Here is a 144,179-nt window from a genome sequence, read left to right on the forward strand (position 1 = left end):
AAATAGCTCAGGTTTTTGTTGCTGTTGCTGTTGTTGCATTCCTAATTTTAAGGAATGAAATGTAAATCACTATTTTTTCCATATTTTTTTATTGGTACGTTATAATAACACATAATGGTGGGATTTGTTCTGACATATTGGTACATGCACATAATATAACAATATAATTTGGTCAATATTATTCCCTAGTATTTTCTCTTTCCCTCCCTCCTAGTCTCTTCCCACAACCCCACTGATATTCCTTGAATTCTCATGAGATCCCTCTTATATTTCTTTCCCCTTTTCCTTTCTAACATCCACATAGGGGAGAAAAATATATGACACTTGACTTTGGGAGATTTGGCTTATTTCACTTAACATAATGGTCTTAAAATCCATCCATTTTTCTGCAAATGACATAATTTCACTCTCCTTTATGGATGAATAAAATTCCATTCTGTATGCACACCACATTTTTGGTACCAGGTAGTAACTGTAGGCAAGGGGTGTGGCTAAAGGAAGAAGGTCAGTGGGGCATGGTTCTGGACAACATCTTATGGCTGGCTCCTTGCCCTCTCTCTCCCTACTTCCTGGCTTTCAGGAGTTGAGCAGCTTTTCTCTACCATACCCTTCTGCCATGAGGTTCTGCCTCACCTTGGGCCCAGAGCAGAGAAGTCAGCCAACCATGGATACAACCTCTGAAAGCATGAGTCCCAGATACACTCTTCCTCCTCTTAAATTATTCTTGTCAGCTATTTTGGTGATGGTGATGAAAATCTAACTTACACAGTGCTCCTTAAGAAATAACAATTATGATTTGTGCAGAGTGCACCTTTCAAAGCAAGAATGGGAATACCTTAATCATATCACTTGATAACTACTACAACTTGTTTTAACCCCCACACTTCCAGTTCCTAAAAGTGATACTGAGATAAACATAATTTAATTTTTAAAAGCAGAAGCTATGCCTGGAATATACTTACAGTGGAGAGAGAGAGACAACTGTAACAGATTTGGATCTTTCCTATTTCTATGATTATATAACAACATTGTGTTTCTCTTGAGCTGAAACAAAAGAGCAGACAATGATGTGAAGATGTGGAAGAGGAAAATTCCAGACTAAAGCAAAGAGTGAGTGTCCCCTAATGTAGAGTAATGAAACCAAATAAGGCCATGTGGCTGTTGCCAACCAGAAATGAGGTTAAAGCTGCAGAAAGATGCCAAATTATGGGCTTTATAGCTTGGGAAGAATTTGGGGCATGATTTATATAAAATGTTTTCAGAAGTTATTGATGTGAAAAGAGAGGCAAAGATAGGAATCAACTTCTCATTGAAGAAAGACACTGGTTATCCAGATTGCAAGAAAAGAGACCTTAATGCATTTAATCCCTTGAAGGATGAATGTAGAACTATGTAATACAGAAGATTCTCATATCTCCCTTGATGGGTATTCAACCACTGATGGCAACTGGAAGTCAGTGCTATCAAGTCTATTTGTATGTCCCAGTGACACTTGTTAAGGACTCAACTGACTCCACATTCCATGCTATGATAATAGGGCTTTTCTGGAACTTGTTGCAGAGACATGGCTGAGCTGGATGTAAAACTGGCCAGGATTTCAGGAGTGGGACATGGCTAGCCCTGGCTAGAACTCATATTGGATCTCCTTTTTAATATGTTTTCCAGATTATTATACACACATTATTTAATGCTGGTAAAAACTAAAATCATTAGCCAAGTATAGTTAATAATTCATGGCACCTTTGCAACCAGTCCCAAGCAAACATAAAGCCTTAAGAGATTTGTAGTAGCATTAAAGTTGAGCCAATATTACACAACTATGAATCTACCCAGAAACAATAGCTTTGAGGGAAAAACAGTCAAATACCAATTTCCATCCTAGAATCTATAAGATGAAAATGAAACAGTTTTATGTTTTTTTTTTAATTTAAAATTGTTGATTATAGACACAACTATATCTTGTAGGATTTTATGTTAGGATGAAAGATTGTTAATCTTTATTGAATATTGTTAAATGTATAAAATAATGAAAGAACTTGGGATGGAAGGTCAAAAGAAACAAAGCTAAAAGCCAACACCTTACATGTTCTCTTTCACATTGGCATTATGCCTTTCTGTTCTGAGACTATTTTCAAAGTCCCACTAAACTCATTAACACCTCCATCAATTAAAAAAAATTAAATGATTTAGATACTTAGATATAAACACTTACATGAAAATCTGGAAATTTAACAGAAATATATAAATGCAGAAGGAATTAATCTTCTGCGTTTCTTTCTTTTTTTTCTCCACATTCCGCAGCCCCTCTTTTTCAAAAATTGAAATTGAAGCTGCAAATTTGAAACATCTCTGAGTTGGTGAAAAATGCTGAGATAAAGGGATTAAGACATATATTCTTCAACTATTAAATCACTAGCTTGGCTGCAGATTAAAAAAACTTATCAAATTGGGTTAGCAAATTCAAGGACAAACCAACCATGAAATTGTTCAGAACTAACACCAATAAAGACTTCTTATTAATGATGCCTGTGTGTATCTCTATATAGCTATATGAGTGTTTGTTTTTAAAGCATAGTCTAGTGTTATACCTAATATTTTCTTAATACATAAATCACGTTGAGCCAAATTTAGCAATGAAAAACTCTAGTTACTTTAAATCATGTCAGTAGTTGTATTTAACAAAATTTAAAGTTAAATGTAAATTTTAAAAATTATTTAATAGACTTTATATGGATATTTTACTTTTTTATTAACGTTATTTTTGTTGAAAAATCATAGTTGTATACACACATGGGGTACAATGTGACGTGTTATTTTGATAGACAAAAATGGTTACATCGGGCTAATTTACATATCAATCCTCCCACTATCATTTTTTGTAGAAAGACATGTTAAATTTCCTCTTATTTACTTCGAAATACAATACATTATCATTAACTCCAGTCTCACGCTGGACAGTAGAACTCAAAACCTATTCCTCCTGTCAGAGAGTTTTTAACACACGGATCTTTTGCAGAAAAAGAAATGCCAAAGTATTTGAAACTGCCATTAATGATTGCCATTCCAAAGATTCAGGCAGATAGTTAATAACACTAGAGAGTTCTATCATCATCTATAACTCTAGAAAATTCTATCTACGCTTGAAGACACCTGAATTAAGTGGTTTCTCTCCATGATTCATGAGACGTCGTATATGAAAGATTGTAAAAATTCTTTTTACATTATGAAAAATAACTCTGTAAGAAAACAAGCCATTTTTTAAAAAAATAATAAGCTATTTGAGGAAACATTATGCATCTTTAAAAGCTCTTTAACTTACACATAGGCACAGTAGAGTTAGCTTCAGACGTATTGCATCCTTCACTACCTAATTCTCCCATGTCTTTATTCTAAAAATGATGAAGAAGGGGAAATTTGGGCATGCCTATTAAAACTTTTTAAAACTGTCATCAGAATATCATATGATGTTTGTTTTTCATTTTTGCAGTGCTGGGGATGGAATCCAGGGTCTTAGCCATGTTGGCAATACTCTGCCTTAAAGCCACATCCCCAGCCCCAGGTGACAGTGCTTCTCATTGAAGACTGCTCTTGTAAAAAAGACCCTATTATCTACGGTAGTTGACACATTCAAAGATGAGGAAGTTTTCCAGACATGAAGATAAAACTTAGGAATAAGCGAATCTGCACACTGAAAATCCACACTGCTCACATCTGACATTGTGATTGTCAGGGGTGAGTTGATTCTTGTGCCTGTGGACACTGTGCCAGCCACATGGGGAGGCAACACGGAAGACCTATATTCCTGCCCAGACCTTCTGCCCCTGGGGAGGACAGACTTCCTGCTCATCCAGGTGCTAGCATCAGCATAGAAAAGATGAATGAGTGAACAAAATCCATGTGGGACCACTGCCCATTTCTCCAGTGTTCCATTTAATAGTTGACAATCATCTGAACACCATCTAGCCAGGCACTGGATTATCATTGTGAACAGAGCCAGGCAGTTCTCATGAACATTACAGGAAGGAAGACAATAAAGACTCACACTAATGTATAAATGTCTGCAAACTAAGAAAGGGCCATGGTGAGATGGTAGGTATGAGAATATAAGAATGGAAATTGACTGCGCCTGATTATTGGCAATGCTTCCATGAATTTCACCTTTAGAGAATAAAACAAAAGCTCTCAGCTCCAAACTTAAAGAATGAAAACAAGAATACTAATTGCTGGGCTAGGGCTGTAGCTCAGTGGCAGAGCACTTGCCTAGCGTGTGGTAAGGCACTGGGTTTGATCTTTAGCACCACCTAAAAATAAACAAACTAAAGGCATTCTGTCCATCTACAACTACCAGAAAATTTAAAAAAAAAAGAATACTGATTACCACGTGGACTTTATTTTCAGTTTCACATCATACTCATGCATTATTCATTAATGAAAACACTGAATGTTTACTACCCAAGCAGCACCTACCCAGCATGTCAGCAACACAAATATGAAAGTGACACACTCTCCACTTCTGGTAATTCACTATTTGAACAGAAAGACACAAAACTGTGTACACAGGAAAATGCATTGTTGAGATCTGATAAAGGAGCAATTAAAAGTCAGAGGGATCTCATAGCAGGAAGGTGGGGATAATCCCAATGACAAAGATGTCTTATCAAGCTCTTCGAATTAACTGCCATTGAAAAATATTCCGATAAAGCTTCTTTCTGGTTTTGTGTTGTGTGTGAATGTTTATTTCATGTCCTACTTTGCTCCTATTTTAAGTCATTTGTACACTAGAACATACAATACATTTTGTGAGACAGTTTAAAACCTTTTTTTTATTAGTTGCTCAAGATAATACAATGATCTTGACATATCATACATTTGATTCAAATAGGGTATGAATTCTCATCTTTCTCAAAAAGAAGAGAGGCATAAAAATGGATATTAAGAGAAAACTAGAAAAAGAAGAAACAACCCTTATGGACAGCTTTTCCAAAGGGACAGAACTATCCAAACATGAAAAAAGGCAGAGACAGGACATTTCAAAACTGTAGTGGCAAAGGCAGCACTGTTGTTGAGTTGGGCAACAGAGGATGCCTCCAGAGGATGCACAGGGCAGAAGTTTTGCAGAAATAGGTGGATTTCAAAATATAGGCATTTGAGAATGGCAGACAAGGGGTGCAGGCGTGAGTCTCTGGCTGTGTCTGGGAGGGATGACCAAATCTGCAATTGAGGAAGATAATGCTGGTGGCAGTGGGAAGTGGCAGAGTATAATTAGGCCAGTAGGATATGACAATTCATTAAATGTGGGCTCAAAGGGAGAGGGCAACTTTTAAAAATTTCGAATGTTTCTACTCTGGATTGCCAAGAAGATGGGAATGTTTTAAATGAGATATATGACAGAGTAGAAATAGATAAGGAGGGGGAAAGATGGGTTCCACTTTAGACATGCAAAGTTCAAGCATGAATACCCAGGACTGGAATTTCTAAGAGAGGTCAGGATATGAGAACTGGAAATCATTTTCATTCAGGGGTGAGTTGAAATGCTTGGATATTAGAGATCATATAGGGAGAAATTATTAAATGAGAAGATTGGGAGCCAGCACTTCTTTGCAGTGCCCTTTTGGTTGATGCATGTTTGTTTTTTTTAATATTTATGTTTTAGTTGTAGTTGGACATAGTACCTTTTATTTATTTTTATGTGGTGCTGAGGATTGAACCTAACGCCTCACACTTGCTAGGTGAGTGCTCTACCACTGAGCCATAACACCAGTCTGGTTGATGCATGTTTTAATCAGCTTTTTCACTGCTGTGACTAAAAGACCCAACCAGAACAACTGTAGAGTTTATCTGGATGCTTACGGTTTCAGAGCTCTCAATCCACAGCCAGCCAGCTCCCCACCTCTGGGCTGGAGGTGAGGCAGGACATCATGGCAGAAGTGTGTGGTAGAGGGAAGCAGCTTACATGTTGATCAGCAAGCAGTGAGAAAGAGAGAGATACCACTCTCCAGATACAAAATATACACCCTATAGCCAGTCCCCCAATCAAGCACTTCCTCCAGCCACACTCCATCTGCCTCCAGTTACCACTTAATCCCAGTAGGAATTAATTCACTAGTTAGGTTAAGGATATAACCCAACCATCTCTCCTCCAAACCTTCTTGCATTGTCTCACATGTGAGCTTTTGGGGGACACCATATCGAAACCATGACAATGAAATACATGGAAAACTTTGGAGAGAAGTTAAAACCCATTCTTAGATTTCTATAGAGGCCCATGGTCTGTTTGAGGAATATCTACTACCTGGGGAAGAAGCCAGAACTCAAAATGATTTCAAATAATGGTCTTATCAATGAAAGCAATGAGCTCTGTTCTCTTGAATGCCACACCATGTGCATTTATTCTCTTTTATTTAAGTGCCATAGTATATCCACTAAAAATTAGCAATGTTGTCAGAGAACATTTCTGAATAATGCACTTTGAATAGGACATCAGACAGGTTCTATTCTTTCTAATCCTTTAAAAATAGATTGGGATGGTCATTGATAATACAATAAAAGCTCTGTAACTTCAAAAATTAAATCCATCAAATTTAACAGGATGAAAGAATTGACCAGGAATGTCAACCAATTGCTACTCTCTGACATTCTTACATTATAGTAGAAGATTTCAAGTTTTGCAGTTTTTTAAATGACATCTTTCAGATGATCTAATTTGCCGGAACTTTAAGAAGAGTAAGGACAGATTGATGTCATTTGGCCTCAAGCGCTAATTAATTACACCTTTCTTCCCAAACTTCTTACAGGTGTTCATCAAATAATGTGTTAGGTGCCAGATTTTCAAGGATATGTTTTGAAGTAATTAAGATAGAGTCAGTACCATCCTTAGAACAATGCCATTCTTGGATACCTGCATTGGAGTAGTGAGAGAAAACTATGACCTCCTGAGATTCAAGGGAGAAGCATTGATGGATGGTCAGCAAAAGGCTGGGCTCCCTCAAGAGCTCATCATCCCAAGGGGAGGTGCAGCCTGAGACAGCTCCTGTGGTACACTAGGTGAGGGGCCTTCTTCCTTGCTTACCCTATTTTTCATTGGTAATGGACAATAGTAGAAACTGTTGTAAATTGAAATTGGAGAATAGTGGAGAATCATCAGAGGTGTGGTATCCTGGTATAGTGCTTTTTCCAGACCTTCTGCCCCTGAGGAGGATGGATCTCCTGATCATCCTCTGGTAAGCATCTTTGGCTCCTCCTGTTTGCATTGAGACATCTTCTGAGTAGTGTAAAGGAGAAGTAATTGCAACGTGTTAATATCAATGTTTTCATTAATTTTAATATGCGTTTAGAAACGTTTTAACACTGTGAAGGAAGGATGCTTCTTACAATCAATAACATATCTTCAATTACATACATTTTTGTGTTTTGACTCAGTGGTACACAAAACATATTTTATAACTGGAGTCAGATTTGGTAAATTAAGATAATTGTGAAAAATCTTGGCCATGCCTATGGGAGCATGTAATCAGGGTTAGTGTATCCAGGTTGTGTGAACTGCTAAGTCTGTTCTGCTGTTAAACTACTGCCTTAAAATGACCACCATATTTACCTGGAGAATCTCTGGCTTCTGATTTGCCTATAAAAAGTAAGTCATTTTTTGAAAACTGTTTTAATGGATTATCTTTAGGACCATGGGAGAGCGAGGGAGGAAGGAAGGTTGTTTTGTTAATCATCAGAGGTAGTTTCTTCTAAAAGCATTGGCATCCTCTGTATTATAAGAGGATGTAAAGTTATGGTTGAAAACTTCTTCAAGAGCTTTACAGGTGATTAAGCCAGTAAAGACTATATGTGAGATAATTCATTTTATTTTATTTTTCATTTTCCTGTTTATTTTTATTTTTTTGGTACTCAGGATTGAAACCAGAGGATATTTACCAGTGAGGTACATCCCCAGCCCTTTTTATTTTTTGATTCTGAGACAGGGCCTCCTTAAGTTGCCTCAAACTTTCAATCCTCCTACCTTCGCCTCCCGAGTCACTGGAATGGTAGTTGGGCACCACCACATCCAACAAATAACTCATTTTTGAAGGATCCTACACTTCAATAAATTTTTCCTTTTCAAAGTTGTATAATCAGACAAATACACAACTAATAATATAATGGATTTTGCCTTCTAGACTTTCTTCATAAACATATTTTACACTGTTAACATATGTGTGTACAATTTTGTATCTTGTGTCTATTTAGCTACATCTGAATTACAAGTATTTTCTGAGTAGCATCCAGCATTTGTTAACTGACATCTCTAATGGCTGGGGAATAATATCTTAAGTACAAACTACATTCTATACATGACTTTTTCTAGTGTTTCTGATATATGCCAATTAGAAAGCCATAAGATTTGTGTACTTTGAAATATAACTTCAGGTAGATTTTAATAAATATGACATGATATTAATGAAGACACATTTTTCATGGCTTTTGTAGAACATGTACTCTAGTTATTCAGATACTAATTATACTAGTGTAGAATCCATTTGTTCTAAACTTTAGGTATGATAATTAGCTTCACTTTTATTTTTGGCCTTTTCTAATATATGAAAAATGATTCCTAAATTGTATTTCTTTTAATTACAAGGTTGAATAACTTCCATATGTTTGTTTGATGATCAGAATTCCCCTGTTCACATCATTTATATATTCCATTACTTTAGTTTTCTCAATTATTTTATTTCATATAATAAATATATTATGCAGAATTCTGCTAAATGCCTTTTATATGTTGGTTTTTAATATCCAGAAGTTGACAAGTTTTTATATTAAATATACCTACTTTTCCATGTATTTTTTTTGAAAGCTTGCATTTTTCCCCTCTACCATTAAGAAAGTTGGTAATGTCTTCATAATCTATTTAATAAAAGAAACTTTTTTTAATTCTTAAGGATTTATTTTACTACAGTATATGAATTGAGGGTTGAAGTTGATATCATTCTAGGTATTTTTGCTAGAAATTATTCTGATATCATGTACTGAATAATTTTTCTCTTCCTCAGAAATTTGTGATGCTTTTAGTAATATGTTTAATTTCTAGATACATCAGAGTCAGTTTGGGGGCTAATAAATCTGTCCTTGCTTATAATTCTAATGATTATCATTGTGCAAATATCTTATAATGCTCACTTTTGCTTGTGACCTCCTTTCTTATTTTTATATATTTATATTTCCTCCTCAATATTTCTGATAAATCATGTGTAGTTATGTTATTAAAAAAGATGGTTTTGAAGATTTTGATCAGGATTGTGATAAAACTGTCAAATCATGGAGAATTGAAAAACCTAAAATACAGGCAACTCTGTTTCATGATTTTTCAGTTTATTCAGATGTAATTCTTATTAAAATGATTACCAGGTACTTTATATAATTTTGCCACTATAAATGAAACATTTTCTGTTTTATTTTCTAAAAGCATGTTCACAAACTTACAATTGACTGTTGTCTATATTTTATCTTTTGCCAAGTCACCAATATTTTTTTTAATTCTACTTTTTTTCCAATTGATTCTTTTTGCTCTTTAAAATAGACAAATAACATCACTTAAAAAGAATGTCATATTGAATTGTTCTAATATTTACATCTCTACCTCTGTCTTTATCTTATTGTGCTGGCCAGAAGTTCAAAAGAATATTAAGCAATTAAGGTGATATGAAGGACTACACTTTTATTTCTTAGTTCTTATATAGTAGTTGATTCTTTTTTTAAAAAAAATTCATAACTTTATTTTTATTTGTTTGTTTATTTATTTATTTTTTTGGTACTGGGAATTTAACTCAGCTGCACTTTACCACTGAGTCACATCCCCAGCCCTTTTTACGTTTTACTTAGAGACGGGGGCTCAGTAAGTTGCATAGATCCTTGCTAAGTTGCTGAGGCTGGCTTTGAACTTGCGATCCTCAGCCTACCAAGTCTCTGGTATTACAGGCTGTTTGTTTAGTTTTTGTCTGGTGCTGAGGTTCAAACCCAGTGCCTCACTTGTGCTAGTCAAGCACTCTACCACTGAGACATAACTGCAGCCCCAGTAGTTGATTCTAATTCGTTAACTTTAGTATATGTTGAAATTAGGGCTCTTAATTCTGGCTCTAAATTTCCATGTATAAGGCAAGTGTTTGGTCATAATTTTTCTAGGTGAAGTTACTGTTCATCTAACAGAACAGATTTACCTCCAAATACTGCAGAGATAAGAAATTTGGAAAATATGAAGGTCTTAGACAAATGATTAGGGCCACTTTATAATGATCTTCACAATTTTGTATTAAGAACCTCTTCTGCTTGATTTCTCTATTTAGATTTTGAATAAAATTTAACTAGAAAGATTTCATTTTTCTATCATTTACAGTAGAAAAATAAAAATACACTAAAAAGTAAGAGATAAAACCAACATATTATGTCAAGAGAGGAGTATTTAGGAATACTTTTCTAATTTTTTAAGAGAAGAAAGCAAGTACAGATTTCATCCTTGATAATGAAAGTTTAAAAATGCAACCTCACTGTTTTAGTCAGCTTTTACACTTCTGTGCCTTAACGACCTGGCCAGCACAATTGTAGAGGAGAAGAGTTTATTTGAGGGCTCATGGTTTCTTCCGTCTTAGTCTAGAGAAGGCTGGCTCCATTCTTCAGGGGTTGAAGTAAGGCAGGACATCATGCAGAAGAGTATGGCAGAGGAAATCAGCTCACATTTTGATCAGAAGCAAAGAGAAAGACTCCACTCTCCAGAAACAAAATATTTACTCCATAGCCATGCACCCCCCAGTGACCCACCTCCTCCAGCTACACCCCACCTGCTTTCAGTTACCACTCAATTAATCCCACCATGTGATTAATTCACCGATTGGGTTAAGGCTCTCCTAATCCAATCGTTTCTTCTCTGAATCTTCTTGCATTGTCTCTCACATGAGCTTTTGAGGGCTACCTCACATCCAACCCATAACAATCACACTAATGTTAGCATGCATTCAATCTTGTGATTTTTTCAATCCATGTGGCTTTAAGAATGTTTAAGACAATTTATGGCATGTTAGATTAGACTTTCGTTTGGCAGAATAAAGATAGAAGTAGTTTTGCAAAAAGACTTTGCCAACTGCAGTCTCAAAGTTTTATCCCACTTTATCACTTAGTGAATCAAACAGGCTAAGATATCTCAGAATAGAATTTACCAATAGATGCTTGGTTTTAAGATGCTCAGGCCTTGAAAGGTATTTTTTAAAATGATATTTGTTTGAACAGTAGAGTGGGTAGTGTCAGGGAACAATCTGATAATTGAGAGTAAAACAGTGGTGTGAGGACAGTCAGGGGGCTCAGGTCAATTTGCCTAAGTTCCCTGAATGTTCAAAGGTTCCACTGGACAATTGAAAGGTTAGTTTTCCTAAGGAAGTTGTCAATAGGGTGACCAAGATACAAGATTAGGCAAAACCTTTTTAAAAACAGTCTTATAATCTGTAAAATTAACAAACAATTAATTGTAATTTTGTGGGTATGCTTTCCCAAACACTCATGTAAATTCACTAAATCAGACTATGATTCTCTAAAGTCAGAAGTGGAGTAAGGTAATATGGACAGACATGTCATGCTTGGGTAGATTTCTGAAACTGATTTTAATATAATTGACTTATAGAATGACTTTCCAGCTGAAGGATCCTGGAATGTGGTACTAATATCTAAATAAAACATACCAAGGCAACACCAATGGGAAATACATTGTTCGCACACTTATTATTTCAACATAAACATTTTATGCAAAAGAATATTTGATTGGAAGATGGTAATTTAAATAATGTTACATTTTAGGAGATATGCATTGATCACAGATTTTTCTCCTTTACTCTACTAAAATATTAAGCTCTTGAAAAAGTCACTATTTTAAAGCATAAATTTAGTATAAGATACTTCCCAGTTGCAAGAATGCATTCCTGAAATACTCATTAAATATTTTCTGGTCTGAGGGTGATGCTCAGTGGTAGAGTGTGTGCTTAGCATTCATAAGGCCCTGGGTTCCACCTCAGGGCACTTCCTCCCCCATTTTTTCCTCCTAAGAACCCAAATTTATCATTTTTCTCCTAAGAACCCAAATTTAGCAATGGGTAGGGTATACTTCCATTTTTCAGATCTTTGATACAGAAGCTATTATCAATCTTTGAAATATATGACTGTTCTTCCATGAGTTTTTATTTGGGTTTCTATTTTCTTTAGATCTCCTAACATTTAGGAGATTTTAGGTCTCATAAAATTGAATGAGAATATGCTCATCATTGAAAGAAGGCCCAGAAAATAACCACCCCTTCCTCCCCTTCTCCTTGCCTAAATCCTTACTTACTTAGTTCTTGGCTCCATGCTAGGTTCTGGGAGATGCAATGATGACTTAACAGTGTATGGAACCTGGCTTCAAGAGGTTCCCAGGCCAGTGGATGCACAAATGTGGACACCTAATTACAATATAACCTGGTAAGCTTAGTGATGAATGCATAGGAACACAGGATGCTTTAAGCCCATAGGAGAGGATTCCCACTCTACCCCCAGGAGTTCAGAGAAGATTAAAATAGGTGGCAGATTGGTTAATGGCTTGATTCTTTCTCAAAAATTCCCTTCTAATACCATTTCCACAAAAACAAGAGGTTTGAGAATTACTATTATTTCCAGATTTGACTGTCAAATATCACATGGTCCACAATTTGAAATCAGGTTGCTTATGAAAGTCTTCATAATAAAAATAGGAAGTAACAGAAATCCATTATGTATTAATTTTCTATCATAATCAACTCTGTTTAACAGCCATAATTCTTTCAACCATCTCTATATAATAGTGTCAATTAAACTAGAATAACTTGAATAGGTACTAAGGAGGAGATTCTTTTAAATCATCTCCTTTTTTTAATGGCAAGAGTAACATTCTCAAAAACAAAGCATATTGCTTTGTATCCCATAAAGTCAAGAAAGAAGGATGCTACTCTCATTACTTTCCAGTAAGCCCATAAGGTGGGAGTCTTTCCAAGATAACTCAATGAGCAGGAACTAATTTTTCCAGGAATTAAAAAATATCATTAATTCACTTTGATTTTTTACAAAGATCATAAAACATTTATAAGGCTGTCTGTATCTAGCAGTTTTAATTGACAGGATTGTTTTTCCTACTGCAGTGTATCACTTTAAAAACATCCTTCTTCCCCACCATCAATTTCACCATGGAAATTCCAGACAAAGCATTTTATTCTTCCTTAACCTTGAAAGATATATGGTGTGCTCAATGGAAAATCTATTACTTAATTAGTTTTAAGAGATTTGAGATCAAACAGGAACACATTTGAAATATAGATGAAGTAAGAGCTAAAAGAATTCAGTTCAGAATTGCAAAGGGAAATGCTAGGTGTTGTATGAAGGTCAAAGTCAACTCTTTCCCTTAAGTTCCCTCAAAAGACTTACATGCACTGGAGTATGCAGTGGTGATATAAATGGTGAGCCTCTTCCCTCTTAATTTTTCCTTCTTCTGTTTTATAATTCATTTGAAATTTAACTTGAGTCTCCCTTGACACAAACATATTTCTTATCTATCATATGTAATGATTTTGTGCATATATGGTACTAGGGATTGAACCCAGGGCCTCAATGCATGCTAGGCAAGTGCTGTACCACTGAGCTATACCCTAGCCTTCATATGAAATAATTTTGAAATGTATTTTATGACTGCTTAATGGGGAAAAATAAGATTGAGGATAAACAACAAGGAAACAAAAAATCACCAAGAAGAATGTACAGATTATACTACTGGAGTGACTCTGCATCATGTACAGCCAGAGGAATGAGAAAAAGAAGGAGAAGGAGGAGAAGGAAGAGGAGGAGGAGGAGGAGGAGGAGGAGGAGGAGGAGGAAAATGGTGACTATTTTCTGATAGGAGATAGAAATTAACTGGAAATGGCATAAAGGAACTTTCTGGGGTGATGGGAGTGCTGCATATCTTTTTTAAATGGTGATTACACATTTGTGTACAATGGTCAAAATCACTGCAATGCATGCTCCAGATCTGTGCATTTGTCTTATGTTAATTGTACCTCAAAATAATAAACTAATATAGACATTAAAAAGAAGTATATACAATGATTGGTTAGATAATTTTCAAGTTGTTATGGGAATCCCCTCAAGGATGTTGATAGATGCTAAAGATGTAAAAGGAGTAACATCTGAATGTCACATTGTAGCCTTCCCTTATAGGATTTGTGGATGTATACAGGAGGTTAAGAAGGAAAAAAAAATGCATTATACAATAACCCACATAAACCAACACAAATACAGAAGTCAGAACAAGGGGCCCTCTTGGAGGTCTAGAGAGATGCTAAGTAGTTGTGCGAGTCTTCAGCCTATGGTACCAATCGATGTAATGGGAGAGGGAAAATGGGAATGCTGTGGAGGATTTTACATGCCATGCCAAAGATTTTGGATCATACTCTTTAGACATACAACATCCAATACAATAGTCACTTTCCACAGATTGCCATTTAAATTTCAATTAAAAATAAATACAAACAAAAATTCAGTTGCTCTGGCCACATTTCAAGTACTTAATAGTCACATGTTACTCATGGCTACCATATTGGATGGCATAGATATAGAATGTTTCTCTTATCACTGAAAATACTGAAAAACAGCTCTGCTTTAAATAACAAGCAGCCAAATTAAATAGCTAATTATAAAGCAAGAGGCTGAGTTGCAAACTGTGTGGGATTTAAAATCATAACTAATATACTCTGAAAGATTGGCTTGGAGGTGGGTGGGAATGGAGGCAGGAGGCCAGTAAGAAGGTAACGGTTTAATGGACGAATCAAAACTGTGCAGTTGCCCATTTCAGAATATTTTTGAGGGGTAGAATCAAGGATGGCAATGCCCTTGAGGGAGGACATTAGAGGGATTTTTAGTTGGGCTGGAGAAGAGATTAGTTTATTTTTAACCTGTTGAGTTTGAGGTAACTTGGCTGAGAGAGGATGACTGGATAAGGTCTCAAAAGTAATTTGTAAAGAAAAAAGGATGGGGGCATCCCATCAAAATAGAAGAAAGACCAGTGGAGAAGTGGAAGGGGACTGAAGGGGAGGGAGGAGGGACAGGATCAGGGCAGGACAATGGAATGGAATGAATGTGACCTAATTTTCTTATGTACATATATGAACATACCATAGTGAATCTCTCTTTTATGCATATTATAATGCACTAAATTTTAAAAAGTATAAATTAATAGCAGAAAGATCAGCAGAGGGAAGCGAACAAGGGGAGGGAGGATGGAAGGGAGAAGGGAAGTACTGGGGACTGAATGAAAGGAAATTGTATCCCATCCTTTTATAATGATATCAAAATGAATCCTAATGTCATGTGTAATTAAAAAGAACTAATAAAAAAGTAAGTTCTAGTGACATTTTTTTTCCTTTGAAAATTTTGCCTTGCTCAACTGCCCCAAACAAGCATTTTAAGTTTTCAATTGATTCCTAAAGTTTTCAAACTAAGTTGAAGAAACAAAGGAGAGCCGAGGCTCAAGTTGGCAAACATGATGAGTAAGTCTGGGCTTAAGGTTTTTCCACTTCATTTTACTACCTGTGAAAAAGAAGTGCACAGGAATCATGCGCAGAAAAAGTGGCTGATGCTCCCTTCTGTCACCCAAATTCTACGTCGTGAGGATGAGTGATGCCCACACAAAATGACTGCTTAGCTGTGGCTTCCAGTCTTTAATGCACAGGTGCCTGGAGAGATCCCACGTTGGCATGCCAGGATCTGCCCACTCTTCACTAAGGAAATGGTGCACGTTTTGCACCACAGTTTAAGGCTTCAGTAGCCTACTTCTTCCTTCTTCCTTCTTCATGATCCCTCCCCCTGATTCCCTTTTCCATTTGCTTTATTCCTTACTTCACAAATAGGTCTACTCTAACTCCAAAACGACTGCTACCTTCATTCATCTCCACCAATTTCCTGCTTGATTCCCAGGAAATCATCCCTACTCAGCCCCTGGTTTAGGAAAAGAGTCATAGAAGGCCAGGCAAAGCATTGATGATAGAGGCAGACAAAGAATTGAGGTGGGATTTCCTTGGGATGAGAGTCAGCTGGATATGTCTAGATCCCCATGGAAAAGAGAGAATAAAAGACCAAGATACAGAAAAGAAAGAAAAGAAAGCCTGATGATGAGGTGTCACAGGAAATTGGAGTAGATGGGATGAAATACTGATGGTGATTATGCTAAGTGAAGCTAGCCAATCCCTAAAGAACAAATGCCAAATGTCTTCTTTGATATAAGGAGAGTAACTAAGAACAGAGTAGGGATGAAGAGCATGAGAAGAAGATTAACATTAAACAGGGATGAGAGGTGGGAGGGAAAGGGAGAGAGAGGGGGAAATTGCATGGAAATGGAAGGAGACCCTCAGGGTTATACAAAATTACATACAAGAGGGAGTGAGGGGAAAGGAAAAATAATACAAGGGGGAGAAATGAATGACAGTAGAGGGGGCAGAGAGAGAAGAGGGGAGGGGAGGGGAAGGGAGGGGGGATAGTAGAGGATAGGAAAGGCAGCAGAACACAACAGACACTAGTATGGCAATATGTAAATCAATGGATGTGTAACTGATGTGATTCTGCAATCTGTATACGGGGTAAAAATGGGAGTTCATAACCCACTTGAATCAAAGTGTGAAATATGATATGTCAAGAACTATGTAATGTTTTGAAAAACCAACAATAAAAATTAAAAAAAAAAAGAAATACTAATGGTGGATTGGCACCGGGGTGATGGAAGGACCACTCCTCAATCATTCTAGAAGAAAAGGAGGTAAAAATGTGGATCACAGAGGAGAAATCATCTTACCTGAATTCTAAGGACTCCAAAGGAATTATCTACCTGGGACAGTCACCAAGTCCTCCTGCAGTAGGGCTGGGCTCTCTTCCCTATTCCCTTAGCTCCATACAAATTGTGATTTCTGGGAGGGCTTGGGAGCACTGTCTCCAGCTTTGGGAGATGGCAAACACGGAGCCACACTTTGGACCCACCCCTCTTATACATGGAACAAGTTTAATCCTTGAATCTCCAAGAAAGCCAAATTGCAACCAGCAATACCTGTTGTTTTGGAACTCTTGGTTTTGTGTTTCTATTCAGGGATATAATGATCTTAGTCTGAATCCTGCTTCTGTCTTTCAAGCTTCTTTATTTCCCCAATTTTTAAAAATCATTGATGTGCCTCAAATCCTGAGTCATCTCACACATCTTTTGAAGCAATGAACATGCTACTTTTCCTAAATAATGATTCCAGGTGCCCATGTCAGTTCAAATACTTAGAATCTTCCCAGACCCTGTGGATCCTTATCTGTAAGATATTTTTCACTTTCAATGAAAGTTCATTTCAGCCACCTAAAGATAATTTTTTACACAATTACATTTAAACATAAAGATTTCATTCTGTTTATTCTTATTAAAACTATCAAAGAGGAAATAAAAGATAAAAATCTCTGCCATTATAAATTCCTGTACATGTTGTCCCCACCTTAGGAGCAGGCTGCGTTTCGAAAGTTCACTTGTAAATTGCACATTTGGGATACAGAACATAATTTCCATAGGAAAAAATATTACAAATTGTAATTAGGTTTGCAGGCCTGCTCATAAAAGCAAATTTGATACACAATATACTTGAAATACCATAAATTTGCATGAAGTAATAGAAAATAGCATATGGAATCACAATCTGTTTTCCTCTTGCATTCAAACACTTTTGGAACTCATACAAAGCCCAGGGACTTGACCAATTTAATGCTGGAATCTGAGCCATAGGTGGATATGGCACTCATGTTGGTCTATTTCCATTATGCCAGGAACATGTTATTGGAATTTAGAATGAATAGAATGGTAAGTGGGAGATTCAGACCACAGTCTGAGGGTGCTTCAGCAGGAAAAGATGACTGGAGCCAAGGAATACATTTTGATTTCCACCACCTTTAGACCCCAAAGTATCCAATGCCCCCTCTCCCACCAAGGCCAAGAAAGAGGGAGTGAGGGAGAAAAAAAAAGACAGAGGAGAGAGAGCTAAGGATCATTATGGAACTATCCAGCATGACATGTCAAGCAGACATGACCCAGGAAGAATAAGAATAATGGCAGATAAAACAGGCTGGGAAATCATTACCTGCAGGAGAGAAGAGCGCCCACTCGGCAGGAGAGCGCAGAGAGAGCTCCCCACTTGATAGCAATTATCTGTGGCAATGAGGTTGCCAAGCAGTGGGGAGAGAAGCAGAGGACACGAACTCTCCTCAGGTGAGAGGGGAATGCCACTCCCTCTATCAAAGGCAAGATGGGGAAGGGTTACAATCCAATGAACTGATGAAGAGGAGGAGGCTCAGTGGAGGACAAGATTGAATCCACTTGTACCAGCAAAAGCAGGCAGAGGACCAGAGGTTCCCTTTGCTCTGGAGCTAAAGAGGCAAGGATTAGAGTAATGGCAGTAGTGAAGCACCACAAGGCAGACCCCAAGTGGCCTGGAAGAAAGAACTAGAGCCATAAGGAGACCCAAAGAGGCAGACTAAAGCTATTCTTGCCAGAAGACAAGAGGGGCGTGAAGAAAAACACCATGGACACCTAAAGAACAGCAGTGAGTTAAGGATGTGTAAATCGTAGACCGACTGGCAGCCCTGAGTATGTGACTAGCAGATCTACTTTGGTTACTATTCCAAAGCCTTCTTTTGAATAAGTCTTTCTGCCTGAGTGTTGTGGTTTGGATCTGAGGTACCCCCCAAAAGCTCACATGTGAGACAATGCAAGGAGGTTCAGAGGAGAAAGATTGGATTGTGAGAGTCTTAATCCAATCAGTGAATTAATCCCTGATGGGATTAATTGGGTGGGGGCTAGAGGCCGGTGGAGTGTGGCTGGAGGAAGTGGTTAATTGGGGACTTGGCTACTAGGTATGTATTTTGTATCTAGAGCTGGAGTCTCTCTGCTTCTTGACCACCGTGATGTGAGCTGCCTCCCTCTGCTGCACTCTCTCGCCATGATGTTCTGCCTCACCTGGAGCCCCCCGAGGAATGGAGCCAGCCTTCTCTGGACTAAGACCTCTGAAACCTTGAGCCCTCAAATAAACTTTTCCTCCTTAAAATTGTTCTGGACAGATCCTTTAGTCACAGCATCAAAAAAGCTAAGATACTGAGTAATTGTATATTGAACACCATGGTGTATACTTACATTTAAAATTTTTTTTTCTTAGTTATATATGGACACAATATCTTTGTTTATTTATTTTTATATGGTGCTGAGAATCCAACCCAGTGCCTCACATGTGCAAGACAAACACTCTGCCACTGAGCCACAACCCCAGCACACACACTTATATTTTTATTTAATAAAATTTCAAAGATTTTGTACCTTATACTTTAATATATTTATGATGGCAACATTATATCAACTTAAATTCTCTTTGGGGGCTGATAAGAAGCCTGTAAGTAAACACATTATAAAGCAGGGTACTACATTACTTAATATGTGATGGAAATTTAACTATGATTTATAAAGTTTAATTCATCAGAAACAATTTCGTTGTGTGCATAACAGTGCCAGGGTCTATGTCAGGTGGAGTGAATATAATGATGTGTAAGAAAGACGTAGTTTATGCCCCCTCGGAAGATGAAGCACAACAGAAAGGATAGAAAAGCAGAGAAATGCCATGCATTTTCAGATGTGTTATGACAGGATTATGATAGGATAAATGGAGGTTGCTGTGGTATCAGAGGGCCAGGAAAAGTTCCTTTAAGAAGAGACTTCTAGGGGCTGGGGTTGTGGCTCAGTGGTTAAGCACTTGCCTTGCATCCGTGAGGCACTGGTTTGATCCTCAGCACCAAATAAATAAATAAATAAATAAAATAAAGATATTGTGTCCATCTACAACTATCTATATATCTATATATCTATATCTATCTATATCTATATCTATATCTATATCTATATCTATATATATATATATATTTTTTTTTTTTAAGTGACTTCTATGTAGAGAACTGATACATGATGTACCTGGAGTTACCCAAGTACAAGAGGAGAGAAAGAAGTAGGGAGAAAACTTCTAGTTAGACCCATGGAATATTAAGGGCATGAGAGCAGTTAATGCTAGGGACAGATGGTATGAGCTGGATCCAGAAGGTGTTACAGAGAGTCCTAATCCTATTAAGGTCTCTGTCTCTCACTCTCCTAGTCCAGAAGAAGATGACTCCAGCCTGAGACAAGCAGGTAAATTCTGATTAAGCCACAACCGTAAGGTAACTCTTTGCCTGTTCTCATTTTGGATGATAAGCATGAGCATATATCTTCTGGGAGTTTGTGGGGAAAACACTTTGCTATTAAGAAAGCAACAAGAGGAGTGGAAACCCCTATTTTTCTTCTGGACATTGCCAAGTTGGAATATGACACTTGGTGCTGTTGCTGTAGCTGTTTCGCTACCAACTTGAGGGTGAAGCATTACACTTAGAAGGGCTGAGCTCAGGATTTCACAAATAGGTTTCAAAGCTGGAGCCTGATACACAGTGACCAGAGACTGTTCTGCCTCAGCATCCTTTTTTGTTAGAGATATAATTTGCTGCCACTGTTTAAGACAGTTGGAGAAAAAGTAATCTTTTCCTTGTTGCAGAAAATATAATTTATTGATTATAAGTTTTCACAAGGTCAAGACAGAAAGGAAATCCTAAAGGAAGAAAAGTCACCTGTACATGAAAAATGTCCGTCCTCTATCCTCAGAAAAGTTTAAACAAGGAAAAACCTATTCATCTTGGTTTTCTAGAGAACCTATATTTGGGTACAGATGAAGAATAGAGTGTAAAAGGCAGGTTCAAGGTCAACGTAACCAATCAAGAAAATATTTCTATAGCAAAGGTGAGATGGTGCTTATACAAGGTAATGGTCAAGGAGGATGTGGAGATGTGGATAGAGGCAGATGCTAGTTCAGCTCAGTTCAATAGCAATTTGAGTGCTTACTCCACATGCTGTTCAATGTTAGAGGCTGAAGAATAAGACAGCCCTTGCCTTCAATGAGCTCAGTATTAGTAGTGGGGGTGGACAGATGGATGAGCAGTACATTAGAACAATGTAGTCAGTGCATTACTGAGCCTGATGCAGGGGTCAATGAGAGGACTTATCAGTGCCTCCAGGAGAAGAATCAAGGAAGAGTTTTAGGAAAAGCAAGGATACAAATTATTCCATATCTATACTTTTTGGCTTCCCCCCTATTCCATAACTTATTGAAATCTGATGTCAGAGCTGCTCTGTAAATACATAGTTCCCTGAGCCTTCACCGACTTCCCACTGGATTTGAAAGGTCCTTATTCAGCTTAATTTCTCCAATAGTCCTGTTTGGGCTTAAAATTCACTTCTTTGGAAAACCTTTCCTAATCATACATAAAGGGTTAATTGCTCCTTCTGTGAGGTCCCATGGTGTGCTCAATGTCCTGCTCCATGCATCACAGTTGTTTTTTTTTAAAACAATTCATTGACTGTCTTTCACTGGCCAATTAGTTCCCTGAAGGTTAACACCATTTTAGTGAGGTTCACCATTACTCACTTCCCTACAAAGTGTATGGTAATTAAAAACTGCTGAGTAAGTATCTGATGTATGAATAGATGAACAAAGGAGTGAAGCCAGGCTTGGTGGCACACACCTATAATCCTGGTGGCTTGGGAGGCTGAGGCAGGGGGACCTTAAGTAAAAGCCAGCCTCAGCAACTTAGCAAGACCATAGGCCACTCAGTGAGACCCTGTTTCTAAATAAAATATAATAAAGAACTGGGATGTGGCTCAGTAATTAAGTGACCTTGGGTTTAATCCCTGGTACCAAAAATAAGTAAATAAATAAATAAGTAAATAGCTATATAATAATAATCAAAAACATCACGTTTAAAGTAAAGAGTGATGGGAGATGAATGTGGAAATGCAGAAAGATCCTAAGTGCTTTAGGTATCTTTTTATGGAGGTAGGGGCACTAGTGGTTGGAAAAATGGATTCACAGTTATTATTAATACTTCACATGTATTGGGCTATAAAAAGGAAAAGAGAATTCAAGAATAACAGAATTTTTAAAAATTTTTATTTTCCTTCAAAGACTTACATACACATACAATACCACTCAGGAAAATGAGCGAGGGGAATGGAAAACTTTGCAGGTGGCAGGAGATGCCAGCCTGTCAGGACAGATGTGAAACTGCAGAGCTGGAGTGGATAAGAATGTATCAACCTCAGTGAGTCTCAGATGAAGAACAGCTACAGGAGAGCCAAAATTTAGGAGATTCCTGATTCTAGTACCAGAAACTCTAATTCACCACCTCTGACTGGGGTCTAAGAATATATTAAGAAGTTCTTTATGCAATCCTGATGTGCAAAGAGCGCCCCTGATCTAGGTCAACTCTTTCATTTACATGTAAGGAAACAGCCCAGGATAGCTCCATGGCATCGTGTGGGTCATTATGAGCAGAGCTAGGATGACAGACCCAGGTTCTTGACCTTGAGACCAGGACTCACAGCATTAATCCTAAAGAAGCACAAGAATTAACCAGAAGGTGGAAGACTAAAATTCAAAAAAGACAATGAAGCTTAATCTGCTTATAACAAGACATTTTAAATAATATATTGGAAGGTGGAAACTTCCTCCCTCAACTTGAGTACCAAAGCATGAGACTGAGATGGAGCCATGCTGCACAAAGCAGCCACGTTGCTTAGTCAGCCAAGATCACAATAAGCCAGCGCAACCCCACAGATTTTCTAGACCAGCGATGATAACGATTCATCTGCCAGATGGCAGGGTGCTTTAAGCAGAGGGGCGAGTTCCTAATGGCATTAATCATGAGCATCCTGTAGAGAATGCTAAACAGCTGTTCATCATAATTCCTCAGTACAAAACAAAAAGGATGGACCATATGATTAAGATTTCTCATAGTGTCACTGACTTGGATATGTATGTGTTGATTCTTTTCATCAGTAAACATTAGGAAGGGTTATCAAAGGATACCATTCTGTTGTTCTATTTAATTGGGTCTTGTTTAAATCTAGGAGGCATCAGATCTGTTCTTTCCGAATGACAGAATGGGATATGAGTTTATGCCCTGTTAGAGCCCAGTGACACCTCTGGCCTATTAAGTGTTTCTTCCATGGAACATCCTAGACAGTTCCAAAAATATCAGTACATGACAGCTCAGACCCTATTTGCAAGATCTGGTGGTAAATCACTATGCACTGCATTTTATGCAGAAATATCAGCAATCACTCAATATGCTGCTTCAGAGGGACAACGGTCAGGATCTTTGTTTAGTCTCAAGACAAGATGAAACAGTGGCTCCCTATGTAAAATGATTGAATCACTACAGGCAAGTGACAGGGCACTGCTCTTGTCATGTCAACATAAGTCATTACACTACTGAGGCTTTTCTGGATTAGATTTTAGCTTCAGTCCTTAACCCTTCTTTTTTGATTTTTTTTTTCTGGCACCAGGTGCTTAACCACTGAGCCACATCCCTATCTATTTTCTTATATTTTATTTAGAGACAGGGTCTCATTAAGTTGCTTAGGGCTTTGCTAATTTGATGAGGCTGGCTTTGAACTTGTGATCCTCCTGCCTCAGCTTCCCAAGCCACTGGGATTACAGGCATGCACCACCATGCCCAGCATCTCTGTTGGTCATTCTTTCTCAGTTCATTCACCTAATTAAGAGAGAACTCAAGCATCTTTTCATATTTCCAGTAGTCCTGAGAAACTCTCTTTAATAACATAAGTATATAAGTATGTGTTTTGTATGAATTTTTGAAAATGTTCTAATATATCACTCTTTCTATATGCTGTTTCCTTTCTGGTTTTCTTTTTACAAAAGCAGATACTCCCAGTAGGAATACATTTTCTCTGCAGCATTAGAATCTACAGAGGTCAAATCATATATAGTTTAATTCTGTGACAAAAAGGAGGGTAGGAAGGCAACTTCATGCCTAATGTACAGCACTGTGCAGAAGGGGCAAGTGACACTGAACTCCAAATGTCATTGGACTTGATGACTTTCAATGTAACCTCTGGACCATAAATACCACCAAAACCATTTTGATCCTTAACATACATCATCTCTATCAGTCACTCCCAAACTGAAAGATTCTGCTATTAAACTGGAAATGTAGGAGGGGTGAATAAGGTGATTTTGTTTTTTAGAGTAGGGATAATAATCATACCACATCACAGAACTTTTATGAAAATTACATAGACTAATTGGTATCAATAGACTTTTAATGAAGCCATTTATAATATAAATATCCTGGTTACTTGGGAATCAGTGTATACTATATATGAATTATCAATTTTTTAATCAGCACAAAAAGTATCCCATCACTGAATTCATATGTAGTATGATTTATCAATTTTAATCATCCAAAAAGTTCTTCAGGAAGGTCCAATAAATCAGTAGTACTGAGAAAAACTATCATATTTATTGTGAGATTTCTCTCAATAAATCATCTTACAAGAAATTCATAGATGATAAAGTGACATACAAGTTATATTTACATTATTTCATAAGGTTTCTCTCCCCGGTATTAAAATATATTAATAATATTATTTCCATCTATTTGCTTATGTTTTGAACAAACATGTTTTGGGCATTAATTAAGCACAAGGCACTATGCTAGAACTATGGATATAAATAGATGTGATCTCTTTCCTTCTATGAAACATATTCCAGAACACACAGGGGCCCAAACATGAATGTCAATCCTAAGAGATTTCACCTTTACACTGATGGCAGCAGAGAATCACTGAAAGGCTTGGAGGAGCCAAGTGAAATTTCCCTCCAATCATTTTCCATGCCAATCTTTTCTATTAGCATGGGAAATGATTGAAGGGAATCAGTTGGAAGGTCACTGAAATAATTCAGGCAAAGAAAGATGCCAGGCAGGCCCTTGAACTAACATTGAGTCAACGGAAGAAGGGAGAAAAAGGATGCAAATTGGAGGGACATTAAGAGCGCAATATCCAGTAGTTTGAGAGTTAATAGAGGGAGAAGTTATTCTCAAGTTTTAATTTGGGCCTCTGGACAGATGACAGTACTGCTCAATGGTGTGCAATATTAGAAAAATAGTAAGTAAATCTTAGGAAAATGATAAGACAAAATTTGGACACTTCATACTGGAAATACCAATGAGGAATGCTGGTATAAATGGGTCCCCTTAAAACTCAGGGGAGATATTCCAGTGGGATCTATAGACATACAGGGATTGACAGAGTTTAACAGGCACAGAAGACCATGGAGGGAACACCCACCCTATCAGGGAATGCTTACAAGAACAAATCTTGGGCTCCATAGTTTAAATAATGACATTTAAGTCATGACAAATCAGACTAGAAGACTGGAAAAGAGCCAGACAAGCCAAAGGAAAATTAATGAGTGACATCATTGTCCTGGAAGCCAAAGGCCAAAAAACAGGAACATGGTTGAGGGCATTGGTTCATTCATAATCTAGTTCAGAAGACTTTCTGATTTGGCACCAAAGAGTCATCTGGGATCTTGGTCAAAGAAGTTTCCATGCAGGTCAGAGTGTCCTGGATTGAGTGGTTATGAGAAGGTTGGAGACATTATGTGAAGACACTGCTTCCAAGAACACCACTGTAAAGACCTTGGGATTTTGCTTTTTTGAAGATTGAAATGCTTTATAGTAAAACAAACAAACAAATAAACAACAAGAAAAAAAAAAACAAAGTAAAGGAAGATCAGAGGTGCAAAAACAAGTGAAGCAGACTAATGAGTAGATGAGGAGGCAGGTGAGGCAGGAACTGAAGGTCACAGATAGGTCAAGGCATACAAGTACAGGGTAAGGAGGTCGGGCTTTCTAATGGGGGAAAATATTCAGTTTAAAACCTTGTATGTGACTCTGATTTCACTCACAGAGTGGCCCATTTTTTCCTATTCATGCAAAGCACACAATGCATATAGTGGTCAGTTGAACAGGGTTCCCCCGACAAGGAAGCCGCACACACATCTCCAATCCAAAATAATCTGTGATAATGCTGCCACTGGTGTAGGGTTTGCACTGAGTACAAGAAAGCTCTATAAACCTTTCTAACTCTTAGACATGGAAACCAATATTAAAATAGTCCACCTTCTCTAATATAATTACAAATACTAATCTTATAAATGCTGACCACTACATGGATACATTAGTTATTAATCTGGCCAAGAGACTGGAATTAATTAACCTGAGCAGTGAATTGCATTTTGACCTTGATCTAATCAGGCCAATTTTCCATTCTAGAGAACATGATTAATTATCTGGTTCATTTAGGGAAAGAACCCCAACAGAACAAAAACAAAACCCAAACACACACCAGAAATTTTTCCTTAATTATTAGGATCCTTGATGCAATTTTTGATGCAGTACCTTTTTTCTTTCATAATACAATGTGTATTAAAATGAGAATGACGTTTTAGACCTATACATAGTTAAGGAAAGATAAATGAAAAGTTCAGACTTATTTATCAGGGATTTATTTTCCTGTAAAATCAGATGTATTCTGTTGTATTTTTGTACCAGTTTCACTTTTCATAAGATGTAAGATATTTTGTGCTATTAATATATCTATAGATCTCACAGAGAAGAAAAGTGATAACATGATCTAAAGTACTTTGAAATGATGCCATATGCATAATTTACATTTATTGTACAAATTTAAATAGCACTCAACTATTTAAAAAATACTTCAACATGAAGACACAATGACGTTATCATCAACTGTTATGAGAGATCACAATAAAATATCTTTAAATAAAAGCTATGCATGACAAAATGTTGTTTTATGTAACATTTATATTGCTACCAATTATCTATGTCAATATTTTAAAGACAGGCCTTACACAAGACTTTCAAGAGAAAGAGTGAATATATTAACAAATAACTAAAGGGACAAACATGTCTCATATTTTTGAGCAGCTCATCTCATGTGATCCAGATTTCTGTCAGCCTCGATTCTGTTTTTTTTTTTTTTTTTAACTGATTTACCAAAGGAACCTTAGACATAAATACTCTTGGAAGGACAGCGATCACCCCTGATTCTTCAGTCAGTATTTCTGGTTCCATGTGGCAAGGAAGGGGGACATTTTTTTTTTCTCCATCATTAAAACAGATGGGCTCTTTTATCAGCCAAAAGTGAAGAGGGTCAGTGTTAATTTGGGGCATCCTCTTTGTGCCAAGGATATTGGCAGATTTTTAATGGCTTGGTGGGGTTTTAAAACAAGGGCTGATGCAGTTTTTATGGCAAAGGTAAAAACATCACATTCTGGCAGTACGCTTACTCCTAATGCAGGTGTCTCTTTTTCTCTTGCCAAAAGCAGAAGCAGGAACAGGTTTGGGAAGGGAGGTGGAGTCTTGGGAATTTACTGGAACAAACTCACCAGTTACACCAGAAAGAGAGAGACAAAATGGGTAAATCTGAAGCAACTGTAGAACATACAACACATTGCATCCTTTAAATTCTCTGCTTCCTACCAACAGATTTTAATTGTTGCATTCCCTTTCATTTTCCTCTTGTATATCTTTTCATTACGTTCATAGTGAATTTTTGGATGGTGTTTTAAATGTCTCTGACAAACACAGTCATGGTGTCCATAAACACATATACAAAACTATGTTCATATTATTTTGCTAACCACAAATAAATATATACTGAATATAACAATGACTAACTCTACAGATTCAGCTTGCAACCATCATTGTAGGATTTGGTTATTGAGACAGGTGAAAAACAATCAGAGTTAAGGAGTTTGGGTTAAGATTGATGTTTTTAAATTGATAGATTTTATTTTTAGATCACTTTTAGGTTCCAGTATTAACTACTTATATTATGGTTCAATCTTTGTGCTATAGAGTTCTATGAATTTTCACAAATATGTAATATTATGTTTCATCATTAAAGTATCATACTGAATAGTTTCACTGCCCTTAAACATCCCTGAATTTCATCTATTCATCCCTCTCTCACACTCCCTGAACTCCTGGCAGACAGTGATCATTTTACCACCTATACTTTTGTCTTATCCAGAATGTCATGTAATTGGGTTTATGTAGCATTTTAGACTGGCTTCTTTCACTTAGCAATATCCATATAAGGTTCCTCCACACCTTTTCATGGCATGATTTCCCATTTCTTTTATTTTTTATTTTTTTAAGTTTTAATTTATTTATGTCTTCTAATCAGTTATACATGACAGCAGAATGCTCTTCAATTCATTATACACAAATGGAGCACAACTTTTGACTTCTCTGGTTGTACCCAAAGTAGGTCACACCATTCGTGCACAAATCATATATGTAAGTAAGGGTAATGATGCCCTTCTCATTTTACCATCTTTCCTACTCCCATGCCCCCTCTGCCCCCCCCTTTGCCCCATCAAAATTTCCTCCATTCATCCTATGCCCCCCTCCCCATTATGGATTAGCATCACTTATCAGAGAAAACACTCGGCCTTTGTTTTTTTGGGGATTGGCTTACTTCACTTAGCATGATATTCTCTAACTACATCCATTTTCCTGCCATTTTTTTTAGAGCTGAAAAATATTCTGCTATATGGCTGCCATTGTTTATTAATCCATTCATTCACTGAAGGACATCTTGGTGGTCTCCAAGTTTTGACAATACAAATAAAGTTGATAGAAATATTCATGTGTAGGTTATTGTGTATATATAAGTTTTCAGAAGCATTGGGATGAATACTTACGAATGTGATTGCTAAAACATAAGGTCATATTTTGTAAGAGACTCTCAAACTTTCTTCCAAACTAGTTTTACTGTTTTGCATTCCCACCAGCAATCAAAAAGACTTCATTTCTCTGCATCTCCACTAGCATTTGGTGTTGTTCATTTTTTTTTGCAGGAAGCGGGGATTTTAGCCATTCTAATAGTTTTGTGGTCGTATCTTATTTTAATTTGCAGTTCCCTAAAGGTGTAGGATGCTAAGTGTCTTTTCATATGCACAATTGCCATCTGTGTATCTTTTTCTGGCATCATTAAGGTTTAGGTTTTTTTTTTTTTTTTCCTAATCAAAAACTCAGGTTCCATCTACCTTCATCCCAGTACATCCAATTATATCTTCACTTTCTTAAGCTTCTAGCTCGGATTCCATGATTCATAATTTCATTAACACTTTTGCCAAGAACTTGGAGTCTTTTGTTCATTTCTCTCATTTGTTCACTTCCATCTGGCAAAACTCCAACTGTGCATGCATGTAAGTCAGTTACTTTATTTTGTCTACATTTGAGCAAACACAGCTGGAGGAATCAGAAGAGGGCAGACGGTGACACTATAAGTTTATAATCAGCAATATCAAATTGGCCCTTAGGACCATTTACCAAAATGACTATATTTTTCTGTTTTACCTCTCTACTTTTCCCCACAATGATTATTTCAAAACTTTTCCATTATCCTTAGCCTTTGACACATTCCTTAATGTTTTCCACTGTGCCAGTAGGTTTTCTATGTTTTATTTCACAAAGAGAAGCCATCGTACATATGGGAACTCCATCAAGTACCCTCTAACAAACCTACCAATCTACCTATATAAACTCTAATTTTTTAGGTTTTTTTTTTCTTTCTCTGTCATGAATGGGGAAGAAAGTCTTCCTATCTAGGGTTAAGACCTTCCCTTATAAGTCAGACCCTAATTATTTCAAACCTCAAAATAGCAACCAACATTTCTTTTTCCCACATATCTAATAATATTCTTACAATCAGACTCTTTGCCCATGATAATCAAACATCTTCAGTTTTCTCCATCTAAAAAAATTCTCTCAACTTACAGGGTTATATATTTTCCATTCTCCTAATTTATAATGAAAATAACCAAAAGAGTTCATTAATCATATGTAGATTGTAAATTTGATTAAAATATTCCCTGTCCATTGCGGCCTTCTGAAATCAGGTTTCATCACACTTCTTTCCTGAATCAGTGAAATATATATGAAAGTGATATGTGCCTTCCAAGAAGAAATCTTTACAGGAGTTACATAGTTCTGCTCCTGTTTTTCTCCCACTAAAAATATCACCATTGCCTCAGATGGTGGCTGCTGCTCCATTCTGGTCCTGTGTGCTGTTGAACACCAGCAGAGCTGAGGTCAATCTATCAAGGATGACAGCTTGAGCGTGAAATTTACCTTTGTGATAATGTGCCTAATATTTTTTTTCCAGTACCGGAGATTGAACTGAGGAGCCCTTACCACTGAGCTACATCTCAATCCCTTTTTTATTTTATTTTTGATGCAGGGTGTCACTAAGTTGATGAGAGACTGGTCTTCAACTTGCAATCCCCTGTCTCAGACTTTCCAATAGCTGAGATTACAGGTTTGCAACACTGCACACAGCATTCCTACTAGAATTGTTGTCTTTACGGCCTCATACTCTTGTCTACATAACTTGTTGCCTCCATTTTCTCCCTTCCCATTACTCTTCAACTGCTTTAACCTGACTCCAGCATTATTTCTTCACTTTTACATGTCAGTTTGTTAAATGAATATTTTCCTGTATTATTTTAGGTGATTTCTCTAAGCAGCATTTCAAATAGTTGGTCATTCATTCCTTCTTTTTTTGGAAACAGTCCCTTAAAGATTCTTTTGCAATCTCTGGGTACAGAATATTCCTGACTTTACTCCGATATCTTGCTGCTTACTCTCAGTCTCTCATGCCCCATTTCCTTTACCATTAAATAAATAATAAAATACTTTTCAAGATTGTCTCCTAAAATTCCATCTCTTCTCATTATATTCTCTTCTTAGACAATGTTTCCCAGTCCGTGATTTTTTTTTCTTTGTTTACTTGGTGATGTTCAAACTAATATCTTCAATCCAAACTTCTCTGAGTATCTGACTCATGTAAAAAATTTCCTTTTTTGTTTTTTGCTTTAAAGATACATCAGTTTTCAGTATTCCAAAAACATCATGTCTAAACCCTTGCACCAAACAAGGTTTATTTGTGGTGTTTATTTAATTTTCCCTCATATCTTCATAAGCTCCATAATATAGAATCAAACTCATTTTTGAAACTCATAGTATCTGATATAGAAATTTATATACTTCAAAGTATGTTAAGTATTAAAAAATTAACAAGTGCACTCATCAAGGTGAAAGGGCAGGTAAGGATACAATCTTAACATAAAACAAAGAGCTAGTTTGTTTTTAGATGATTGAATATCTTCATACAGCTAATATTTCAGCAACAACAATGGAAATCAGAAAGTATCAGAATAATGTATTTAAGAGTCTGTGAGAAAATATGATCAATTTAGCATTGTATATTTGATGAAAAATATTTTTCAAGAATAAATCAGAATGATGTTTGTTTTTGTATAAACATAATTGGAAAGGTTTATTGCCAGTGGCTCCACTCTATATGGTATTCCCAAAGATATATTTCAGGCAGAAGGAAAATTACACTAGACAGAAGCTGAAATATAAAAATAATGAGGGATGGAAATGCAGCAATTTGGTGTAAAAATCTAAACAAGCACTTTCCGCATAAAACCATAATAATGTCAGTAAGTTAAAATGTAGAAGCGAAGTAAGTAGACATAATTCAAGTTTGGAGTGACCATAAACAAAATTTAAAAATTGGTTAACACATATTCAGGATTCTGTTAGCATTTTCTTTTTAAATAGTGTGTGGATTACATAGTATTGAATGCATAGTTCTTCTTTATCTTATAGATGTTTTATAAACATTATGTCTTGTTAAATTAATATTTAACAAAATATAAAAAATGTATTTTCTTATCTACAACTGAGTATAAAGCATGTTTATGGGGAGTAAAATTTATAATTCACTAAAGAGTAAGATTGGCTCAGTTTACTGTATTTCATATTTACTGAAGAACTATTCCAAGAACTGATGCACGTTTTAAAACCTTATAGTTTAGTGGCTTAGTCTAAAATTGTGTACCAAAAATTGCATCAGCCTTTTATATAGCACTTTGAGGTATTAGTGGGTGCATCTGACATCTGGACAAGATGCACTAAGGGCAAAAAACCAAAAGAACAAGCAACAAGTACCATGGTTTTAGTTTTACAGGAAATGATCTAATTGATGAGGTTGGGAAAATATGGTTAGTGAAGTCAAGTAATTGTATCATGATTTCAATAAATTTCAAGATTAGGTCACAATAGTTCACAATACAAAGATACATAAAGGCATTACTATGATGCTAATAGTGATTCTAAATGTTTGTATCCCCATACAGAAACACTAATTTCCTTGAAGTTGTAATAGTAACAGACTCACTTTTTATAGCATTCATTTCTGAAACTTGAAACTCCACCCTTCTCATTCTGCACAAGAATAGAGAAATAGCCATAAGAGTATCATCATGGCAGATACACAAATTGCCACTTGAAGGAGAACATCTGCACCAAAAGGTCTAATTGTTATAATACAATTCTCAGATGTGATCACACAATATCTTCATATAACCCATCAAATATTTATATAAATACAATTGGGGCAATTTTAGCCAAAGTAATGGGACTGAACATAAGTCCTAGTGAAAACTCAAAAGCAGCCATAGGGAATCTGTCCGTGGTCCTGAAGAGGACATCCACTGGGGCATATTTTGTTACTTAGTCAAAATTTATAAAAACTAACTTCAAGATTATCTATCAGGTAATTTTTGCTGCTTATTTATTTTCAGACATATTATCTCTTGAGAAAAAGTAACATTATATTCAGAAATATTGTAATTATTCAATTTATATTAATGTTTGAATACATTTTCAAACACCTATAAACCCTTCCTTATATTGAAATACATTTCAAATATGACTAGAAAGAAAAACAACATTCCTGATACAATAAAGTATTTTCTTATGAAGGTATGCTGTTTATTATCCATTCTCCTCCTTTCCAAAGTCCCTCTTCCATACTTTTCTGTTCCTTTCTAGAGGCCTAAGTGGCAGATATGTAGACCATGTTGCCAAGCTAGATAGCAACTCACATTATTTTGCATGTGGAATTTATCTGCAGTACAGCAAGAGATTATCAGGCAGGATTAAAGAAAATTTGGGTATTTTATTCCTGCATACATGTTGCTTTGGCCAAAGTATCAGGAAGCAATTAGGTGTTTTAAGACTACTACTTTCTTTGGGTGATCTCTTTTTAGGGCTCCAGTTCTTTCCAGGTTTAACCCCTTTTATCTTGGTTTTTAAGGAAAATACTTTATTCATACTATTGTTGTTCTCTGTTCCTTTCATATATTTTTTTCCCATAGTCCTGCTAACCATTCTGTAAGTAAATTTTTTATTAAAAACAAAAAATGAAAAAAAACAACTTTTCTTCATTTAAACCATCTGAGGGCATCCTATTTCCTGCTAGGACTACAGATGATACAGAAGGCATCTGAATCACAGCCAACACATATCAATGAAAAGACAGATTATTAGTAAATAAAACTGAGGATCAAGTTCCAATAAGCTATAGAAGTTAGCAGGGAATAGATTTAAGCATATGTATGCAAATATGTGGTCACTTGGTCACTGTTCAATTCCCAATGTTTAGCCTACTGCATTTATTATAAATAAGTACTAGCATATATTTGTTCAATTTATGTAAAACCAAGTAAATAATAAGTATTTACTATCTCATCATTATTTAGAGGTTACTAATAGGTAAACTAAACATTTTAGAATAAAGTACTACTAACATCAAGGATACTCTAATCACATTTGCCATCCAACACAGAAATAGACATTGTTGGTCAGAAAATGCAACCTTACAGAAAAAGCATAGATAGTCTCAGTTTATACTGACAGGTGCTTAAATTATTTTAGAAATCCTATTTGAAAGCAGCTTGACTGAAATTTAATGTGGCTTAAGATACTCTTTCATAGGACAGATACATCTATTAACTTACAATGTGTCAGTCAGAATACAGAGCACACACAACAGAGAAATTATAAATGGTTAGACTTGTCTGCTCAATAATGATTTTCCTGCAACACAGTGGCACCTGCAAAGAGTCTATTGGCTGATCTAATGCATTTATTGTCTTATCAATGAAAGAGTAAAGATTATGACAGTGCAAGAGAATTTAAAGGACAAGCCTGTTGTAATGTAAAAAGGCTCAGGAAGAAAGAAGTGTAAGAGCCTGAATTTACAATCAACTCTTAATAATTAGATATTAAAAACAGGAAAATATAGTTCCAACATAACAAATGCTGGAAATTTTGCAGACTCTGATTGGTGGATCTAAAGACTATAACTCAATTCATAGTTAAGAATAAATACATGATATAGTTCATTGATTAAAAAAATATAAGAGCAGATAAATGTGAAACAAAAATGTTACTCTGAGTACAACTGGCAGAATATGAAATGTGTATAAAATTTCCTTAGAGGTTGACTCTCCAGTTGATCTCAGATTTTACAAAGTTTTTACTCTTCTAGAAACAAGAATGCATTCCATTCACCGAATGGTTATGGCAGAAATAGTAGTAGTTTCAAAGCAGAACCAAATCAAAGGAATATGAATATTTAAAATTTAATATAAACATCCATCAGTTTGCTGTGTTTTGGCCTCTGTTGGCTTATATTATTTTCAATATAAGTGCATTTTTCATTAAGCATTGAATTCAAAATCTATAGCAAATTATACTGCTGATCGTTTCATTCATAGAAATGCTAAAATACTGTAGGCATCATTAAATATGTATAAGACTTGTTTATAATATGTCGTGTCATTTCCTTGGTCATAGTAGCATCTGAGAACCATACATATTACAACTTAAGTTATTTTACTAATTACAGTTCATGCATAACAAATCACCTAAAGTTTTATAGCTTAAAAACAACAATGAACATCATGTGGGTGTTTATGGTTGTGAGGATGTTTATGGAGTTGCAGTTAGATGTTGGTTGGGTCTATAGTCCTCTGGAGAGCCCCATTACATGGTGGCTCACATATGCAAGTAAGTTGTGAGTAGGTTAGTGGTGGGAGATATTAGTTCTCCTCCACATGGGACTTTCTTCAAGGCTGCATTAGGGTCCTTATAGCAATAGAAGCCAACCTCCCCCAGAGCAAGCCACCCAAGAGACCATGTGAAAGCCACAACACCTTTTATAATCTAGTTTCAGAAGCCACCACTATCACTGCGGCAGTAGTCTTTTACACAGGTCAGCTCTGATCCATCATAAGAGGGAACTACAAGTGTGGGTATAGAGGAGGCAAGGATTATAGGAGACATACCTTGGATCTTGGCTACCAGAATAACTAATTATGAAAATTGCAACTACTCATGAGTTTATTTTTTAAAGATTTTATTTTGAAATAATTTTAGATTTAAAAAAGATTGAAAAATTAGTTCAGAGAATGTCCTATACATTTGACCCACCTTTCCCTAATGTTAACATCCTATATGACTGTTATCCCCATTATGCTTTGGATGTTAGGTCTCCCCCAAAAGGTCCTGTGCTAATGCAGAAACATTCAGAGTTGAAATGATTAGATTATGAGAGTGTAACCTAATCAGCCCATCCTAGCTTGGATGGACCAATGAGGTGACTGTAGGCAGGTGGGGCATGGCTGGAAGGCTCTGTTCCTTCTTCACTGTGGCCCCTTCGCCTTGTTCTCTGCTTCCTGGCTGCCATGAATGGAGTAGCACTCTCCGACCTCACTTTTCTACCATGATGTTCTGCCTCATCTTGTGACCCCAGCAATGGATTCCACCAATCATGGACTGAATCTCTAAAACCGTGAGACCAAAATGAACAGTTCCTCCTGGAAGCTGTTCTTGTCAGGCACTTTACTCGCAGTGATAAACAACCGACCAATACAATCACCATCCTCCACCCCCCAATTAAGAAACACTGGTACAATGTTATGACCTCACATATAGCTTTTACTTGGCTTCTCCAGGTTTTTTTTTTTTAAACCAATTTAACTATTTCCCAATCTATGTCAGAAAAGTACATCAAATTTTGTTGTCTTGTCTCTTTTGTCAATTCCAATCAGTGAGACTTTCTTTATATTTACTCATCTTTCATGACCTTGAAAACTTTGAAGAACACTGATGAGATATTTTAGAATGTCCTTCCATTTGGCATTATCTGATATGTTTTTCACAAATAAACTGGAGTTATGGGTTTTTGGGAAAACACCCTAAGATTGAGGTGCCCTTTATATTACAACATATCACAGGGTATGTGACTTATCACTGCTGTATTTATCTTACCCGGTTAAGATGTTGTGTGGCACTTCTCTTCCCTGTAAATGTACTGTTTTCCCCTTTCTATAGTTTGTTAGAAGCAAGTTATTAAGTGACTGATACTCAAAGAGAAGGAAATGAATCTCCACCTCCTAGAGGGAGTGTTTTCAAAAAATTTGTGGACCAATGTTAAAATCCCCTTAGTGATCAATTAGTTTTTGTTTGAAAATGTCTCTCTCTGATGGTAAGAGAAGACTATATAAGGAAAGGGAAAATAGCACTGGAGAAAACATTTTAGCTTCATTTTGATTACTCATAGCCCTCATCATTTATTTCTATGTTTAATTTAATATCCAAATCATAATCCGGATTAATTATGCTTTCCTCTTATCATAAACGAACTACCTCAACATTTATTAAAAAAAACGAACTTTGAGAAGCATGATTGTAATACCTAAATATCTTCATTTTCACCAGATTCAACTTGAGAAAAATTCCAAATCTATAAAATTACACCAAAAATTGTTCTACAGACATAAGACACATAAAGTTTCTTGTTTTGCTTTATTTTTCAGTTTCTTGATAGGAAGGTCAAATAGATATTATCTATTATAATAGTTCCCAGTGAATATTAATAATGGTACCAAGAACATCTTAAATGAAGTACTGGAGAGGTTCCCAGATAGCAGATTTTTTAAGACTGAAAATTATATTAGTAGTACTGGAATTAAATTTTTAATTAGCCATGACACTTACATATACTTAAGAGCTGATGAAGTGCTCTTCGGACTAACAATTCTTAATAAGCACTGTTTAAATCTAGTTTCTATTTGCCTTTGACAGTAACCAAGCAAAATTTGTGATTCAACACAATGATAACAGAATGATTCAAGTGCTGCAAGTGTTTACTTTGTTCTTAGCAATTTCACCAGCCAATTTAATTTCGAAACCATAAACTCTTCCATACTTCCTTCTGATAACAATAATTTTCTCTGAACAAGTCTTTAGGTTTTTAACTTTGACAGAAGAATATATCAAGTGCGAAATATTTTATATCATATGGTCCCTTTGTTCTTGAAGTTATCAAAACAGCACTTCTTCCATATTTTAGAAATATATACCCTTTCAGAAGAATAATAGGTGAACAAATCTAGTGCCACTCTGACAACTAGTCATTATGAAAGAGCAAGAGATTCTGTGTCAATTCTCAATGCAACCCTCTACTCAGCATGCTTTGATTAGATACTGACATTCTTCATCTCCTTTTTCACTTTTTCATAAAAATAAATCTAAACAAAGACCTATGGATAGATAACACAGAGGCACTAATATAGTATCATGTGCAGGAAGACCACAAGACTCATCTTTTTAGTATCTTCCTCCTTCCTCCCTTTCTTTCTTCATTTTTGTATGAGATGAAAAAGATTCCAGAGTCAACTTTGCCTCATTTATGAACAGTGTCCTGCCTTCAGCTAGGTTAGTGGTGTCCCCTTTTCTGACCTCATGAAGAATGTTTTGTATTCCTCTGCTGTTTGAGGAGGCACAGCTTGATATTAGGAAGCATGGCACACTCATCTTGTACCCTCATGGTGTCCGTATCACAGTGGACACCTATTAAATATTTATTAGCTGGATACAGTGGCACATGTCTGTCGTCCCAGCAGCTGAGGAAACTGAGGCAGGAGGATTGCAAGTTCAAAGCCAGCCTCAGCAAAAGTGAGGCGCCAAGTAACTCAGTGAGACCCTGTCTCTAAATAAAATACAAAATAGGGCTGGGGATATGGCTGAGTGGGCAAGTGCCCTGGAGTTTAATCCCTGGTACACCCCCCCAATAAATAAATTCATATTAAAATTTAAAACCAACACTTCTTTTAAAAATTTAAAAACTGCATGTAGTCCCTGGAAAAAATTAGGGAATCACAGTAAGTGGGATAGAAAGGGTGGGAACAGAAGGAAATTAATCTGAAGTGTGAACAATTGTTATTCCCCATTTAGAGATGTGGAAATTAAGGCTTGGAGTTTAGTTGTCCTTAACTGTGGTTTTGGTATCAGTTTATTATCTACCATATGTAAGGGAGCTTGATGGATAATAATGAACCATCAGAAGTTGGAAATCATGAATGTGGGAGAACCAATTAAGAAAAGTGTTCTATCTTCTAATGCACCGATTCATTCATTTATCATATTATTTAATATCTTTCAGTCAAATATTAGGAAGCTTATTTCTTAGACCCTCTCCAGGAATCTATAAGCAGAAGTAGAAAGGAAAGCTTGGCTGGATTTAAGAATGGGATCAAGGTGTGGTCAAGGTCTAGTCCAATGAGTATGAGGTCAAGGAATTGAGGATGTTGCTAAAATATCAATGAAATGACTGGCCAGTTAGGAAATGAAATTTATCCAGGAGAGACTGCGAATTCAGAAAAGTAAGAAGAATTTGAGTGATTAGTAACCTCAGTTAAATTGAAAAATGATATGGGGTAATAAGAATAAATGAAAGGATTAAGAATGGCTTACTGCCAATTTAAATTCTCACATATGGAGGTGTTTAGGTAATGGAAAGATTCAAGGTGTGCCAACATGGAGAAATTGCTGGCATAAGTTGGAAGGAAAGGGAAGTAACCAGGACACTATCATCTATGACAGCAGCCTATCTTGAGAGGAGGGGAAGAAACAGAGGCTCAGAGCCTGGTGCATTCTCCCCCTGAAATATGAAGGGGGTGACCAGAGACCAGCAACATCCTTACAGTAAAATGAGATTAACATCATATGATCTACATGAGAATTGTTCATTTTTGTCTATAAAATAGAAGTTCTGCTTATAGAGCCAACATCCATAAAATTATCTAAGCCTTTTGTAAACCTTCTGGTACTCTATTCTTAATACCATTTGAAATAATGCATTCAGTGAAAAGTTTGCTCTCATCTATTTGTTTCAGCCTGCAACATCTCAAGGATAAGATATAAGTTTTCTCTTATTCATCTGAAAATATAACTAATTCTCAATATTTTGAGAAGTGAAGGACAAATGCAAATTTTATCCATTAGCATGATTTAAGTCCTATAAGTTTTAATAATATTTTTTTCTACCTTCATCTTTCCATAACAGAGCATGGATTTCCCTTACATATTGTTCCTATAGTTCTAGCATAGATGTAAGACCAGATTGTCAGGGTTCCAATCTTGCCTTTGCCGAGTTCAACAGTCTGACTTGTGGAAGTCATTAAACTCTTTGACCATTGCATGATGAGGATAAAATGTCATTCTCTGCCTCGTAGGATTCAGTCAGTGAATAGATGAAAAAAAGTTCCTATATGGGCTGGCATACAGTAAGAACTAAAGCAGTGTTGGGTGTGACTGTTACAATTATGAGTGTATATGTCATAATCTCAACAGTCATTAAAATTCCTTCACTGGTTCTTCAACTCCATTATGTATCTTGGAGAGACAGATAATTGCACTAATATGGTAAAACATTGTCTGGTTTCCCTTTTCCCAGTGATGATCAGGAATCAGTTGGCCCAGGGGCCACAGTAGCCCACTGAGGCAGTTTTCAAAGGCCAGTCAAAAGGAACTCCTTGATTCACAGCCTGCATTTTATAGCTCAGATCCTTTAAACCTTGGTTTCTTCCCCCTCCCCCTTAAATGAATTATCATAAAATTTTAATGCAATGTTGTTTATTCAACAAGTTGAACTATTGCCATTGATATTTATCTGGAGAGGATGATTCCAACTACATAAAAGAAAGTGACACTACATACGTAATTGTCTTTTTTAGCTGACTGATGAACCATGACTCTACCAATCTATAGAAGAGTGAATTGCCAATTGCTTTTATGTGGGCCCTTTATTATTACCCCTCATTTTATTTAGTTATATTTACTTAGCAGTTCAAAGACATGTTCTTGGTGGTGCAATTTAGTATGGAAAACCTACAAATAAGCCATTCTCTGGTCATTGAAAACTAAATAAACCACCCTCCCAATCAGGCATGCTTACTCCAACACATAGGGGAGGGATTAGTCCCGACTAGTATCTCCACAGAACATCCAGAGGACATGGTCTAGGGCTAATGAGTGGCCCAGTGCTAGGAAGGAGGAAGCTCTAACAAGGGGAATGGTAGAGTTGGCTTTCTGTTTTTAATCCTGAATTCACCCATTAATGACCATGCTCTATTTGATGCTATGGTCCTTACCTACTTACAGTTTGAAGGACAGGATAGATTTGTAGATACTTTGTCACTGGATATTCTTCCAATTTTAGTAAAATTAATAATTTGCTCTGTTATCTCCATTGAAAATATTACCAGTATAGTTCTGTAGCAAAGTAGAGAGATTATAGTATAACTCGGATGTTCTCCAATGGGGAAGTTACTTAATCTCTTTGATTCAGATGATATATATGTTCTTCTTTGTTGATTTGTTATAAGGATTATTGTAAGTGTAAAGCCTACACTTTACATTTCTAGATATGGGTGAGAAATCAGGAATCATGATTTATCTCTTATATTCAGAGATGTACTATGTGGTGGCGAGTTTGAATACAAGGTAATGCTTTCAAGAAGTTTAGAACTAGACAAAATTGAATTTGGATACTTACTATTCCTAGGGCAACTCTGGCCCTACATAGTGTCATCTCAGGAATGAATATAATAATTTTTTGTTTTAAGAATTGATATAGGGATGAAGTTATATAAGTTATGAGCAAAACAACTAGCACGTACTATGTGCTGTTAAACGATCATTTCCTTACATTGCATAGTTTTCTTGGCTTCACTTTTGGTAAGTCACACATTATGGTGGGAGAAGGGATTGGAAAGCACTGACCTTGGCTTAGATGTGGCTCAGTTACAGTTTTTGGCCTTCAGTTTCTATGCCTGCAAAGTTGAGGAAATGGATAACATGATTTCTGGAAAGCAGACAAATGGTGATGCTGTTCTGCTGATGTTAAAGCGGTCAGTGCGCACTATGGAGGTTGTGGCTGCTTACCACCGCCACTTGCAGCGATCCTTTCTCATCCTCTATTGGACAGAATTGGCACCACTTGACCCATCTGAACAACGATCCTTGGAAACCCTATAGGCTTCTCTCTCTGTTGAATTAGTCACATCAACAATCTCTAACAAATTTCTAATATCGTTATTAAATGCTTTTCAAAAACAGAAAGAAATTGACCAAATTGTGCTAGGAACATTTCTGAATATACCACAGCAAATTCCACTTTTATGTGCATCTATAAAAACAGGCAATAAATAGAAGGAAGACCAGTAGAGTAGAAAAAGGGGAAGCAGAGAGGGAGGAAGGGAGGAAAAGAGGAAGTACTAGGGATTGAAATGGAACAAATTATACTTCATGCTCATATGACTATGTCAAAATAAACTCCACCATATGTATGACTATAACACACTCAAAAGCACTTTTAAAAACTAAAAAGAAAAGCATGCAAAAAAGCATAATTACGAATCACTGCATTCCAAAGTATATGTGTGCCAGGATACATGTGTTAAAGTATATATTACAATATGTAAATGTGTATATGTGCATAAATGGAATTAAATAAGCAACAACATTAGAATATAAACACTGGTTACTTGGACGGGTAATAATTTTATGAAGAAATTTAATTTTATCATTCACAACCTTCTTTATTGGTTCGGTTTTTACACTGTGCAAGAATTACTTGTATGATACAAAAATCAAGTTATAAAGGATATTGTTTTTTGGGTGGTCCCAAATTCCCCAACCCCATGTTTCTTGTGGAAGAGGTTTCTTCATTTGTTTGTTGGTTGGTTGTTTTGTTTTGCTGTTGTTGTTATTTTAAGAAATTTCTGGTAGAATAAAATGTTGAGTCTTTCTACTCACCCTTACTCTTCCCCATGGCAAAAGGGATGACTTTTTAGTGGAAGAGGAGCAGGAAGAAGTGCAGCCTGCTCAGCTGAGCAACTGTCCCTTCTTTGGGGGCACTTGCCTGCCAGTGAAGAGGCCACATGCTGGTCTGCTTGTTGTCATTTGATGGGGGTCTCTGGGGCAGGCTGGATTTCAACAGCTTCCCCAATGTCTTTCTCATTAAGAGGTGAAGTCTGACAAGCCCACTTGGCCACAATTCTAATGTCACATTCTCCAGTCAGCTTTCTTGGTGACTTAAAGAGGTGACATTGTCATCTGTGACATCTCTGTTGTGTGCATGTGCACACGTGAACATATGTGTACGTTCCAGATTCAGAAGAGTAAACGGGAAAGTATTTATTACTGTCTCTCAGAAACACTGCAGCAGACATTCATTCTCTCATTGTTATTGTTTGCCAGCTAATATTTATTTCCCTTCTCAACAGCACATCAAGTTCATTTGGGGAATTTTTGTCTCCTTCCACAGATACTGTCATCGTGAAATGATAAATCTGGGAAGCTCAATGAGTCCCTGGAGGCTCTTTTTGATAAGAATATGAATTAAGTGGGAAAACCCAAGGCAGAAGGTATGGTGGGAGTTAATGCCTTGATTCTGCTTCAGTTACAGAGTGGGTGTGCCCACCATCAACAGCTCTGCAGTGCCTAGTTTCCTGCTTTTTCTAGTACTCTGAAGTCTTCCCTTCAGACTTGGCCGTTTCCTCAGGACACTTATCAAGAATTTCTTCTGATTTGCTTATGCTACCCAGAGTTAGTTTCTGTTTACAGCAAGAAACCCTAACAGACACCAGTTTTGAAGGGAAAAAATAACAGAGAAACAATTGTTGCTTGAGTTATGAGTGTACTGAAATTTGATAGGTACAAATGGCTCCAATGACAGAATGAATGATTAAATTTAAACTAAGTTACATTAACATGAATCACTTTGTAATTACTTCGGCTCACTAATCATGACTAGGATGGAATGAGTTACTATGAGTTGTAAAGATAAAATATTATGATGTGATATTATTATACATGCAAAATGAAAAATTCCTTTGGATCTGTTACTAGCAAAAATAATCTGCAGATGCTATGTCATTTAAAGTATTTCAGACATAGCAAGCCTCTATTTGTACAGGTAAACTTCCTCTCAGCCTGTGTCATCATCTATACAGGAGAATAACCACCTTTTTAGAAGTATCATGAATTAGATGAGATAATACCTCTGAACATTCTTAGAAGGGCCTCCATAAATTATGACCCAAATCTAAACAGCCCTTCCAAACTATATTCTATTGGAAATCAAACGTCAAATTTATGCCCTTTTGAAGTAGAATAAAAAAGGCTGATATCAGAAGTTATTTAGATCATACAAAGGAATAAAACTAGCTTGTTAACTCAATTTGACAACTTTCTGACAATGTTTTGATGAATTGCATTTTCTTTTAATTAAATAGAAGCAGGAAAGAGTTCTCAGTGTTTGAATTTTTTAAAAAAATTATGTAAATAAACAGTATACGTTTTGAGAAATAATACCCCTTTTTTCAGTCTCTATTTTTGGTTATCTTTCCTCCAATAAAACTGATTTCATAACTACTTATTGAGGAGATGTATTCTGTAAAAAAAAAAGAACAAGATGATACATGATAATGAGGGGATATAGATTTATAGTAGCACTATTAATTATGAGCAAAATATGTAATAACTGTCCTATCAGGTTACTAAAAGCAAATGAGCTGGTAGTGAGAGTTACTTAATTCTTCCTGAATGTTAGACATGAGCACCCTTTAGGCAAAGATCTCTCCAAGAGTAATCCATGGACCCTCTGCCTCCAAATTAGTTAGAATTACTTTTCAGCAGAGCAGATTTGTGAAATGCACCTTCCAAATTATTTACTTACAATTTCTTAAGGAGAAATTTGAATAAGCACTGGTAATAAACTTCTCATAGTTTTCATGAACATAAAAATGCAAATCCTCTGTGGTAGACGTTATCCCTGTGTAGACAGAAGGCCAATCAGGTCACTAAGCAATGTCGAGGGCTGTGCACTGCACAATATTGGAGGGCATTGTTGATATCATGGACTATCCTGTAGAGCAGCTCTGATTGATTCATATTATTTCCAGGACATTTCCAAAACAACAACTGAAAGAATCCACCCTATTAGTACTTGTATTTTTACACATAATATTTGTATATATTTGTGCAAACTTTTGTTTCATATATATGTTGGGTAATTATCAACTTGGTAATAAACATATCTACCATTCATAACTTTCAACCCTCAGGTTTTCACTGTCATATTATGAAATATATGAAAGGTTATATTTTGATCTGCCTCTTAAATCTTGAATGAATTATCAACATCATTTTGAAAAATCAATTTGTTTCACTCCAATTGGAATCTAGGCTTTTAAACCAGAGAGTGGAAGGTAAAAAGAAAAAAAGAAGAAGGAAAATCTTTTGTTTAGAAATGTTGAACCATTAAAGTACAAGTAATTTTAGCTTTGAGATCAGGTTAGTTTTTAGTCTGTGGTTATTAGTCTCAAAAGATCCCTGAAAAAATGTATTAAAATCCATTTCTTATTTTCCTTGTAGGAAAATAGTACAAAAAACTGACTTGCTGCTTTAAAAATTAGTCTCACATTATAAAAATTAGCCACATTTAAGTGATAATCAGGGTTAGCAATCCTGGAAGCCACAGTCAAGAACTGTAGCTTTGCGACACCCATTTCTTAAAATCACATGCAAACCAAATTGTTTTCCATTTAAAATGAAACCATATAAGCCTCCTTGGTTATATGCGTGTTTATGAATATTTTCAGTAATAGACTCTAAAATCATATTTATTTAGAAGGTTGAAAAGAAAGATATTGCTTTCCTCATGGCAGGTCATTCAAGTTGGTTCAACTTCAAGAACACATTTTCAGTTTGAATGTGATTCTTCAAATCCACACTGAATCCATTAGCACGTACTTAATATCATTTCCTCCCCACATCTTTTATTCTCTTTTTCCATGCTCTATTTGTTTATTTAAATCTCTTCTTTCATCTTCTTAGTCCTTCAAGCATGTCAAGTTTGCCCTCCAAAGAGACATTTCCTTTTCTGGTAATTTACTTGTGCTAAAAATTCTCAATTAACCAAGTAGTCCTTCTCTGAAATGTTAACTAGTTATCAGATTTGTGTTGGTGTTTTTAATAGGCCAGGTAATCCCAGTGAATAATTACTGTTCACTTAGTTTCCAAATTATTTATGCTTTTTTTTTAGTGAAAAAAGTGTAGATTTTTCTTACAGCTCTGACAGTGTATTTTATCCCATTTGTACTTATGTATCAAAATCTAGTTGGTATAATTTATCAGTGTCAATGAGGCCAGGATGACTTCAATTTATTTACCAAATATACTTCTAAAGGAAATATAGTTAAGATAAAAATACTGCTTCAGAAAAAAATTGAGAACTGAAAGAAAAATTATGTGGGATCTTAAGCAATTCTTTTTGATACGTTCTTAGAAAATCAATATCATATTAATAACAAATCTGAAATCTGATTTTCTGATAAAAGTGGTACTCTTATAAGACCAGATTGAAAACTTGAAAAAGGAGATTAAGATGATTTTCTCTTCCTATGTATAAATATAAAAATTAACAAATAGAATAAAATCATACACTTCTTTAAAGTAATTCACATAATCAAGGCCTCCTAGATGATTCTAGTTATGAACCACAGAAACAACTTCAACTTTTCTGATGTAAAGGGAGCTGCTGATTGACAGTATTAGAATTTGGAAAGCATTTGATCAGAAATTGGCACAAGTTCTGGATTTCTTCCAAGGCATGCTGTTGAAAAGACCATCAATTGATGGGATTCTCGTAAATTCCACGAGACCTTCATGCAATCATACGAACTTAACACGATTTCATTTTGGCTCAGTGATGATGGATAACAAATAGAATACAAGGAGCACAAGCCCTTTGATCTCAGTATTAATAGATCCACTATTCACTATCACTTCACTCCCCACATTAATGGAGATACTGAGAGCTAATGGAGAAAAAAAAAAAAAAAAAAAAAACAAAATAAAACAAAGAACCAATGACCCTTTCATCTATTTTCTTGGTTAACTTGAACAATTCATTGTTGGTCTAGTGAAAGCCAAACCAATAATTTAAATGGGCCTAAGTTATGGTTCTTTCCTCTCTGTAAGGAAATTGCCCTCTTACAGGAATTCAGGATTTCTGGGACTCAGCAATGTGAGATTGAGCAGTTCTTTCCAGGGGCTTCTGATATACTGTAGGTCTTAAATCACTGAGGTTCCATTCCAGAGTTCTGGATTTGGTAGGTCTGGGGTTAGGGCCCCAAATTTGTATTTCTAACAAGTTCCCAGGTGATGTTGATCCCATTTTGGAACCACAGTTGGGTCATAGCACTGGTAAGTAAACCACTCTGTCATTTTTTATAGACTGCCTTTCATTTCCAGTAAATTCTGATCATGAAATCTGACTGTAAAATCCACAGACAAAATTGACACAAAAATATATCGCATCAGTTTAAAACACAACTCTTAGCAAGAATGGTTTCATATGAAATACAAATGTATGCCAGAACTTATCCAGAGCCTATGAAAAGAAAATCATTGTTAAATGGGTGAATAAGAAAACAGAAATAATTTACCATTAATGGGAAAGAAATAAAAATTCAAAATTCCATAGTACTGGCTGAAGAAATGGGATGCTACCAGTAAAAATTATGGAGCCTCATTCCTTTCTTTATTCTAAAAAAAGAAAACATTTGTTTTATGGACTGCATTGTATTGCTACACATTAGTGTGCTTCCAAATATTTTGGAATGAAACCCAGGCAATAATTTCATTAGAATATTGAATGGCCAATGATAATGTCTTGGGACTTTTTTCTTATATTTTTAAGAGTTTTTAAATATACTTTTTAAGTTAAAAAATAAATATTTTATGTATTTATTGTACACATTTTGAAATATAGACATATTTATGTCTGTGAATATATACACACACATGTTTACATATATAGGAATAGTTAAATAAAGTATTCTTTTATAGTTCCTTATCTGGGATGGCCATCTGCCATTATGTAGAAAAATAAAACATTATTATGAGTCTGTCACAGATACCATCAGGTGCCAGACATATCCCTTGATGCACAAAAGTGGTCCTGCTCATCTCTATAGATTTTAGCCTAGTGTTGTATGGTTGTGATTTTTTTCAGAAAGTACCTTTCCAAAAAAATGAAATATATGCTCCATTTCTTTGTTTTGGGAAGCTCATAGCCTTGTTCCCGGTCTTTTTAGGGGCCAAAGGAGTATTCTCCATAGGACAACATAATCAAGATTTGTCTAAAAACATTTCACACATATTTTAATCCACTAGAATTAACTTGGCTCATGGATCACCTTTTCAAGGACACAAGCAGCTCTTGCAGCTGACTGTTCCTGAGAGTGCTAGAATGCACGCCTAGAATCCTGATAGACGGATCTGAAATGAAGGAGGCCACTGGAAGCCAGGCACTCAGGGGATTTGGGATAGATCTGCTCTTAGAAATACAAAGTCAGAAAACAAATTTCTCCTTCAGAGAAGAGCCATGATTTCCTTTGAGAAATGGCGGAGCAAGGGGGTCTTGTTATTGTGCTCATTCAAAAATTCTTTTCTGAAACAGTAGGACAACTGGGAGGAAGAAGAGGGGGAGAAGGGAAGGCAGCTGCCCTGGGGATGATACAGGACAGGGTTAGATGTGCAGCAATGCAAGGAGCCAAGGTGCACAAACCATCCTCATGGCTCCCTCTTGCACCAGCGAGGTGAGGACATGTCAGGGAGAAAGGGGAGGATGTATGACTAATACCGCTGCCCGCCCAGCACCCCAAACCCAGAGCTAATTATTAGGAAATGTTTTGTGAAGCTTGTGCACTGTGGAATAGTGTTTAAGTGGACGAGTTCTGGAATCATTCTTGGAGACTAAAAAACCAATTTATTGAAACATGTAACTTAAAGTCTAAGTTCTAATTTTCCCATCTGTAAAACTGACACAGTAATAGATTTTTTTTTCCTCACAGGAAGTGCCAGTGTATACAGTGCCTGGCATTTCACAAGTGCTCCATACATAAGAGTGACAACAAGAACAGGAATTATTATCACCTCTAAGGTATGTAGAGGTAATTTAGAAATAATGGATGCACAGTGCTAGAGGAGTCTTGTCCCAGATTTTGCTTCTGTGTTTACTGCCAGATTCTCAAAAGACTCTGCATTCCTGGGCATTATGAGAAGAGAACTCATCCCTATGGTAGAAGATATTCTTCATCACTGATATTGTGTAAAAAGAACTAATTCAAGATCACTTTATATTCTATAATATGTTTGTGATTTCACTATCAAGTCCATGGCAATACCAACAAATCTGAATATCAGACAAAACAATGCCATTGTAATATGATAGTCCATGATATCCCATGTCTATGTTTATTTCTAAACTGTTTATTTTGATGATAAATATCACCATTTTCAGATTTCCCCTTGGCGTCAGATGTGTTAAAATATGAAAAATGGGATATTTTATTCAAGTGTATAGCTTTGAGTTAGGGGAAAAATAAAACCCACATTTCTTTTGCTTAAATGGGTTACCCTACTCTGTGTCTAAAAGGTAAGCCATGTGAAATATCACTTACCTAACTAACGTGCACCCCATCTTATTAGCACCATCATTTGAAATCTATTTTCATGGGTGAAAGTGTCAGGAGGAAATCTGGGTTAATAAAGTTCATCTTCTTCCTCCAAGTCTTACCTAGACAGGAACATGCTTAACACAACTAAGTTCTTAAGAATTTAACAAACAACTTTGGTTTTCTGTTTAACAAGAATCACACATTAAATAACACCCTTTATTGTCTAGATTTTTGTTTAGATGCCTCCTAGATTTTTAGAGTATCATAATATACCAAATTCATATCCTGAAAATTTAAAAGTACCTTCTTACACAATTTACCTATTTGCCCTTATATCAAATTATGTGTTATATTACATTCTAGGGTCAATACTGCTTTAGATGTGTAGAATAATCAGAAATAAGAGTTGCCACATTAGTGACAGGAGAAATGGCAGTGACAATAATATAAATATTGTTGGTCATTCTTTGTTGATTCTATATCAATGGTTGTCCTTCTCCCAAATCAAAATATTTAGGTGACTACAGTTAACTGATCTGTATATAATTTTCTTCAACTATACAATAGGCAGGTTCATATCACCATTGACATCACAGGATGTTAAGAGGATAAAGGAAATAGTATGAAATTGCTTTTGGTTCACAGGCAACAGAGTATAACATAAATCCAAGCTTTATGCATCTCAATGATATCTGCTGTAATCCAGTGTAATAGAACAGGTCTTTGCCAAGTACACTGCAGTGGCCTGCCATATTGGAAAATTGTTCTTATTGCAAGTATCTAGCAATATATTTCTTAAATAGTTTGTAAAATTCAATACACAGTTCTTCCTTATGGTAATAAATAAAGTTAAATCACATGAAATTATCATTTTATAGTTTAAAATGATGTACTATTACCAATTTTATATTGTTCAAACCAGCAATTACAATAGATATTGTCCACTACTGTTTTAGCTACTACTACTATTACTTAGAATATTACATCAATATTGAAATTGTGTAAGTTCTTGAACCTGATTATGAAAGTGTGCTCAATTTAAGAGGGCTATACTAATGGCAATTAACTGATTCTGTAGAGTCCAAATATTTCCACACCAATTGCTTTGGATGCTCCAACATGTTATGCAAAATCACAGTGAATCCATGCATTGTGATGTATTAAAAATCATGACGTGAAATCCACAAAAGACATATGTTCTGTTTTAAAAGCTTATGTTTCAAAGAAATTTCCCAGCATCTTTCTTTAGTGAAGTAAGGGATTTCAAAAAGGAAAAAAAAATTAAAAAAGCAAAGTTTGCTATTTCAGCAGGTTTATTTCTGTGGGTTTTTTTTTTCCTAATGCAATAAAACAAACATTCCAATCTCTCCAAAGTCTTATCTTAACAAAGCTATTTTTCCTTATAAGCAATAGACCTAGATTTTAAAATGAGCAGCAAGTTCCAAACTACAGCAGCACAGAGATAACACAGAGTCCCAGAGCAATTCATTGACCTTACAGCAGGAAATAATGATGTATCATCAGAATCCACTTGGGCAATATCACTTTGCCAAGAAGCATTAAGCTTCCTTTTTAAGTAAGATTTGATTTTGCTGCTATTTTGAGAGAGGTTGAGAGCATTTATATAAATGAAATGCAAACATGCTCTTTTATCCACCTAACATGATAGTACCAACATGCTGGAAAGTAGCATCATCATGGAACAGGGTGGGGGGGACCCTTTAATGAAAACCAAATCTCAGAAATACAGCTTCAAAGATTTCCCAGAAGACCTGACAGCTGTTAGTTTGTTAGCATCACTTGGTAACAAGAAAGAAACCCTTCCTATATGTCTCTGTCTTACCATATTGAAGAGTTTGTATGTTATTAATGTGTATGTGTGCTGGATCTAGCTTGGGGATATGTATCTGATATTTTCCTGTAGGAACAGTATGAAATAATTATAAAATGTAGTTAAATGTAATTAGGTTTATGATATTTTTAACATAAATACTAAGGAAATGTTCTAAATGATTTTTTTTTCATTTTCTGATTTTTAAAAAAGAGAGAGAGAAAAAAAAAACCCAAGCAGGTGTTATTTCAAGAAAGGCAAACAAATTTTATTTAGAATTCTCAGACAAAGAATTTATGTATAACATTATGCACAATTTGTCAGTAATAGAAGAGTATACACTAATTGCATCATCAACATTTGTATATATGTGGCTAACTCCAGAATAGGTATGTATGTCTAATTTTAAAAAGATGCATTTATTATTTCAAACCAGTACATTCTGTTCTGTGTTACAGATAGCCTTTATTATTAGTGTTCTGTTTTATAGTGCTTCTTTTTTTTCTTTTAAGTCTTATTTTACAGGAGGCCAACAATAGATATATTAAAACAAAATGTTCAACATTTCTAGCAATCAAGGACATACAAAACAGAACTATAATAAGATTTCATCTCATTCCAGTCAAAAGGGCAATTACCAAGAATACAAACAATAATAAATGCTGGAGAGGATGTGGGGGGAAAGTGCAATTGTACAATGACACTGGCACTGCAGACTAGTACAATCAGCCTGGAAAGTAGTATGGAGATTCTTCAAAAAACTAGGAATGGAACCACCTTATGACACAGCTATCATACTCCTTGGCATTTATCCAAATAGAATTAAAATTAGCATACTATAGCAATACAGCCACATCAATGTTTGTAGCAGCACAATTCACAATAGCCAAATTATGGAATCAACCCAGATGCTTGTCAATAGATGAATGGATACTTAGCCATAAAGAAGAATGAAATTATGGCATTTGCCAGTAAATGGATGAAAATGGAGAACATCATGCTAAAGTCAAACAAGCCAGACTCAGAAAATTAAGGATTGAGTGTCTTTTCTCACATATGAAAGTTAGAGCAAAGTAAAGGAAAGTAGGAGGAGAGAATTGCATATCATAAAGATACAGGGAAGATGTAGAGTAGAAGAAGTGGATCAAGAGGGAGAGAGGAGGAAATGCAGAATGAATTTTTAAAGATTATATGATATGCATATACAAATATACCAGAGGGAATGCTGCCTTTATGTATAAGTAGAAAAAAGCCAATTGAAAATAAAAAAATAGTTGAGCAAAAGGAAGATCAGTTGAGTAGAAGAAGGAGAATGTGGGGAGGGAGGAAGAGAGGGAAAATGGAAGAACATGAACTGAAATTGAATTCCATGCATGTATGATTTTGTTGGGATGACCCCCAACTATCATGTATAGTTATAATGCTCTATAAATATTTTTAAATAAATAAAAGGGCCAGGTTTCCTGACCACAAAGAGTTTGGAATACCTAAACTGAATGTAGTGCTAATGACTCAAACCAGGATATCACCATACCTGGTGCTCCTACTTCGGGATGCTGAGGACCTCACAGAGAACAGGCCACCACCTCTCACTCCAGTGAGGAGTCAGCTTAGGCAATAATGTCAAACCTCAGGCTGGAAGGACAGGATCCTACCTGGGTCTCCATACATGCCCAGCTCTGCCCCAGGGCATCTTTCTTGCTTATCAGGACTTATCAGTCTTAAGGGTCATTACTTAGATTATCACAGGACAAAGATTGAAACCAAGACAACAGGGTTATTTAAAAAGCTGTCTTAGATAGTTGTTAGTTTCTTTTCAATTCACAGTGACATTTGTTAACTCACTTTACCTTTATTTCTCACCTTATAAGAGAGACAGGGAAGAAAAAGGAAAGAGAGATGAATACTTTTATTATAATATCTTGTTTCAAAGATTCTTTATGAGATGAGCTCTCTTATCTTGTTCCAAGATAATGTCTTGAAATTCAGCTAGTCTCTAAGATTTGATTACATTAAAATTTTCACCTGGGTTAGAGTAGAGGTAATAGTATTAGTCATTCATAGTCATTCAAGGAGGAAGAAAAGGAAGAGAAAGAGGAGGAAAAAGAGGAGGAGGAAGAAATAGTGTAATAAGTCTAGCCTTCTCTCAGAGGTATGTTCCAAGACCTCCAGAGGGCTGCCTGACATCATAGGTAGTACCAAAATCTATATATACTATTTTTCCCTATCCATACATACCTATGTCAAAGTTTCATTTATAAGTCAATCTAGGTAAGATATTAAAAATGACAATAAAATATAAAAAATTACAGCAATATCCTGCAATAAAGGTTATATAAATCTCTTCCCTCCCACTCTATTGTACTTTCACCTTTTCACTTAAAGGAAGCACATTATTGCTTCCTTTGGTGCATCCAAATTGTCAGCATCACTCCTCTTATGCCTTGAGCCCATTATTAAGTAAAGTAAGGATTACTTAAAAACAAACACTTGGGATCCCAAGACAGTTGATCTGATAATGGAAATGGCTACTAAGTGATTAACAGGAAGGCAGCATTACAACATGGACACACTGGACAAAGGTATGAGTCATAGGTAGGATGGAGACGGATAGCATAAAATTTCACCCATAAAAGTGGCTTTTTAAAAACTATAAGTTGTTTATTTCTGGAATTTTCTCTTTTATCCACATGTGACACCATCCTATATGGAATTGGACACTTGGGACTTAATGAGTCAATGTTTTTGAACTGTATTGATAGCATGTTACTGAAAGAGCAATGTGGCAGAAGAGAGGATCCTATATTGGCAAATCAGGATCACAATAGCCCTCTACTTTAAATCATTACTGAGTAGTGCATCCATGTGTTTGGCACTACTATAAGCATTTTTCATGTATGAAGTTATTTAATCTTCCAAATTACCTGTTAAATTTGATATTATACTCATTCCCACTTTTTTTCAGGTTATGAAATTGAAGTGCACAGAGGTTAAGTAACTTGGCCAAGTTCACCTAGTTACTAAGGAAAAAAATCAGAATTTGAACCCACACAGTGTGGCCTAAGCTTTCTTAGTTTTAATAGCTATAATATATTGATTCATTTATTTACCTCTTTACCTTGAAAAGTATTCTCAGAAATGTTATACAATGTATTTTTCATAGCCCAGGTTTGAAAGATAAAGATACTGCCATCAAGAGGATCAAATTTCTTTTCCAAGGTCACTAAATGATAGCTCTTGGGATCTAACTGGAATTTTCACTCTTGTTTCTATTTTACCATCAATCTCCATTAAGTAAGAACTCAGTAAACCCTGAGATCTAAACTTCAATATGCTGTGATAAAGGAAAGTCATCTTAATTTCTTGGGTTTTAACATGGGAGGCAGGGGATAAAAAGATGAAAAAAGATACCCATGATTCTGATGAAAGTCACCCTCAAATGGCAGCCCTAGGTGTAGCACTCCCGATTCCCTGGCCCTTCACTAGGGATGCAGCTGCAAATCTGGGCTGCTTTTTTGCAAGCCTATCTTGGGGTTCCTATATAGCTGTATTAATCAGCTTAGAAGGAAAAATAAAGAAAGAAAGGAATATCAATGTTGACTTTAAAACTCAGGAGAAACAATTAACAATAACCTTCACAGTTAAATGAAGAGGAGAATGCAAGGGCCCCAGCCGTATTTTCAGTTCCTTCAAGACAGGTACTCCTTGGAGTCTGCAGCAATTTTTTAATTTCACTAAATAAGAAGTTACTTTATCCTGAAGTAAAACTTTCTTTTCTTTCCTATTATTTCCCAGCAAATCAGGCTCACAATGGCCCTTAACTTTAATTAACTGCCAGTTCCATCATTTTCTTACAGACACTGCTGAATCTGTTGAATCATTCAAAGGGAGAGTGGAGACATTTAGACATGTTTACTATGAATGTAGAAAAGGGAAAGGTCCCTTGGACTCTAGACTCCTCTACCAGGAGGCCCCCTCCTCCTCTCCACCTGGATGTCTACCATACCTCTCAAGCTTAAGACCTCTCCCTGAATTGCTCCTTTTCCATCTGTATTCAACATGGTAGCCAGAATGGTCTGTTGAAATCAGTCAAATCCTATTACTCCTTTCTTGAAACACATCAACTGGCCCCCTCTGTCCTGCAGTGAAACCAAAGTCATCACCATGGATGCCACTTCAGGGCACAGCATTTGCATCCCTGTGACCTTATCTCTCTGTCCACAGTCCCTGCTTCTTCAGTGCATTAGTTCATCCATATGTGTGTGCTGTCATGGCCTGGACAACCAGGCCAACATATCCACCCAGGTTGCCTGCACATCTAACTCCCATCTATGAAAAGGTGCATGCTCAGTGGGGCTGTATTCCTTCACTTTTCTACTGGAAATCCCAACACACTCCACCTTTTCCCTGCCTTATCTTTCTCTGTTCCCTTATCATCATATCATATACCATACATCTTTGTAATAACTTATTATTTTTTCATTACTGTATACTCCCTCTAGGATGTGAATGCACCAAGTCTATTTTGTTCATACTCTATTTCCAATACGCAGAACTCTGTCTGGCATGTAGTAAAGGCTCAGTGTAGATTTCTTCAATTAATAACTCGACGAGTGAGCGATGAATGGAATTACATTGTGTGAAATAAGAAAAAGAGCCTGGATGTGAAAATACCAATTGTGTACCTGGCTGTTTGGGAGTACTAAGGAGCATTTCCATTAAATGGTCTGGCTGTGTTGAAATTTCTGGCAAAGAAAAATAAGTGAATATTGGCTGTGCATATCAGACAGGCCTGCCTAAAGAAATCAGGCAACGGTTTTACTCTATGAAAATATATTAGCTATTCCATAACAACACACTTCAGTATTTGCTTCCCAGTCTTTCTCCCCATAAAAACTTCTCTCTCTGTCCTTCTCTTCCACTGTCCCCAGTTATATCTAAGAGTCTCTAAGGTCATGTCATTCAGTCATATGTCTGTGGGCAGGTCACTTCACCTCTTTGTACTTTTTTTGTTATTTTAACAAATCAATTCTCTAATTATATTTTTGCATACTTCCCATTAAGTACCCCTAATCATGTAACTAAACAAAGGGGTCAGTATCCAGCTGGGTTTGAAATTTGAATAATGAAAAAAACAAAATATCCACAGAAAGTGAAAACCATGCTTAAGAGACTACAACATTTCAGAATATAATTTTAGCTACATCAAAATAAACCAACCAAATACTCTCCATGTTATTTTATTTCTGATATTAAAATTTATCAAATGGGGATGGAGTATCTCCTGAGTCCTCAGCACACTCCCTGGAGTTGTTAACTCACTTCTGTGCCTCTTTAAAGAGCAAAAGTTTACATTCTACTAAGCAAATCTGTACCTGCAAGTCTAGAAAATGCCGGAACATGATTGGAGGGAAGGGCTTGATGTTAGTTACCTTGGGGGAAGCTCTTCCCCTTGATTTCAAGATCCTTCCTTTGCCCTTGTTCCTCAACAGCAGTTGCAAATGAGAAACCATCTTTTAGACTTAATAGAAGCCCTCCTTCTTCCTCCTCCTCCTCCTCCTTGTCTTCTTCTTCTTTTTATCAAAGAAGGCAAAATGTCTACATGGGAGAGGTTATCACATTCACCTTGGCATTTATAACTTGTGCTGAGCTCACTTCCGCTGTGAGGTACCACACTCAGAGCTGTCACCTACTTGAGCAGTTAACAGGAACAAAAAATAATCTCGTCAGCTGCAGTGTCACACATTCTCTGTACCTGAGAAAGTCCTGATGCTAACAGTTTTAAAGATCACCATTAAAGATTATTTTGCTACAGTTTTGTGTTTCATGTTTCATTAAATTACTGTGGGACTAAACTTTTTTTTTCAGCTCAGGAACATTTGTCCTTGTAATTTTGGGTTCAGATTTAGCAGCATCTGTACCTTCTCATAACTGTTGTACTTATTTCTAAGCAGTAATTTTAATGAAAAAACTTCAAATGAAGGAAGAAAAGCTGTGTCAATACCTGGTCTATGTAACTTCCTATTATGGAGTGAAAATACCCTTCCCTCCAATAGGGTTGAAAGTAGAGTTGGTTTGTGAAACAAAAAATTTTTAAAATATTCCACTGCTAAAACAATTTATTTAAAAGTAGATTCATGTGATGTTGGGAAAAAAACCCTAAAGTATGGATTTGAGAAGAAGAATGCAGCCATATAACTAATGTTAGTCATTATATGCAATATATTCAACACAAAGGAACACACACACACTACACACACACTCAAAAGAACAAGCAAGAAGACTTTGCTTGTTAAAAAGAGATCAAAAAACAAAACAACCAGGAAAAAAAAAAACACAAAGAGAACTTATACAAGTAAAATCTAAAATGCTCCAAGAGACAAATTTAAAAGGAAATATTAGAACACTGAACACTTTGTAGAAACACAGAAGTGAAGGGGTCTTTAAATTCCTCCAGCCTCCAGAAAAATATACTAACATGAGAGGGTGAGGGGGAACAGGCAGAGGGGAGAGAGAGAGAGAGATGATCAGAACTTATCTATCTCCTTAAAAATCATCATAGATATAAATCCTATAAATTGCTTTTCTCTTGAGTTAGTTTTGCCAACATGGGATTATATAACTCTTAGAGCTGGAAGATCTGTCACAGTTGATTTAATCTAAGAACTCAACCTCACCAAGAGGAACACTGGGTCCAGGAGGTCAGTAAGTTGTTGCAGTCTGACCACGGAGTCCTAATTTCTCCTCCAGAGTCTGTCTCCAGTAACCAATGTCAGAGACAACTGACTTACTATAATCTCCTTGGAGAGTCCCAGAATTTGCTTAGAGTTAAAAAAGACTAAGAATTCAGTGTCTTATTTGACAGATGAGTAAGCAGAAGCCCAAGAGTGCTCTACCTCATTTTAAAATCAGTGAAAATAGAGTAATGTTTGTCATAAACCTTTTTTCTTCATAAAATAAAATAGGATTTAAAAATATTTGGTAGCCACCCAACTCCAGGTATAATAAAGTCATCCAGAGAAGCCAATATTAAAAACCAAAGAAGGTTGATCTTTTCTAGAGAAAATACAGATGGGGCCTCCTGACAGGTACTGTCTGTTGAGTGTTAGAGTCAGGGAACACAGAGGATACTACTGTTGTAGGATCTTTTAGCTCAAGTGTCTCCAGGACAAATAACCTGAACTCCTAATTTACTTCTAAACCAATCATCATTTCTGACTCCTGCCTCTAAGCCCTCCTATTTATTTTTTGGCAGTGCTGTGGAGGTGGGGACCACTCCACATGGATTGAGCACTTATTGTGCCCCAGGTACCCATCTGGCTCTCTATGAGCTCTGGTGAGGTACCTGGCACCAAAAAGATTGCATTGCTAAGTGGAGTGCTATTGTCATCTCAAGCTACAAGGGCCCTTGAGGGAGCTGTCTGGTGGCTTGTGCCACTGGAGAGGCACCACCTTCATCAGTGACAGCTCTGATCTAAGAGTTATAGGACTTGCTTCTATCTGGACCAGGGAAGAAGGTATTCTCTGGAATTCCAAGCTAGTATCTTATTTCTGACTTACCTCACATTTGTACTCTAAGACAGGGAATGTGCAAATGTTATCTATTCATTTATTATGTCTCTGCCTGACATAAGAGCAACTAAGGTGGAGGAGAATTCTTCTGAAATTAAATAAAACTTCTTTTAGTTCTAAATGGAACTGAGAAAAAAAATATATGAGGTTGAGGGTGATGCTGGCTTCCTCATACAAACTGGGAATAAAGTTTGTGTACACTTAGGGATGAAGAAAGCCAGGAGAGAACAAAAGTAGGCACATTTTCTTGCACCATTAAATTTTAGACTCTTTTGTTTCACACAAAAGAGAACTCAGAATTCTCTTACAGTAATGGTCTTTTAAAATCTGTGCTCTCCCTTTTAACTAGTCACTGAGAAAGGGAAAGCTGAATATTCAAAACAAAACAGGTTTACCTTCAATTCCAAGAAAAATAAGTTTTTGCAGAATTCATATGCAACCACTGAAGACAGAACATTTGCTGATGATGAGACAAGAACCTTGCCCCAGATATCAGTGCTATTTGTTGTCCCAGAGCAGAACATCAGAACTCAATGCACATATCACAATGCCCATGCCATTAATCACAAGCCACCCTTTTTTTCTTAAACAAAATCACATTTTTTTTATTTTCAAGAAATTTTGAAGCAGAATTTTTTTCAAGGCTCATGGAGATTGATCTTCAGATTCCAACTACATAATGTAGTTTAAGATTTTTATCAACAGGCACAGTGCTGGTGGCTGGCATTTGAAAATCCTCAGAGCGAAGAAATGCAGGCAATTGCTCGAGTCGCAAGTGTAGGTAGTTATATATCAGCCTACTCACTAACTTGCTCTGCTTCCTGGCAAGTACCAAAGGGTCACTCATTCCCCCAGTAAAGTTGTGCAAAGAAAGAAAATCCCAAGAAATACATTCATATATTACACAGTAGGATGCTATGGCCAATCAACTCCATTCATCCAACCTTAACTCACTTTTTGAAGGATGCTGTGTTAGAGATTCAAAGACTCATCCCCCCAAATAGTTAAGTGGTAGGATTATGATTTACCCCAAAGATAAGTTGCAGTGGAGAAAAAGAAAATGATATTCTGAAATGCTCAAACACAACAAATATAAGAGAGATATTATAAGAGAGATATATCTTATATCTATTACTGTCAAAGGACACTGTCCTTGTTTCCAATTGTGAATATAATTGAGACCCTAGATATGAATAGTTTGGGAGCAGAATGAGTAGCACCAGCCTAATCCCTGGTAGATTTTTGTCAAAGACTAAATTTCTTTGGAATTCACCTGAATTTCAACAATTCCCACCATTTCTGTTTGTACTTTGTGTCTTGCTTTGGCTCTCGGGTTTGGCAGCCTGTCCATCACATCCATATCAGACCTCCCCTGCACCCGTGTCCCCAAACCTATTTCTGAAATTTTTGTGCTTTAAGAAGATAAAAATAAATCATGGGTAGATAACATCCCACATGCTCTCTTTCCTCCCTTTGTTTCCAACCCCTTTAAATATCCCTTAATACAAAATAACTTTGAAGATCAGTACACAGTTAGTTTTCCCATGTTATGCTATGTAAGACAGGGATTGATAATAGGAGAGAGAACAAGGCTTATCCATTGGAAAATACTTCCCAAGAAGTTCCTCCTCATGACCTCAAATTAGGAACCCTGTTTCTGCTGGTGATTGCATTCTCTGTGTGCCATGATGCACAGGTACCCATTTCACATAAAGAGGTACTTCTGTTGATGATCCCAGTTATCAATAATTATATAGAAATTGAAGTTTGGGGCCTGAAAGATTGATTAGAAATAGAACAACTCGCCCAAATTACCTTGAAAGTAAGGACATTTATACCCAGAGCAGGTAAAAATACCTGCTCATGGTTTACCCTGCCTGTTGGTAGAAATGAAATAATTCAAGATATTAATTCTGAGATACCAGGCAGTTGGTAATTGGATATCAGTTCTAATATCTAAGTTTCATCATACTCAGTCAGGACTTATCTAAGATATCCCTGTTATCTCCAGTAAATTTGGCCTGTATTTGGAGCACCATCCAAAATCTAAAATAATACTTTTCACTATATTGCTTTATATCATCCAGACAACAGAAAGAGATGACATTCTGAGGCCAAGAAGCAAGAAAGCAGAGTATTTTACATTAATATGCACCTGCTGGTCTGATCCACCTTACGAAAATTGTGAAAAGGCTGAAGTGAAAACATATTCTTCCCATCTGACTCTACTTCCTAGTTCTCAGAGAAACTTGCTGAGTGAACACTGTATTGTGGTGCTCTTGATTCTTGGACATCTATAGGAACACAATTGGGCATGACAGGATTTGAAATAGTTTGCTTGCAGAGGAAATAATGACATACAAAAACAGGGATCAAGACAGTCTGCAGAAAGGTGCTCATCTGCATTCAGTGGAATATAATCTAGGAAGACACGCTGAGCTTTGGAAAGGCCTAGAGGGTGGAAAGCAAGAAGAAAAGTTTAGAATTAGCATGGTGGACCAGTGGGGAAACAACCTGGTCAAAGCACAGAAAAGGAGCAGGGCTAGAGCAGGAATCAACGTAGGAATTAGTTTGAGGCACGTCCAATCAAAACCCAGCATGGGATTTAGACTTGATGCATTGTATTGTAGATAGATGAACATTCAAGTTCATCTGTCCTTTAGATTGCCTTTTGCCATGATTTACTGAGCCTATTTGCAAAGCAAAGATGGAAAAAGGCAGCTGACAAATGAACATGCGAACTAGTTTTCATTAGTTCTAAGTTGCAGATTTCTGAGCTCTTAATTCATACTTTTATTCAACAAAATAGAGCCTATCTATCATCTGCCCAAGAAAATTGTGCTTTTTCTTACACTTTGTTCTGAGTTGCTTTCAAACAAATTTAAATAATAATTGCCTTGATTTTATATATATATTATATATATATATTTCTTTATATATATATTATATATATATATTTATATATATATAATATATATTATATATATATATTATATATTTAATATATATAATAATTTATATATATTATATAATATATATAATATTTATATATATATATATATATTATATATATATTTCTTTATATATATATTATATATATATATTTCTTTTTAAACTATAGTCATTAGTAGCCATTCTTAGTGTGGTGTCAACTTTAAACATGGAAAACAGAATCACCAATGAAACTCAATCTTGTCTGCCATAGTTTGATCTATCTGCAAGTATAGGCCATTTTTAACTAAATTATTTACACATCCTTTAAGACTAAAACCAAAGCTAAGAAGTATTATTTCTTAACATCTAGTGAAGTGATATAAATTAAGATTCTTCCCAAATGCACAAAACAGAAACAATCGCTTTTAATGGGCAAAAGAAAGAATAGGAAGGAAACAATGTTTCATGTAAAATACTAGAGACTTCTTATCTAGATAATTTCAACTGATGTTAAGGAAACTTGATAGCAATCATTCTTTAGTTTCTTTCAGAGTCCAATTAAAGATCACATTTTACTGTCCCTCCCAGGAATCTTATCTTATGTGTAAGAATAAGGAGTGGAAGGAAGCTCAGAGAAATCTGACAACTTATAGCAACAAATAAGCATGGAGATGCTAATCCAAGCTGAACCACTGACTCTCTGCATTACTAGGAGCAAATCATTTGATGTGTGGCTCTTCTGGCCAGCCCCATAGCAAAAACTAATCACAAACAACACTACTAATGAAAATCATACTTCTGTACTGAAGTCTTCCTACTTCAATATGATTTATATTACTCCAGTATGTTCTGTAAAATTTGGTTAGATTATTCAACTTAGATTCTTTGAGGGGGGATGTGGTGTGTGTGTGTGTGTGTGTGTGTGTGTGTGTGTTCTAAAATGTACTCAACTTAGAGTCCTTAGATGAGGAAAATATATGTATGTGGTATTGGGGGGAAATATATATAATTGGTCACCATATCTTTGGGTTCTATATGTGTGGACTGAACCAAGCTTGGTCAAAGGAAAACAAAGTTATATTGGTGCTTCCACATGCTAGAGAGTAAGGGCTAAGATGATGACATCTGTATGAAACATGTAGTAATTTTTTTTTTGTAATTTCCATTATTTCCTAAATAACGCCATGTAACAACTATTCACATAGCATTTACATTGTGTTAGGAATTAAACATAATCTGCAGATGACTTAAAGCAGGCAGGAGGAAGTGCAGAGGATTATATGCAAATATGCCATTTCATATGAAGAGACTTGTACATGTATCTGTATAGGTGGAGGATTCTGGAGCCAATTGCCTACAGATACAACTACCCAGCAGCAAATAATACATATCATATTTATAGATAGTTATATATAGTACTACTGTACACACACATCATATTTAACAAAGGTTCCCATTTTCCTGTTACATGAGTGTCCTTTTATACTAAAAGCTTTTAAAAATTTTTTCCTATCACTATTCTCCCTTGAGAGAAGCTTCAGTAGTGAAACTATATAAATCATGTTGAAAATGTATCCCCTTTGAAAGGTACAAAGTGCTACAGAGGTAGTTTGACTGCTCTTGCTCCTTGACTCCAGCTTTCCTCCATAGCTCAAGGATACAGAGAATGTGACATTAACAGGACACAGGGTGAAGACAACTAGGAGGAGGAGGAACACAAATGCTGGGTCCCTTTCCCAGCCAGAGCACGTGTGAACAGTGCTGTCACTGTTCACGCTCTGTGACTCTGACACTCATTCTGGCTGAGAAGGAACAGAAGAGACACACTGCCAAGGACTCAAGTGGTGTGCATGTTGTCCCTCACTTCAAGGAGAAGCCTCCCGAAGCAGAGGCAAGGGTTAGTTATGTTTACATTTTAAAAACTAGTCAGAATTCCTTGAGAGATCCCTAACTGCCAGGATAGGCAGAAAGCCATCGTGATCCTAAGGAAATGAGAGAAGTATCGAGCAAAACACCTGAATGGTATGTGAGTGTGGATGCATTCTCCTGGGGACATAGGCCACTCTGACTGAGGGCTACAGAAGGTCACTGAGCTGAGTCCTGTTAAGTCTGAAAGGAAAACATTGTTGGAAGCCAACTGAGTGAGCTGTTAAGGCCCCCATGTGGGATTCAGAACACACATTAGTGTGTGCAGTACCTTATTTGGCAACATCTGGCTTAAGAGTGATAGCTAAATAATGAAACTGCTATGCTGTTGGAATTGTAGCAAAAACTTGCTTTAAATCTTAGACATAAAAGAAATCTGTTAGTTACATCAATTATATCCCTCAAGGAACTCTCTCTTCTGGATATTTGATAAAATCTAATTAAAGACCCAAAGTTCCTTTGAACATTTCATGTCCTATTTTCTTGTTAAGCAATAATCATAGATGATGATAGGAGTTGTACATATATATTTTTCAGAAAAAAATCTATATCAAACTTTGTCAGCAAAAAAATCAAGTGTCGTCCCCCCCCCCCCACTTTGTATAAGAACGTGACTCACCCAATGGACAACAATCTCTCTGGATTCAAGGATGGGGTTAGCCTTGAAAGGTTCCCTAGGGAGAGCCAAGTATATATTTAAAGAAAATAAAAATTCCCATTTCAATATGAGTTAAGACCCATCTTGGTAAATTACACTTTCTAAAGTTCCCATTTTAGGGCAGATGATTCACATTCACATTTTATTTTTTATTCCATTTCCCCCAAGGTCTGTAAGACTATCATGTATCACTTTTACATATGTGTCTCTGTGAAAATACAATGTTTGAAAAAAAATCATGATGTGATTATGAATGTTTTTCTATCCAAAGGATAAAAAATGGAAATATCATAGCTTGGTGGAGAAAGTAAAAATATAACTAATATTTAAATATACACACTGTCAGGGCTGGGGTTGTGGCTCAGTGGTAGGATGCTCACCTAGCATGTACGAGGCTCTGGGTTTGATCCTCAGCACCACATAAAAATAAACAAGTAAAATAAAGGTATTGTGTCCAACTACAACTAAAAAAAATTTTAAAAATACACACTGTGACAAAATTATATTATGACTTGAATGAAATTTATAAAATATAATTAATTTCATTTTAATAATTTCCCAACTGATAAATCATGATAGAAATACCTCCCCTTATCCTCAAGCATGGGCCAACATAAAAATGATCTCAAAAGGAAAAAAAAGAAAAGTATAGAGGATGCACTAAATTCCTGAATATTTGCCTTTTCCTAGTCTTTGACCATAATTTGTGTGATCTTAAATTTTGTGATACTGCGTACAAGGGGAGCCAAGCAGAGACACGTCTAACCCATCATTTTTCTACTTTTCTCATGAAATGTTGATCATATAGCTGCTTTTCAAGGTAGAAATACTGCCAAGCAAACTCTGCAAGGCTGGTGCAATATTTTTGTATTTTATTAGCCACTAAAGAATCTGCATAAATTTAAATACATTAGTTGTATGCATGTGAACAGCCTCAGGGTTTCTCTCTCAGACAATGCCTCCTCTTAGCAAACATTCACTTTCCAGAGGGTTTTGAAGCAAATGAATGGGGGATCCACTATATCAGGGGGTTAGGTCAGAACTGGAGAAGACAGAAATGAAAATGAAGGGCAGAGAAGGAAGGGGGAATCTGGGAAAGCTCCAGAAATATTAGTGAGGAAAACTGAGTGTGTAGGACATAGAATGTGGGCTCAGAAATAACCTAACCCCTTCCTGTTCTCACTTAGCGTTATCTCTTTAAAACTCATTTAGAAGACAGCAAATTAGACTTGTGCCTTAATCATATACAATGGATACTTTCAGGTTCGGAAGAAAAGGCCAGATAAATTATTCATTAATTCAACGAGTCAATTTTCTCTCTAGGAAATGGTAGACAGATTTTGATTTGAAATTTTTTTTTAGTGAAATTATATATTCAGCAGTTGTAATAGGGAGCTAGTTTCTGGATGTGCCTCACTTGGAAAGAAGAGGAATGTGATCTTTAGAAATATACTAAATTCCTATGAAATTTGAAAAGTCCTTTGAGATTTACTGGGTTGGGCATTTGACCTATATGTCATTACATGATGGAATAGCTCACGTTCAGTAGTGAGGTCAATGCATTTTGATACCTAATATAAATGACAGAAATTATATAAAAAACAAAAATAATCTAAACAATTATCTCTTCTAAAGGGGTCCATCATGTTCTTAGAAGACCTGTTGGTTAGTTGAATAGATATTCTCAAATACAAAATATGTATTTATGTGTGATACCCTCTATATAATGTCTATTGCTATATTTTATTATACCATTTTATGCATTAAACTTGCTGTTGTTTTCCACAGAATTCCTTTAAAGATAAAAACATTTCTTGTAATAAAAAGGATATGACCTTGCAAATCAAAGCAAGTTTAATACATTTAACTTCAGGATTGTGTAAACTAAAACCAAGGAGTATTTATTTTTGTGGTTAAGTCATATTTAATAATACCTCCACCTATGTCTAAAAAGAAATAAATCAACATTATCATCTTTAGGGGCAAGTGGCTCAGTTTATGTGAGATGTTGAAAGGCAGCTGAGGCAAAATAAAATTTTAGAGTTTATTTGCACAAACAGCAATTCATGAATCAGGCTGGTCCACACTGGAAGTGGTTTGGGAACACTACCAGGGGAAATGGAAAGGGATTTTTTTTTTTTATAGGATGAACATGGATATAAAGCCAAGGAAATATAAAAATAGTTACTGTTTTATGGTTGCCTTATAATTCTATCCTGGTAGAAAATCCCTAGTAAGTACAACTATAAGGTAATAGAGACTTCTGACGAGTGAGCATTGTTACATTTTTCTTAACTATAGATTTTTGCAAAAAATAGCTTAAGATAACTTTCACTTATTTTTGCCACTTGTACAAGGTTAAGGTCACCAATGAGACCTGACAGGTTTTGTGTGCTCAGGGATTCCTCAGGCTTTAATTTAATAAAAGATATGTTAAATATAAATTAATATCTCATGTGGTTAACTTACTTTTTTTTACTTAATACTGTTTTCTAGGTAAATACTAGATGCATATTTTTACATGGGGAAGATGGGTGAGTATCTTTCTCATGCTTTTTAAGGAGCATCAAATTCTTAGGAGCAAACATAGATGTAAAAGCAAATGGGTAAATAGCAAAAAGCTAAATTTGTTATACTGCAAATGAAATCTGCATTCCAATGTTCTGATCAGGATGTTAGAATATGACATGGGAAACTAGGTGATATTTCATAATGCAAACAAATATTCATACGTTAAATAAAGTGACATGACATAGAAAGGATTTGAAAATCTTGGCTAAGAAACAGATCAACTCAAAAAGATCTACCATGTTAATTTACTACAGATTCAAATGCATTAACATGGCATAGCTTACCAAAAAGTTAACACAAACAGGTCCATTAATGGAACTAGAGTGTGTAAAGGAGAAACACAAATATTTTCACATTCTTAGTTTTGTCAGGAAACATCTAGAATATTCTGTTTGGTTTTTGGATCTTCAGGTGATGCATTGTCTCCTAGACATTGGTATCTAGAAAGCAGAGTATTCTCACTATGGGAACAGCACTGAAAATACATCATAGAGGGTAAGAAAGAAAGGGAGCAGCTGCTTAGCCTGAAAAGAAACTGAACTGGGGGAGCCAGGCAGAAGACCACTCCCCACAAGGCCCCTACCTAAAGTCCTACTACCTCCTAATAGCTTTTACCAGGGACCCAGACTTGACTATGTGGACCTTGGGGGACATTCATGATGCAAGCCATAGTACCACCCAGTGTTCCTATGCTTCCATTGAACCCCAACACATACAGTGCTTTTGGCCTCAAATGACCTAGCTTCATGCATCCACCAACCCTAGTCCTCTGTTCCCACTCATCTGTTCCCACATAAATCTATACTCCTGTAGTATGGAGCTTCTTTTGTTTTCCTAGCACATAGTACTTTCTACATTCTTTAAAAAATACTATACTCTTTTTTTTCTTTCTTTTTAAAATTTATTTCTTATATACATAACATTAGTGGAGTGCATTACATTCATAATTATCCATTCACAGCAAAATTTTTTGTAACTCTGTATATAAAGTATGTTCACACCAAATTATGCCATTATACATGAGCTCTCTTATTTTATTGCATACAATTCTTAATATAACTTTATACCACCATTTATCATATCTCTGTTTGTATATAAGGTATGTTGACACCAAATTCACATCTTCATATATGTATTTTGTATAATGATGACCCTCTCCTTCTACCATCCTTGTTATTCCTCTTCTCCCTCCCTTTCCCTCCCACCCCTATTCCCTATCTAGTTGTAATTTTCCTCCCATGCTCTCCCTCCCTAACCCACTTTGAGTCATCCCCCTTATATCAGAGAAAACATTTGGCATTTTTTTTTTTAGATTTGGAAAAGTTTATTTAAGTGCTCATGGTTTCAGAGGTCTTAATTTTTTCTTTTATGTTGTTGTTAAATTAATTCTAATCAGTTACACATGACAGTAGAAAGATCTTTGATTCATTGAAGACAAATGGAGCAGAATTTTTTACTTCTCTGGTTGTACATGTAGTAGAGTCACACCATTCGTGCAATCATATATGTACCTAGGGTAATGATGTTTGTCTCTTCCACCATCTTTCCTACCCCTTTATCCCCTCTCCCCTACCTTTTGCTCTATCCAAAGTTCCTCCACTCATCCCATATGCCTCTCCAGTCCCTTGATTTTGGGGATTGGCTTATTTCACTTAGCATGATATTCTACAACTCCATGCCATAAGAGATCCATAATAGCCAAAGCAATCCTTAGCAAGAAGAATGAAGCAGAAGGCATCATAATAAGAGACTTTAAACTATACTTCAAAGCTATAATTTTAAAAAAATGTCATGGTATAGGCACCAAAATAGACATGTAGATCAATGGTACAGAATAGAAGACACAGACAAACCCACATAAATACAGTTATTTCATACTAGACAAAGGTGCCAAAACCATACATTGGAAAAAAGATAGCCTCTTCAACAAATGGTGCTGGGAAAACTGGAAATCCATATGCAGCAAAATGAACTAATCCCCTATCTCTCACCATGCACGAAACTTAACTCAAGATCTATCAAGGACTTTGGAATTAGACCTGAGACCATATGCCGAATAGATGAAAACGTAGGCCCAATCATCATCATGTTGGACTAGGCCCCAACTTCCTTAACAAGACTCTTAAAGAGCAAAAATAAAATTAAGAATCAATAAATGGGATCGATTCAAACTATTCTCTTCTTAAATGCCCTTTCAACTCTGCTTTCCTTCTTCATGGGATAATTCCTTCTCACCTTTAAGCCTCTGCTCAAGCTACTCCAGAAAGTATTTTGTAATAGTTTCCTCTCTTTTCAATCTTTCTTTGCATCATTTGCATGGTGAGAACTCTAAAAGTCCATTCTCTTAGTATTTTGCAACTATGCGATACATTGTTATTAACTACAGGCACCATGCTGCACTACAGATCTCCTGAATTTGTTCCTGTGTCCAACAAAAATTTTGTGTGCTTTGACCTTGGATGATTTCAGAAGAAACTAAAAAAAAAAGTGAATAAAAATTAAAACAGGTAACTGAGAGTAATGGTTGAATTTCCTGTTGAAGAGAGCTGAGGTATCTGGTTAGACCAAGTGCTTATTTCTCACAGGGACAGAAGAATTCCAGCAGATACAGTAGATAGAATAATGACTTCTTTTGTGTTAATGCTCAAAACCTGTCAATTATGTCAGGATCCAAAGGGAAATTTCAATTGCCTTTGGAATGAAGGTTACAACTAAAGTGACATTGAAATGGTGATTCTCCTGGATTGTCCTTATGGGGTCAATGTAATCACAAGAGTTCTTCAAAGCAAAAGAGGGAGGTGGAAGAGACCCAGGCAAGTGGCAATCTGAGAAGACGTCATCTGGTTATTACTAACATTGAAAATGGAAGAAGAGGCCAATAATAAAGGTGGCTTCTCAAGCTATGGGAAAGGCAAGGATGAGAATTCTCCCCTAGAGTTACATAAAAGTATACCGTCCTGTTGCCACCTTTATTTCAGCCCAGTGAGAACATGTCAGGCTTTCTGACTTCCTGAACTATAAGATAATAAATTTTTGTTGTATTAAGCCACTAAGTTTATGGCGATTTATTATAGTAACAACAAAATCTAATACAGTATGTTTCCACATTGTTCTAATCACCTAAAATGCAATTATACCTGCATGTGGGATTTAATAAATTCTTCCATTAGTTTAAATAAATTCTTATTAAAATTTGTTTGAAGTATGATATTTAAATAAAATTAGAGTAAAATATCAAATTAGTTGTAAAATTTAAGAAATAATAGAAACAGATTTTATGGCTAATTCTAAAATATGATGTACTGCAAATATCTGGTCCAAGAATATAAAATTTTAAATTAAACATTTTAATTTCCATTAAAATTATAAGTGCAATAAAGGCAAGATCTAGTCCTTTCCAGTTCATTTTATCTCAGTACCTGGTGCCCAAAACTTAAATATTTGTAAAACAAATTAGTGTATTACTGCATAATTAATCAATTATGGTTTGTCGCAGTATATGTTATGAAAGGAGATTGCAAGGTCCTCTTCGTACATAATCTTTATTTGATATTTTTTTTTCTTTTAAATACACTACCATTCCAAACACTAAAGCACATTCCTAAGAGGACCTGATTTATAGACATATCTTCTCAAAATGAGCAACTCTATACTCATCAAAAATAGTTTGGTTAATATGGAATCAACTATTATATCACAATTAAAACAAGTTTTCTTTAAGCATCACACAGAAAATATTTTCTCACAACTTGTCAAAAATATGAACAGGTTATATGTGCTCTGTTAAATCACCTTCTGGAAGGACAGAGTCCTGCTACTCAAAATCAATCATTAAATGGAAAAATCCATAAAATCTAACTGGCAGATACTACTTATATTTTTAGGAAAAGGGTGTACAGATTTCCTGGAGCCAGGGAAATCCTTATGCACTGAACTAAAAATAGAGGGGACTGAGAAAAGGAGAGGACTGTATCCATATGCTCTGATCTTTGGAGGGCAACAGTTGGCTGTCCTCATCCCCACAGTCGGAATCCCTCCACCAGATGTGTGGGCTTGGCTCAGCTCAGCTCAGCTCCCATTTTGAGATCTCACATTCTGAGATCCAATCTGTCCAGAAGAAGAGGGCCCAATGTCCTTGCTCTTTACTCAATATTGTATAAGCTTTGCTCTTGGTCCTTGATCTGTCAGCTGCTAGATTACTGCCCTTGAACTTGTACTGATTCATAAAATTCATTCACCACCTGCTTTTACCTACAACTCTGTACTTTCCCTCTCCTTTGCCCCTGCAGTTTGGATTTCCTCCCAGGCTGTAAGCCATCTGGCTTCTCAGAATTTCTGCCTTGAGCCAAATCCTGAAAGGACTCCTTACATTCACTCGTCGTCCCCCCACCCACCTTCACAGAAATACAGGCTAATCTGCTAAATTCAGATTATATATGCTAGTTTGGGGGGGACCTTGGGCTGTGTTCAGGGAAACTGTGATTCTTAGTCCCCCGAAATGGGTTGAAAGCTCACCTTCAGGAAAGGTGAATTTGAAGCTGTCCAAGAACAGCAGATGGCAGTGCTTTCTCCAAACACATCAAAGCTGCCATGGCCCTAGGAAATCCATAAAGAAGGCAGGAAGAATGGAATCTTCCATTCTCATCTTTGAATTTCCTTTGGTGCTTTTCACTTGCTTTCCAAAGCCCCTTTGGCTATGAAAAAACAAATACCCACCCAGAATGTCTTAGATTTTCTTCCTTTCTTCTGTTCATCAGTCAAAATTCTTTCTCTCAGAGAATGACAGATTTCTGGTAAAGCCTTAATAAGGTGAAAATAATTGACACTAAATTGTTCAGTATGGGAACTCTCGTATGACATTTTGCTCCTCAAAATGTGTTTATTAATCCCAGTGATTTCATAAGAGTCTCTAATTTGTAAAATACATGAGAGAGATTGTATTGAGCAGGGAGCTATTTTTCTTTTAGCTGATTTTTGAAAATAAAGTATATTGAATAAAATTACCGCATTAGACCAACCCACATCACTTCTTATGGTCTGCATAGGTTATACTCCACCTACCTACATAGCCAACAATCCCCATTTTGGAAAAGAGGGTGATTTTGAGTTTGCTACAGATAAAACATTAGATTCCACTAATTGCTTGCTGGGATAATAAAGAAAATAGTGATAAAGAGCTGGGGAACAGAGGAAATCAATATAATAGAACCAGGGAGAAATGCATTTTTTAGAACTTCCTGATTGCTGAGTGCCTAACTACTTTAAAGGTCAGTACAGGGCACAAAATTTGTCAAGGCTGAATGCACAAATCCTTTGCTTCTTTATTTGCTCATTGTTTTCGATACTGTACAGGTATTTCCATAAGGCAGGAGAGATTAAGTAAAAATTATTGTTTCAGTTGCTTTCTCATATCTCCACGCAAACCATTTGGGCAGAGAGTTAAAATAAAAGTTTTCAGTGATATTTGAGTGAATTTCAGAGTATCTTTACCCATACCTTATGACAACAATGTTCAAGAATTAACTACGTTCTGTGCAAACAAGCTCTCTACGACTTATTTTTTTTTAAACAAAGACTTCTGAAATCAGCATGTGGGTTGTATGTATAATTTTAATAACTCATTAGGTAATACAAACAAACAACCCCTCAAATTAATATTTGTATAAATGTGACATTCTGAACAAGTCTGGATTCCACGCACTCAAGTGCTGAGTTAACTAATGTGCTCGCTCCCTTGCTGAATCTGAGTTAGAATAACTTACTTACCCTCTTGCATCTGTTCTACTTATCTTTTCCTTTCACCTGACTTTTTCTTATATTCTTATATTGGTTTGGGATATCATAGGATAATAGCTCTTCACAAATACAATAAGATCAATATTTGTTTCTATCATTGTAAAGTAAATACAGCCTTATTCATTTTGAGTTGACTTTGGCAGCGTCAAGAGGCCATGCTGAGCGGCTGACCTACAACATGTAGATTTTCATTAAGTGCACTCTACCATGTCCACACAATGACAAAATTGTCTCACAACACACTTCTCAGAACCCATCCCATTGTTAAGCCATAAGTGATTATACTAAATTTTGGCACAGGACTATAGCAACGGTATGAATACCAGGAAATGGTGGTCAATGGAGGCCTCTTGAATGTTGGCTAGAATTGAGGTCTCTTTGACTTTTGACAAGATGATTATACCTCATATGGTCATTCATTCCATCTCTGAACAGTTAAAACTGTTAGCCCCCAAATTACTGCCTTCAGAAGAGCTGAGGGGATAGAAACAAGTACAGTTTATTTGATTTTGATAGCTTTTATATCCATGTGTGAATGTATATATAAACACACAGGATATATATGTGTGTGTGTGTGTGTGTGTGTGTGTGTGTGTATACATATACACACATATACATATATACAGTATATATATCCATGTGTATATACATGGATATATATATATATATATGTATGTATATATGCTATTGGAATATGAAAGTTCCAATTTAATTGCTATTTGCAATTTTTGAACTCTTAAAAAAGAAACCAACACAGCATTTTCAAATACTGTTATTCTATCGTATGGTTAGGTAAAAAGCCCACCAGGGAATAAAAAAATGAAAATGAAGGAGAAAGAGAGGTGTGAATGCCACAGAAAGGAGGAAATGTTAATTTGATGTTGAAGTAGACATCAGCATAATAATTTAGTCCATTGCTCTTGCCACAGTCTTCTCCCTTCATAGGATCAGCCTGACTTTTGATTTTCTAGTTCTACTAGTAAGGATTGTGGTCAGAGCTGTTCTGAAGTCCTGTGGCTACCATTTCACTTGCATAATTTGCACCAAAATGTGGCAACATTGTTTAATTTCTATGAGAATTTTTGAGATATTAAATTTTAAAACTATTATTTTGAGAAGGAGTAACTATTAAACTTGAAAGACTCCAAAAAAGATGTATTCTTATTTCAAAATTAATACATTTCATAAGTTTGCTTTTGGCCTGAAAATATAAGAATTAATGGTTTAAAGCAATGTATTTAATACATTTTAAGTTGTTCCAATGTCTATTTTAAGAAATGACACACTACAGAGGATATCAGTGAAGAATAAGATCCATGATATAATAATGATTTTAAAGGGGTTCTGGCATTCAAGGTTGTATTAATGGTAGAGTTTGGATCTTAAATGTCCCTGAAAGTCCCATATGCTAAAGGCTTGGTCACAAACATGTGACACTAACTGGGACGTAGTGGGACTTTTAGGAGGTGCGACCAAGTGGAAGAAGTTAGGTCACTGGGATCATATCTATGAAAGCCCTGATTCCTTCCTTCCCCTCTCTCTCTCTCTCTCTCTCTCTCTCTCTCTCTCTCTCACTTCCCAGTCACCAGGAGGTAGAGGGCTCCTCTGTCACATGCTACCATCACAATGAGCTGTGGCTGCCACAGGCCTAACGCAATATGGTCAAGCACAAAGCAAAAGTGGACTGAAACCTCTAAAACCATGAGCTAAAATAAGCCTTTCCTTCTTAAATTATTTATCTTAGATATTTTGTCACAGTGACCAGAAGCTAACACAGTTATATACAATTCTTTTTTCTTGCTTAGTGATGATGAGGAGTTCTTTGGAGATAAGTTGAGTAAGTTGTTTTAGTAATGCCTGAAACATATATGTCCAATTGATGCATTACTAAAAATTGGCAAATCAGAGTAGTCTTGGTACAAATTAATGGTGTTACATCAAATGATCCTTTTCAAAAGATAAATAAACCAATTGCTATTTATTGAATTTCTGCCAAATTGCAGTAAGATATCATAGAAAGTGTATCCAAGTAATTCTAGCCTGACCTTTCCACGTGTCTATTTAATTTTTGCATAATATTGGTTATCATGTTGGCTCCCTGAATGTAGAAATAATTTCTCTTTGGGAAACACACTAACAGTATCATTCATATTCTAATTTTATTTTTGGCCAGAAATGAAAGCTTTTTGAAAGGAACATTAAAAGAATCTATGATTATTGTAGTCGTGATGAAGAAAAAAATAACAAATGATAAGTCTAGTTATTGAACATTATAGACATGACAAGTTGAGTACATTTATCCAGAAAATACTACACCTAACCACCATCACAAGGTGCAAAACTTGACTTCTAATGTAACTTTAACCTGAAATCATTTGTAATGTTTTTTTCCTAGCTTTTTTATGTCAGGTTCATGTACGAATATTTAACCACAAATTCTACTATTATGTAAGTTATAATGCACCAAAAAAAATGAAATGCCTTGTTTCATTTTATCAATCCAATCAGTAAGATAAGATCCTTCACATTTTAGAGTAACTCCATTTTAATCATGCACAAGCTCTGTGTTAAAATTTAGCATTTGACCCTTTCAGAAAAAAATGGTTCAAGTTTCACTCGCTGAGGAACCAGATCTCTCTCAGAGAAAATCACCTCCCAAATAGGACACATTGCAAAATTGTTCAAAGTGTCATTACTGAATGACTAATATCAGCAGACCATTAACATGTGTGCCTCTTGTGTAGACCTTTTGGCAATGGCATTATTTCATTTTGTCCTTCTTCATCACTGTCACCTACTTCAAGTAAAATGCAAAGCAAGTCCTTACTTTGCTCTTCCCTTGAGACAACTCACTCTTCTGCAGAAACCCTTCTCCTTCCAACTTGTCCCATCAAGCCTATCCCTAGATCTAAAATGGTAAGCAGTAGGAGTACACAACATTTGGTGAAGATAATTTAATGATCTATTAAATTAAAACCAGAGTGAATACTTGTTCATGAGAATAATTAATTTGATGATAAATTAATACACCAACATAGTCCATGTGGATGGTTACATCGTACAAAATTAATTCTTTTTGATATTTGAAATATATTTTCTTAAGAGGAGCTTTTATTAAAAATGAAAGGTGGGTCCAGTGGCGCATGCCTGTAATCCCAGAGGCTCTGGAGGCTGAGAAAGGAGGATTGAGAGTTCAAAGCCAGCCTTAGCAAAAGTGAGCTAAGCAACTCAGTGAGACCCTAAAAGTAAAACACAAAATAGGGCTAGAGCTGTGGCTCAGTGGTTGAGTGTCCCTGAGTTCAATCCCCAGTACTGAATAAATAAATAAATAAATAAATAAATAAATAAGCATGTTTAAGAAACTATACAACAGAAAGAAAATCAATACTTTTCCTTTATAATAAAAGAAATGTCTTTTAGATAAATTATTTTGCTAGAAAATGGAATCTCCTAATTCTGCCTCCTACTTATCCCCAAATTAAGCTTCTAATTTCTCTAATATCTGTTGTATGGCTATATCTGTCAGGATCAATTTTAATTTAGTAATCAGATAATTTCTTTTAAGCTTACTTTCCCAAAGTAAAGATGCAAGAACAATTTTCTAAGGAACAACTGTTAGGCAAGTTGTGTAGGTGTGTCTCCATTGCTGTTCTCAGATGTTGACTTGGACCTTAAATAGTTTTCATGATGAATAATATTCCTTATTCACCATGTCTTTTTATTGTTTCATCCAATCAAGCTAACATTTAGCAAGTAACTGTTCTCATAAGGGAATTTTCCATTCCTTGTAGATTGCATTCCAAAGCTTATACATGGAATTTCAAAGCAGGCTTTCCTCCTGTCCTGTTCCAGAAGGTACCAACACCAAAATCCCATCTACAAACTGGGAGCATTCTTGATTTAGAAAGTGACTTGAGATCCTTGTGTATCAGGAATGCATTTTTGTTTTTGGGGGGATTGTTGTTGTTCTGAGCAGATTTCTCCAAGCAGGTTATACATTAGATTCATTTGGGAAGATTTTACAAAGAATCTGAAGCTCAGACTTGATCCCTAGAGATCCTGATTTCATTGGTGTAGAATGAGGTCCAGGGAACAATATTTTCAAAGCTCCACAAGTTTTTCTAATGCACAGCTATGAATAAAACTTCCAGTAAGGACAATGTTTACAAATAATTTACCTTGGGGTTCTTGCCTATTATATTGCTATATACCTTTACCCATACAAATTGGCAGGAATAGAGCAATTTAGATAACATGTCATCTGTCTGGTATCCTTTAGGAATGATTATTATGAATGAAAAAAATTTCAGATAAAAGAAATTTAGTCTGTCAATGCTCAGATATAAAATATATTACCAACTTTGTTGGAAATCTTTCTAATAAATATTACATAAGTCTGTACCTTAAAGAAAGTACAGTTGTCCCTATGTATCACAGGTGGATTTGTTTTCAGGACCATCACAGATAACCAGAATCTATGAAGACTCAAGTCCTTTTTATAAAATGGCCTAATATTTGCATATTATCGGTGTATAACCTCTTCTAGGCTTTAAGTCATCTCTAGATTACTTAAAATATCTACTACAAGGTAAATGTTATATAAATAGTACTATAATTATTTAGTGAATGATGACAAAAATAAACTCTGAATATGCTCAGTAGAAATGCAATTTTTCCAAATAGTCTTAAGTCCATGATTAGTTGAACATAGAAATGCAAAAGACAAATATATACTAAGCAAAATGTAATCTTTTGATGTTTCAATATGATCATCATCAACATCTATGAGCACATTATCTTCTTTTTTTTATATTTAGGTACTTCCACTAAGTAATATCATAGTTCTAAAAGTTTTTGAAGGCAATAAATCTTCTGTCACAATTGTTACTTCTTCTACTTTTAAACGATGTTATTCACCTAGTCCTTTTTGCTTTTGCCCTTCCTGCTTCTAATTTAATGATGTCAAAATTGATTACACTGCAATGACTTAATATAACTTGAGAAGAATTTAAGCTTTAAAAAAAAACAGGAAATGATGCTTCTTATAGCAAGTACCTTTGATGATGCATAAAATTTATGTTTGGTGGGGTATGCTGTGAGAACACACAGATAAATGTTGTCCAAAATATATATATACACTGTGGTCAATTTTCCACTGATAATTCTTCATTAATTTTCTTCTTCTTTCATGACTATATTAAGGATCATTTTAAATTGGTAGAAATTTTATTGCAAATGAAGTGAAATATTCTTATATTAAAAATCTAGATTATTTACAAAAAAGAGCCTTTTTTCTGTACATGAGAGACTGCTAGAAGTTCCATACTGTGAGGAATGTCTGCATATATGAGCTGAAGAAACGTTTTCCCTTCTAAACTCATACTAATCCTAACTAATAGTATCTCTAGATAGCAAAGGGCCAGGAGGCTGTCCAGTTTGCAATTCATTTGCAGTTGACAGCAAATTGATCCAAGTAAGAGAAATAGCCAGAAATGTAAAGTCAAGAGATAATGTGTATTCCAGAGATGACCTTTTATAAATGAGAGTAATGCACTATTCTTCTGACTAGAGGTACCAGAGGTGGTGAGAAAAGTGATATTAGATGCAGTTATCAAATCTGTAGTCTATGTTTATGAAGCATATTTTGCTTATATTTCATATGCTATAATTTCTAATTATGATTTCATTACAAACTAGAGTGTTTTTTTTTTCTTTTTTCCTTCCCTCCCTCCTTCTCTTTCTTTCAGCAGATTTCTCCAAACTTGTTGCACATTAGAATCACAGAATAATTTGGGGGCGATTTTACAAAAAAACTCAAGCCCAGATTCCATCCCTAGAGATCCTGATTTAATAGGCCTGAAATGAAGTCTGGGACCAATAATATTCATCTTTGGCTGTGCCTTATTTTTTTCCTTTATTCATTCGTTAGTTGATGTGCAAATGAATTCTTTCTAATTTTTGGCAATTATTAATAATACTTCAATAAACTTAAGAGCATAAGTTTTGCATGGACACATGTCTTCATTTCTCTTGGGTATATTTCGTGGAGTTATTGGGTAATGCAGTGTTTAACATTTGAAGAACTGCCAGCTTATTTTCCAATGCAGCTATACTATTTTACATTCCCATCAGCAGCTTATGAAAATTGAGATTTCTTCATATCCCACCCCAGCCCCTGCAAAATTTGTGATCATGTGCTGTTTATTTACCAAACATCCTAATTAAAAGGAACGGTATCTGAGGTGGGTTCGCTTATTTGCACTCCTTGAGGACTAATGATGTGGAGATCATTTCATATGCATATTGTCTATTTGATCCAAATAAGAGAAATAGCCAGAAATGTAAACCTTCCTTGGAGAAGTTCTTTCTCCAATTTTTAATTGAGTAAACTTTTAAATTTTTTATTTGTTTTAATTAGTTATATATGAGAGTAGAATGCATTTATGCACTTTGATGTATCATACATAGATGAGATATAATTTCTCATTTTCTGAGTGTACATGTTGTAGAATCACATTGGTCATGCAGTCATATATATAATATATACACAAAGTAATAATGTCTGTTTCATTCTACTCTCCTTCTTATCCTCACATCCCTTCTCCTTCCCTCCCTTCACTTCCCTCTACCTAATCGAAGGTAATGCTGTTTTTCTCTAGTGTTCCCCCCATTGTAAATTAGCATCCATGTATTAGAGAGAACATTTGGCCTTTGGTTTTTTGGGATTGGCTTATTTTGCTTAGCATGATATTCCCCAGCTACAACCATTTATTGGCAAATACTATGATTTCATTTTTCTTTAAAGCTGGGTAATACTCCATTGAATATATACACCACATCATTTTTTTAATCCATTCATCTACTGAAGGACACCTAGGTTGGCTGCATAGTTTAGCATTGTGAATTGAGTTGCTATAAACATCGACATGGCTGCATCACTGTAGTATAGTGATTTTAAGTCCTTTAGGTATAACCCCAGGAGTGGGATAGCTGGTTCAAATGGGAGTTTCATTCCAAGTTTTCTGAGGAATCTCCAAACTGCTTTTCGTAGTGGTTGTATCAATTTGCAGTCTCACCAGCAATGTATGAGTGTGTCTTTTTCCCCACACCCTCGCCAACACTTATTATTGCCTGTATTTTTGATGATTGCCATTCTGACTGGAGTGAGATAAAATCTTAGTGTAGCTTTGATTTGCATTTCTCTAATTACTAGAGATGTTGAATACTTTTTCATATATTTGTTGATGGATTTTATTTATTCTTCCATGAAGTGTCTGTTCAATTCCTTAGCCCATTTGATGACTGGATTATTTGTTTGGTTTTAAAATTTTGTTTTTAAGTTTTTTGAGTTCTTTATATATCCCAGAGATTGAAGATTTATTGGAGATGCATGTGGTAAAGATTTTCTCCCAATCTGTAGGCTCTCTCCTACATTATTGATTGTTTCCCTTGCTGAGAAGAACCTTTTCAATTTGAACCCATCCCATTTATTCTTAATTTTACTTCTTGCACTTTAGGGGTCTTGTTAAGAAAGTCAGATGCTAGGCTGACATGGAAAAGATTTGGGCCTACTTACACAGGGTCTCTGTTCTAGTATCTAAGTCTCTGATCCACTTTGAGTTGATTTTTGTGCAGGGTGAGAGATAGAGGCTTAATTTCATTTTGCTACATATAGATTTCCAGTTTTGCCAGCACCATTTGTTGAATAGTCTATCTTTTCTCCACTGAATGTTTTTGGCACCTTCATCTAGTATGAGATAACAGTATTTGTGTGGGTTTGTCTTTGTGTCTTCTATTCTGTATAACCGAGTTCTTGTATGTATTATAGGTACAGCCCCATATCATAAACATAATTTGCAATATTTTCTCCTTTACATTAAAGCACAAAAGTTTTTAATTTTGATTCAAGTCTGATTTACCTATATGGGGTGCTGTTCTAAGTTTTGGTGTCATATCTAAGAATTCTTTGTTAAATCCAATGTCATGAGGATTTACTCTTCTGTTTTTTTTTTCAGGAGTTTTATAATTTTAGCTCTTATAATCTCTTTATTTTTTAAAAAATCTATTTTAAGTTAATTTTTCTACACTGTACAATAAGGTCTATCTTCATTCGATTTGTTGGAGTCGAATTTTTCATAGTATTTTCTCATAACTTTTTTTATTTCTTACATTATAAATTGTGCTTAATAATAATGAGATTATCAAAATAAATTTTAAAATATTCTACTTTCCATTATTTTCCATTCAGGCCTCTGGTTCTGATTATGGCTCCAGTATCTTCAACTAGTATTCTACTGTCCTGTCTGCTCCCTCCACAGTGTGGCTGACTCTGACCATCTTGTTACTCCAAGAACTCTCCTATTTATTCCCTGGGTTTTCCCTCCTTCCAAGAATATTCTATCCTCATAGATCCACGTGGTAAATTTAATCCCTTCCTCTAAGCTTTGGCTCAGATACTACCTTCTCAAGCAGGTCTACATGTGTTAAAAATCCTATTTAAAACTCCAACCTGCTCTTATTCTCTCCTGACCCTTGGTCCACTTGATTGTTTTACTCTGATATAATTATTATTATTATTATTGCATTGCACTTACAATTTCCTGATAGAATGTATTTTTTAATGATTATTATGCATCATGTTTGGTTCTTCTTCCCTTGCTAGGATATATAACCTAAGGGAGCAGGGATTTTAGTTCTATTGAAAAGTTTTCCCTATTGAATATCTTAAATGTCCAGTGCAGATCTCTGCTCATTCTCACAAGATATGCTTACTGATCATCTACTAAGTGCCAGCCATTGTGCTGGTCATACTGCATACATGGTGTGTAAAAACGTCAGTGTTCACCATTCTCATTTTCTGAATAGGGAATATGGAGATCAAGCAATAATCCCAGCAGATCAGGAGGGTGAGAAAGGAGGATCACAAATTCAAAGCTGGCCTCAACAACAGCAAGGTGCTAAGCAATTCACTAAGCAGGAAGCTGTCTCTAAATAAAATACAAAATAGGGCTGGGGATGTGGCTCAGTAGTTGAGTGCCCATAAGTCTAAATCCCCAGTACCAATAATAATAATAATCATATATAGTACATTCTAAAATTGAGATACATATGGATTCTGGGGAAATGAACAGAACTATGGAAATACAGCAAAGGAAAATGTCTATATTTGGAGATAGAGTTTATTGGTTAGGAAAACTTTTGTTCAAATATCAGAAAACTATTCTTGAAATTTGATATGAAGAGCATATGCTAACCTCCTGTAAGCACCGAAAACAAGAGAAAGAAGTACATGGGAAAGCAAGAGGATAGGAGTGTCCAACCTGAAAACAGAATAAAGACTAAGTTATGGCTTTTGGCCATCATCTAAGAAAAATGAGAAACTACTGATTTTTTTTTTTTTTTTACTTTTTCTTAGTTTGAAGGTTAGAAGCAGTGGAAAGGAATGAGAGATATGATCATAATTATGTTATGGTAAAATTACTTTGACTACAGTGTAGAGAATTATAATGAACTTTTTTGATTATTTGGAATCTTTTCAGAGTTTCTGTTTATGGACAGAAATGAAAATGAATCAAACAATTGCATTTTCCCAAAGGTAAGAGTTTCCCATGGTCAAAGTAAAATATTTCTTATAATATAATCCTACCAATAGATAATTTTCAAATTTTGTGGTCTTTTTTTGTTGCATACAAGAAACTTGTATCATGAATATCTAGTATTCAAATTCTATGTAACATTTTCAAGTGAAGTTTGAATCAGAAATAACAGTTTTCTGAGCATCTGACTGCATATATATATATATATATATATATATATATATATATATATATATATATATATATAATGCATAAATATAAATATGTATTTAATAGATCAAGGAAACTATAGCTTAAATTTCTAAAATATGTATTAGTTCTGTCCTCCTAATATTTTTCAGCTGCTTTCTATATTTTAATGAATGTAATTTCTAAGTCACACATAAATTTTCTTTGTAACTCAGCTCATGCTGATTTTTGAAAAGGAGAGAAAGTTGAAATAAAATCTTGTCACCAAAACAGTAGGAGTTCTTTTTTCTCTCCCTGTATAATGGTATTTTGATCATGTTGCATGCAGATGATGTGGAACACTGTGAGAGAGACATGTTCTGATTGGAGACTGTAAACGTTGAATAGCTTCATGACTCAATAATGCTTCAAACTGCTTCTATTAAGCACTCCTTGAGACATATATAGAATTGCACAATTTTATTAAATTTTAAATTTACTTATAGAATTCTAGAATTTTTATTTACAACCTAATTTCAAAAATGAAAAATACATGTGTGTGAGCGTCAGCATGTGTTTGTGTGTGTGTGTGTGTGTGTGTGTGTGTGTGTGTGTATGCCTGTAGGCACTGGCTCAGTGTAATTCCTATTCTGATAATTTTAGGATGTCATGGTTACTGTGAACCCAAGTGTGTCAGTGTATATTTCAAAAGTAAGAATAGTTTGTGTGGGTTTTATGTGGGGGAAGATATATGCCATGTGTTCCATGAAGGATGTCTAGTACATTAGTATATGAGCCATAGAGTAGTTTTTCTACCTTAAAGAGAGCCTGTTTCAAACCATCTTTGTATAAAAAGCATCTTGTAATTGCACTTGCTCTGTCTTTTGAGGGCTATTTGATGCTAAGTATTTTTTTATGGGCTGGATATCACATATTACTGTAACCTAGAAAGTTACTAGAGATACTACTATGGTAGAACTCAGTAGGGGAAGCAGGAAGCTGTCTCCTGCTTTCACTTTGTGTGTCTGGGCTGGCTGAATTATTTTAATGTAATTTTAAAAAATTTATATATGACAGCAGAATGCATTACAATTTTTATTACATATATAGAGCATAATTTTTCACATCTCTGGTTGTATACATAGTATATTCACACCAATTCGTGTCTTCATACATGTACTTTGGATAGTAATGATCATCACATTCCACCATCATTAATTACCCCATGCCCCCTCCCTTTCCCTCCAACCCCTCTGTCCTATCTAGAGTTCATCTATTCCTCCCCTGCTCCCTATCCCACTATGAATCATGGGCTGGTTGAATTTTTATTTACCCAAACATTCTTTTGGGTAAATAAATTAAATTAAATTAAATCCTTTTCTTCATAGAATTTTAGTCCTTGGAAATAGAATGTCTGCCCCCACTCTGCTCTGTTGGGGATCAGAAGATGATATCTCAAAGCATGGTGCTTAACTGGCTGAGTACTATGAACTAAAGACTCACCTTCAAGGTCTGCATGACCTCCCTGCCCCCTAGGTTTCTGGATCTTCTCTCTCTCCCAAAACATAAGAAAGGGCTTTCTTTGAAGTTTTTTCATTTGACCAAGGGAAGTTCCTTCAGAAGAAATGCAATCATCTTGACATCCCTCTCCCAATCTCATTAAATAGGGAAGGATAACTCACAGGAATGAAATCTAGAGTTGGTGCTCTGCCCAGTGCTCAGGATGATTTTCTTCTAGGCTATTGTCTGTTCATTGAGACCATTCATCTCCCCTAAAAATCTTCAAAAATTGCCTTCATCCTCCAGTTCCTTCTACGAAGAAATATACATGTATTCGGATTTTGGGTTTACACTTTCCTGTGATGCCCCCATGCACATAATAAACTTTCCTCTTAATCCTCTCATTGTAAGTTGGCTTCAGCTGACTCAATTCCTGAACCTTCTGAGGGCAACTCCCACTTTGCCCCGACAGCTCCCTCTAGCAGCCTTTCCCATTCTCATTCCTATAAACTTACAGTTGAACAGTGCTTTGCTAGGGGAATCTGATAAATGGGAAAGAGATTTTCACTGGACTTCTGGATGTGTTCAAATTGATTTGTCTTTTTGTTATTTCTTTGTTGTTGTGGCTACTGTCGTTGTTACCGTTGTTGTTTTGCATTTGGGAATGATATTCTCCTGACAAGTTTATACTTTTAAAAATATGGCATAGTAAATGGTTTAAATACGTACATGAAAGTTTATTTTTGCAATGATATAGTCTATTCAAGGACTGATAAGCTACTCTTTAGAATAGTATAATCCTCTTAAGGAAACAAGAAAAACTATCTCTTCTACCTAAAATGAACAAAATAATAGTCTTGAACCAGAAATGCAGCTGTAAACGCTAGTACAGTCTGTGTGTTTGCTGGCTCAAATTAGAATCCTGCTGGAAGCAGCTGATGTTTAACATTTTTAATATTAAGAAAGCAGCATTTGCTATTTTCTTGACTAATGTGAACATTTGTAAAGCAGACAAGCTATTATTTTATATCAAATTTGCTTACATATCATAGTTACTATAAAAATCCTTTATAAAATTGAAGATTGACAAAACTTAAGCATATCATCTCAATATTTTGGTTCTCACTAATTTTTTTTGTATTTTACTAGTGACACCAGATAATTTTATTGATGTTATTTCATCTTACTACCCTGAATATTAAAATATACACATGATTGTTTTTTAACGAAAAATTTCACTTATTCATTAAAAAGTCATTATGTCATACTTGGTTCATTTTCCTTTCAATTATAATGAATAAAAATAACTAGTTTTTAATTTTCCTGTAATGTAATTAAAATTCTTCTGATGTTTTCATATTTTATTGATTTTGTCAAATATGACCCACTGGTTTGGGTTGCTATTTAGTTTCATCATGAGCTTCGCATACTTAATACTGAATGAAATCTTAATGTATATTGACTAAGATTTTTTTTAAACACATGTAGTCTTGCCAACACTTCCAAGTAAAAATTAATCAAGATATGGTATTAACCAATCTAGCTCCCTTGGCAATTATTTATTCATTCATCTAACTAACAAATATTGATTGAGAAACAATCTTGCCAGGTACTGTTCTTAAGTGTCTGGAATACATCAACAAGTAAACAGATAAAATCTCTGCCTTCATGGTCTCATATAAAATAAATGAGGAAACAAAAGCCCAACATGAGTAAATTACTGCTCAAAAGCATAGGGCTAGTATATTTTTAAGGATTCACTTCCTGTCTTCAAGTCATCACATACATATTTGATGGTGAAGCTAGGTTGAAGATACCAATCCTTTATATTCTAGACTAAGGATATTCCCACAAATCCACACTGCCACCCCACAACCACCCTACCACTTCACATTGGTTTGTAATGATTTGTGCACAGCAATTTATCAATTGTGTACATAAGAATCTTCTGCACTCTGGTAAAAACAATATAATTTTTAGCATTTGCAGTGATGACTTTCCATTTATAGCTATTGATAGAGGACGCTCCATGTTTCTTATGTTCCAATTATGAAGTAAGAAAGGATCTTACCTTACACTTTTGAGTCTGACAGTTTTGGACACAAAGACTTGGTATGAAATACTCAGAGACTGATTAACCCTGATAAAGAATTCTCAGAAAATTCGTATCCTATTTTTACTGATTCAGTCTGCTGTAATCTTTCACGATGAGCTTATTTGCTCATTCTTCATGGTCTTAGAGGAAATAGAAATTTCTTTTAAATCTGAAATTATCTTTGGTTATATCTTGAGATATCTTATAATAAATATATTAATTATGCCTGTTAATTTTAGAATAAACTTATCAGCCTAATTTCTTTCAACAGTCCACCTGAGATCTTTTGAAATTCCAATGAAATAACATTACTTGAGGGCTCACATTTTTAAAAATATTTTTTAGTTGTTGATAGACCTTTATTTTTTTTATTTATATGTGGTGCTGACAATTGAAAATGGTGTCTCATTCACACCAGGCAAGTACACTACTGCTGAGCCCCAGCCCCAGCCCTAGCCCCAAGGGCTCACATTTTTATATATATTTTATGTCAACAATCTGAAAGCAGCTGTTTTTGAGACTTGAAAATTTGGAGAAATGATAGTCTTATGGCTGTATTATTTGTTATTGTTTATTAATTTGTTTTTAAATTTCTTAAAAGATTGCACATCTATAAAACTTGCACTGAATCTGGTAGTATAATTAGCTTTCACTTCTATTCACCAGTTATTGTTGTTTTTCATATCACTAAATAAAGAGAATATAGCATTTTTCTTCAGGGAAAATATTCAGGATCTCTCTGGATACTATGGAGTTGAGTTCACTTCTTCAGGATTATACACATTAACACATATATACATATAAAAATACAGGTAAATTAAAGTACATATATATAGATTTCCTATATTTATGATTTGGTGTTTTTTAGTAATTTATTTGATTTTCTGAGTGAAACAGGTATAAGAAGTGTAGTCTATTTAATGAACTTGAGAAATCATTCTACTTTGTTGTCAGTACTTATTTTGCCAATAAATGTCTAAAATTTTTTATTAATAATCCATATGATCAGTATTCTTAATTCCTATGCATATCTATGATAATGTTTTCACCAAAAGAGCAAAAATGATTCATTTTGTGATGACAAGACAAAATGATTTGTGAATACATATGGGAAAGATAAGGTACCTGAAGGTAACATATGCTGCAACAACTTAGTTCCCTAGGGAAGTGAAAATAGTTCCTGTATATAAACCATAAACCAATAATTTTGTTGTTGTTACCAGGGATTGAACCTAGGGGTACTTAACTACTGAGGCACATCTCCAGGCCTTTTTATTTTTTATTTTTAAAATTTTGAGTCAGAGTCTCAATAAATTGCTTAGGGCCTCACTAAATTGCTGAGGCTGGCTTTGAAATTATGATCCTCCTGACTCAGCCTCCCAAGCCACTGAATAAATTAATCTGAAGTAAACTCATTCACATTCAAATAAAATGAATCGGATAAACATCTGATCTATGTTTAACATCTATAGCATTTCAGTAAATATTGATATGTTTTGATCTGCAAAGAACGTTTTGCTATGGGAGCATTTACATATCTCTGTATCTGTTAAAAAAAGCTTTGCTAAGTTTTCATACCTAGACTGTGAAAGCTACTACCTTTTCTATGATGGCATAACTGGGGACTGTAATTAAAAAAACAGCATACTGTACTATGCCCTGGCAGCACGACTCTGACTTCAATTTTAAAGACTAGGGATCTGATCATGGCAAATAATTCCAGGACACATGTCAAAAATTAGCAAACACTGTAATAAATATTCTGAACTATTTTGTCTCACTCTTGTCATTTTACAACACTTTAACTTCAAAAATAGTAATCAGTCTGTTCCAAGTGTCAACTTCAGCCATATAGGATGAAAAAACTAATTCTGACGTTGTTTCATGTGAGAAATGTCAAAATGAAGGGGATGAGCTATAGGAAATATGCTGCAGAGTCCACGTTGGTCTACTGTGTACATGGCTGTCAAAAGAAGCTAACGAAATAATAGGCTACAGAACAGAAATCTCAGACACAACAAAGAAAGGAATACTCTCAATGCACTCTGTGCAAATCAGACCCTGTCTGAAGTATAAGGATGATTCTTGAAAATCATTTTTCAAAAGGAACATCAATGAGTTAAGGTGTTTTCAGAATAAACATTCCTGAAAGCTTGTAATATGAGAGAGAGAGAGAAAGTAAGGACATGTATCATGTAAAATGTGAGGGTTATTTGTGTATTTCTATCTTTAGGTATTTTAAGAGACTATGAGGCAGAAAGATTAGATTTATTGTGGGTTCCTGAACTAGTATTATCACTAAAATAAACTAGTTATTCCTAGTGGAGAAAGGGCCCTGTGAAATAAATACAAAATTACAAACTGGCTGGGCTTGCCAACCCTGATGAAAACAATTTCATTATGTTTCAGTGTACTCAGTCTTTCTTCAAGAAACTTTTTATGTAACTTCAAACAGTGTAATACAAAATGCTTTCTCATCAAAAGAGTTGATAAATGCCACATTTTTTTTTATCCATTCGTCTATTGAAGGGCATCTGGGTTGGTTCCACAGTCTAGCTATTGTGAATTGTGCTGCTATGAACATCGATGTGGCAGTATCCCTGTAGTATGCTCTTTTAAGATCCTCAGGGAATAGTCCGAGAAGGGCAATAGCTGGGTCAAATGGTGGTTCCATTCCCAGCTTTCCCAGGAATCTCCATACTGTTTTCCAGATTGGCCGCACCAATTTGCAGTCCCACCAGCAATGTACAAGTGTACCCTTTTCCCCACATCCTCGCCAGCACTTGTTGTTGTTTGACTTCATAATGGCTGCCAATCTTACTGGAGTGAGATGGTATCTTAGGGTGGTTTTGATTTGCATTTCTCTGACTTCTAGAGATGGTGAGCATTTTTTCATGTACTTGTTGATTGACTGTATGTCCTCTTCTGAGAAGTGTCTGTTCAGGTCCTTGGCCCATTTGTTGATTGGGTTATTTGTTATCTTATTGTTTAATTTTTTGAGTTCTTTGTATACTCTGGATATTAGGGCTCTATCTGAAGTGTGAGGAGTAAAAATTTGTTCCAATAAGGTAGGCTCCCTATTTACCTCTCTCATTGTTTCTCTTGCTGAGAAAAAACTTTTTAGTTTAAGTAAGTCCCATTTCTTGATTCTTGTTATTAACTCTTGTGCTATGGGTGTCCTATTAAGGAATTGGGAGCCCAACCCCACAATATGTAGATCGGAGCCGACTTTTTCTTCTATCAGACACAGAGTCTCTGATTTGATATCAAGCTCCTTGATCCATTTTGAGTTAACTTTTGTGCATGGCGAGAGAAGGGGATTCAGTTTCATTTTGTTGCATATGGATTCCCAGTTTTCCCAGCACCATTTGTTGAAGATGCTATCCTTCCTCCATTGCATGCTTTTAGCCCCTTTATCAAATATAAGATAGTTGTAACTTTGTGGATTAGTCTCTGTGTCCTCTATTCTGTACCATTGGTCCACCGCCTGTTTCAGTACCAGTACCATGCTGTTTTTGTTACTATTGCTCTGTAATATAGTTTGAAATCTGGTATCGCTATACCGCCTGATTCACACTTCCTGCTTAGAGTTGCTTTTGCTATTCTGGGTCTTTTATTTTTCCATATGAATTTCATGATTGCTTTATCTATTTCTACAAGAAATGCCGTTGGGATTTTGATTGGCATTGCATTAAATCTATAGAGAACTTTTGGTAATATCGCCATTTTGATGATGTTAGTTCTGCCTATCCATGAACAGGGTATATTTTTCCATCTTCTAAGATCTTCTTCTATTTCTCTCTTTAGGGTTCTGTAGTTTTCATTGTATAAATCTTTCACCTCTTTTGTTAGGTTGATTCCCAAGTTTTTTTTTTTTTGAGGATATTGTGAATGGGGTGTTTTTCCTCATTTCCGTTTCAGAAGTTTAGTCACTGATATACAGAAATGCCTTTGATTTATGCATGTTGATTTTATATCCTGCCACTTTGCTGAATTCATTTATTAGTTCTAGTAGTTTTTTTGTAGACCCTTTTCGGTCTTCTAGATATAGAATCATGTCTTCCGCAAATAGTGAGTATTATGCAGCACTAAAAAATGACAAAATCATGGAATTTGCAGGGAAATGGATGGCACTAGAGCAGATTATGCTAAGTGAAGCTAGCCAATCCCTAAAAAACAAATGCCAAATGTCTTCTTTGATATAATGAGAGCAACTAAGAACAGAGCAGGGAGGAAGAGCAGGTGGAAAAGATTAACATTAAACAGAGACATGAGGTGGGAGGGAAAGGTAGAGAAAAGGGAAATTGCATGGAAATGGAAGGAGACCCTCATTGTTATACAAAATTACATATAAAAGGTTATGAGGGGAATGGGAAAAAAAAACAAGGAGAGAAATGAATTACAGTAGATGGGGTAGAGAGAGAAGATGGGAGGGGAGGGGAGGGGGGATAGTAGAGGATAGGAAAGGCAGCAGAACACAACAGTTACTAATACGGCATTATGTAAAAATGTGGATGTGTAACTGATGTGATTCTGCAATCTGCATTTGGGGTAAAAATGGGAGTTCATAACCCACTTGAATCTAATGTATGAAATATGATATGTCAAGAGTTTTGTAATGTTTTGAACAACCAATAAAAAAAAGAGTTGGTAAAGTTTTGAAGAGATTAAGAAGTTTAGATAAAGTATCTTTTGGAACATACTAAACATGATAATGATAATTAGTAAACAGACTTTGCTGAAGTCATCCATATATGCTTAACCTTTATTCAATGAATTAGAATAGAGGTATTTTAATAAAATGGCTTATGAGTTTAATTTCAAATAGCATATAGCCTTACCCTAGTTACTGAATAAGTATGCTTTGTCTGATGCAAGAAATCTGGGACTCAGTCCTGAAGACAATGAAATAAACAAAGGACAAGGATTTAGGATGAATTACAAACAGTGATGAATCTCTCACCAAAGGAGATACCCAGGGAATATATGGGCGAGATTCAAAGCCATGGACCCAGCAGGACTCAGTAGTGCACTCCTATAACCCCAGCAACTCAGGAGGCTGAGGCAGGAGGATCCCGAGTTCAAGGCGAGACTAGGCAACTTAGCCAGACCCTTTTTCAAAATAAAAAATAAAAAGGGTTGGGGATCTATCTCAGTGGTAGAACACTCTTGGGTTCAATTCCCAGTACAAAAAAGAAAAAAACAAAAGAAAAAAAAACACCATTTCCCAAGGTCATTTCCAAGTAACCATCAATTGTGGCCAGTCCAAGGAAGTGAAGCCCTTTAGAATTCTTCCTAGAGGAACTGGGCATAGTAGGCATTTGTTGAATGCAGGTGAAAGTGGAGAGGGTGGGAATGAGAAAAAATAATAGTGGGAAGGGGAACCGGTTAATACCTAAAATGAATTATCCCACCAAAGATGAATGAGTAAAAGGAGGTCCTGAGTTAAAGTACCTGGACTAAAATTTAGTAACAATGAACCTTTGTTCATTGGGAAAATGTAGTTTTCAGTATAAGAGTCTCATAAGATCCTACTGTGGCTTTGTGCACATTATGGTGGCAGCATTCTTACATGTGATATTGAAGCTGGTCTTTTGTAAATCACTGGGCCCAGGTGTCTGACACTTGCCTTACTCTAATTAGTGGTATACAACTAGGAAGTGGGTATAGATCCTTGGGGATTTGGGATCGATGACCTCCAAGTCTCAGGTGATTCCAATTGTTCACACCATAGGTCCTGGTCAATATTTGGATATCAAAGATCCATAGTATGCATAGTAGAACTAGTTGCTAAGAACAAAGTAGGATGAGGGGGAATCCTATACGTGTTTCCTTCATAATGACATATAGAGAAAAATTCAGTGCCCTTATTACAAATCCGAAGCGAAGAAGGGCAGTGAAAACCCTCACACTTGGAGACATCTTTCTATCTACAACCCTACGAAGAGACTCAAAGAGAAGTGGACGAGTTAAAAGCCAATGTCTATCTAAAGGCAGAACAGGAAGGGAAGTGAACTGAAAAGAAAACGCTGGTGGAGGTGAAAGAAGAGAGTAATTACCTTTGGGGAATGTTCCAACAACACACAGGGCAGCTCACACAGATGATTCAGGGAAAGGGAACAATGCACATCCTGGTGACGTTTTAAGATAGCCTAAGCTTATGTAGCCTGATCCTGGATGGATGGTCAAATGTATTTGAAAACTCAAAATGACACTTTGGCAAATTTGGAACACAGTAACTTTGCATCCGTCGCTGAGGGACACTTCAAAGGACAGAGTCTGGGCAGAAGCATTGACAAAAACAATGTCAGGATCCGGAAGCCAAAAAAGGAAGGCTAACTAAATGACTGAGCAAAGCAGTGGTGTGTGGTAGAGGACAGAGGGGCCCAGTTAAGTAGCAGCCAATAAAATCAAAGAGAGGAACAGGAAAGCGAGCAAACCCAGCTGAGCCTGCTTGAAAGGAAATAGAACACAGAGGCTGATCCTTCCTGACAAGTAAAAATATGGCCCAAAAGGACCAGTCCTCAAAGCCTGGGCTATTCAAAGCTCAGGGAAGGCAATGATTGGGGTCCCCCAGGGTACAGGCAGCCAAAAGCATAAACAAATGATTCACTTCATTCTGGCATCTGAGAGTCACTCTAAAGTTAAGAGGCCTCAGAAGAAGCCACCCTGGGGGACAGAACTGCTGGGCCTCCAGAATTCAAGGACAGCAACTGTGCGGCACAGAAGTAAAACTGCTGGGGTGTCTCGCTGAGGATGGGGGAAAACAGGGAGAAGCACAGTAAAACTGCTGGGGGTGGAGGGCTCACTCACTTGTTCAAGAAATACTGAGAGTCAGGAATGTGTTACAATGCAAAAGATGTGGAAGAGAACAAAGCAGACAGGAAGCCGTGCCTTTAAAGAACTTATATTTTAGGAAAGGTAATAGAAAATAAACAAGAGAAATGAGCAAAATAATTTTATTGGGGAGAATATATTTTTTGCATTTTGCAGGGAAACCAAGAGATTTGTACATGCGAAGGAAGTACTCTTCACGGAGCTACATCCCCAACCCTAGGAAGAATCTTTAAAAAAATAAGCAGAGAAAGATATCAAGGACTGGCTCTGAGAGATGAACTACACTGGCGAGGGAAGGAGGACACCTTTAATAAAAATTGAGGATGCAAACCATATGGACCATTGGAAATCGGTCCCTTATAGACTCATGAGCGGTACAAGTTCAAAGCCATGAAGATTTGCCTGTTAAGAGAGGGGCACTCTGCTAATAAAGGCAATAGAGGCAGTCAAAGACCAGATTTGACCCTGAGGTATGTGGAATAGAGTAACTATTTTACAGACATGAACTCAATGCAAAGGCAAAGAGAGAAACAGAGTCAGATAAGGAGACTAAGGTGACAACCTGACAAACCATAAATTTTGCATAAGGCAGGTGAGGCTCAATCTTCACTCTATGAGAAATTGGTACTGTGCATTGGGGATTTTCTCTAAGGAGAAGAGAGGAATGGGGTCACAATTCTTTTTTTTTTCTTGTGTGGTGCTGGGGATCGAACCCAGGGCCTTGTGCATGCAAGGCAAGCACTCTACCAGTTGAGCTATAGCCCCAGCCCACACTTCATCTTTTAATAGGAAATTTCGCCCAAAGGAATTTCAATTAACATGTTATAGACCCCAGGAACTTGGCAAGGATTGCTGAGTGCCCTGCATTAGCTTTGTCTTCGGGGTTGCTATATGTTCCTTCCTCCAAATGAGCTGAAAGCTCTGCTCTGTTTCTCTTCCATGATTGATAGCTGAAGGGCAGATACATTTACCACCATGTATTAATTCAGAATATATGAATTTGCCTAGGATAATTACTCTAGTTTCGGCACGAGGGGTGTTCCTAGTATTTTGTAATTTTGTGGGTGGGCCTGGCACTATAAATTTTCATACGTTACATGACTCTTTGGGGGACAAAGACAGACACATACAAATGTTCTAGTGTTAGTCATTTAAATATAGAATGCTCCAGAAGATAGCTTAAAATAGATCCGCTTGGTCTCAGTTCATCACCTACCTCAGACTGAGCTAAATAAGAAATGGGGAGGCCAGGAGTCTAGGCTTTGGTGTTATTGGAATTTAATTCACAAAGCAGGCTTCATTTTTAACTTAAATTTCTTTAGGGGAGGGTAAATTAATGATGGAGGGAGGCCCATCTTTTAATTTGGAAGCTCTCTGTAGCTGCTGGTTATTTTTGCCCCTGTTCTCTCATAGGATGCTCATTGTAAAACATCTCATGCCTTATTGGACGGCATTAAGTATCTGGGTGTAATGTGAAATGGAAAATGGAATAACAGATAAATTTTCAGAGCAGGGTATGAAGTGTTCTTGGAAATGACTAGAACACGATTCTGTTCTGACCTATTCCAGAGCCTTCTGAGGGCAAGCAGCTCACTCTATAAGATATGGAGCAGTTTGGGACAAAAGAAGATGAGGGTAGGTTTTCTTTATGTGGAATTACTGTCTGTCTTATGGGGAGGCAGTGATGATGATATCCTTCAAAGGGTGGACAATTCTCTCTCTACATACGCAGCAATTCAGCAATGAGCAGGAATATGTAAGGAAAGTAGGTGACCAAATGGAAGCACTTGTACGAGATCCCTATCCAAGTCTTAATACCTGGCAGTCTTCTAGTTGAAGAATGACAGGAGTTAGGTGAAGTCAGAAAACCAAAATAGAATGAAAGTATGGCTGAAAACATGGGCAAAGTTACAAACTGTTACAGACATTCTGTGACTTGATCCTGTGATCCACCCCACATACATGTTGTGTTTGTCAGCTTTCAATTATTGTGACAAAATGCCTGAGATGCTCAACTTGGAAGAAATGTTGATTTTGGCTCACAGTTTCAGTACATGTAAAGCATGGGCCAGAGGAAGGTTGCTCCCCTCAAAGCAGCCAGGATGCAGAGAGAGAGAGAAAGGAGGGATCAGGGTGGTCCAGATATCCCCTTCAAAGGGCATAACCTCAGGAACTTCACATGTTTCCATTAGGCCCCACCCACTCAAGCTGGCACCATTTCTCAACAGTAACACTAGCTGGTGACCAAGCTTTTAGTGAAAACCCAGGTGGTCACATCTGATTCCACAGCTGTTGAAATGTTCTTTACAAGCATGGATGTTATCAATGGAGGTGTGTATGTGAAGGGTTAGGAGTGGAGGTACTTCCCTCAATGGATCAAAGTAATTAAACTGATTTTTAGTGGCAAGAGGGGGATTTTTTTACAAAACAAGAAGAGGAGTGAGAAAACAGTTTCAAAATTCTTTAGTGAGTAACGTATCTGTCCTGAAACTATGAGTTTAAAGTCCTCCTAGTCATTCTGCTCTTAAGAACAATTATATTTATTTCACAACCTAGCTTTTGTATAAGAGTTCCTTCTAAACACAAAATATTATAAATAATTCATACACAATGAGTTATATAAAAGTGTTAAAGAGAAATTTTTGTCTTCTTTCAGTTTTTTCTTTGAGGCTCGTTACCTTTGGAAATATATTCTATTAGCCTTAGATTGTTCCTTATTTTTTATTTATTTTATTTTGTTGTGATTTTTTGCTTTACAGTCATAGAGATTTGAACCCGGGGGCACTCTACCCTTGAGCTATACCCCTAGCTCTTAAAAAATTTTTTTTGTTGTTTTATTTTGAGACAAGCTCTTGTTAAATTGCCCAGGCAGGCTTCAAACTTGTGATTCTCCTTCTTTAGCCTCCAGAGTTGCTGGAATTACAGGTGTGCACATCATACCTAGCTCCTTAGGTTGTTCTTATACAACATTCTGTGTTAAAAGGAAATAAGCACAGACATTATATAGCATACCTGATAGATTGTTCTGTTTCACAACCGTTACAAAAGGAGGCTTTTCAAATATAGTGGTTTGAATTACTTCAGCCACCTACCATCTCTTTTCTTGCCACCAGAAAGGTGAAGGGTGACCATTTAAAATCTTGCAGAAAATAATTTTTATTAGTTAGCATTTATATGCTAGTGCTATGTGCACTTTCCAAAGTCAAGTGAGAAGCATGGTATTGGGAGAAGTACTTAAGTTATTAAAAACTACTCAAAGGAGAATATATTCTGTTGGTGCAACTTAAAGAATATGGGTACAATACAGAAAATTGAAACTTAAACTGAACTTTGAATTAGTTGAGATCATCTGTAAAAACAAGCCACCCACCATTCCTTCTTGGTTAGCAAGAGGCCACAGCTGAGTACATTTCTATGCATATGAATGACAATGAGGACTAACTGGCAAGGCTGGGAACCACTCTTACCTGCTTCATGATTACTGTTAGGGTCAAGTTCAGTCTGCCTTAAACAATCTTTTGTTTGTTTATAATTCACTAAAGACAGCCAGTGTGAGAAAACATTTGAGATTCCCAAGTCTGAATGTGTAAATTATCAATTAAGATCCAACAAAAGTAAAATAAAGAGAAGGTTAGACGCTTGAATTGTCAATCAGTGGATTAATGGTGGATGCCAATCAGTGATTTTGTCTTAACATCACATAATGAGTATTGAAAGAAGAGAGACACACACAACTATTTCCCAAGAAAACATGAAAAGGAAAAAAAAAAAAAAAACCACACACACACGTGGTCTATCTTATTATTTCAATCTATGATGCACTTTTTACAACCTTGACACAAGTTGCCCTGCAGGGAGTGATCACAGGGTTTTTGACTTTTTTTTTAGATTAATTTCTGTAAGAAAATGAACACTTGAAAGTATAAGTTGATGTTAATATTTAAAATATTTTAAAAAACAATATTTTAAAAAATATTGTTAATATTTTAAAAATCAAAAGCACAGAAAGGAAAGGAATACGAAAACGCCATAATCTGGGTTTTATTTTAATACAGACATTTCTTGTTAGCCCAAGATGCTGGACATTGACAGTGGAGGAATCTACGTAGGGTACTGATTTGCTGTGTGACAACATTGAAGACGACATCTGGGCTGCCTGCTCTCAGTCCAGGTTAGGCAGAAAATACAAATGGAAACTGAAATTCAGATGGATTAGATGCCAAGACTCATTAGCCATTAGAAAGGGAGCGGAAGGTCTTTGTACAAGTAAGGACAGAGCTGCTGGCATTTGTCTATTTTTGCCTAGGGAATGGGTAACCCTGACAGGGCTTGACTTCTTGCCTGTTGTTAAGAATACAGGCATGGTTTTTCAGCATGAGAAACTACTTAATTTTCACTTAATAAAACATTCACTTAAGTACACTATTTATAGAAATTTTCACAACCAGATGGCCTAATGATCTATGGAAAATTAGCCTTCCTAATTCCTAACTATATGTATGTGTATAGTTCCTATTAACAGAGGTATACATTCCTATTAACATCTTAATGCCACCAATAGGTTTCAGTTATTACAATAATGTAGGAACAGTTGTGATCATGAGAAATATGATGATACATAATACTACTAATTTATATTGGGTTTATAGTTAAGGAAACATATGATCTAATAAGGTTCAAGTTCTGTATATACTCAGAAATTGAATGAATGTTGACAATTATAAACATGAGATAAATTATGAAGAATTGACCTTGAAGGAAGAACATTATAAAAGTAAAAATATTTAAATTACATAAACATAAAAATAGGGGAAAGGAAAAATATTTTCTGAAGACTATCTCTAGACTAGCAGTTGCTAAGTTTGGGTTATATATTGGAATGTTTGTGGGTACTGTTTAAAATACATTTGTCAGAGTCTTATACACAGACTCTGATTCAGTATATGCCTGACAAATCTTTTAACCAGAATCCCAGCAGTACATAAACATCACTGCTACAGGCATTTCACTGAATACACTCCAAATAGGTATTTTCAATCTCTTTTCTGTTATTAATGAAGTCAATTTCCAAAGCAGAACAGCTTAAGTAATATGGAATTGCCTTAATTAAGCAGGGTTAGCAATCTTTAAAGCAGTCCAGAATGTTTAGAAAGTGATGTTTATGGAATGTTTATGGAAAACATTCATCTTTATTATTATTTAATCATATAAGCAAAATATGGGTATTTTTTGAAAACAGAAATAATTGTACAAGCCAAAATAATTACCCATTATCACAATGTTTAGTACTTGCCACTGCTACCAATATTTCTTTTTGATGTTTACATGTATAATTAAATCAGATCATTTGACAATTTTTTTTGCAATTTTTAAAAATGTAACAAAATATTATGAACATTTTCCATTCCATTACAAGGTCCCTTATAACATTACATTTCATGATTTAACTCTCCTATCCCAGAATACATTTTATTAATTTTTATTATTTAAAAAATTAGGAAAAAATTATCTATTATGAATATTCCTGTTTGATTATATCTTTAGGATAAAACCTTTTCCGATATTTTTTAAATTAATATATTTGCAACAATGGGGCTTGGAGGTTAAACATGCACACACACACACACACACACACACACACACATTGTGTTTTCTTGCAGATAAAATTTAGGCCCCATAGAAATTCAAGGACAGTGTTTTCTCTCTGCTAAGAAACAGACATCACAGGAGGGAAAAAGAGTTGGTTGGAAAGATGATGAGGAATCCTGTGGGATAGAACCAAAGACACTGTGGAAAAGGCTCAGGGCTGCTCTTCTCCCCAGCTTCAAGTAGGATAGAAGAAATAAGATAAGCAGAAAGCAGACAAAAGGAAGGAGGAGGATTCAACCTTGAATGTGAAAGCCTATGCTGAGGTTCTGCAAACCTTTCCTCCCCAAGCCAGTTCTTTCTCCTAGGCCTGTCACTCTGCAAGTTCTTCTTCCAGGCCTTCTTAATCCCAAATTTCTGGGAGGTCTGTACATCTGCACTCACAGCCTTAAAGTTATTGAAAATTCACCCACTTATGAAATCTGTCCTGTGCATGTTCATGTTAATTAGCCCATGAACACATACATGTTTAGAATAGAGTGAGCAAAGGGACACATGAAACTTTAACCTAGGAAACTCTGCCAATGTTATCAATTGATCATATAATGTTGAAAAGACATCAACCCAAGGATCCTGAGACTTGCCAGACCACCATAAACTGCCTTGTAGTCACCGATGTCATCTCATACTCTCCCATGCATACCCCCTCAACAAGTTTCCTTTAAAAGAAGAACCTAAAAACTCTAAATGTTATCTTTCACTTTTGAGGTGGCCCACATTCTCCCTTAAAAGTGTATTCATTGCTTTCCTTAATAAATCAGTGTGCTTCAATATCTGACAGGTGCTGAAATTCTTTTCCATCAAATAGGTCAAGAATCCCATCATCTGGAGTTGAGGTTCCTCTCTCTGGGACCTCCAAACACCACCTCCAGTAACAAGCTGTCCTCTGTCCCAATCTTCTCAGGGACCACCAAGAAGATCCATCAGAGTCCACTTACAGATTCCTGCATAAGGGACAGCTTCAAAAATGTGTATCTATTTACTTTGTGGTACCTGGGATCAAACCCAGGGCTTTGCCAATGCTAGGTGAGTGCTCTAATGCTGAGCTACACCCCAAGCTTATTTGCCCATTTAGACAAAAAGTGTGATCACCATACACATAGTACAATTAAAAAAGGGAGAAACAAACGAGATGAAATCCATAGAAGTTCAAGGTATTACTTAAGGACAACAGTAATTATGATTCTAATGTCTGAAGCTACCTCAGGAATGTCTGCATTCTCTGCATACAGCAAGATGTTGGAGAAAAATAAGCAGTGGTAGAGTCTGGTTCCAATAATGAAGAATGTAATGATCACACACATACTGTTCTGAAATATAGAAAAGACTATTGCCACAACATCTCTGAAGTATGCCTATGTAACATGCAATGAATGGTCGATTCAGACTCTGAAATAAGTCTTCTCTTAGAGATAAATAAGATTTCAAAGGGACAAATAAAATCTGATTAGGTTACAAAATCAATAATATTAACAGAGATCAGAGTGACTAGATCAAAATAAGAACACTGAGTTGTTTTTTTTTCCCCCAGGAATCAGATTAAACTACACTCCAAAACAATACTGAATCATTTAAAAGCAGAGCACTTTTCTGAAGATTTCTGTATGCAAAGACAAAGCAATTAGATCACAGGAAACCAAGTTCTCCAGACTCTATGTCATCCTTGAGTCTCATTTTCATTCAGATACAAACAAGACCTTTTGGCATTTGTTAAAGAGGTCATGTTTATATGTGTTTCCCTGAATACAAATCAATGTCTTTATGACAAAAACCTTTAGCTCATAAAAATCATTACAGCATTTAAAATAATTAACAACTATAAAGTATAATGTGGGATTTTAATGGTTTTCTGCAGCCAATCTCCCACCCACCTTTTCTTTCTCCCCATGTTTCTAACCCCACCTCCACCATATTGCCCTGCCAAAGAGAAAATTCAAGCTTTTAAGAACAAGACTGATGGCTTTAAAATAATATATTCCTACTTCATTTCCTTAATTTAATCCAAGTTTAGGAAACTTTCCTACATTCCAAGGAGAGAGGAGACTGAAAACTTAATGCAAAAATATTATGCATTAAAAAAAATTTAGTGTATGTCTTTTAAACTTGGTGTTTTTATCATTCTTTATCCCCACTCTGTTCTCCTTTATCTCAAGCTATAAGGAAATCAGCATGAAAGCAGAAATTTGGAGTGTCTCCTATTCTCCTCCTTTTTCTTTTCTTTATGGGACATATTTTTGATTTTTGCTTGTGAATCAAAAATCTACAATGGTATGACATTCAAAAAGCCTTTTTTTTTTTCCCGTTGATTCTAAACAAATTTTCCCACCTCAATTCCTCCTCACCCTTCCACAACATTTAGCACTGACCTTCCTAGATATAATGTCGATGCCATCACCTCCCTGATAGCATCCTGGCCCTTCTCTGTTACCTGAGCAGAAAGTGCTGAGGTGGGGATGAATGGCATCCAGCTGGTGCTGGTAGTAAACACTTTCATTGATTCACTCTTTCTGCCCCTGTGGTTCCACAAGGGTCTGTGCTCACCTCTGTTCCAACCCTCCCCACAATCTGTTGTGGTTATTTGATTCTGTATGTAGTTTCCCAGGAGAATAAAGGTAGCGTAGTGCCTGATTCTTAGATGGGTCTCAATAAATCTCTGTTGAGCTGCATTTAATTATGGTTTCAAAGCGGCACAGAGCACAATAAGCACTTTTTGAGTTTAGAAACTCAAAAAATGATTGCTGAGCTAGTGAATGAATAGAAGATTGATTTTTTTTTAATAGCAGTGTTCAGAGGTAGGGACAACAAAGTTAAACAAAATAAACTGAAGAAATGGAGGTCAAGCACCTAAAATACTAAATGAGCTAGTTCTACTTCATCTGGCTACCACTTACTAGCTATGGAGCTTTGGGCAAATACATACTCTTGGTCTTCTATTTTATTATCTGAAAAGTAGGTATAAAATAATACTGACCTCTTATTACTATATATGAAATCAAATAAAATTAAATAAAGTGCTTAGCAGAGAACATAAACCTCAGTGTATGCTCAACCAAGTTTAGTTATTACTGTCTTGAAGTATTCTGAGAGGCCTCCTACCATACTTAAGATTTTATATGTATATCTAAAAATACTAGTGATTAAAATAAAAAATCAATACAGTCCACACTTACTGAATGCTTAATCAGCCAGTCTTCCTTATTCTTTTTTATTATTATATAATTTTAGTAATGAGGAAACATTGAAAGGAGTACAACAAGCGCAAAGTTAAGAATGAGAAAGAGTGTAAACTGTAGTTAACACTTTATAATCTGGGCTCTTGGCAAATACACAACTTTTAAATCAACTTCTACAAAGATGCCTATACATTATGGTCAGTCTACCTATGTCTTGATTGTGCCTTGACTGTGCCTTAGTATAGCTATGTGCATTACCTCCCTCTACCTTCCCAGTAACTGTAAATTCCCTGAATACGGGCTATGCCACTCACCTTTATAACATTCACAGCCCAAAGCTGGTGTATAAACCTACACACACACACACACACACACACACACACACACACACAGATGTAAGAAGTAACAAACTAACTCCCTACTGATGGAAAGGACACAGCAAATTAAAAGGTAGGTCAACCTCAATAATATTCCAGCATTGAGTAGACAAACTGAACCATCCAAATGGACGACATGCTTACATTCATGGAATTATAATATCTCTGGTACAATTTGTTGACTTTCTAAAATCTGCAGTTGGGTTAGTTCATCCTCTTTTAATCCTGAAATATCTTATACTTGGATTCCAGCTTCCTTCTCCTCTAGATCCCCTGGTTAAATCCACTTTCTGCTTGATTGTCCTGATTAACAGTTCTGTAACGTTCACATTCTCTGTTGGAAGGAACATTTGTGTTCCAAAGCAATTCTTTACCTCTAGGTGTTGACAATTTCAGCATCAAAAGAATAAATAACCACTTGGAACCACATTCCTGAAGACAAGCTCTCACTATAGCAAATCATATTTTCCTATCTTCTTCTATAACTTATGACCTGAGTGGCAGAACCGGTAGCATTTGACCAAGCAGCTCTCTTGCACCTGGCAAAGTAGCTACTTCCCGCACAGACCTGGGAAGGATTTAAACTTTCAACATCTTTAATCACAAAGAACACTTCCTCACAGTAGTAAATCATCTGGAGTTGTAGCTCAAAGTTGAACCTGATGAGTAGTTCACCTAAAGTGGGTGTGGAATGGGTCTGTGTGTCAGGATTAGCAGAGGATTCTATGACTATGTGCACCTAATGTTAATTATAATTACAACTTCTAAACACCTCTCATGTAGTAGGTGCTACCCAAAGCACTAGGTAAATAAATATTATTTTTACCTTCAATAATAGTATTGGGAAGGGATCCTGATTTTATAAATAGGGAGACTGGGGCTCAGAGTTATTAAGTAAGGTAAAATGCTAATAAGTGGTAGAAGAGGAATCTCCATCACAAGACTGAAGACCCCCACTTGTTCCATGACCCAGCGTCACGCCTTGGGGAGAGTACACTAGAGCCCATGGTGCCTGGAGAGCTCCATGCCATGGGTGAAGAGTTGGTTAAGTATAATTTACCATCAGAAAATTAACAAAATCTTATTATTAAAACTAATTAGTTAAAAGAAAACAAAACAGACATTTAATGAGAAATTGAAAATATCTGGCATTTTCACATTTCCTCTATACCCCTTGTTGGGAAGCATTCAGTCTTGGTTATTTTATTATCCTGATCACTTCCACAAGTCTGTATGATCTCATGCCTTCTTGAACAAAGGGTACCACAAGGATGTTGATATAACAGATAGTCTTAGTAGCTGAGATGATGAGGCTCTCTATTAAGAGAGAGAACCCAGGAAGGATTTAAAGACAAACCCTCTCCTTCCTATCTCTGAATGGAATTTGCTTACATTCCAGAACAAGGAATCATATCTCCCTCCCACCCCCTTTGTATTGGAGGGCAGGCAGATGTGCCATCAGGTAACCAAAGCTTAGTCTCTCTCAAGTTGAGGTTCCACTCCTAAGATACAAAACTAAAGGAAGTGCAGGTAAACATCTCCCCATTACCACTTCTCTGGCAAATCAGTGTGGGCAACTGGAACCAGAAACCAGATGAAGCCAGTTCTCTGGATACTGCTTTGTTTCCAGTGATGAGCCAGCCATCTCTCTCTTAGTTCTGGTGTCTTCCATCAGTATAAGTGTGTGAAACTCGGCCTGGACAAGTTGTTAACTTTCAAAGAGGGAAATCAGAGACCCGTCCCCTGTTTTAAACCTCATACTGGAAGTTGTTGAAATGGGTTCCTGAAACACCCACAGTAACTTTACCTGGAAATTTGTTAGAGAAGCAAATACCTGAGCCCCTGCCCAGATCTACTAAGTTGAAAACTCAGCATAGAGATCAGCAATTTATGCCCTTATTAAGCCATTTCATTAATTCTGATGTATACTGAGATTGATGAACCACTGAAATACACTTTATTCAAATATTTCTAAGCAGTTCCATTTGACAGTGACCTGCTGACATAAATTCATTTTCGAGAGAAGATTCAAAAGATCTCTCTCTCAAAGATTTTGGGTTTCCTGAAATAAATCACTTCTATATGTTGGAGGTATTCTTTCCAAAATTTTTTATAGTACAGAACAAATTCTACATTCATGACTATGATTTAGTGCAACTTAGAAGATTATTCCAAATACTACATTTCTTATTGGAGCCAAAAATATTAATCTATATTAGCACCGAGGAAAATAAAAGTCGATTCTGTCACACTGCCATTAAATAGAACTATGTCTTGCTTCTTAAAACTATCCATTTCTTAAAATGTGCTTATTACTCATAAAACACTCAAATATATCATAAAGAATAAACATGTTTAAAAATTTTTAAACTATTTACATCTGTATTGGTTTCTTCCCTGAAAGATTTTACATACATATATACACGTGTGTGTGCACATATGTGTACAAAACAAATAAAAAAAACCTTATCCAAGGACAAAATCAGATATGTGGGCCATAATGGCTATTAAGTGTGCCTAGAGGCTATAATTTATTTAACCAATCCATATACTACTGTGTGATATATAAAAGTTATATTTTATATTCCAAAAAAATGTACACAATAGTCTGAGCAATTAGGTCAAATTCAACTAGAAAATTATTAAAGATAATAAAAAATTAGTAAATGTATAATTTAAATTGATCAATAGATTTTCTACAAGCCAAAAAATCTATTTAGAATACTCAAAGGAAAAAAAAAACATTCATTTATAATAGTAAAGTTTCTTTTTCATTTGTGTGATAAAGCTTTGCCTATGTCTTTATTTACAAGTAGTAGGCACTTTTGAGTATTTCATACAAAAGCATATAGATAAATAGTACTTTTTGATTCATTCCAAGGGGTTTGTCTTTTAACTGAGGGATTTAATCCACAATAATAACAATATTTCATCTTATTTTTATCTTACTTAATGCCTTTGTAATTATAATTTTACTACACCACCTTTGCCCCATTTTGCTAAAACAATGTCTTTACAAACATTCTCAGTCACATATAATCATGTGTACTTATTATATCTTACTGTGATTTAGCTACAGGTTTTTACATGTTTGAGTCTCTACCAATATCAATACAAGACAAAGGACTGAGCAAATTTTACTTACTGCTTTCCTTCAATATGTGGTCCCATCCTACATACAAACATACCTACAGAAACACACTCCCAGCAAACACAAATACTTCTGAACTTGCATTTAAAAAAGAAAATCTTGTATTTGCTTCCCAGAAATCCTTGATAACCTTCATGTGGAACTTGACACCAACATTCATGGTAATAATGTAGTTTAGACATGATTTTAAGCGCTCATTATCATCACCATCGCCACCATTTCTGATGTTACCTGCCTTCCCTTCCTTAGTATGTTTATATGAGGAAGCTCCTCAAGAGTCTTTTTTCATGATACTCAGTGTCAGTATTACACACGGAGTCCTTATATGCTGTTGTCTTGTCATCACCCCCTGAATGCAAATTATGGACTTGTAAGAGTGGGATATATATGTTCTTAACACCAGGTTTTCTTCTGTTCAGTTTTGAGAAACTTCTCTCCTCTACATCCAAAGTTGGATATTTTTTTGGTCTCTCAATTCTCAGATCAAAGATCTTCATTGTTGACAAACCAGTCCAATAATGATGCTCATTTAACTCTTGAAAATGAAAATTTTCTTATTTGAGCCAAAAATAACTCTTGAGTTTTCTTTTTTTTACATTTTCAATTGACAAATTACAGGAATATAGATGAGGGGATACAAAGTACAAATACTATATAATCAAATTAGGCTAATTAACACATTCCTCATCTTTATACTTATCACGTGATGTGGTAAGAACATTTGAAATTACTCTTATTTTGAAATGTACAAAATACCATTATGGACTATATTTACCTTGCTGTGTGATAGATCTCAAAAAACAAACCAATCAACCTAATTTCTCCTAATTGAGGCTTTGAACCCTTTGAACATCAGGTTTTCACTTCACCCACCAACCACCTTTGGTGTCTACCATTCAACTTTCCATTTTTATAATTTTAGATTCTATTTTAGATTCCATAATCTATTTTAGATTCCATATATAATATTCAGTATTTGTCTCTTAGTGCCTGGCTCATTTAACTTAATATAATGTTTTCCAATTTCATCTATGTTTTGCAAATGACAAAATTTCATTATTTCTAAGGTTGAATGCTATTTCTCATGTGTATGCATGCACATGTGTATTTATCACATTCTCTTTATTCATTCATTGCTTAATTGACACCTTAGGTTGATTCCACATCTTGTTGATGTGAATATACTTCAAAGAACATGAGAGTGTATATTTCTTTTCAACCTACTCAATTCCTTGGATATACTCAATAGCCGGTTTGTTGCAAACATTTGCTCTTAGCCTGGGGATTGTGTTTTCAATGTTTCTTTTGCTGTATGAAAACCTCAGATGCAACTCCATTTGTGTATTTTTGCTTTTGTTGCTAAATGTAACTTTTTCTTCTGTTTTCTTCTAGTAGTTTTACATTTTCGAGTCTTACATTTAAATCTTTAAACCATTTTGAATTAATTTTTATATGGTTCAAGATAGGGGTCCAGTTTCATTGTTATGCATATGGATAACCAGTTTTCCCCACATCATTTTTTGAGGTTTCCTTTTTGCATCATGTATTTTTGGCACTTGTTGAACTGATCATATATATACAAGATTAGTTTCTGAGCCCTCTATTCTGTCCTATCATTTAATGTGTCTATTATTTTTACCAGAACTATGTTGTTCATTTGTGTAGTAACATAATTTGTAATAGGTAGTGTGATGCCTCCAACTTGTTCTTCATGCTGGTTTTTAGTGTGACTATTCAGGATTTTTGTAGTTCCACATGAAATTTAGGATTGTACTTTCTATTTTTATGAAAGAATGCATTAGAATTTTGATAGTGATCGCATCAAAATCTATAAATCACTTTGAGTAATATAGACTTTTTAATAATATTAATTCTTCTAATCCATGAATATGGGCTATTTTCCACTTATTTTTTATCTTCTTTAGTTTCTTTTAAAAACATTTTATAGTTTTCAGTGTATAGGTATTTTACTTTCTTATAATTCTATTCCTGAGTATTCTTCTGTGGTAGCTACTAAATGAGACTGTTTGATTTTTGGTTTTCTCATTTATCAATAAGTAAAATCATCTCATTTATGTATTTATTTATAGTTTATAGTTTATTCCCCCCCCCCTTGCATAAATTTAAGAGCTGGAAACCTTTCTGTTGACTGATGGGTTCCTAGATCTCAAAATAATGATTGGTATATAGAAGGCACTAAAACAACTGTTGAGTGAATGAGTAATGAATGAATGAAATCCAGTTAATCCAATACTTATCACTCAGTTGATCTCTGGGAAAGAATGTGGGACTTCTGTTTATTTCTTTCTGTTTCAGCCAACCCCCAAGTCCCTCACCCCTGCACCCCCCAAAAAAAAGGAAGAAGAAAAATGGTAGTATTCCATTATTTTCATTAGCAACTTTTAGATAATTCAGGTAAATATGGAGAAGGAGCCAACGTGCAGGTAGAAGATCACAGCAAGTAGGAGCTCCACTCCTCAGGAAAGCTTTACAGCCGTGACTTAGCAGTTATGACTTAGAGCGATACCTGGCAGAAACTTAAACCCACACACCTACTTCTCATAGTCAAGCTCATCTGTCTCACAGCAGGCCAAGCCCTAGGATGCTAGGCTCCAAGGACGACAGTGTGAAGCTAAAGTAACATAAGGCTTTGACCTGCCCCAACAATGCCAATTCTTCATCAAGCTGGCCAATGTCAATTGAGAAGAAGTAGCAATGCAGAGTTGGGACTCTCAGCTTACGCATCAACTGGATCCATGCAGGTATTGGACATTGGAGTGGCATACTATCTCATTTCCTGCCAGAACAACATTGAACTTCAATTATGGAGAGGAATGTTCTTTGGTTTTATGCCTGTTAGAGAAACGTTCCTTCTTATTTTAGTTCAATCTATTCTGAAGTACATTAAGAGAGGGAGAAATTCAAATGGGTTTAGGATATCATATTCATCCCAAAAATCTTAGTTTATTTTTAATTCCAGTTTTGGCAGGTTGTTCGCATTTGGTTTTGAAAAGTGTTTAGGAAAAGATGACTTAAGATGATATCAAAAACTTCTTTTTTTCTTTTTTTCTCAAAGGAAAAAAAAAGATGATATTGAGGAAAAAAACATTTTTGAAGCAAAATTTAGAAGTATTTTGATTGGTTCCTAATTGAGATTGCAATTTTTTTGTCCATTTGGACATTTTATTGTGAGAAGCAGTAGAGTAGCTAACCTTAATATGTACATCTTTTTCAGTTTGAATTTAAAAAACAACAACAATATAACAAAATTGGGAAGTTGGTTATGTGGCTATGATGAGAAGTTAGTTTAATGGGTACAAAGTTTCAGTTGGAGGAGATGAAAAGTTCTGGAGATGGTTGGTCCTGAATGGTTGCAAAATAATGTGAATATACTTAATGTCAAACAATTGTACAATTAAAAGTGGTTAAAAGGGTAATTTTTATGTTATATACATTTTACCATAATGAAAAGAAATGCAAATGCATGTGCTCTGTCCTCAAATAATTTTTCAGATATCTAGGAATGATTATTTATATTGCTTTGGGCAATATGAATCGGAACCATTGGAATTTCACAAATAATACAATTATTTGTAAACAACGCCGCTTGAACAATGATTTCCAGCTGATTTGGGGCAATTTTTATGAAAAATGTATTTAGCTGATGATTTCTTTACACCATTATATATAACTTGTTAATATGGCAGGAGGTTTTCTAAGGAAATGTATCCTAAAATTACTATCTTAGTAATTTTCAAAGAGTACTAACTAAAGCATAGTCATTAACTCTGCTAACATAATTCATTCCAAAGTTCTCCCTGACATTAGATATCACTATCCTCATTCATTCCTGTTAGCTATGACATCATTTAATAAATGCATTCACTCATTCAATTAATTTAATAAATACACCTGTTTCTATCATGTGCTGGGTCCCAGGGTAGAGATACAATTAACGAGGAGACCCTGAGTTCCAATGTGTCATGATCTGGTTGTACATGTATGGTGGAGGAGATGTTAGGGATGGAAGACAGAAGGGAGAGTAAAATAACAAGAATGAAAAATAGTCAGGAAGACCACAGGTCATACTATACTGAGTCTACAAACATACAAGCTTTATATGTGTGCCATCAATGACCTGCTTGACAACTTTCTTGAGTTCTCTTATTCCACCTTTTTAAATGATAAAATCATGCTCAGAGAAATTCAGTAAGATTTGCAATATCAGAGAATTTGTCATCTCTGACGTGTCTACCTCTGGCCTTTTGACTCCCAATCCCATGTGTTAAATCATTTCACAATATTAGCTAGTTGAATATTAAAACAATAACAACAACAGAAACTACAGTAAAATAAGAAAATGTGTCAAAAAAAAAAAAAAAAAAAAAAAAAAAAAAAACCGGGAGGAGGGTATAGAGGAATTTGGCATGATTATCTTTCTTTTTTTTTTTTTTTTGTCAGAGGAATATTAGATTTTGTTTTGGGGGAAAATTATTAAATATTAATGCTATCAGTATCATTGATGAAGCCATTCCTAAAATGCACACATGCACACCCCCCCCCACACACACACACACAGAGTGTGTGAGAATTACAGAAGAGCAGGCAGATTGATGGTGACAAAATTTTGAGTCTAGAAAACTAATGAATGGTTGATATCTGCTTAATCAGACCACAGGAAAGTGATGGCCTGAGTTTTGAATGAAAAATCTTGCTGGCAAGTTGGTTTGCATGTCAAATCTCCCAGATTCTAAGAAAGTGAGCTACATGTGGGGTACATGCAGAGTGATAGATAGAAAGCCTGTATGAGAAGCAGGGGGACCCATGGCTTTCCTTTACTGTATCTAATAATCAGGTTTCTGACCTCCCCAAAATGTTAACATAATTAAAAGATATGAGAAGAATAAAAAAAAATATTTGTGTTGTATGTGTAGAAGACAAAGAGAAAAAGACAGAAACAGAAGAAGAAATGGCAGAGAAAGAACAGGGAAGAGGAGAGGAGGGAATTGGAATCCTTGTAAAATTATTTGACTTTAAAACATCTTCTTGTATAACTTTGAAAAATTAAACTTTAAATTTAAAAGTATTATAAATATCATCACATTTTTGTCTCAAGTTTCCAAAATGATAGTGGAGTTAGGAATTTTATACTCCTATATTTTTAGAGAGTCTTTTCTAAAGTCTCTTTGGGTGAATTTTACAATGCTTGTTTCCAAAAACATTTGTTACCGTAAACCTTTGTCTGTGAATTATCCACCTAAAAGCAATTTGAGTAATTTTCATGACAATGTGTTAGGTCTGTTAACTTTGTCTATTCTAGAGAGGCAGATTCTTATGTTGCAGGCATGTGATATAAAAATTCCTTAGAGAATCAATATACTTTTGTTTAATTTCTTTTCAAAAATATGTTAATTTGAACTTTAAAAGGCATTTAATCTAACTTCATAGTCTAGTCACAAAAAGTGCAAATAGCACAATAAGGGGAGGGAGAAAAGAATAGATGTTCACTGACTTAGACAAAGAGATATTAATGGAAGGGCAAGGGTATGGAAAGAGGAAAGACAGTACAATGAATCGGACAGAACTTTCCTATGTTCATATATGACTGCACGACTAGTGAAACTCCACATTATGTATAACCACAAGAATGGGATCCTAATCAGGATGTATGTATAACATGTCAAAATACATTCTACTGTCATGTATATCTAAAAAGAACAAACAAAAAAATTTAAAAAAAAACAAAGACAAATAAAAAGTCATCAAAATTTGGGGCTGTTGAGACAACCCAAATTTATACCTTGGAACTTTTTAGATTTTTGTACAATAAGCCTTTGTTTGAACGCTCAAAATCCTTTTAGAATGTGTTGACATGGTACAGGACGTAGGCACTATTTGTAGCCAAGTTCTCCTGGAAAGAATGCATCCTTAAAGGCAAACATAATGCGATAGAATTGCGAGTCCCAGTGTTGTAAAGAGATAGAATGTTGAATTCATTCCACGAGGTTCTTTCCCCCTGTTGGAGTGCCCATTTCCAGGCAGCGAATTCCTAGCCCTCTTTCATATCACCTTGATTGAAGATTCTCCATTCTAAGAGATTCTCAAATGCCAGCTCTGATTTCCATCTTTCAAATGGATCAATTAATTGTTTTGCAAATATTTCTCACATACACTGACAAAGCCAGGAAGACTTAAAAGTCTTGATAAATGCCACATGATATTCCAGATGCTTTGCATATACTACCTCATTTACATATAACAGTACTCCTGCATAATATTCTTTCTTTTAACAGCTAAAGAAAAAGGTGAGAGAAATAACAGAAACAGAAATTGATAGACCCAGGCTTCTGAGCCCAAGGTCACAAACTTGAGGGTTTATTTTATGCTAGTCTCTGTACTATGCTTTGTATCTACAGACCTATATAAACCTTAACGCAATTTGATAAACAAGATGCTATTATTATTCACTTAAGTACAATGAGGTACGGAGGTGCACAACGTAAGTAACTTGAAGAAGGCGGAACATCTATCTGACCATGAGTGGTCAGGAGGCCATGTGACCCAAGGACTCTTCTACCCAAAAGCCTGAGCAAGTCCCTGACCACTGTACCCTGCTGCCTTTGCCCCACATTTAAATCTGCTTGATGACTAATTACCTGCAACCATACATAGGCACTCCATAACTGCACTGTACTGAGACCAACTAAGTGCTTATGAATTTATTTGGGGCCACATTAAAAAGTAGCCATTAAAGCTGCCAAAACAATGAAATAGCGATCAAAACTACTGTTTCTGTCCTTTAAAATAATTCACATATCTTATGCTATAATCTTTACTGCCAGTGACATATTCAATTTTATGGAAGATAAATCAAATTGGAAAACTTCAACTATGAAATGAATTATGTATTTTTTTACTAGACTTACAAATCTAGGCATCTCATTTTATTAAGATATAGAAAAATCATAAACTCTCTCCTCTTTCAGATTAACAATGAAAACACAAAGACTACCCTTGACTTCACCTGCCAATGAATCTCAAAGTAAGATAAGGCTACCTGCACAAATTAAAAGCCTTCAATTTCTACAAATAGTAATAGATTCAGGATTGAGCCTCAACTAAGAAAGAAAAAAGAGACAAAACAGTAAGAGACAACTTTCATGTCTATGTGAAGTCCTGGCAGCAAACCTAATTAATAAAACACAAAGCCTCAGGCAAAGGAACTGCTATCTTATCCTGTGCCAGATAAAATGAACTTCACCTTTTAAGAGCTCCAACCAAGCTAAAATAAGTTATTAAACAGTAAGACATGTGAAATCCAAACCTCTTAATGACACAGAGGCCAGAAGGACAAGTGTAATTGCTTCATTCATTAACAAGTGAACTGAAAAGTAAACACCTCCTGGTCATTGTAACAAATAAGTTGGATAAATACACTTGACTTAATATAAAATAAAATAATACACATGAAAACAGTCCAGAAACTACAGACCTATATGTAAGATGTAGGTAATGAAGATATAACATCACAGATGGTCCCATCTATAATTCAGGACTTAGTGGTCAGTATACTTTCTTTTTCTTTTTTTTATTAGTTGCTCATAACAATACAATGATCTTGTCATATCATACATTTGAATCACATGGGGTATGAATTCTCATTTTCCCAAGTGTACAGGTTGCAGAATCTCATTGGTTATACGGCCACGTATATACGTACAGCAATACTATCTGATATCAGTGTCCTTTGAGAATGTATACTTTCTGGCATTGTCTTCAGAGCCTAAAGGAGAAAGCTGGAGAATAATTCATGTACAACCCTCCTTCAACAGGTTGGGGGAAACAGTATATACAGAAATAATACTAAATATGTAGCAGAATATAAGTTAGTGCTGAATTTTGTAGATCAGGCAAAAAAAAAAAGTCTTAAAATGCTAAGGTAAGTTTAAAAAGCAAGAGAGTGTAATACAATTTGCACTGAGTTTTGCAGATTTCATGGGATGTAGGGATTTGTAAGGTATAAGAATGAAGTAGAGATGAATAGGTCAGCTCTGGAAGGTCAAGATGCATTTAGCACTTCATTCTAAAAGCTAGTATCTGCCTTCTCCAAAATTTTAATCACAGTACTGAAATACAAGAAACAAGATAATTTCAGTTAGCCTATTTTTTTTCTTTCTTATTTTTTCTAGAGTATTAGAGAAGGAAAATTGATTATTAAAGTCAAGAACCCAACATGGAGTGTCAGAAAAAAATCATCTTTGGATTTCTAGGAATTAAGTCAAATTCTCATTTCAAAAGTTCCCTCCTTTTCCAAAGTATTAAACATTTTAAACCTCAGTTTTCTTATCTCTAAAATGGGACCATATAATTCCATTTCTAGTTTTTTTTTTTTTAGAGAGAGAGAGAGAGAGAGAGAGAGAGAGAGAGAGAGAGAAAGAGAGAGAGAGAGAATTTTAATACTTATTTTTTTAGTTTTCGGCAGACACAATATCTTTATTTGTATGTGGTGCTGAGGATAGAACCCAGGCCGAACGCATGCCAGGCGAGCACGCTACAGCTTGAGCCACATCCCCAGCCCATTTCTAGTTTTTTAAAACAAAGTTGATATAACATGACCTTTATCTTCTTCTGCTTCTTCTTCTTTTTTTTTAAATACCATTTCTTCTCAAAGTCTAGAAGAAGACCTAAATATTTGCTCTGATATAGTGGAAGTGGCTTCTTGGACACATGTAATGATAAGTTATTCTTTTTTTTTCCTTTTTATTTATTTATTTTTAATGTAACATTTTTATTTATATATGATAGCAGAATGCATTATAATTCTTATTACATATATAGAGCACAATTTTTCATATCTCTGGTTGTATACATTGTATATTCATCTTGGGAGCAAATCTTTACCCCTCACACATCAGGTAGAGCACCAATCTCTAGGGTATATAAAGAACTCAAAAAGCTAAACACCAAAAAAACAGATAACCCAATCAATAAATGGGCCAAGGACTTGAAGAGACACTCCTCAGAAGATGATGTACAATCAATCAACAAATACATGAAAAAAATGTTCATCATCACTAGCTATTAGAGAAACACAAATTAAAACTACTGGAAGTTTCATCTCACTCCAGTCAGAATGGCAGCTATTATGCATACAAACAACAATAGGTGTTGGCGAGGATGTGGGGAAAAAGGCACACTCATACATTGCTGGTGGGACTGCAAATTGGTGCAGCCAATATGGAAAGCAGTATGGAGATTTCTTGGAAAATTGGGAATGGACCCATCATTTGACCCAACTGTCCCTCTCCTTGATCTATACCCAAAGGACTTAAAAACAGCATACTACAGGGACACAGCCACATCAATGTTTATAGAAGCACAATTCACAATAGCTAAACTGTGGCATCAACCTAGATGACCTTCAACAGATGAATGGATGGATATAAGTCATTCTAATGATACAAGTCAAATCTGAAAAACAAAAAGTCTCAGTTTTTTTTTCCTCCAAAGTTACATTTGAGGGCTAAATATTTTGTGGTCTATCCATAGCCTTAATTAAATGGTAAATGTTAAAGACTTTAGACAAATTAAATTTACCCATTTCATTATGCAAAGAACCATTCATGAATCGGGCAGCTTTCAGAACCAGGTTTACAGAGATCGACTCTGCAGTGTGTGAAGGCAGCATTTACGGATAGAAAATGGCAGTGCAGTACAGAGTTGGCTTGATCGGTCACAGCTCAATGTTTGCCTTACTTGAATATGATCTGATCACTTGGCTGCCTGTGATTGACTGGAGCTCAGCTGCTATGATTGGCTGAAGCTATTTGTTATCAACTGTACTACAGGGACACAGGCTTTCAGCTAAGTCACCCTGAAGTCAAGCTAAAGTTTTATGCAAGGACTCAAAGCAGGTTTGGCATCCTTGGGGAAAATTCAGTCTCATACATGCTAAGTGGGAAAGCCTTCCATGAGGAATTTCAACACCCTTGTTAGAATGCCTGGTCTCTGTTCTCATTTATGACATTTTACTAAAGGACTAATTACCAGGTTTGGGTCTACTTGAAATTGTCTCTGTGGGACACACACACACACACACACACAAATCCTTATTGAAAAGATACAGGCATACCTTGTTTTATTGTGTTTTGCTCTATCGTGTTTCACAGATACCATGTTTTGTATAAATTGAAGATCTGGGGCAGCCCTTTGTGGAGTAAGTCTATCAGTGCCATTTTTCTAACAACTTGGAGGATTTTTAGCATTAAGCAATAGTCATTTTATTTGGTATTTGTAATACTCACTTCATTGTAGTGGTCTGGGACTGAACCTGGAATGTCTCTGGGGTACACTGTACTCTTATATTTTCTTGACTACCATCTTTTTAAATTTAAGGTCCGAACATTGTTTCATATTTAGGCATAAATCTGTTGCCTATTAAATAGACTATACCCTAGTGTAAACTGCCTGCTGTGTAAACATATAACTTTAAATGCACTTAGAAACCAAAAAGTTCATATGCCTCTATTTATGATGATATTCACTATATTGTGGTGGTCTGGAATTGAGCCTGCAACATCTCTGATTCCTTGGCTGCTGGCTTTTTCTTATTTATTTTAGTATTATATTAGATTTTTGTTTTTCGCTATGGTGAACACTATTTTGTGTAGGTGCATTTCTGTGTAGTAAGTTGGGTATTTTTTAAATTAAAAATCTATAAAGAAGCTTCAGGCCTATTTCCTAGGAAGTTCTCACCTTGTTCCTTAAGATCCTTTCATCTGTTACTTCCCTGACCCACTCTTCTGCTCCAATTTGATTAGGTACCTCTTTTATGTGATTTCCTAATACCTTGAATGGATCTTTAGCATTGTGCTTACCATAGGATATATATTTATATACTCTTTCCTACACTAAGCTGTTAGTTCTTTGTGGGCACGAATCCTCTTTTTTCTATGTATGTCATGGGTTTGGCTGCTTGGCATATAATGATACACTCAGTAAATAATAACACGATATACTTATCAGAAAGCAACAAAAACATTACCCTGTCCCCTTTCATTTAAATGTAAACATTATTTCTTATTTCAAATGGGATCCATTCATTCTTGCTTCAGTGATTCTCCAAATCACTCTCAAAGATAAAATAAAGCTCCTCTGTCCTGGTTCTTTACATCATTTAAGCAATTCTCCAATTCTTAGATGCCTTTAAAAACTCCTTAGGCACCTGACAGAACACATTAGTAATTCTCTCTGTTGTATTAGAAACTTTCAAATTCTTTATATTCCTCACCAAATATACACTTACTCTATGCCCACATAAAAACACTGTTGATTTATTTTTCTCTTTAAAGCCTAGATCTAACCAGAACAAAAAAAAAGCTCAAAAAAAATTCTGCAGCATTAAACAAAGGAAGCCTAGGTTTTCGACTAGGTACAATCCAATACTTAGATCCAAGCATCCTATTTGTAAGGGTATGTTTTCCCTTTGGGCAAAATTCATCTGCAGTCAGTGCTGCTGCATTTCAGCTCAAGCAGAACAGTTCAGCATTTTATTGCATACAGCTAAACTTTGATAAAGTCAAACTCTTCTACCCTCTAACTGATAAAACCTCCTAATTTACACATCAGCCTCACTTTTTTTAGAGTGCCCACTGGGATAATTATAGTGGTTGGTTCACTCGTGTCTGCTTTATTTAGATAATTAGCCGAAGAGGCTAAGAATGCCTTTGCAGTTTCTATCTATAACACTGAGTACAATGTGTGTGAACATTTGTGAAATACTAATAGTGGGTTTAGATCTTTTTATAACAAATCTTTTTGATTAGTCTGGGGGCTATATTAGAGTGAAATTCTGTTTGTTTGTTTATGATTTATGTATTGGTTCTAACACTAGAAATTATAGGCCATTAGTATATTATTTAAATTTTTCTCCTCTTGAACATCCTTAGCCATGCATTACTGGCACTTTCTCCCTACATTGGTACCCTATCATGGGTACATTATAGTTGCAGATAGTGGTGGGATTTGTTTTTACATATTTATTTGTACAGGCACACTGCATCACTGGTACTTAATTCTACATTGAACCTGGATACAGATAGATGCAATGCCCATCATTTCTCATTAAAAGTTTTCTAAGAAATAACTCAATAATAAGAATGTGCCAGGAATTATTCTAAATAACTAACCTAAGGGTTAAAATTTATTTAATGTATCAAAACCCAGAAGAAGCAACATCTAGAATTTATATAAAAGACTGGAATTTAAACATAGTTTTGCCACTATGCCCTACAGAAAGATTACACACTAAATGAGAAGGTACTTCTATTCTGAAAAGTTGGCTTAAATAAAAAAATTCCTGCCAAAAACTATTAATTTTAGCCTTTAGCAATAGATTTATGTTGGTTTTATTTTTAACACACTTTATTTCTAATATGCTTATTGAATAATTTTGTAAATCAATCACTTTGATATCATTGTGTGAATTTTTTCTATTATTTCTAATTTTTAATTATTATTATTTAAATCCTTTCAATGCATAATAAGGCCTTAGGAAAATTTGTTTAGGAAAACAATCACTTATTAACTAAAACTCTCTAGTAATATCTTTTCTGGGGAGAAGTACCAGAAATTGAACTCAGAGGCACTCGACCACTGAGCCACATCCCCAGTCCTATTTTATAATTTATTTAGAGAAAGGGTCTCATTGAATTGCTTGGGGCCTCGCTTTTGCTGAGACTGGCTTTTAACACTTGATCCCCCTTTCTCAGCTTCCTGAGCCACTGGGATTTCAGGTGTGTGTCACCATACCTAGCTTCTAACCTTAGCTACTGAAGCCTGCTGGCCCACATACAAACTCATTTCAGCTTTACTTTTTTATATTATATCTTCTTTTTTAACCTCTTGGTCTTCTAAAAGCTATTAAAAATGACCCATCTTTTCCTTAGTAAAAAGTTGTGCTTGCAATGTGTTCTGTAAGTTGTGTTCAATCATGCAACAAATATTTATTGCTTACCATGTTCCCAGTGCTTGGCATACATGAGTGAATGCACTGAAAATCATTTGCCTGCCTAGAGAGTATGTGCTGGTATCAGAAGACAGACTGGAATAACTAACTTTTCACAGGAGGTTAAAAGATGGTATGTGCTCTGAAGAAGAGAAAAAAAATAGAGCTGCATTGGGTGAACAAAGGGCTAGAAGGTGGAAGGAATTTGAGGTAAGTTGGAACATTAAATAGGGCAATCCTGGTTGGTGCCATTGAAAAACAGCTGTCTCAGCAGAGGCTGGAAGGAAGACAGGAAGCCAGCCATGCAGTTATCCAAAAGAAGTACTCTGCATTCTTCTGTTCATCTGAGAAAATCTTTGCTACTTAAAACTGAATTTAAAGGTTTATTCATATGAGTAGGAGTGCATGAATGTGGTGTTAGGGAAAACTCGGGCATTCCACTAAGGTTGGAAACTTGAGTTGTAAAGGGTTAGAATCACCATGAAAAGGCCAGGGCGGTCATCATTTCTGTTCTGCAAAGACTCTGATTTAACAGTGTTCCTGAGATAAGAAACAAAAATCCACTGGCCTGTCCTTTACAAGTGGGGGAACAGTGATCATAAGATGACCAGCAACGAAGCTCTTGAAATGATGGCATTCGATGTTGTAGTTCATGGGAAAAGAACAGGTGACATTAACCTTCAAACGTGAGGACCTTAAGAATGGGCAGAAAGCATGATGCAGGAACACTGAATGAAGAAGTTGCCAACAAATAAGTGACCAGAACTTGCTTGGGTCAGGGCTCAACACAATTAGCAGGAAAGATAAAGCTAGGTGCCTTAGATCAGAGCAGTGCTTGAGGGAACACCAGGAGGTCAGATGGAGAATCGACCTTCACATTGAGTCAGTGAAATCCACAGCTGTTTCAGAAGCCAAAGTCAGAGAACTTTGAGTACCATTTTTAAAATCCCTTTAGAGAGAGTAAAGGGATCTAAAACATTAGACCCTTTTTCCTCATACAGATGTAAATGGCACATGGTCCAGAGACTTGCCTATAGAAAGAAAATCTAGAAGCTAGTTTTTCAAATACTTGAGCTTTGTCTACATTCTAAGCAGCTTTTCATTGGATCAATTAAGAATAGGGTAAACAGATTCTTCATTCTAGAAACTGTGACTGGAGGACACTCTATACAACTTAATACTGTACCATGATCCGAGAAAGGTCCTTTGGAAGCATAAACCAAGCAAGAGCTGCTCAGATTTCGTGAACCTCCGTATTCCCTAAGTGTGAATCTGTAATTTTTTGTCATTCTTATTTATTTCTCAACTCAAACATTATTTCCAGAAAGAAGCTTCACACTGCATGAAGTTGAGTGGCCTTCAGCTCTCATAGGACATTGATCATTTCATTAAAGAATTAATCATGCAGTAGTGGTTCACACCATGTTTCTCCCACGGACACATAAGCTTTATAGAAAGGTAACAACCAGGTTTGTTGGTATTATTGCACATTTTCCCCAGAAACTGGCCCAGTATCTTTATAAGGGAGGACTACAATAAAAATGACTCAATGGGACCATCCAAAACACAAGAGTTGTAGGAGTGATTATGACATAAAATGCAGACCATTATGTTAGTGGGATGGCACAAAAAAGTGTGATGAAAACAAACAACAACAACAACAACAAAAAGAAATGACAATAACAAAGAGGTAGGAAGGCAGTATATGAGTAGATAAATTCAATATAATAGTCCTCTTTCTCTGCTATGAATAAGTTCCTAGAACTTCAGTAGATGCTGAAAACTATAGGGAGTTCTAAATCCTATAGATACTGTTCTTTTTTTCTATGTACATATATACCTATAAAAAGGTTTAAATTATAAATTTGACCAAATGTGAGACCAATAACAATAGCTAACACTAAAAATGAGCAATAATAATAACATACTGTAACAAAAGCTATATAAATGTGTTTTCTCTCTCAATATTGTACTTTCACCTTTTCACTTAAAGGGAACACTTTGTGGCTTCTTTTTGGCATATCCAAACTGCCAGTATCATTGCTCTTTTGCTTTGGAACACTGTAACTGAAATAAAGATTGTCTGATCACAAGCACTGTAATACCAAAATAATATATCTGATAACTGTGATGGCTATTTGATGCCTAATGGGTAGGTGGCATATATAGCATGGATACACTGAAGCACAAAAGAATAATGCACATCCTGTGAGGCATAAAGGATGATGGCTTGAGAGTTCAGCACACTAAGAAGGTTACTCAATTTAAAAGCTATGAATTATTTATTTCTGGAATTTTCCATGTAATATTTCTGGTTTGTAGTTGACTACATGTAACAAACCATGGAAAGCAAAACCACAGACAAATGGAGACTACTATACTGAGGGTCTACAGATATGAAGATCAAGTACTGGTTTCAACTGATTTAAAACCCCCAGGAATTACACAGGGATAATGTGTCTCTGTGTACCATATCTATACCTTTTCCCATAAAACTGAATTTTGGGAATCATTAAAATTTATTATTCTAAATGTTAAAAATATTATCTATATGTAGGATTTGCCTTAATAATTTGAGGGTACATAGTTTGACCCTGAAGTTAAGCTGCTAGGATGACCTCCCTGCTCTGTCCCTTATCAGCTGGGCAAATGACCTAACCTTGATTTCAAAATTTGCAAAAGTAGGACAGTAAAGTGAGCCCCAGAGTTGTGAAAATGTCATCATGCAATACGTGTTAAGTGCTTCCAGCAGACCTGGCATATGGCAAGTGTGATATAAGTTGATTATTATTGTTGTCATTACCTATATAATTTTAGCTGATATTATGACTATATGGGCTACCATGTTATTACCTATACATTTCAAAATGAATTAAATGCTTACTTGAAATAACATCGTTGGGTCTTGGCAAGTCTCTCTCCCCTGTTAATTAGCTTTTGATATGTCTTTGATCAGTCTCTAATTATTTTGATTTATAGGACTTTTAAAACTATAAATTACCTCAAAAGCTTTCTAGAAGTAGACAAGTAAAAAGTTATAGCTTTTAGGTATTAAGCAACAAATGCTATTTATTATGCTTATAATTAACAAATTCAGTGCAATTATTCCTTTGAATTTGTCTGGAGGTCAATTAATTTTAAAATGAACTGATTATTAAACTTAACCTAATAAAAGATAATTCAACCCAGGTACCAGATATTTTTAGAAATTGACAAAATTACATAAACCTTTGAAATACACTTCATAAATATTCAGATTACTTGTCTCTTGGAGTTGCATGTTATGTCATAATAATTTTTTTTTACTCAGAAGGAGAATAAGAGCCAATGTTTGGCAATAGGAAGTGTCAATAAATATTGACTTATTGAATGAATAACTAAATTGATAATATATCTCATAAGCAAAGGAGCTCACAGATTGGGATTCATCATTATTTTACATATTACTAATAGCTATACCACAGATACTTGGTGAAATCACAGAAAGGAAAACATAAGGCATACACACATACAAAACTGATACAAGAAAAGTAATTTTAAACTGGGCATGGTGACGCATGCCTGTAATCCCAGCAACTCAGGAGGCTGAGGCAGGAGGACTGCAAGTTCAAAGTCAGCCTCAGCACTTAGCAAGGCCCTAAGCAACTCAATGAGACCCTGTCTCCAAATAAAATACAAAATAGGGCTGGGGATATGGCTCACTGGTCGAGTACCCTGAGTTCAATCCCTGGTATCTCTTCCCCCAAAATAATAATAATATTTTTTTTTAAAAAATCTTCTATGGCTATTTATTTTTCTACCAGTTGAAAATACAAAGGACAAAAAGTACAACCAGAATTATGTTTATTATGCCCAACTGGATCTATCATATGGATATTCTTATGGATATATTTTTCCTTAACTTTGGATTGTTAATCTATATTTGTCTCTATGCTACATAGCAATGTGCGTTCAGAAAGTAATAAGAATAACTACCTCACCTGGGCACCATATGAAATAACTATTTACTATTTAAACTCCATGTTGGTTATGAAAACATCACAATTCTGTTTATTACGCACAGATGTACAATGTAGAAAACAAGTGGCTCTTATCTCTATTCCCCATCCTATGGTAAAGTGCCAGTACAGGTTTGATGGGGAAAATGGAGGGGTAAGGTGGCACTGTGGTAGTTAGCAACCCTGCATAACTGCCACCCTTGACAGTCATAGTCAGAGACATCCAAGAAAACCACGGTTCTGTCCTCCTGCTACCACTTAGCCCTGGAAGACCATGTGTGAATAGAGGGTCCCCAGGCAGAGAAGATAGCAATGATGGAATCAGGTTCCTGCCACTACTGCCTCTCTCCACAGTAACAGCCACATCTTGACTGTGCACAGGAAGGATTAAGACTCTGAAACTGAACACTTACACTGTGCATCAAATCCTCGCCCTACTCTGCGTCCCAGTTATGATGAAATGGTCAGGATCAAACTTGTAAAACCTGTTGTTGATCTTGTGCCACAGTCTGATCACTGGACCCATAACTTTACTCCATGTCTGTATCCTCACTGAGCTCCCCAGCTGCTTTAGGACAGGGACATCGACTAGTTACTCCTGTCACCTCCTTTCAGGGATGCAGGGTTTTCATTGGCATTTTCTATCAACCATTCTTCTACTTCTACTTCCTCATGACCTACACCCAAGTTTGCTGGCTTGGTCCATGCTGGAAATATTGCAAGTGGAGATATCACACTCCTACTTTGGAATTAGGCTAGGCTTTAAGTTTTGAAAGAAGGTAGGAGGAAATGTGATTTGGTATGCTTTCCTACTTTGCCCATATGTTCACATAGAGTTGACTGACCTTAGACTCCTTGTTGGACTGCGCCACCACCTGTTAGGGGGCTTATTTATTACTTGCTGTCAGACCCTTGTTACTGACATGTTTACCTGTTCATATAATCCTTCATCTGTTGTCATCTTTTCCAAATGATATATTCTGCTGAGCTGGATCTGTTAATTTGTTTGCTCTACTCTAATAACATTTGGCAGGCCCTCACTAATCATATCATGAAACAGAAACAGACCAGGCCATGATATTTTTTTAAAGTGTCATGACATGGAATTTTCTTTTGAGATTTTATTCATATAATTTCTTGCACACTGTGACCATAAAGAAGTCTATTCCTTCTATCTTCTGTTTCTCAAATTGGGAGTAAAACCATTCTGTGGGAAATGTGATTTCCATGAGCTATAGCCACTCTTTCATGAATAACTATGGCAATAAATTCACACCTATTAAAATGTCTGAAAGCTACAAGATCCCCAAAGTGAGTTGCATATTCCCTATTCACCTATGATTTTGTTGGTATTTAAATATCTCTCTTGTTCTCCTCCAGGGTCTCAAGGGCAGATATGAGGGAGGGGAGAAAGGCAGAGAGTTTACAAATAATTGGAATTTGATCCAACATAACCTGAACATAACCTGTACTTGGGGAGGTATAGAAGAATAAGGAAACGATGAAAAATCATGTAAAGTTTTCTTTTTAAAGGCATTAAGTCCCTTCCATGGGAAAAGAGGTACCATAATATCCCCAGATCTTTTGAATTCCAGGTGTCACTAAAACATTCCTCTACTGTTTCACCATCCTTGATCTGAAGGAAAATTCAATGCATTTCTATTGCTTAATCCAGTAAAATTTACACACCTTCATGGAGAATAATAATCATTAAGATATGAACTGGTAAGCCATGAAACTGCACTGCATGAAAGACAGTAGAAAACCTGAAAGTTGTAACATGATCTTAAAATCAAAGTCCAATTCAAGTGCAGGCTAAATCTTGAACAATGCATTAAACCAATTCTCAATGCAACCTTTCACTTACACGATGTGGCATTCATTGTTTTCTACTCCTGAGTGCATAGATCAGGAGCAAGCAACAGGGAAATACACAAAGGCTTTCCTGGTGAAAATACAGGTGTTCTAATTGGGTACAGTGGTACATGCTTGTAATCCCAGTGGCTCGGGAGGCAGAGGCAGGAGGATTGCAAGTTCAAAGCCAACCTCAGCAAAAGCAAGGCACTAAGCAACTCAGTGAGACCCTGTCTCTAAATAAAATACAAAATAGGGCTGGGGATGTGGCTCAGTGGTCAAGTGCCCTGAGTTCAATCCCTGACCTAAATAAATAAATAAAAATAGGCAATCCATAGCAAAGAAAACTGGGAAGAGTTTTCTCTCTCTCCTTTTCTAACTTTTTTTAAAGTCATTTCCTACTTGCATTCATTAAATATGGAACTCTTAAGCCACCATATTTCAATTGTTGAAAAAATGTCTGTATGTACTTACCTGCCTAAAGATCAGCATTATACTGAGAGTCTGCTTTCATGCTTCCAGTCCATAAGTCTCCTGGGTTTGTTGCTATTAACATCCAAAACATTTTACAGGGCTTCTGGTTAATGTAATACAGGTATTTTATTTCATGACACAATTTCAGGTAGGAGGTAAAGTATCAAGAGATCTATTGCACATTATGGCATTATGGTGACTATAGTTAATGAAAATGCCTTGTATATAGCTTAAAATGTTTTAAATGTATTACCTCTGGAATAGTAAAGAACAGTAATTGTATCTGAAATTATATAGCTCTTCAGACGTTTTTGGACATCTTTTTATGTAGTGATGAATTGTCTTGCAATATTTTCTTTTGTGTATTCTAACAAATTTTTAGTGGGTGTCAAAGGATGCTAAGAGTATAGGGCTAACAAGAGAAGATAATGCATAATCTAGATAAAGTTAGTACATAATCTGGGGGTGGAATCTTTACCAGAAACTAAGCTTTACTAGAGACATATTAATAATCAGAAGGGAGGTCCTCACAAGAAAAATTAATTTTAAACCTTGCAGATGGTTATCATAGGGTTTATGGAAAAGGTGGAGGCATTTCCATTGGGTCCTGATGATTTTGATAACAACTGACAGGAACACAAGTAGGGAATGATATTCTTGCAGTGGTTCAGATCTACTTGGTATGCTCAGGATTCAGCATTTTAAAAGACAGGATTAAAGTGAGAATGAGGAAAAACTGATGAGACATGACACTGATTGGTCACTGATGTCATCAGATCCCCATGTGCTTAACATACTTCAGACAGTAGTCTCTGAAAGCTTCTAAACAGGAAAACAACATTTTAATTTAGAAAGGAACCCAGCAGCACTTGGAGGACATGTCTGCACCTCCCTCTTCTCCACACAGAAGTTTGCTTCTTCCCTCCTCCAGCGTGAGGCCTATCCATCCACCCCTCTCCGGTCTCAGCCCTCCCACTCCCAGAGTGAGCTTGATCCATTACTTGTCTCCTTTCCCTTCTACTTTCAACCTTGTCTTTGCTATTAACACTTCCTGGTGAAAAATTAATTAGCATGTTAATTAAATTCCAAAAGAATCACTGGGAGCACCATAGAATTTTCTAGGGGCATTTCCCCCCATAAGCATAACATGCTCTGAAAGAGGGAAATTATGAGAAAGACAGATTGAGGTATTGCATAATTACTCATATTCCCAGTGCTTCTTCCTCCTATGATTTCTATAGCTATTTGCATCATTTCAGCTGGTACAGGAGGGGAAGTGACCATAAGAACTCCAAACATGGAAGACGATGCCTATTGGATGGGCTCCCTTTTTGTTTATATTCAAGCTGAACAAGGACATTGGATCCACTTTTCAAAGATTTTGTTTTTTGAATTACATGTATTTATTTTCATTGTAGTTCATTAAATTACATATGCCATCATCGTCTCAAGAGTTCTAATTGTCATGTTCTCTTGAACACACCCCCACAGTACATAATGAATCTCTTCTTAGCCAAAGCAGTAGCAAAACAATGTAGGAGGCAAGCCATTGGGAAATATGTCAAAAGTGGCTGAGCAACCCCCATACCATTTGCTCTCCTGTAAGCACAATCAAAAGCTCTCATTTTAATTCACTCTGGCCCTCATTTATAATGAATTAGAGTTGCCCTTTTCAAGCTTTAGAAAACATCTGTGGTGGAAACACTAATTACAATTTTATACATACATGCACATACATGCACACTAATGCTACTGCAGAAAGGAAATTCATAAGATTCAAAAAGAAGAATAATTTAACCATTGTTAGATGTTTTAAAAAAGTGAAAAATTTGCAAAGACCATCACTACCCATGTATCTACTGTGCATTATGAAATTTAATGAGGTCTCTTTGGGTGCTAGCATTAATATAACCTTTACAACACTTCTAATTCCAGAACTTCAAGGTGGAAAAACTGATGTTTTAAATAAACAGCAACATGCTCAATTGAAAAAAATATTAATCTTGTCACTATTTATGAAAGAAAATGGCTTTTCAAAGTCCTGTCATCAATTCCTTTTTCTCATCTCTCAGTTTGAATATGATACAGTCAAATACAGATAATAAAATCATCATTTTCAATTTTCAGAAACAGGATGAAAGATTCCTCAGTATTATCAGCACTTAATATTTAATATAAATTTATAAATACATGAGATTAGTAATAACAGAAAATGAGTTGGTAGAAATAATTTACGCAGGATCAATCCATATTATCCATGAGAAAAAATTACATAATTACCAGTATTAGGATATATTGCCACTATCATTTTGCCAGGTTATGGATTTGATGCTCATGGTTGAGAGCACTCGATTATTGACAAGGAGATGTAACTACAGAAAATTACTCAGCAGCTTCAATTGTGAGAATCAGAACATTTGTCATTTACTCTCTATCAGAGAAAACAGCAGAGCTGCCTCTCATAGGACTAGAGTTTGTTTCCAGCAATTTCCAATGTAAAAATCATCCCCAACTCACAGACCATATACACCTTTAAAATTTGACTATAAGGATACTAATTATTTCCAAAATTAATAGTATCAAGACATCAAGATAGCCTTTGAGCACTTCTAGAATTCTCAGAGCATTCTAGCAGATCATCTGGGAAATCAATCAGTTGAGTTCAACAACAAAAGACTAAGAATTTAAACACGGTTACATGAACTTTCTATATCTTATCACTTAGGACATTCCTTGATTCTAGGAATATGAGGCGGTAACAGTGAATTATGTAGACACCCTGAAACAGTTTTCATGAATCTTTTCTTCATGCATGAAGCCCATTGTTGTCTTGAGCAAAAAGAGTAAAGCTGGAGCCCTTATACCACCTGATTTCAAACCATCCTACAAAGACACAGTGATCAAAATGGCATGGTACTGGCATAAAACACAGACCAGAAATGAGTCACATATTTGTGGTCAACTGCATTTCAACACAGTTGCCAAGAACACACAATGGGCAAACCGGTGCTGGGGAAAAACTGGATATCCATGTGTAGAGAAATGAAATTGGTCCCTCATTTAATATAACACCTTTTGCACAAAACTCAACTCAAAATGGATTCAAGATTTAAATGTAACACTTGACACTATAAAACTATTGGTGGGGGTGAACAGGGGTAAAGCTCCATGATATTGGCCTGGGCAATAATTTTTGCTTCATTTGACTCCCCGAGAGCATAGCAACTACGGCAAAGAGACAACTGAGAGCACATCAATCTAAAAGCTTCCGCACAGCAAAGGAGATAATCAATAGTGAAGAAACAACCCAAAGGCTCAGAGAAAATATGTGCAAACAATACACCTGATAAAGGTTTAAAATCCAAAACACAGAAGGAACTTAAGAGCAAGAAAACAAATGACCCCATTGCAAAGCAGCCAAAAAACTTGAACATTCTCAAAAGAAGGCACAAAAGCTTGTCATCACCGATCATCCGGGAAATGCAAATTAAAACCTCAGACCTGTCAGAATAGCTATGAACAACAACAAAAACCCAAATGATGTGTTGACAAGGATTTGGAGACATAAGATCCCTTGCATACTGTTGGTGGGACTATAGATTAATACAGTCATCATGGAAAAGAGTATGAAAGTTTCTCAAAATTCTAAAAATAAAATTACCATATGATCTAGAAATCCACTTCTGGGTATATACCCAAAGGAAAAAATGAAATCAGTGTGTCAAAGAGCTACTTGCACTATTATTTCTTCTTCTTTTTTCTTTTCTTTTTTTTTTTTAATTGTACTAGGGATTGAACTCAGGGGCACTGGACCACTGAGCCACATCCCCAGCCCTATTTTGTATTTTATTTAGAGACAGTGGCTCACTGAGTTGCTTAACGCCTCGAAGCTGCTGAGGCTGGCTTTGAACTTGCAATTCTCCAGTCTCAGCCTGCCCAGCCACTGGGACTACAAGTGTGCGCCACTGTGCCCGGCCACTTTTATGTTCTTTACAGCTTTATTCATAATAGCCAATAGTCAAGATATAAATCAACCAAAGTTTCAAAGGAAGAATGAATAAATAAAATGTAGATTATGTGTATCCACACACACATATATATGTACAAATACATACATACACACATGCATCTACAAGGGAATACTATTTAGTCTTACAAAAAAATGAGACTCGATCATTTGTGACAACATGGATTAGTCTGAAGGGTGTTATGCTAAGTGAAATAATTCAGTCGCAGAAAGACCAATACCACACTTTCTTCCTCGTGTGGAATCTAAAAATGTAAAACTTTTAGAAGTAGAGAGTATAATTGTAGTTGCCAAAACTTGGGGGTAGAGATGGGGAAACTGGGAAATGTTGATTGGAGAGTACAAATTTTTAGTTCCCTACAAGGAATATACTGCAGAGCATGGGAGCACAGTTAATGATAATGTACTATAAATTTCAGAATTGCTAAAAAAAAAAGTAGATTTCAAGTGTTTTCACAACAACAACAACAAAAAAATGATAAGTATGTGAAGTGATCCAAGTGTTAATTAGCTTGAGTTAATCATTCCATAAAACATACATGCATCAAAACCTCACATTGTACCCTGAAATACATACAAACATGTGTCAAAAATAAAATTTAAATGAAGAAAAAAAACATAATTTGCTCAATATTTTTCACTTTACAAAGTTCTAAGTAGTCAAGACCTTTGAGATTCTGGAAATTTTAAGAGAATTAAAAAATTACTCAATATTATAAGTTCTCTGTAGAAGATCAAATTTTTCTGTATGTATTACACTGATATAGAAGGTATATATATATGAGCCAATATTTTGATAGAAAATATAAAATTAAATTGACCAATTTCACATATTCATTTTAATTGATAAAATAGTATATACTCTTATATAAAGACCACTTCATATATATATATATATATATATGTATTTTTTTTGCAGGCCATTAAGTTTCCTTGTGCCCATTAGTAATCAATACTCCCATCCCAATCCCTGCTGCCAAAAACTATCATCTGTTTTTTGTTACTTTAGTTTTGTCCTTTCTACCATTTCATATAAATGGAATTATACAGTATGCAAAGTATTGAGTATGGTATTTGGTGTTAAAGGTGATCAGAATACACCATCCCCAAATATGCCACATTAACATAAAAATATTTTAAGCTGATGTCATTTGAGCTCCTGAAATCTCTTATCTGCCTAAAAGCAGAGTTCCCAAAAGAACTAAAAAGAACTAAATTTCATAAATCTACTCCACCAGAGCAACTCTTCTGCTAAAAGTTCACTCCCAAACAGACATTGTCACAAGACAATTTTTTTTTAATTTTTTATTGTTGGTTGTTCAAAACATTACATAGTTCTTGATATATCATATTTCACACTTTGATTCAAGTGGGTTATGAGCTCCCATTTTTACCCCATATACAGATTGCAGAATCACATCAGTTACACATCCATTGATTTACATATTGCCATACTAGTGTCTGTTGTGTTCTGCTGCCTTTCCTACCCTCTACTATCCCCCCTCCCCTCCCCTCCCCTCCCCTCTTCTCTCTCTGCCCCCTCTACTGACATTCATTTGTCCCCCTTGTATTATTTTTCCCTTTCCCCTCACTTCCTACAAGACAATTTTTAATTTTCTAAGAAGTTTACTGTAAAGGGCAAATAATTTAATTTTAAATAATCTAAAATGCCAATAACTTTCATAGTATCAGTATCTTTTGTAACTTGTCCTTTTGGCCTCACCCAAAATCATGAATATATTTTTTTTTTATTCTGCATTGCATAGTTTATAGTTCTCTCTTCATAGGTTATAGGTCTATATTTTGGTTTGAACTGGTTTTGTGTATGATGTAAGTTAATGTTTGATATTTTGATATTCATTTTTTTCCAACATGGATATCCAATTGTTCCAGCATCATTTGTTGAAAAAAAAAACTGGAATTTCTGTATTGAATTACCTTGACTCCTTTGTCAAAAACCAATTGCTCATATTTGTGACATTTTTTTTCTTTTATTTATCTAACTATACTTAATGCAATCTCACAGTCTTGAAATCAAATATGTAACTTCTTTAACTTTGTTTTGTATTTAAAATTGTTTTTACTACTCATTGTTTAATGTCTCATATACATTTTAAATGAATCAGTTAATCTACTAATATATTTGGTAGGATCTTCACTGAGATTATATTGAAACCACTGGCCACTTTCAAGATAGTAAGATTTTATGTATATTGAGTTTTCTAATCTTTGATCAGGGGCTATCTCTCTGCTATTTTTCTTTTTAAATTTCTTTGTCTTATTTTGTAGTTTTCTATCTATAGATTCTAAAGAGAGGGTTAAATTTATTCCTAAGTATTTAATAATTTTTATGCTCTTATAAATCACACTGTAGACTTTTAATTTCCAATTACTTGTTAATAGTATAGAGAAACACAATTCATGCTTATGAGAGACACTGGTCTGTCCGGTTTCATTTCTCATCATGTCTTTAGTTTTGGTAGCAGGATAATGCTTGATCTCATGAAATGAGATCTAGGCTTTGGAAGGGTTCCTATTATGTCAGTAATACTTTTGCCTAAGTGACAGAAAATCATCAGTGAAGCCACTTAATATTGAAATTTTCTTTGTAGGTAGATTTTCTTTTCTTCTTTTTCTTTTTCTCTTTTTCAGTACAGAGGATTGAATCCAGGGATGCTTTGCCACTGAGCTACACATTCCCCAGCACTTTTTATTTTTCCTATTTTGAGACAGGGTTTTGCTAAGTTACTTATGTCCTCACTAAGTTGCTGAGCCTGGCTTCGAATATGCGAGCCTCCTGCCTCAGTCTCCCAATTCTCTGGCATCACGGGTGTGTGTCACCAGGTCCAGCTGTAGGGAGATTTTAAATAATATACACAAATATTTAATAGATATTAGAATTTTATCATTTACCAATTTCTTCTTGAGAAAACCTTGTTAGTTTGTGGTTTTTCAAGAAACTTCCCATTTCATTTTTGACATTAAATGAATTGGTTTAGCCGGACATTTTGGAGTACACCTATAATCCCGGGGACTCGGGAGGCTGAGGTAGGAGGATGACATGTTGGAGACCAACCTCAGCAAATTAGTGAGACTCTCAGCTACTTAGCAAGATCCTATATAAAAATAAAAATAAAAAGGGCTGGAGATGTAGCCAGGAATAAAGTGTGCCTGGGTTAAATCCCCTCCCCCTCCCTCTCTCTCTCTCTCTCTCTCTCTCTCTCTCTCTCACACACACACACACACACACACACACACACAACAAACAAACAAACAAACAAAAACTTTAAAATGCTGATAGCCTCTCTCACTATCCTCTCCCTATCTTTTATCTTTCTGGGAAATCATTACTGATACCAGACTTTCCTGACATTTTTAATTTCTTTCTTATTCTCTGATCAGATTGGGTAAAATTTGTCAATTTTATTAATCTTCTCCAAGAGCATCCTTTTAGTTTTATTTTCTTCATAGCTTTTGCATTTCTATTTCATTCCATCCTTGATTTATACTAATTATTTCTTGTTTCTTGTTATTTGGATTCTTGATATACAGACCCTTTAGGGACGTGTTTAGACCTTTGATTTGGCATATTTCTTTTTTTCTAATATAAGCATTTAATGCAAAAAAAAAGCCTTTAATAATTGCTGAGCTGCATTTTACCCATCTTGGTCTGTCATGATTTCATTTTCAGTTTATTTGAAATCCTTCTTAATTTTTCTTGGGATTTATTTTTTTAAACATGGACTATCTACAAATATGTCATTTGATCTCCAAAGAGCAGCCAAATATCAAGATAGTTTTTTAAAAATTAAATTCTAGATTAATTCCTTTGTGGTCAAAGATCACATTGCCTGATTTCACTCCTCTTAAATTATTGAGATTTGCCTTAGAGCCCAGCACCTGGTCCCTTCTGAAGGGTGTCCTGGGTGTGTATTTTCTGTTATTTGGAGAAGCCTTCAAGCAAATCATTTAGATAATAGCTTTGTTCATGTCTTCTATACCCCTATCAGTTTTCAGTAACTAGGAGTGGAGTTCTGAAATTCCAAACTGTAGTCATAGATTTGCTTATTTCTCCTTGCTGTACTCTGAGTTTGGCATCTTGGGAGATAAGGTTCTGTCACTAGCTGCAAACACCCCTGACACTGCTGTGTCTTTCTGAGAAACTGACCTCTACCATTATAAAATATCTCTATTCTCCCTCCTATGCGCCTTGTCCCAAGATCTACTGTACCTGACATTCATAAAGCCATTCTAGCTTGCTTTTGATTGGTGCATGGGTGGTATACCAATGTCCATCTTCTTACTTTTAGTATCTTGCCTCCATGTGTCACAGGGCATATTCTCCATCTCTTCACACACACACCCCACATCCTATCCACAGGCTTTCTGCACGCCAGTGAATGAACACTTGGTGCTCAGTGGCTCAAGACACAAACTTAGTCAACATCTCCATAATGGTTTCCCCTCATCCATCGAGAGCATCCTAATTATTCTTCAGAAAATATCCAAAATCCATTTAATTTTCTCCACATCCACAGTACAAACCTAAAAGAAGTCAAAATCTTTACCACTTTAAAGCTCCTGGCCCATCTCTAGCCCCCACTCCCTTCCCACCTCCAGCCCCCACTCCCTTCCCACCTCCCTGTCATCTCCTGCACAGCACCTCAGGGGATCTTATCACCTATTCCACTGGTACCAGGCTCCCACCCTCCAGTCTCTCCCCACTGCATCCAGACCAACATGCAGACTCCTTCCTATGGCCTGGAAGGCCCTGTATCCTAAGTGCCTTGATTTCCTCTTTCCCAACTCCACAAGGAACACCAAGCTCTGGTTCCCCCTTTCCGTTCCTTGATTCTATTAAACTCTTTCCCATGTAGGGCCTCAGCTCTGGCTTCTGCCTAGAAAAAATTCCCCCTGATATTTTCCATTGTTAGCATTTCAACTGAGACCTCATGCAGGCAAAAGTGTTCTTCACTAATTTATCCTCTCAACAAATATTTGTTCAACGTACACTAGATGCCTGACACTGTGCTCCTTGCTGAGGATAAAATGACAAGCCTAAAGCTTACAAGCTAACAGGCAGGACAAACAGCATTCCATGAAAGTGCAACATGCACCGAAAGAAATCCTATAAAGAAAATGAGCACCACTCCATACACAGCCACACCCAAACTGAAATTGACTGAGGTTATAAGTAAAGACTTTGCTGAGGAGGAGTTCTTTGACCATGATCTGAAGGGGGAGTAGGAGTTAACTAGCACATTATAAATTATGAATTCAGTGAAGAGAAAAAGCATATTAATTGAAATTTTAGTTCATATATATGTACTGCTAACAAGATAAGTTATGACAGTTTTGATTAGACACATCATGATTAGTAATTAGTTACAACCACTCTCAATTTGGCACAATCTTGTCATATATCTAAAGGTAAAATTATGGGTTTATTCCTTCAATAGAGAGGAATGATATTTTGTGCACTGTGAGATAGGAGAATTAAGAAAAGAGTAATAACAACTTTTCATGTAAACTTCTGGTTCCTGACTTGTATAAAAGAATGTTTTAATGACAATAGAGAATATTTTACTTTTCCCAAACTGCATTTCCTTAGCCAAATATGACAACCAAATTCAATGCTTCTTTTAAAGTGGACTTAAACATACAGGCAGAATCACCAATATAAAATACAGGGATATCCACACACTTCCCACTTTTTTTTTCCCCTGGGGGCTTGCCATGGCAAATGACCTGAGTTGGAAGTAAAGCTAGTGATCTAGTAGAAGTGTGGTATATCACTTGATCTATCCACCAAATCGACCAAAGTGAGATTTTACATTCATGCTCCTGTTTTCTTCTGGTCTCCCAGCTAGGCTAAAATCACTTGTTTTCCTCATCTATTATTTTTTTTTCTGCTTACCCAAATCCTATTTATTTTTTAAAAAATTGAGCTTAAAACCCAACTCTTCTTTCTCAGCTCTTCCCATCTTCAGAAATTTATCCATCACCAAATTCTGATAATCTAAGCCATATATTACTCTACTATCCTATATAACTATTTTACAAGCGAATCAGTGGCTGACTACAACAAGCATTTATTTAGTGCACAATTCTGCTGAGACTTCATCTGGTCTGGGTTAATTCCATTGACCCCAACTAGGTTAGCTCATGCATTGGAAGTGAGTTTGAGGGTCAGTCAGGTCAGGCAGGAGCTGCTGGTCCTGGGTGATGGGTGGCCTCACTACCAAGCATGGCAGCTGGCTGGTGCATGGGCCAATAACTTCCTGTTATCTAGTTGGTTGTCCTATGCTTCCTCCCATGGATACTCCGCAATAAAAGAAGCAAAATGGCAAGCTCCGTTATGAAAGTGCTTTTCAAGACTTTGCTGAAACCACTGTTGTGAACATCCCATTGTCCAGTGCAACTCACTGTTGGATAGAAAGATCTGCAACATTACCACCCACAGAGAGAGGGAAGGAATCTGTGGTCATTTTTACAATGGACCTCATCCTTAGAAGAAGTTAAAATAAAGAAACATTTTCTTTCACTCCCCATATCAGTGCCACCCATTTATAAAAGACAATTAAAACACATTTCTGACTGAATACATAAATGAAGAGGTGGATGAAAGACCCCCCACTTCCATTCATATGGCATCTTAGTCTCTGTGACAATAAGTATCATTTGATATTTTTGGGGGGCAAAATTTTAACACCATTTGCATCAAATCAATCCAAAGAAATGGGCTAACTCTTGTTCTTGTTTGGTACCATGGACAGTGGTTTTGTTTGACCACAAAACCTATGAATAACCTTGGATTTCCAGACGTCTGGTTCTATAGAAGCATCTCCCTATTGCTACAGCAAACTGGCATCCTACAGCTCTAATGATGGCTGGAATATTTCTGACCCCAGTTTGCAAAAAGATTCTAGTCTGAGTTTAGGGATGGTCCAAGAGTCTTTGATGGCCTCAACTGATATCAATGAACCTCAAATTACATCCTACTTAGGAAACAATGTAGGAATATAAAATAGGAGAAAGCAGAAGCTTCCTATTTTCCTGGGGCAAAGGGGGAAAGAGGTTTTGAAATAATGATTATAATTACTAATACCATTCTTCACTTTTGGAGCCATCTTTGTCTGCATATTATCTTAAGAATGTTTTAAAATAGAGGATATATATATATATATATATATATATATATAGAGAGAGAGAGAGAGAGAGAGAGAGAGATTCCTTTGAGTTTTGACTGTATATAGATTATAGGAAAGATGGTTATGAAAATACATCCTAGTAAGATTCCAAGTATTGAGGGGAAAAAATCAAAGATACAATGGAGAAAGCCACATGAGGAATTTATAAAACCTCACTAGTGTTTACATTTGCCTTTTAATCTGTGAGGCCATCTGAACATTCGTTTTGTGAAGTTATGTATCATTTTATGCAATATACATACGGAGACTGACACTATGTAACACAATTTGTCAGTTCTCCATGTATTGCGGATCTACAGGAAAGTACTATAAAGCAGTCAGCAGTTAATTCATCAAAATAATAATAACTTATAAAACTGTTATCCCAAAAGCATCAAATTTCTTATTGGTGAGACTTTCCAGAACAGAAACAGAGAGATTTATGTGATTGGTTTCAAAGGCATCCCAAGGAAAGAGCAGTAACAATGGACTGAATGGCAACGTTAGGATGAAGCTATTTATATCCCAATGTACCTTTCATAGTATCAGCCACTGAACTAGACAAAGATCAAGGATCACCCTTAGATCTCGAGCAATGAACTCAGTGCTTTGCACAATAAAAGTAATTGAAGACATAATTTAATAGTTCAAAAAAACTAAGCAGCTCCATCATATTTGTGATCCTATATATTTGTAGTTCCCTTCCATAAATTCAACCAACCACAGTTTGAAAATACATGAAAAAAATTGTGTCTGTAATAACATCTTTTTTATTTCCATTCTTCCCTAAACAAATACACTATAACAACTATTTACATAGCATTTGCATTGGGTTAGGCATTCTAAGTAAAATAGAGATGACTTAAAATAAATGGATTGTGGAAGTTTCATGCAAATACTATGCCATTTTATATAAGTAATTTGAACATCCAAGGATTTTGATATCACTGTGGGTCCTGGAACCAATTCCTCATGGATCCCAAGGAATGACTGTATATTCAACTTTAGAGAATGAAGAAAGAGAAGTAAAATTACATCCTGTTTAAGTCCTTAAGTATTAAACATTCTAAAATTTGAGGTGCACAGTGTAGTTTAAAGCAGGCAATTAGCAATAGAAATTTTATGGTGATTGCAAAAGTGTGAATTCCATTGGACTTTTGAATTAAAAATTCTATCATCAATTTATTACATTCAGGTACTTAGAGTGTGCATATTAAATATAAACCATGAATCACTCATGGCGTTTTTATGGCTTAGAAGTATAACTACTCATTGGTTTCTATTATCATTTAGGGCACAAATTAATATACCAAAAAAATAAGCTTACAATTTATCACATAAAAAGCACTGAAGCAAACCTTAAATGCCAACTTGCCCATAATCACCACTAACACATCCTAACACACGTGTCATAGTAATACAGGAGCTGACAGTACCTTATTGATTACACCCCTTTCTCAAGAGTTGTGCTGCCCCTTGGCACAGAAGGGGCTTCTGTACACACCAAATAACTCCATTCTAAGGGCTGCTTATTGGGCTGTGAGTGAATAACTGAACCAATGAGATATTTCGAGAAATCTACTATGTTCTGCCAAGAGGAATGCAGTCAGCTAATCTAGAAAATCTCAAATTATACTTTGGGGTTCATTATGTCGTAGAAGAAACAAGTGTGTAAGAAACACATCAGGAGGTCGAAGGATGGAGTTGGAAGTAGATTCACAGAAAGAAGGAAAGAGGAGAGGTCATGAGGCCCATACAGACTGTCAAAGAGAACATGGCAACCTGTCGACCAGGCGGATCCCCTGGGATATACTTACATAAAACATTCCTCTTATGTCATTCCAGCAGATCCCCTTCACCAAAGCTAGCTTGAAAGGGATTCTGCTTCTCATAACAAAACAATCCTGTAACATCTCGTTTTCCTTCGTAAGGGGCTGGGTCAATGGATAATTCAAAGCCTAATATGTACTCTATGTTATTATAGTTTAATATAAACACCATATGAATATGTCTTGAACACAAGAGCTTAAATGAATAAAACCTGGCTAAATTACTGTTGCAGATGCCTATTTGACTATTTTTTTCTCCCAGTAGAGTGTAAACTTCTTGAGGGTAAGATCCAATCTAATTCACATTAGTATCTAAAAGAGCAAATGTTGGAGTTTGATATTTGGTAAACTGAGAGGCTGAGTTGCCTATATTTGTATTTTGAAATAGTTATAGTTCATATTCTTAAAAAGGATTTTAAGAACAAGTTACACATGTATGATATTTTATAAAGAAATACTTCTGCTCCTGTACTCCACAAGTATTGTACATCCTAGTAAGTTGTATATCAGGAACTAATGTCCACCCTGATTAATAAGAAAAATTATCAGTTGGTCCAAATAAGAAAAAAATAAATGCATACAAACAATGAGAGTCCCCTCATCAACATCATTGGGAACATTACTGGAAGTACTAGAATACTTGAGTCAAACTGTTACTCTTTCTTATACTGAGAACATCTTAATTTACTTATTTTAAACCTTTACAGCTAAAATGAAAATCTATTTTGAAGCTGTATTTTACAATGATTTTTTTTCACAGTATACTGAATCAGTGGTTCTTTTCCCCCTTCTGTCTCAACATTTCCCTTTGAAAAAAAAAACAATATATATATCTGAAACACCATCATATTTTAAAACAGTTGAAAACTATAAGGTTTTTAATCTCTGCTGAATTACTTAAAATAATAATGGATGTTAAATAAAAACTAATCTTTTCATTGAGGGTGTAGCATCTACTACAAAATCACTCAGTCTCAAGTCTCATAGACTTTTGAATATTTTGTGAAACTTTCCATTTATTTTCCACTGTTAAGGAAATTCATTTTAAAATTATGATAAATAAATTCTGGAAAAAAACTTTTTTTTATTTGTAAAGGATTTTGAAATGTGGCCAGGAGCACTTTTATCAAGTAAAAGGTAAGGTCCATAAAGGTAATAATGTTTTGTCAGTTTTGCTTACTCATACAGTTGTAGCATCTAGAAAACTGCTGAGCACACAGCATGTGTTCAATGAATCCTTCCTGAATGAATAAATCAATCATAGGATGTATCAACAGATGGAAAATAAAAAGTATTTTACTATCAATTATAGCAGTGGCTTGTTAAATGACTCTGGGCATGTACCGAATTGTTTTGTCCTTCAGTCATCCATATCCAAAATATTAAGTGCCTATTAGTCTCAAGAACCAAGGTTGGGAGCAAGGATATCACTCTAGTAGATGGGAGATGGTTCCCTCTAGGAGTTCCCAAGGAAATTAGAAACTATGATCGTACATTCTTCAACATGACAAGATGGTAAGTAGGAGAGAAATTGAACTTAATAAAGGTGTTAAATAAACTTGGAGCAGGGAGTTCAGTATTTCTTAACTGAGAAGGATAATTCTGTATTCAATTATGGAAACAGGCTATTTCCCCTATGTAGTCATCCATGAATCATTTCATAGGCTACCAAGACACTGATTAAGACATTAAAAGGGTCATTTAATAGATGTAAATAGCCTAAAATTGGTAATAGAGCTTCAAAAATGTCTTACTTGGTCATGTATTAAGATTTCCCTTCGAAATCACTTATTACAAATGCTTTATAATTTATCACTGAGACTAGGTATCAAATTGAGGAAGACAGAACAGTTATTAAACACACTGCAGATTGATGATTATTATACATGAAAAAGATATGTCAAGGGCTGGGGTTGTGGCTCAGTGGTAGAGCACTTGCCTAGCATGTGTGAGGCCCTGGGTTTGATTCTCAGCACCACATATAAATAAATAAAATAAAGGTCCATTGACAACTAAAAAAAATATTTTTAAAAAAGTAGGTCAAGTGCAAAAGAGTTCTGACTTTGGGCTTATACAAAACTGGGTTTTGATTCCAATCCCATAAAATACTAACTAGTCTACGTTATCAAGTCAGGACCACGTCTTCAGCTACACCTGTGAACTTTCTGCTGGTGTTAAAAAGTCGAGTTCATCCAGGCAAACTGATGCGTCTTATCAATTCTCTATATTTCCTGATCCTACATCATAATGAACTCACTACAGCTCCCAATTGTATTTCAAAATATATGTAATTATAATTGACTTCATCAGAACTACTAAAATTACAGTATCATTATTATTCCTTGATCAAAATTTTCTGACATTAATGCCAGGAAATTCTAAATCTTCAAGATTCAATAACTCTTCATGGATTTCATGGCTAATAAAATTACAATACTGATGTCAATACCTATCATTTACTGGGATGGCTCAAGTTCTGCCAATGAGTGTTGCACAAATCCTTGCACACTAAAGAGCAGGAAACATGAGGCCTTGACCAACGAAATGACAATAAATGTGATGTTAAATCTACTGAAAATGCTTAATTTTGAAATTCTTTAATTAAAAAGGTTTTAAAATACTTATACATTCAGGCTTTTAACATTCTTATAATAAATGTTTCCATGATACACCACTGGTAAGAGCAATACTTATATGCACCATTCTTGCAGAACTTTTAAGTTCAAAAACATTTCCACAAATGTCATCTCATTTAATTTCCACAACTAAATGAGGTATTAATATTTTTTTAAGGGAAAAGAAAAACACCAAAGTTCAAGAGGCCTAGAAAGTGAGTTGTCTAAAATCACGGTTAGAAACATAGCCCACCAACCTTCAGTCCAATAATCTTTCTTTTACGTAAAAGTTTCATTTTTAGGGTGAATATGAAAAAAGTGGAAGAGATGTGTGCACCACATTATTATCTGCTTGACGACAATCCCTATTTTTTATCATGATGAATTTTTACTGCCAGATTTCTAAAGCATCTAAGTGGATCTCTTAGTAAATCTGCCAAGAAGAGCACTAAACATTTTGCTATTACTAGAGAAAATTGATTTTTTTTTCAAATAATATAAAAGGAAAATTCACTAGGCCATAATCTTCTAACAATAATATTATAGAAATGAATATAAGTAGGAGATTACGTGTGAATGACTTTTTAAAGAAAAGCCTCTAGAATGTTTTAAACAATTCAAGTTTTGATATTAAGAACCTCTAACAATGCTTTGCAACTATAATCTAGCTAATTTCATACATCTATGAAATTTTATATTTTCATGTCAATTCACACCAAGAATTATAAATGACCACAATTATCCATATATTTCCAGAATGAAAACACATAAATAAGGAAAATATGCCTAAAGGAAAAATATCAGTTTTCTTAATAAAGGATAAAGAAGACTAAGGAACTATTAGACTAAGGGACTAATAATGCCTCATACACTTTGAAAAAGGAAAATGATCTTAACTAACCTGTTAGTCTTTAAAGTATTCCTAACATATCTTAAATGAAGAAGACTATCAGTGAATCTTATAACAATCAACACCACAAAATGACCAGATTTGACCCAATTAAAGAGCATAATATTTAAGTAGACCTTAAATTTTCATTAACCACTAATATGAATACCAAATATTTAGATTCCTTCAAAATATCAGATGAGTAGAATTTTTTCTCCAAGGAAAACTTATACTCTTAAAACTAAATAATTTTCTTCCAATAAAAGCAGTTTTTAATTTTCTGCAGATAGTCTAAAGTTACTCATTGCCCACACTGAAAGAGTTTATGATCTACTTATTTGAAAATGCTTCCATTAAACAATTTAATTATGAAATTCCTGTCAAAAATCTAGCTTAGCTAAAATTACCTAACAAGGGTAATTAGCTCTATTGAAAATTTATTTGTAGGAAAATTAAACATATATAGTTATGTATAAGATTTCTAGACATATCTTGACCAATCTGACCTATTTTTATTCCTGCTTACACATATAATTAATTTATTTTAAAACACTGGAAGTAAACCAACAAAAATGAAGAATGGGGAGAAATATAAAATTTGATTTTGTCTGCAACAATTCATTGAGATCATTTTCATTAACCCTGGTACACAACTCTGCATAAGCAATATCAGACCCTAGTAGGAGGGATAGAGCCAAATTTTTGGTTTCCTAAAATTAATTTATTATTTTGAATCCAGTACTATACTACATTGACTATAAACAGAATCATAGTTGGCAGAGTTTATAATCAGAGTTTAGATTATGAAGTCATTCAGTCCTAAGAGTTGAAAACCATGGCGATAAGGCCAAGTACAGAGTTAGAAAAGTCAGATGGAGTGGGTAGTGAACAGTGGTAGATCTTGATTTCCTAGTATTTATTTTATGACTTTATAAATTCAATAGTTGGTTCACTAGTTTAAAGTTCTTAATAAGGGTGAAACTGAAAACTCTGCTATTAAGAATCATCAGAGTTTAAAACAACTTAAAATGAAATTTGTATAATTTCACTTGGAAAGGATGAAGTCGAGATAGATTTAGAAGCAGCTATGCTTGAAGTAATTTGGTGGTATCACAAGGTGTAATTTTTGTTTATGGTAAATATGCTGTATTGGGGTACAAAATGATAACAATGTACCATGTTTTCAAAAAGTGTTCTGAGATTTTTTTAATATATTAATATTTTATTTAAAATTCCATTTTAAATGTTTTATTTAAATTGTGATCTAAGTAGATCTCTTAGTAAATCTGTCAAGAAGAACACTAAGCATTTTGCTATTACTAGAGAAAACTGATTTTTTGAAAGAATACAAAAGGAAAATTCACTAGGCCACAATCTTCTAAAAATCATATTACAGAAGTGAACGTAAATAGATTACATGGGAATGACTTTTTAAAGAAAAGCCTCTAGGATGTTTTAAACAAAGTTTAAACAACATTAACAATCATGTCACAGATAAAGAACGTATTTAAGAAGAATAAATATAATAATAATGATAGTAGTAGTATTAATCATAGTTAATATGGATTGAATACTTCTGTGTCATGCACTGGGATTTACAAACACAAAATCTACTCTTGAAAAATATAGTAATATTTTCCCACCTGTGGTTGGCTATGTGAGATGATGACAAATTGTTGAGAATAGTTGGAGAATTTACAGATGAGAAATTTGAAATCTCATAGAAAAAAATCATCAAAATCAAGGTCACTAATGAGCCTAAGAAAGCCCTTATAAATATTTGTACAAATGTCCAGCATGATAATACCATTTATTGAACATTTATTATGTGTCAATACAGTATCCGTCACCCTTTAAAAATTCAGTCTTTGAATTTTCCCAACTACCCCCAGGAATCAGGACAAATTGTGGCAGAGTCAGGATTTAAACTGGAAAAAACAGTTTGTCCCCAGAGTCCATATTCTCAGCCACTATGCTATGACTAGGGGCATTTGTACATTTTCAGCCTCCCCGGATACCAGTTCCAGACCCTATTCACCAGAAAATTTGGGGGATAGCTCTTCCCCTACATTACCAAGAAAATATTCTAAAAGTTGCTAGAGACTGGATGAATACGCATCTCAGAAGACATAGTACTCCAATCTACATACTTGTTCTTTCTGATTTGTGTCTCATACTGGCTCAGGTCTTGAGTCTTAGATCTTTGAGATGCAAAATAACTTGTATGTTTGAGAAGGGAAACCTTTGGATGATCTTTATTTCTCAACAACTGTCCACCCAAGCTAGTTTCTTATCATGGCCCAAGCAGCTGTGCTTATCTCTTAGCTTCTATTCTCAGGAAACCCCTGGTATATGCTTCTGAGAGATGCAAAATCATGTTCGCTCATCTTCTCCCCCCCTAAAAGCCCCTGCAGTAACTACTCCTATTATGTCATCCGATTCAACTTTATTGTCTTCTCTGGATGGAAATTTTGTTTTGATAATAAGCTCTTATTGAAATGTATGGCAATTTAGTATACTGGAAGAGGAAATTTTGAGGCTGAGGCAATGATATGCAAAAGTAAACTTAAATGCACTAACATTATACACATGTAAAGCAATACATGTGTATTCAGCTTAGGAAAAATTTGCATATAGATAATCACAATAGGTACATTTTCATCATAACCAATTTCAAGGAGATAGTGTCTCCATTTTACAGTTATTGATTTTATAGTGGTAAAACAACACAGATTTTTAGTAATTATAGGTTTTATAAGCTATATTACAGTCTTCTACAAGAAGAATTCTTGCCATGAAATTCTACTGGCACTTAATTTTAAATCTCTGTACTTTTCAAAAGTAATAAAAATATCTTCAAATACATCACCATTATGCTTGGCTAATAAACAACTCAATGTACTACTGCCTTTCTCTGATAGTCTATTTCCCTCTTCCCCAGTATGCTTATTTAGTTAATATAACTTTCCAAATTATAAGAAATACTTCAGAACAATTCATGACATTGAATATCATGCACAAATGGTAAACGTATTTTTTAAACTCTTACCAGTCTTAGTGAGACAAGTGTAGTTCACTTTGCAAGAATTCCATTAATCTTGGAGTATCTGAGCAAATTGGATGTATGATGGTCCTTTCAAAGAAGTGTGCCAGGAAAAGTCTACGTGATAATCACTCGAAGGGGCTCAAGAGTACTATTCACAATATGCTAAAATTGAGAAGGGGACAAAAAAAAAGAATGCAGATCTGTTAATAGAGCTTCATAGTTATATTATCAATATTACTTGTTTAACCACATAAATAGCAGTCTTAGTCTTATCTCTTAACAAGTGAGTGAGTTTATATGTTAATTAAAAAATAAATAAATACAAGTAGTTTCAAAATCCCAAGTGAATGCCTGAAACCTCAGATAGTACTGAACCCTAAATGTGCTATCTTCTTTACATAATTTAAGTAATAAATGTGCTTACAGTAGGAGATTAACAATAATAATAAAATATAACAAGTATTAAAATACACTGTGACACAATGGCCAGCATCACTAAACTTGCACTTTGGAGTTGCTATTAATTAAAATAAGAGTTACTTGAATGCAGGCACTATAATATCAGTTTATCTGATAACCAGAATGGCTATCCAGTGACTAACATGTGGGTAGAATATACAGCATGG

The sequence above is a fragment of the Marmota flaviventris genome, chromosome 16 (assembly GCF_047511675.1).
Source record: "Marmota flaviventris isolate mMarFla1 chromosome 16, mMarFla1.hap1, whole genome shotgun sequence".
NCBI lineage: Eukaryota > Metazoa > Chordata > Mammalia > Rodentia > Sciuridae > Marmota > Marmota flaviventris.